Source organism: Rhopalosiphum padi, chromosome 1 (genome assembly GCF_020882245.1).
Source record: "Rhopalosiphum padi isolate XX-2018 chromosome 1, ASM2088224v1, whole genome shotgun sequence".
Classification (NCBI taxonomy): domain Eukaryota; kingdom Metazoa; phylum Arthropoda; class Insecta; order Hemiptera; family Aphididae; genus Rhopalosiphum; species Rhopalosiphum padi.
Genome location: NC_083597.1, coordinates 86,232,073 through 86,370,030, shown reverse-complemented (window position 1 = coordinate 86,370,030; position 137,958 = coordinate 86,232,073). Strand labels below are relative to the sequence as shown.

General features: G+C 26.7%; 7 protein-coding genes across 11 annotated transcripts in view; 5 read left to right on the top strand and 2 right to left on the bottom strand.

The window, feature by feature from the left end:
• The window catches only part of LOC132927086 (uncharacterized), a 2,432-nt gene extending 591 nt beyond the window's left edge, over positions 1–1,841 (top strand). The window contains exons 1-3 of the mRNA XM_060991544.1: positions 1–360; positions 1,549–1,614; positions 1,674–1,841. The exon at positions 1–360 is cut by the window's left edge and continues 591 nt beyond it. Coding sequence (XP_060847527.1) covers positions 1–360; positions 1,549–1,614; positions 1,674–1,841 — 594 coding nt within the window. The remainder of the gene's footprint in view (positions 361–1,548; positions 1,615–1,673) is intronic.
• A 958-nt stretch (positions 1,842–2,799) lies between these two features.
• On the top strand, positions 2,800–6,476 carry LOC132918554 (uncharacterized). Its single transcript, XM_060979822.1, has 8 exons — positions 2,800–2,940; positions 3,520–3,687; positions 3,966–4,168; positions 4,865–5,009; positions 5,498–5,631; positions 5,706–5,828; positions 6,152–6,217; positions 6,277–6,476. Exons 1-8 carry the CDS (start codon positions 2,859–2,861, stop codon positions 6,442–6,444), a joined length of 1,089 nt encoding a protein of 362 aa, XP_060835805.1. The 5' UTR covers positions 2,800–2,858; the 3' UTR covers positions 6,445–6,476.
• Positions 6,477–20,840: 14,364 nt separating this feature from the next.
• LOC132932284 (RNA polymerase I-specific transcription initiation factor RRN3-like) lies at positions 20,841–27,010 on the top strand. Of its 3 annotated transcripts, none has more exons than XM_060998583.1 (11): positions 20,841–21,178; positions 21,824–22,074; positions 23,989–24,078; positions 24,137–24,266; positions 24,331–24,439; positions 24,506–24,658; positions 24,741–24,968; positions 25,073–25,324; positions 25,388–25,572; positions 25,687–25,915; positions 26,755–27,010. In XM_060998583.1, exons 2-11 carry the CDS (start codon positions 21,832–21,834, stop codon positions 26,945–26,947), a joined length of 1,812 nt encoding a protein of 603 aa, XP_060854566.1. In that variant the 5' UTR covers positions 20,841–21,178; positions 21,824–21,831; the 3' UTR covers positions 26,948–27,010. The 3 variants fall into 3 exon arrangements, with proteins under 3 accessions (XP_060854566.1, XP_060854567.1, XP_060854568.1); XM_060998584.1 differs by lacking the exon at positions 20,841–21,178 and adding an exon at positions 23,421–23,587 and having other exon boundaries at positions 21,936–22,074; XM_060998585.1 differs by lacking the exon at positions 20,841–21,178 and adding an exon at positions 23,436–23,587 and having other exon boundaries at positions 21,937–22,074.
• Positions 27,011–28,819: 1,809 nt separating this feature from the next.
• On the top strand, positions 28,820–35,046 carry LOC132931621 (RNA polymerase I-specific transcription initiation factor RRN3-like). The gene is made up of 11 exons (XM_060997505.1): positions 28,820–29,195; positions 30,039–30,287; positions 31,200–31,289; positions 31,349–31,478; positions 31,543–31,651; positions 31,716–31,868; positions 31,938–32,168; positions 32,261–32,512; positions 32,584–32,768; positions 33,412–33,640; positions 34,759–35,046. Exons 2-11 carry the CDS (start codon positions 30,045–30,047, stop codon positions 34,964–34,966), a joined length of 1,830 nt encoding a protein of 609 aa, XP_060853488.1. The 5' UTR covers positions 28,820–29,195; positions 30,039–30,044; the 3' UTR covers positions 34,967–35,046.
• A 1,383-nt stretch (positions 35,047–36,429) lies between these two features.
• Positions 36,430–41,447, top strand: LOC132931622 (B-cell CLL/lymphoma 7 protein family member A). The gene is made up of 4 exons (XM_060997506.1): positions 36,430–36,764; positions 38,660–38,735; positions 40,290–40,398; positions 40,507–41,447. The coding sequence occupies exons 1-4, from the start codon at positions 36,673–36,675 to the stop codon at positions 40,629–40,631; spliced, it is 402 nt and encodes a 133-aa protein (XP_060853489.1). The 5' UTR covers positions 36,430–36,672; the 3' UTR covers positions 40,632–41,447.
• Positions 41,448–74,327: 32,880 nt separating this feature from the next.
• Positions 74,328–116,367, bottom strand: LOC132921282 (uncharacterized). 3 transcript variants are annotated; one of them, XM_060984237.1, is made up of 7 exons: positions 90,218–90,476; positions 86,450–86,478; positions 80,310–80,429; positions 77,804–79,498; positions 76,302–76,752; positions 75,079–75,162; positions 74,328–74,987 (listed from the first exon to the last, which is right to left on the bottom strand). In XM_060984237.1, exons 3-7 carry the CDS (start codon positions 80,420–80,422, stop codon positions 74,916–74,918), a joined length of 2,415 nt encoding a protein of 804 aa, XP_060840220.1. In that variant the 5' UTR covers positions 80,423–80,429; positions 86,450–86,478; positions 90,218–90,476; the 3' UTR covers positions 74,328–74,915. The 3 variants fall into 3 exon arrangements, with proteins under 3 accessions (XP_060840220.1, XP_060840203.1, XP_060840212.1); XM_060984220.1 differs by lacking the exons at positions 86,450–86,478; positions 90,218–90,476 and adding an exon at positions 115,763–116,367; XM_060984229.1 differs by lacking the exon at positions 86,450–86,478 and having other exon boundaries at positions 90,218–90,475.
• A 5,389-nt stretch (positions 116,368–121,756) lies between these two features.
• On the bottom strand, positions 121,757–135,532 carry LOC132927078 (myb-like protein F). The gene is made up of 3 exons (XM_060991532.1): positions 135,436–135,532; positions 122,755–124,137; positions 121,757–122,436 (listed from the first exon to the last, which is right to left on the bottom strand). Exons 2-3 carry the CDS (start codon positions 124,067–124,069, stop codon positions 121,757–121,759), a joined length of 1,995 nt encoding a protein of 664 aa, XP_060847515.1. The 5' UTR covers positions 124,070–124,137; positions 135,436–135,532.
• Between the last annotated feature and the right edge of the window lie 2,426 nt (positions 135,533–137,958).

The following is a 137,958-nucleotide window of genomic DNA, read 5'->3' as shown; positions in this document are numbered from 1 at the left end:
TCATGTCTAAACTCACGACCACTTACCCCGTTATCTACTGATCCTTTCGATTTATCTGTCCTTACTCCTGGCCATTTTTTAATAGGAGACTCACTATCAGCGTTGCCGGAGCCAAAAATAACCAACTTAACCAACAATTTATTGTCACGGTGGCAAAAGGTACAACACATTACGCATCAAATTTGGAGACGTTGGAGCACGGAGTATTTAAGTCAACTCCAGGAACGTTCCAAATGGAATAAGTATGATAGTTCCGTTTTAAAAATTGAGTCTATGGTTTTAATAAAAGATCAAAATTTGCCTCCGTTACAATGGCACCTGGGCCGTGTGAGCGAAATATTTCCGGGTAATGACGGCGTGGTACGAGTCGCAACAGTCAATACACGGAGCGGGCCGAGGAAGAGAGCGGTGAGGTTATTATGTCTATTACCAATACAAGATAATGATGAATCAAACCCAAAATAAAAAAAAATAAAAAAAATTTTGTATATTATTTTCAGTGTATTATTCAACTAATTAGTGTAATTTTTGTATTTATGTTATGTTGAGTTAACGAAACTATTTATTATGTATTATTATTTATATTATTTCAATAACCCTTTTGATTGTGGGCTAAATTTACTATTTATTAATTTAATATGTTTTGTTTAATTTATTTGTTCTATTTGATGACCGTGACCTTAATTATTTTATTACATTATGTTGAAGACTATGCTTCAAGGTGGCCCCTATGTTCAATGTACATTTATCTATATCGTCTTGGGTCGGGTATAAAGCAGGCACGGGTCGTCAGTGGTTATCTAAACGTTGCGTCGGTGACAATACCGTAAAATTGCGACAGTCACCTCATTAGTGACAATAAGTGTACTCTTGTAATAAATTTATTATTAATTATTATTAAAATATTATTTTAAATTATTATTATCCAATAAATTACAATATCATACAGTCCACTGGGTCATGTGTTCAATTGCATCTAAGCCCAAAAATCACTTTTTCTAGAAAAAAAAGTTTAAAAAAAACATGATATTTTTAATTTAGGACGTATAGTATTGAATGACAAGGGATATAGGGACAAAGGGATATATATCCTATGTTATAGGATAAATTAAAAGATGTCTTACAGCAGGCATGTATACCAACAGAAAAAACATACTTTACATTTATACTTAACCCGAATACACCTGATGATACACTTACTATGTGTGATGTGAATAATGAAAAGGTATACGAATTAAATTTAAAAATAAATTAATACACAATTTATTATTTATTAGTTAAGCTTAAGTTATTAATATAATCAAACACTATATCCCATAAGAGAATAATAACACAATCTTATGAATATAAATAAAATAAAATAATATAACGTTATACTAATAAATTAAGAACAGGTATTATTTATATCATGGACTTTCCCAGTATGAAAAAATTAAATATTTACGGCTAACCAAAAAACTATTGAAAAAATGACAATCCTTTATCATTATATATGTAGATTTAAAAATTCTTAACATTTTTTTAATATATTAACAAAAAAATTTATAGGTGTGTACTCAGCCACAAGTAGCATGTGATTGGTGTGTAGGGACCTTATTATCATACAATGAAAAAGTAATTTTTTTTTTTTAGTAAATAAAATATGCGTAATTTTAATAATTTAATTATTTTAGGGTCAATTTGCGCATACAAACGGAGCAGGATTTATAGCTCGTTACATTGATTTTGATGACCCTAATAATTGCTGTAACTGTGAAAAACCATTTCCTACCTTTAACGCTATTCTAGATGGTTTTAATGATGTTTCAACAAAACCTTGTGATTTATTTGATTTACCTTAAAAAAAAAATCATCAAACTTTGAAAACAATCATAAACGCTACAATTTTTAAATTCAAATAATTCAAATAAAATTGATATATAAATCATTATATCACAATATTACGTGTTTTAACCTTTTATTCATTATTTATTAGAAATTTAATCGGAGTTAAAATCCCGGTGGCAGAATCCAAGGCCGTACCTTCGGGGTGGCACAACCCCCCCCCCCCACCGAATTTTTTTTGTGTTATATTATGTGGTAGTAAAATAACTATTTATTCAATCTCTGTTTTAATCAAACCACAATTTTTTTTTAGCTTAAACCCCCCCATTACCCCGAAATTAATTTTCAGTTACGGCCTTGGCAGGAACACACCACCGGTGGCTACCAACTAAACATAGTAGATAATTCGAACAGCTGCAAGACTCTGTTATCCATATCGGCTATTACAGATTTTATTATTAGTTATCACTTTTTCTAGAAAAAAAAGTTTAAAAAAAACATGATATTTTTAATTTAGGACGTATAGTATTGAATGACAAGTGAATAAAAATACGTAATATCGCCTAATTGGGCCATGTACAAATTACGTGATCCCAATATATTTATATGTGGTATTTGGAAATTTAAATTGTCCACTTGTGTAATATGATGTAAATTTTATTTTATTCGAAAGTTATTCATTGCTTTTCGACAACTTCAGCTGTCATTTAGTCATAAATATCCTATTTATAGTTATTAATTACCTACTCTATTTATACAGTTTGTTAACTGTCTGTTTTAAATTAAAAATTAAGAATTTATGTACTATGTCATTGTAAAACACATATTTTGTACTTATTGTAAAAAACCTTTTATATAAACATTATGGAGATATAATTTAGATTATTTAAATAAAAACACATTATTGACAGAGTAAGTAATATAAATAGTTAATTATAAAACGGTGTATATGGTTTACTGAAATAAAAAATAATATCTTCATCGACCCGTATGGATGAAATTTTAATTCTGCACATTACACAATACAAATAAAAATGTATTTTTGTCAACCTTTACTTTTAATTTGTACCATTCTTATCTTAGCAGTACATACGCAATGTAAGAAAGATTTAAAAGGTAAGATTTCTATTCAAAAGATTAACAAAAAAAAAAATACTGTCATTATTATGGGAGTCTTTATGATTCTGTGTGGAGACGGTCTGTCAGCACTCAGCCTATATTGATAAGTATATTTTATTAAATATTCTTTTGATATACTTATTAAATTAATTTATTTTAATTTAAATATTACAGAACTTACATTTTTTTCCAACAATATTACATTTAGGCACTGTATTTCAAGTATTTAATTATAATAATAATATATATTTATTATTTATAACAAATTATAGCACTTTATATAACTCAACATTTTTTCAACTTTCTGTAAATACATAAAGCAGTATGATAAAGTTAGTATTAAAATTGTACTATGCATATATAATGGTAATATAAATATTTCATAATAATTTCAATTAGCCAGTATTAGATTGGATTGAGAAAAAATCCGTTTTTATTTCATTTCTTTTTTTCTCCGATTTTGCATATAGGACAGAAGAAAAACATCTCCTTCGGGACAATCAACCTAATTGCATTTTACTATGCATTAGTTTGTTCAAGAAAAAAATGATATGAAATAAGTGTAATTTTTTTTAGGGCCTGGAAGATCGTCATGTTGTTTTAGTGATTTTCGCCAAGGTTATTGTAATTTCTCGGAAGTTCGAGTTATAGACATACCTCAAGAGTGCACGTCTTTAGTTTTCAATGGGGCTTTTGTGGGTTCAACCTTTCAAGTTGATAACGCCGATTTACAAATCAATTACAGTAATATTTCCATAATTATTTTATCCTATTATAAAAATTAATAAAGACATAATAAATTGTGAAAAGACTAAAATTTAAGACATTTAGCTAATATAACTAGTAATGGAAGAATTTACATTAGATTTTAAATCTTTTTTACACACTAAAATTTAAAGAAAACAAATCATTGTAAAATCAATTTATTCATAGCCCCGCCAAAAATCTAAAATGTTGCAAACTCATTATTTTAATTTTAATATTATTATATTAGGTATTTATGTGCTTTATAATTGATATAGCGGTTTTAGACGAATTATTGAAAAGTGAAATAGATGTATTTATATACTACGGCCCTAGCGTTGAATCGAATTGGACCTTAATGTTTCCTAATGAATGTTCTGATGGAGGAAAGAATTTATCAAAAGCAATGGAAGGATTAAACACTTTTTTGACCGATCATAAGGGGTTAGCTGGTGTTATACTTACTGCTATACAGTCTGAGGTAAGGACCGGTTTAATTTAATTTTTAAATTAACTAATTTGTAATGTGTTCAAATGTATTATGTACTCTTTCGTTTGTATTTATTATTTCCATAGAATTTCAGAAATATTTTTAAAATGTTAAAATATATGTTGGTGTTGGACATAATATATGTTTCAAAAATAATTTACCAATCATTTTATCATTCACAGATCTTTTAACCTCTATCTTATAATTAAAGAGGATTCCATGTCATCGTTCAGTGACATACAAACAGTAAAAACATAATTCATTAACATCCAGTTTCTGATTATTATCAATATTTTCCATTTAACTGCAATTTCCACAACTATAGGTTTATAACTAATAATCACTTTTCAACAATTCTTAACATTATGATTTTTTCATATTCTATATATATTATATAATTACATGTTTAGATATTTATTATTCTATTTTTAATATTGTTATGTTAGGAATAATTAATTCTAATATCTAATAGCTTTACTAAAAAATAGAAAAAGAGGACACACTTATAATACAATTTCTGACAGTACTATGCTGGTAATATATATTTTGGTAACAATATTTATAATAATACTACTCGTATTTATAAATGATAGTAATATATTTGTTGAAGTTATATTATTACAATGCTTCGAATAGTCAATAATATGATATAAAAATATCATTATACACTATATTTGATTTCTACAGCCTGAGGAATCAGCATTTCCGACATATTCTGAAAATTTTAAAAAATATGTTGATGTGTTGAGAAAAAAGTTTCCAGAATTGATCATTGGATTGGATATATTCGGAGGTGTTCTAATGAATCAGTATATGGATCCAAAATTCACTTGTGAGTATTTATATATGTTTATATTATTTATAATAAAAATATGTAATTTATGTGAAGACAATGGTACATGGTGTATCTTTTATCACATACATTCTTTAATTTTTCGTGGACTTTTTTTTTAAATTTTATATTTCTCATCACGCTCTAAAAATAGGTATAATTTACTTTATATGTTGAATGTTAACAGCTTTTTCAAGAACTTTTTAAAAACTTAAATCTGAAATCTAACGAATAACTTTAAAAAATCAATCATTTAAATACGGATAATTAATTTCTAAACAGGAATTAAAATAAAAACCATAAATAAATGGAAATCACTATACTTTCCACTGTATATTAAGTGTCGAGTGAGTCACTATTATGTGTGTTAAATTTTAATTTCATGATATGTCATTGATACAAAAAAAGATTCAGAGTAAAAATATATTTATTTAATTTTTCGTTTAGAAATTAAATTGAATAATTTGTATTAACAATATTTTTTAAAGGGTTGAATATCAGCGTTATAGACTACGCTATTGATTTTTACGCTGTTACTACAGAGTACTTTAATTTATGCACTGCTGACTTCAGAAATACTGGAGTTGCTCCACTGAATGGATCAAATACCAATCATACATTGGTATTAAAACTTAAATATTGATCAAGAGCAAATTTTAATCACATAATTTAATATATATTGTATTATTGTTATAGGATAAATTAAAAGATGTCTTACAGCAGGCATGTATACCAACAGAAAAAACATACTTTACATTTATACTTAACCCGGATACACCTGATGATACACTTACTATGTGTGATGTGAATAATGAAAAGGTATACGAATTAAATTTAAAAATAAATTAATACACAATTTATTATTTATTAGTTAAGCTTAAGTTATTAATATAATCAAACACTATATCCCATAAGAGAATAATAACACAATCTTATGAATATAAATAAAATAAAATAATATAACGTTATACTAATAAATTAAGAACAGGTATTATTTATATCATGGACTTTCCCAGTATGAAAAAATTAAATATTTACGGCTAACCAAAAAACTATTGAAAAAATGACAATCCTTTATCATTATATATGTAGATTTAAAGATTCTTAACATTTTTTTAATATATTAACAAAAAAATTTATAGGTGTGTACTCAGCCACAAGTAGCATGTGATTGGTGTGTAGAGACCTTATTATCATACAATGAAAAAGTAATTTTTTTTTTTTAGTAAATAAAATATGCGTAATTTTAATAATTTAATTATTTTAGGGTCAATTTGCGCATACAAACGGAGCAGGATTTATAGCTCGTTACATTGATTTTGATGACCCTAATAATTGCTGTAACTGTGAAAAACCATTTCCTACCTTTAACGCTATTCTAGATGGTTTTAATGGTGTTCCAACAAAACCTTGTGATTTATTTGATTTACCTTAAAAAAAAAATCATCAAACTTTGAAAACAATCATAAACGCTACAATTTTTAAATTCAAATAATTCAAATAAAATTGATATATAAATCATTATATCACAATATTACGTGTTTTAACTTTTTATTCATTATTTATTAGAGATTTAATCGGAGTTAAAATCCTGACGGTTGGGTTACGCCACCAGTATGGGTACCAATCTGTTAAATTTAGATATTAAGTTGGTCACTATTATGGGTGTCTTAGCGACTCTGAACAAAAACGATCTGTCAGACTATATCGATAAGTTTGCTTTATGTAACAATTTTTTATACAGCATAAATAAGAATATTTAATATAAATAATAAAATATATAATATTTATTATTACCACACATTCTTAATAATTCTCTCTTCTCCACGCTCGTTTAAAATGTAAATCAAATGTGCTATCATTGTTTCGATATCGAACAATCAGAGTTGTTGCTTATTAGAAACTATCACTTAATGGTGTGATTTCATCTAATGGGCAAAGTGTGTTTGTTGTATATAATAGTATAATACTACAACGCTTTATCATCGAAGTTTAAATTAAACATATTAATATCAATTTTAAAATGAATTATGAAAATTTTTAAGTTGTAATATTTCACATAGTTTTAACTCATATTAATATGATGATATCAATAAAAGCATATGGAATGCCCTAGATAATATTCTTACCATGAAGTTTGATAATAGGTAAATTTACTCCAATATTATAGCTAACAATATAAAATTGTTCGCAAATATGATATGATGTACCATGTACGTTAGTAAAATAGAGACAACACATCCATATATAACGTCCTCTTGAGTATAGAATAAATATTGAACAATTTAATGTATGTAGTATATTATACTGCTCATCAAACTAATAAAAATATTGATAAATCTTTTTCAATCACTTCATTTATTAATAAAAATGATATGAAATCAGTATTTTTTTTATAATAAATGAAAATGAACTCAGAGTTTTATAAAATAATAATAAGATAAAAGATACTGAGTTTAGATACATATTGGCAATATTTTAATATTTAATATTATAGTTTTGCATTAATATTTGTATATTCTTCATACTAAAAATATTATTTATACTTATATGGAATATGGGTTCATAAAATTGCATTGTTGATTGGTAATAATGATCTTAGCAATAGTGTTCGACACGTCATATTATGATGACAATTTTTAGTAAATATAGTAATCAATTCCTTGTCAATTTTTATATGAATTAAAAAAAATATCTTTCCTAATTTAATAATTTATCCTGCTATTATTTAATCATAGGTTAAGTACCTAAACATTTTTAATAAATATCAATTTACACTCCTTATTATAATAAAATGAATCCTAATGACTTATACACACCTTTTTAGTATGGAACAAAACATATTTCTTCTCAATGCGTACTAATTCTCTAAGAAATTATCGAATAGAATAAGTTAATATTTACTATGGTTATAGATAATATTTTATAGGCGCATATCAAAATGTATTGCTACTAAACGTTTGGAAAATCTGGGTAATGTATTTATCTATGATTATTAACAACAATATGATTTACTATTATTTATCCAGCGAGAAAACGCGTCGATTCTGCGTAACCCCCCGCTCCACCATGATATCAAAACTGGTTCACTTATGACTGGGTATCATTGGAATGCGCAGAAAAACTTATTTTGGTTATAATTGTAATTTTTTACTTAACTTTTTCAATTTTGATAATTTATTAAACAGAGAACTGGCATTTTAAATTTTGATGTTGTGTATACTAATAAGATAATAATAAATCTTCTAATTAAAAGTAAAAAGTGGTGATAATGGAAATAGTACATTTTTATTAATATTGTGGGATGTGTGATATGCAGATTTAATACATTATTTAAAAAATATGCCGAGCATTTTTACAGCTATATGATGAAATAAAACATAATACTCGTAAATTATTTATACTACCTATTCTAGTAATAATATGTTTTTAATTAAATAATTTAAATTGTATTCATAATAAAATATTTGTATAATTAAATCTACTTACACAACGAATACCAAAAACCTATACTACATATTATGTGTATACAATTACAATTAACAATTATTTACAATTATAATTATACAATTATTATTTTTTTTATTTATTTTAAATAGATATATTAGTATTTTACAAACTGTATAAATATTAAATAGTAATGAATAACTATAAAGGCGATATTTGTGACTAAAAAACAATCAAAATTGTCCTAAAAACAATGAATAATTATCGAATAAAACTAAAAATTAACATTATCTGGGTGACTGGGTCTATATAATTTGGTAAAACTGGCACTTAGTAGCCAGTAGGTACCTATTAATATGATTATATGAACAACGAACATCATAATACTTTGATTATTGATGACTAAGTAATTGTAGAAACAAATAGCATCGATGATACCATTGATTATAAATACTATTTATTTTGAAATTTTTTAAAATTAAAAATCATCAAAAATCGGTTAAGGAGCACTATGAAACAAGATCGTCTCGAGTCATTATTAATTATATCATTCGAGTCCGATGTGCACATAGATAATGATGAAGTGGTTGATGTTTTTGCAAAATCCAGTTCAGTATTACGCAAAAAACTTATTGGTTAATAATTTATTATATGTATAGAATTATTAAAAACGTGCTGAATAAAATTACTTACGTGGCTTCGCATGTGTATTATATTTGTTTTTTTCATATTAAATTTATTATTTTAGAATATTATGGGTGTATAATTATCAGTCATCTCCGGTAAAAATCGATTCCTATATACCATTTATTATAATATATAGATAGAATTTTTTGATATCCGATATTCTTTACACCAAGTGCATTATTATTTTATTATTACATTATTGTTTGAATGACAACGCAATCTGAATGTTTGAATCAGATAATTTTCTAAAATTTTCCAATTTTCTTCGTAATTTTCTTATATTTTCCCCGTTAGAACCTACTCCGAGATGTACTCTTTCATTTAAAAAAAAAATCAAAGTAATCAGTAATGGCATTTTCAAGTTATGTCGAGACCAAGAGAAATAGAGCTGCATTTTTATATGTATAGATGTTGAACTTGGACCTAATAAAAATAATATTCTTGAGGGTGTCTAGGTAGGGGTGGGTGGGTGGTTAAAATTTGTGTTTGCACCAACTATTAAAAAGTAGTTCGGCACCACTGCATAGATATAATAATAAAATATAAGCATAGATGTTATAATAATTATTATTGTCGTAGACATAAGCTTTAAGAACAATATATTAACGATATTGAAAATGGCCAACTAGTAACTGCTCTGTTGTGTACAATAGATATCGAGAATACCGAGTCATTATGTAAATTACTGTAATGAATGTGCTCAATGTTAAACCAATTCTAGGGTTTTATCGATGATCTTATATTATTTAGGAACGTCTCGGGCAGACCATCAGGACCAGCAGATTTTGTAGTTTTTAATATTAAAGACGCTAAGCCCTCCCCAAATTACGCTTATATTCCGACGGCCATCGATTCCACTGAATATTTATTTATGTTTATTCCACCGACAGCTTATAAAACAATAACCAATGTATCATATTATTATAGTATTATACAGTATTTTTTTTTAATTAACAATAGGTATCGGTACAAGGTACACCAAGCTTACCATAATGTTCTTTTATTTAAATAAAGATAATTCAAACAGTAAATTAAATACAATGTAAAATTTGTTAAAACAGTAAAATAATATAATTCAAATACCTAAAGTGATTGGTTTTTTTACAAAACATTTTTATAACTTGATGACAATGTCTATTATTTGAACACTGAACATATTATCATATTGAACAATATTTAATAAGATTACGATCGATAATACTTGTACTTACTTTTATTCCTAATCATACCAACTACTATTGTATCTACGTGTAATAAAATATGTCTCTTTTCGAAACAACATTTATAAATATTTGTCATATCGATTAAGATATACCTAGTTCAAAGTATTTTAGTAATTTAAAGTAATTTATGTTCATGTAAATATTCTACTTTAGCAATGTAATTGTGTTATGAATGAACTACAAATTCAGAATTCAAATCAGAAGTCAATTTTTCGATTGTACAAGAAAACGAATACAGGAACTTAGTTCAGTTAGCTTATGAATCAGCTCTTATTATTATTATATTAAAGTTGAATTATTCTGAAATAAAAATATCAATATCCAATAGACTATAATATATTATAATAGCCATGAATTCAAATATATATGCCTTAGAATATATAAACTAGCCATAGATATTTGTATTTAGCTTCTACATACATTTATTTTATATTTATAAGACTTTGTTTCTATTCTCTTGTGAGACAGTTTATTATTATATTAATAACTTCATTTTAGCTGATAAATAAAACAATGCACAAAAAATTAACACAATCTACATACTTATATATTGGTCCAACAATTTACAATATATTGCCGTTAGATATAAAATACAGCAACTCTTTCAGGATTCTTAAAAAAAAATTGGGCTACTACAAGAACAAAATATAGACAGATTCATAACAAATGTATACGATAATAAATGTATTATTTACTTAAATTAGTAGATTATTTTAAAAATTATTGATAAATTTAGTATTATAAAAATGTTATTGTTTAACTAGACGATTTTTTACACAATACTACACAATAATATTATATTATGTAAACAGAGAAAAAATATTTTCTTATTTATATTGGTATTTTAACTTTGAGAAAAACGTTTATTGCTAATTATAATCTTTTAAATTTTTATTAAGTAATTACCGAATTTATATTTCAAATTTTAAACTCATGGGCCCCGACACGAACATGTTCAGTGGGGCCCATTATCTTCTTGAAAAATAAATAAATGTAATAAATCGTTTATTAATTTGTGTTAGGTACACATAATTATGATGTAATGATGTAAATCTATATTATAATTATTTTACTTTAAAATTTGTAGGATCTATGGATGAGGTTTAAAGTTGATGATTTTTTTTCTATTAAGGCCTTTTTAATAAATCACAAGTTTTTGTTGAAATACCATTAAAACCATCAAGAATAGCATGGAATGCAGGGTATGGTTTTTCACAGTTACAAAAATTACCAGGATCATCATAATCAATAAAAATAACCATAAAACCTACTCCGTGTTTTTGCGCATATTGACCCTAAAATAATTAAATTATTAAAAATATGTACATTCAATTTACCAAAAAAATTACCTTTTCATTAAATGATAATTGAGTATCTGAACACCAATCAATTGCTACTTGTGGCTGTGTACACATCTATAAATAATTGTATCTTATTATAATTTATTGATTACAATATTTTAAGATTTTTTAAATCTATTTATATATTTAAAGAACTGGAAGCATTTCAATAGAAGTTATATCAATAGTTCGTTAGTTAATCATGGAGTGTCATATGGAATGGGACTTTTTATCCCGGATTTCATCTCTGAAATATGAATCACATTAGGAGTTGATTTAAAGGAACATGGTAAGCAGGACCCAACTCTCTTGGTTTGTGTACATGTGTAAATCCGTAAAAAATATAGAGTATATTGCACGTACATTTACTTAATATTAAGTTACAAACGAAAAAAGTGAAATGTAAATGTATAAGCAAAATATTTTCATGCGTAAGAATTTCAGCTTTTGATGTTATTTATTAACTAAATTAACCTATAAGAATATTCATAATTGCTTAAGAGTTGAGTAAAAATAATAAAATAACGTGATTTTCAAACTTAAATTGACAGGCCATTCCCTCAAAAATTAAAGTAATCATATGGTAATTAGTTTTTACTTTTTTCATACTGATATGCTCATGACAATATACTTATTGTATGCTAATAGTAATAACTTAAACATAACTAATAGATAATAAATCTATATTATTTCATGTTTATTGGTATACCTTTTCATAATTCAAATCACAAAGAGTAAGTGAATTATCAGGTGATGTTGGGGTAGTTCTGAATTTAAAATATGTTTTTTCTTTTGGAATACATGCCTTTTGTAATGCATCTATTAATTTTTCCTAGAACATAAAAATAAATTTCGAGATTAAAGTTTGCTCTTGATCAATATTAAAGTTTTAATACCAATGTATGTTTCATATTTCCATCCATTGGAGCAATTCCGGTATTTTTAAATTCATTACTGCATAAATTAAAACTCTCCGTAGTAACAGCGTAAAAATCAATAGCGTAGTCTATAACGCTGATATTCAACCCTTTAAAAAATATTGTTAATACAAATTATTCAATTTAATTTCTAAACGAAAAATAAAATAAATATATTTTTACTCTGAATCTTTTTTTGTATCAATGACATATCATGAAATTAAAATTTAACACACATAATAGTGACTCACTCGACACTTAATATACAGTGGAAAGTATAGTGATTTCCATTTATTTATGGTTTTTATTTTAATTCCTGTTTAGAAATTAATTATCCGTATTTAAATGATTGATTTTTTAAAGTTATTCGTTAGATTTCCGATTTAAGTTTTTAAAAAGTTGTATACAATTGCCATAGCAATTATTATAGTAATAATTATTATTGTACTTAGCTCTAATAAATTATTTAAATGTACCTATTCCAATTATTTAACATATAACTATTAAGAATTAATACATTTTAGAATATTGCATTTAATAATGTATAGTGAAAAAAGCTTAACTTTTCAAGAAGCTGTTAACATTCAACATATAAAGTAAATTATACCTATTGTTAGAGCGTGATAAGAAATATAACATTTTAAAAAAAAGTCCACGAAAAATTAAATAATGTATTTGATAAAAGATACACCATGTACCATTGTCTTCACATAGAATGTAACAGCGTAAAAATCAATATATTTATTTGATATCCAACCCTTCTGAAATTATTGAAGAAATGATTAAAAACATCGAAATATCAATAAATAATTATCTGAAGACTTGTCAATTTGCAATTAAATTGGATAAGTCCGTTTCACCAACAAACGAAACACTGTTGTTATCATATATGAGGTTTATAAAAAAAAATAAAAAACTAGAATCTATAAAGTCTTTACATACATCACATATTATTATTATAAATAAAATAAACATAAATAAATACTCACATTTGAATTTTGGATAGGTATACTGATCTATTAAAGAAAATCCAAAAATATCCAACCCAATTGACAAGTCAGGAAAAGTAGTTCTGAACACATCGAGATATTTTTTAAAATCGTCAGTATATGTTGGAAATTCTGCTGTGGCATCAACCTGTAGAGATCAAATAGTGTATAATAATATTTTTATGTCATATTATTGACTATTGGGAGCATTGTAATAACTAATAATACGAGTATAACCTCAATAAATATATTATTATTATTTATAAATTGGATTAATATTAATATGAAATTTATTTATTAATGAATAATATATTATCAGCGAAATAGAACTGACAATAAATACAACTAGTATCCTACTAAGTGAAGGTAAAGAGATTGGTCTGAAGATAAATGAGTCAAAAACAAAGTATATGATACTTTCGAGACGAAATCATAATAATAATAATTATTTAAAAGTTGATGAATACAAATTTGAAAGGGTACAGAGCTTCAAGTATCTAGGCCGAGGGGCAGACATCAACGAAAATGCCAATATAATAGTCACGAAGAAATTAAAAAACGACTTATGGCTGCAAGTAAATTCTGCTATAGTCTAATGCCACTATTTAAATCAAGATTATTATCAATTAAATCTAAAATAACGTTGTACTAAGTCATAGTTAAACTAATTGCTCTATATGCATGCGGAACATGGGCTATGACAAAATCAGACTAAGGAAAGTTAGAAGTGTTTGAAAGAAAAATATTAAGGAAAAATCTTTGGTCCAAAAAGGAATAACGACGGGGAGTATGAAATTAGAAACAACGAAGAATTGGATAACCTCTATAAGAAAACTAACATTATTGGGTTCCTGAAGAGCACAAGGATAAGTTGGGCGGGTCATGTATGGAGATCATAAGGAATGATTAGATTAATAACTAAATGGAGAACCGACACAAAAAGACCTAGAGGACGCCCTAGACAGAGATGGATAGACCGAGTACAAGAAGACTTGAAACTTTTGAACGTAAGGAACGCAGAAGAATGTACAAACGACAGAAAGAGATGGAGACAATATTTTGTTGCGGCGATGGGCCTTAAAGGCCTGTAAAAACCTAAAAGAAGAAGAAGAAGAATATATTATCAGCAAAGCACTTTTAGCAATTGTATTATTAATGTGTCTTCATTTTCTATTTGTCAGTAAAACTATTAGAATTCCTTACATAATATTATTAAAAATCGAATAAGTAATCTATATCTAATCATTTAATTACATAATATATAGAATATATGAAAAAAATTACAATGTTAAGAATTCTAGAAAAGTTATTATTAGTTATAAACCTATAAATGTGGAAGTTACTGTTAAATGGAAAATATTTATAATAATTGAAATTGAATCGGTCCTTACCGGATATTGTAAACCTATAAGTACAATAGCAGTGATCGCTGGACGTTCGGCCAAAAAAGTCTTTAAGGCTTCCATTTCTTTTAATGAATTTTTTCCTCCATTAGAAGCTTCATTAGCAAGCATTGTAGTCCATTCAACTCGGCCGTAGTATATAATTACATCCTTACCACTTTCCAACAATATGTTTAAAGTGTCTATATCAATTATAAAACACATTAATACATGATGATATATATTATTAAAATTAAAATTTTTAATAGGTTTTATCATTTTAGATTCTGAATGGAGCAATGAATATATTGACTTTACAGTAATGTTTTTTCTTTAAATTTTAGTGTGTCAAAAAAATTGAATATCAAATATAAGTTCTCTCATTAGTTATCATAATATAACTCTTTAAAAACAGTTATGCACATTATTTTTATTGTCATTTGAAGTTTAAATGTACACAACATTTTTCAAAATCACGAAAATTTGTACATTTTGTAAAGTAAAATTTTAAGTAGTTATCTAAAAATTAACTAGTTAAATGCTGCATTCATACCAGTAAGAGATACAAACAAGTTCTCGTGGATCAATCCAATGACTGGAATCAAATTGATTCTCATATATACTTAATACAACGTTGTACTATAATAATACATTTTATTACTTTTGATTTCATAACATACATAGTTTTTTAAAACTGTTTAGACAATGTCCTAATGTAGAATAATTTGATCAAGTGACAGAAAAGTATTGGTTGATTCATTTTAATTTATTTATCAGACAGCAAATATTATTTTTAATTTTAATTTTTTACATTATTTAGTATTCCTGAAAATATTTCATCAATCTATTTACATAATTATTACACCACTATTGAGGTTTAATATGTTCTATTCGATATTGCATTATATTACATCTGTATAGTATCTGCATATTATATTTACTATCTTAGTAGGTATTCTATAAATTCTTCAATACACAATGATTTAATAAATACCACCATTATCAAAATTCAAAAGCCAAAAGTAAAGTTAAAAAATGTATTGTACATTATGTATGTTATAAGTTTAAGTCTTTTTTATAATATGTCAATAATAATATAAATATACATGATGTATTATATCTATATTAATTTTAATAATAATATATAATTACCGTTTTCATCATCCGTACTGGTTTTAACAACTTCATTATTTGGATCTATTAAAACCGTATGGAAAACTAAAGAAGTGCAATCCTTTGGTATGTCTGTTAATAGGACTTCCGGGAGACCACAATCCTTTTTGCGAGTATGACTAACACTACATGACGATTTTCCAGGGCCTGAAAACCAAACAATCATACATATTTTATGAATTTTTTTCGGAAAAAAATTGAAGAATAGTGAAAATATAATTAAATTTATCGTACTGAAGCAGACTAAAAGTAATTACAATTAGGGACTGACAAATTATCTTATTTTATTTTCATCGATAATCTATTTTCGAATAATTAAGAATTCAAAAGTGCGTTTTTTGCGTCAGAATGAGTAAAAAGACCTATGTGCAATATTCATAAGACGAGAAAAGTTGGTTATTTTATCTCTTTTTGAACTATTAAATATAGAGAAATTTTCATAATTAGTGGTAACTTAACATTTTATACATCATATATACTGGTATCTTGTATATTATTATGAATTTTTCTATACGTAATAGAGATCTATTAATCTACTATGAACCTAATTTTATTGTTTTATGATATTTATAGAAAGATACATAACTAAATTATAAAAGTTTATATAATATGGTATAAATATTTATTATTATAATTAAGGGTTTTATCGATTTTACTGTTTTAGTATCGATTTCGCCGTATAGGCGCAATTTGAGTTTTTAACATGAAGGGGCTTTAAATAATTAAATGAAACAGACTCGCGGAGAGCTTTGCCAACTACACCACCATGTTCAAATACTAATATCCTGTTTTTCTCACCCACTTTCCTGCATTTAATACTGCATCTATTACTAAAATGAAAAATATTTTTATTAAAACAAATAGGTAACAACATTTAAGTACTTATATTTAATATATAAATATATTATATTATATTATTTAAGTTTCAGAAAATAATTTTTCCAAACAACGATTACTGTGTCATATAGATTAGATAACTAATGAAGTATTTAATGACTAAATTAAATTAAAAAATTTTGAGGTGCAAATTTTAATACTGGAGGCGCTAAGCCTTTCAAGACTCCCCAAATTACGCCTATTTTCCGACGGCTATCGATTCCGCTGGATATTTATTTATGTTGATTCCACTGCTTATGAAATAATAACCGATACATCATATTATACTATATTTTTTTTTTTTTAATTAACAGTAAGTATCAGTACAAGGTACACCAAGCTTACCATAATTTACTTTTATTTAAATAAAAATAAATCAAATTTTGTCGTACACAAAATATAACACAAATATACATAATCTATTAAGACAAAAAAGCAATTAAATACAATATAAAATTTGTTTTTTTATACAATCATTGCAAACCAATCTAATTTTTGACATAATCGATTTTGTTTTATTAGTGCTTATACTTGAAATTTAAACATTTTAAGCGAAATGTTTATATCACTAAGATACACATATAGTATCTATACTTGGTATAATTATTAATTTTTAAAAATATTTTGTCTTTCTTAGAATTATTAATAGAGAGCTTTTCAATATTTTTAGATTTCTTTTCTGTGAAAGTCTATGAACAATTATTTGCTAGATAGAAATACTTAAATACTTATACAAAGCTCCTCATAATAGTAATTCATGCTGAAACCGTAATGTTTATAACCTATAAAAAAACAAATATTTTTATAGACATTTTAAGTTCAAATTTGGAAGAAATAAATAATTTAAACGACTATTAAAGAAGTTGAATATATGTTAAAATTGAAAAATATTTTTAGTGGCAACTTATAACATTTTACATATACAGTAAATTCCCATTATAACGAATACCACTACAACGAAAAATCCCGTTATAACGAAAGTTATAGCAGTCCACTGCCGAAAAGCAGGGTTTATAAAGAGCTTATTCGAATTTTCGTTACAACGAAATTTCCGTTATAACGAAAAAAAAATCGGTCCCCTGAAGTTCGTAGTAACGGGATTTTACTGTATTATTTTATTATGAATGTTACTATACACAATGATATATTTAATTTATTTAAAGATATTATCTATTCATACTATATTAACCTAATTTTACAGGTTTATGGTATTTACTATTTACAGAAACTTTAAATTAAATTTTGAGTTGATTTACTATGATATAAATATATATTATTATTATAATTAAATACATACTAATAATATTATAAATGTAATATTCTTGGAAAAATTGTATCAACCTACCATAATATTAAAATTAAGATAAATGTATTTAATAGTTGTATCAAAAAATATTTAATAAAATATACTTATCAATATAGGCTTACAGACTTTCTCCGCTTTGAACCGTTAAAGCTCCCTATTTTTTATTGTTTGTTAATTTTTTTAACAAAGAGCTTACCTTTTACATCTTTTTGAGATTGTGTAATATGTACTGATAAGATAAAAATAATACCAATTAAAAGTAAAGATTGACAAAAATACATTTCTTTTGTATTATGTAATGTGTAATGTGCAGAATTAAAATTTCATTCATATAAGTTAATGACGATATTATTTATTATTTCTATATCCCAAATACACGTTTTTATAATTAACTATTTATATTACTTATTCTGACAATATTGTGTTTATAATTAAAAAATTAAATGTATCTCTATAATGTTTTATGAGTAACAAGTGTGTATTTTAAAATTTCGTTCGTAAATACATAAATTCTTCTTTTCACATTTAAATTAGACAGCTAACAAACTGTATAAATAGTAATTGATAACTATAAAAATAGGACATTCGTGTATTAAAAAAATAAAAATAAAATTTTCATAAAAACAGTAAAAATTTATCGAATAAAATCAAATTAACATTATATTATCACAAGTGAAATATGTCAACGATATTGAAAATAGGCAACTAGTAACTGCTCTATTGTATACAATTGATATCGAGTATAATAGCGTGTCATTTTGTAAATCACTGTTATGAATGCGTTCAATGTTAAACCAATTCTAGGGTTTTATTGATTTCACTGTTTTAATATTAATGTCCCATTCTATAGATTCCAACGTATAGGCGCAATTTCAGTTTTTAACTTGAAGATACTTTATATATATAATGAAACAGTCCTGCGGGGGTATTTGCTCCCCACACCACCTGTTAAAATAATATTATCATATTTTACTCACCCACTTTCCTACATTTAATAGTGCATATCTATATTACTAAAATGAAAATATATTTATTAAAACAAATAACAACATTTAAGTACTTATAAATGTAAAATCACATTTTCATTATATTATGACAATTAGAAAATTAAAATTTTCAAAAACCACATATTAATAGACACACATATTTGCTAGCTATTCGTCACAGTTAGATTTAATTTTCTAGCAGTATTATTCTGTCCAGACCGTTCGTTGAATGTATATCGAGGTAATCAGTGGCTATATAAATTGAGCTATATCTCTTCTATGCACTACACAATAATATGCTGTATTGCTGTAGATTTTTTTTGATCAAAACTATTATCACTGTGAAGAGATTGTAGCTTCACAAGAGTAATCTGTTAATATTGAAATTGTAAAAGTTAGAATTTTTTTTTTTTTGAAAATGTAGTGACAAGGAGTTAGTTAATTCAAAAACTATCTTTAACTTTAAACAAAATATAAACTTGATTTTATTTTATATTATATTTTTCAGTTTTCTTGAAAAAATAATTGTTACAAATCTAAAATGCCTTTTTGATAATATTTTTCAAATTAATTTTCAAAATACCAAGGGAGGTAAATTTCTAAATTAAAAATTGAAATTTATTTCAGATCTAATTAATTTAATAATAATCGATATATGTTATTGTTATTCATTAAAAATAATGCCTAGGTAATAGGTATTTAATGTAGAATGGACCATTCTGAATGGTACCTATATAAAGTGTAAACTGTTGTACTGTACCTACATTATTTAGTGAGCAAGTATTGGACACCTCAAAGGGGAGTTTGGGGGCATTCAACACCTCATTAATAATAATAAAAAAACGTTTTCCCCTCAAAACCCATCAAAGTAAATAAATAGGAGATTCTGTTACTGAAAGGTTTCTACACCTCAAATCATTCAAACATTTCAAGCCAACTTTCATAATAAATTATAGCATAAGAATACGTGCGGTGACTATTGACTAGACAAGAAGACGAGGAACGTGACACAAAACCTATAATTATCATTGCCCATTGGTAGAAACAATAATTTAGATTATCTATATAAGACTACCTAATTAGTAATAATATAATAGAAAGAAAAGAACGTATGAAAACAATAGTCAAATCCCTACAAAAAATATATGTTTGAATTACAACAAAATAACTAAAATTCCAATTCATTATATTATAAACATCTAATTTCTTTAAAATTTGAACTTAAAATGTCTAAGTGTAAAACTAAAACAAAATTGTGTATATATTTTTAAAATTTATATTAACAATATTTGATAATAATTTTGTATTCCTAAATACGTGATAAGAGTTAAATGCAGGTGAAACCAACCATACACGCGGCTACGAGAATTTCATTTACTGCTTGTGGCTAACCTGTGAGCGGCTGCTACATCTACGACGTATAGCGGTCGTGGGAACCGTAGGGGAACGCGATGGTAATTGGTTAATGGGTATGAGTGCATCGAAATGTATCAGTGATATCAGTAGCAGAATTGAGAATTATTGCACACGTTTGAACGTTTCACTTCGTTCTATGCTCTACGAACTGCGACGTTTGTACCAGTCGACAGTTCGACACGTCTCTCTCGTCACCACTCACCCCTTCTTTAAACTTCAGTGCACTCACTCGTCTCACTCTATTTTGTGGTTATTGCCAGCAACGAGCAACGCGACAATTTAGAAAAATAGTAAATCGCAATATCTATCAAATATCAATTGTTGATTTTTCCTGATCGCCAACGTCAATCTTTTACCGATCAACGAATGTTATCGTGGATGATAGTTTCCAACGGAAACGAGTTAACGTCTTGACGTGAATAAACTGGTATGATGAACACGTTAATATTATTTCGTATAATGATAATTTTAATTTACTAGCGCTTACCATGTGGTTTATCGACTACTATTACCCGGTGACCGGTGTACTTGTACATAGTATTGTAATAATATGGCCTTATGCCAACGACAGCTTGGAACAAATTTTACCGGAATCGTATTTACTTTTGTAACATTAGCAATCTGGTAAATAATGATTCATTTATGTTGTGTAGTTTTCTAAAAAAATCTATACGGATTTACTTTACTTGTTTTTAGAATATAGTATATTAAGTAGATACTTGCAACAAAAAAAAAGTTGAATAAATAACATTTTGGAAAATGACAATGCACTACTATTTGTCTAAAAATGATCAGTTAATTGTGCAACTTAACACAAGTATAAGAAATAGACATATTGCTGCGATCGTTTTGAATGATGAATTGTCATTATACCCTCTTCCGATTTTACCTTAGTTTTCTTATGTACAGTAATTGATGAGTGTGTTCAAAAACCTAGAATAAATATAATTTGCATTAAGGATGTTGTATAATGCTCAGTTTATTCACATTGGATGAATTGACGTCATATTTTATACATTTTATTCAAACATTATTTTTATATTTTAAGTTCTTCTACAACTTGGTTTTACAGGTATAACTATGTCATCATATCGTACTACTAAAAGTGGTACACACAATTTACGGCCACCGAGCACAAGTACACCTACAATATTGAAAAAACGTAACACACAGTTGAATAATGTACCAAAACAAAAAGTACAAATCAATCTTGTTGACAACCTGAAAGCATTGCTTATTAGTTTTGATCAAAATAATGATAAAGAAAAACTTAAATACAATAATCTTATATGTGATATCAGAGATGCTGGTATTGAAATAAAGGTTAGTATTTATTTTTCATTATTTAAAAGAAACTATGGTTTGGTAATTCTATTAATTCTAATAATTACAATAATTAATATACTATCAAACATTAAAATAATCATTAGACTTAAAGTTTCAACCAGAACCCTTTACGTTTGATTATATTAACAATATTTTTATCTAGTTAAGTATCAGTTCTTCTAAAGAGAACTTTGTGGTTTTAAAAATATTAAATATAAATAAATCTACATTAAGAACTGTTATTCATACAATCATTCATAATATCACAATTAGGTAATGTGGTAATATGTCAAACACATCCATTTACTAGTGACCTACTAAGCTTTTCATTTTGTGATTTAAATTATCCCTAGAAACTACTTGAATGAATTGATTTTAAAAGTTTAAATCTGTATTTTTTCATACTGATTTAAAGATTAAGTACCTCCATTAGGATTCTTCTTCATTCCGTTATTGTTATGTTATTTGTTATTATTATATCAATTAAACTTATTGTTCAGCTCTATAACAGAAAAAATAAATCAGCACTAAATTGATTTTAAACTTTCAATTCTGTTTAATATTTGTTTTGCGTAGTATCATACTATTCAATTTTTATTTTTTATAAACATTAAACTGCAAAAACTGCTATTGGTGGTCTACACTTTTGATTATAGCTTATAAAGTCAACTATAATTAAAATACTATATTTTTTTATTTTTTTTTATATAGTACTGCAATCTGTTATTGCTATTTTTACCTGTTATTTATTTTATCAATTGTATTGTTTGCTGTTTGGTCACTATTATTATTTTATATTGTTCTTATCATTACTATAAATTGCATTGTTAGTACTATTGGGCTCCTAGCCCGTTCATAAATAAATATAATAAAATAATAAATTTAATCTATTTATTTCATTATAATGTACCAATCATTTCTCTATATTTTTAACTATAACCAAGTTTTTAAAGGTTTTTGGTAATACTAGATACTTATAGTTTTGAATAACAGTAAAAATAATTTATAATTAATATCAATTAGGCGCCTAATAAACAATTGATATAATTATACTTCAAATTATTTAATAAACAATTAAAATAATCTGTCAAATTTTTAAAGTGTATATAAACTGGTTGAATTTCATTCAATATCAATTATATTGTTTTATTTTAATTAGTCTAATTCATATGTTATAACTTAAATATATGACTAAACAAACAAAATGTTAGAAAAATAAAACATGAATCAACACAATTCTTTTGAATAGATAACCACCTTATCCATAATCATATTCGGAAGTTTTTGTAATCAAAAACTGGTTTACAACCTAACTTGTAATATTTTTATCTGATTCATCCAAGATGAATCTATTACAGATTACACCCATGCCCAAGAATTTGTCCCAAATGAATAGTAGCTGCCTGATGCATATGAACTTGGTCAAGTATAATGGGGGTAAAGAAAACAACAGGTCAAGATTATACAACATTAACAATTACCTAAGAGTGGCTTTATGGTGCATAAACAGGTGAGAATTAAAAGGTAAAACTGGTATGCACAATCATTGAGAGAACATTTAAGCTCTACCAGAATTGAAGGAAAAAGATAAACATATTTGGGTTGTATAATCCAATCAAAAATAATGACTTTAATTAAAAGAGCTTAACCTCTCATAGTGCAAATGAAAAATAATTATTCTCAATTTGTATCTGTTCATAAATCAAAACTAAAGATAATTTCATATTACTCAAAACAGTTAAAACACTGTTAGTGATAGAAAGAAAGTAATAGTGGTAAAAAAAATATACAATAACAAATACTATGTAATAACCCAAATCTTTTTTAAACTAATCTATTGAATTATAAAAAAACCGTCTAGTTAGAAATGTAATTTTCATTCAATACAATGTACATTTAAATATTTTACAGGATGCTGAACTTGTTACGCTATTGAAAGATGCAAGAAATTGTGTGAATATTTTAAATGAAAATCTTACACTTTTTGTTAAAGTCATATTGGTAAGAACATTTATTTATTATATTTTAAATTAAACCATTAATATTGTGTTTTTATTAGATTTTAAAATGGATGAATAGAAGTGATGAAGTTGTAAATGAATACCGAGGATTTCTTCTTGATGTTTGTACTGCCCACAACTATCATACAAAATTTGCAATAGAACAACTTGTTACATGTTTTTCTCATGGTAAGTATAAAACGTTAAGATTAAAAAAATATAATATTATTATATTCTTCGACTATTTTTACAGTGGACAGTACTGTTTTTGATCGTGTCAATGGTATGCCTAGTGAAGAAGAAGAAAGAGGATTTAAAAATGTTCACATGACTCTTGAAGCACTTTTAAAAGTCATTCCATTGTAAGAAATATAATATTTAAATAATTTATGTATATATTAATTTTTAATATGATATATTTTCTTTAGAGCAAAAGATTTATTAATGACAGCTCTTAAAAAAAAGTTTCCTTACAAAAAAAGCAGTGTCGAATCTCATCTGCATTATATTCACAATTTATTATTTGTAACTGAGTATGAAAAATCTTTAAGAAAACAAATCCTTAGTCTTATTGTTAGCAAGTAAGTTATAGATTTAATTTAAAATTTATATGTATAAAAATGCACATAATATAATTCTATATAATCATATAATCTTGTTTAGGCTAGTAGAAATTGATGTTCACATACCCAGAGAAGAATTAGATAGACTTGGATCAAATGTAAATATTGAAATAGAAGACATTTTCCCTATGGATGTTGATGGAGAATATATGCAGGTAGATCCTGATAAATTAGAAGCAGAAAGTTTTTCACATATACTAGATGTTTGCCTTAGGAGGCTATTTATGTATATGAATACTGCATGTCATGATCCTAATGGTGATTTATTGTACGTATAATCTTAATAATTTATATTACTAAATTATTATGATATAATGTTTTGATATATTTTTCATACATTTATTAACAGTGTATCTTATATTATTTTTTCAGGTGGAATGATACTAAATCATTATACCATGACTTGTTGTCAGTATTTGAAAGTGAAATTCTTCCAACGTATAACAGTAGTCATATTCAATACGTAATTTACTATTTTATTAGTTTTAAAACAACACTAGCAGAAAATTTTAGCAATTGGCTGTGGAAAAAATGTTGTGATGTGTCATCACCATCAACTATACGACAAGCTGCAGCTGGTTATTTAGCTAGTTTTCTTTGCAGAGCACCATTCGTATTAAATAGGTAACATAATTTGATTACATTTTATAAAAAATAGTTATAACTAATATTATATAATTTTTGTAGTGTTTTAAAGAATATTCTTTTTGAAATGTCTACATGGTGTAATAATTATATCAATAGAGTAGATAAATCAGTTAAAGTAGTAAATGAAGATTTGTTAAGATGGCATGCAGTATTTTATTCAATGTGCCAATCATTATTCTACATTATTTCTTTCAGGCATCATGATCTGATGGATAGCAAACGAAGTAATTACTTACAATTATTTTTAGAAATTATTTTAATATTTATTTTTATTTTTAATATATGTATAATTTTGCTGTTTTATATACATTAATTATATTATATTTTTCTTATTGCAGATCTAAAATTTATGGAAAATTTAAATCTTTCTAAAATAGTCACATGTAGATTAAGCCCATTACGTTTATGTTGTTCAACAGTAGTCAATCGTTTTGCACATATTACTAAAACTTATCAGTTAACATATTGTTATGTGGTTATGGATGGTCACATAAGAATCACTGACCAATCTATCAAAGATGAATGGTTATATTCTTTCTTTCCATTCGATTTGTATGTTCTTCCCAGGTGAGTGAACTATTGGATAATAGCACTTAATTTATTGAGTCTAAACTGTACGACTAAATGACATGATAAGCTGATTAAATAGATTTTTACTAGGGTTGGGTGAGTATTGTATTTTGATGTCAAGTCGAGTATTCAACCCTGGTTAGTACTCGTTTTTACTAAGTATTTAAAAACTAAAAAGGTTACGAGCAGTCGGAGTTTCTAAATTATTTTATATTGTACTAGTACTTAAATATTTTCAGTGTACAGTGAAATTGCAGGGTTCTATTATTAATAAATATAAGTTAATAATAATAGAAAATATTCAAAATTCCCTGCATTCTTTATTAGATATCATTGAATTAAAAATATTTAATAATCTTTTTTTATAAATTAAACAATGAATGATGTGAAATGTTAAAGATATTATATATAAAGTACTTGAGTGCTTGATTCGTCGAATAAAGACGAATACTAGAATTCTACTCAAAAAAATGTTCAGTCGAATACTTGCCCAACTAATTTTTGCTGTCTATATCTTAATTATTATTTTATGTAATATAATTAATTTGCTCGATTTGTCAAGTTGATCAATAATATTTTGTTAAAAAAACAAAATATTTTCAAATATATATTTAAGTTATTAAAAACTAGTTGTTCTTAAACTGAATAGTATTACAGATATATTTTGAAATAAGTACTCTAATACTATTGTTAATATAATTTTAATAACCATTTTAATTTTGTCTATTTTTTTTTTTTTCAAAAATTACTAATAAATAAGTAATAATGTCATCATAATTTGAAATGTATTCATCTTTAATGCCTGTAAAATTTAATATAATTATTTTTATTTTTAGGTCAAAAGATGTTATAATGTCTGATTTATATAGACATTTTGATGATGATATAAATAAACATACTAATGATGATGAGGAAGACAAAGAATCATCATTGCTTATTGATACCATGGATATCAGTCCAAGTATGTTATCTACAAGCTCACCAGCAAAAACTGATTGGCTTGGACAACTAGTTAATCAACATCGATAAACTGCAATGATTAAATTGTGATTTTTGTTATTCTCATCTTTAAATAAATTATTTACACTTTAATAGCTTTTTAATTCCAATTCAATTTCCATTAACTATCTTTTAAAAATAATATTTTTTTAATAAACTTTGAAGACATAAAATACAATGAGTATCATCGATTGTTTAAGAATCAATTTACATTTTAAATGTATTCTAATAACATATATATATATATTGGTTATTAAAATAACTTATTCAAAACAATAATTGAATATATTGCACTAAATAAAAATATTGTTAATATAAGAGAAGTATTTAAAGCTACAGTTAAAAGTATTATTATTACCTGCTTATTAAGTTTAACATTTATGAAATGAAATTTATTAAAAGAAAATTAATACATCTCAATATTTTAAGGTATTTATCAAGTAAATAAATACAAAAACAATCTATATTAGATTAATTAATTTAAATTAAAAACAGTGTTGATATGTCACCAAGTAATAAGTTAGTAAGAATTATCTATTAGCTTATAGGATTTATCATTATAAATTTTAGCAAGTTTTAACTTGTAAGTATATTATTTGATTTAGAGAAAGGTTTAAACTGCTAAGGTGAAAGTGTGTTATACTACATTTGTATAAGAATTCCTAACTAGAAAGCACCTACCAAAGAGATCTAGTTGAGTCTAAAGGAAAGTGCCAAAGGCAATGATAACTTAACTCTTCACAACAGGAGTGGTTATTGGTCTGGGAAACATTATTAGTAATTACTATCACGACACTGTTAAGTTTTTGCGACATCTAATAATTGACTAGGGCATACAACTGTACACGAGATTTGTAAAGAGTTATATTTCTTATTAACGTAATATCTGTTGACTATTGGACTATTATAATAGGTATTTTCATGTTACAGGCCATTGATTACAATATTTAAAGAACTATGTTTCTCTGGTTATTACATTTCTTCTGACACTATATTTTTATTGGGATCAAACATACCTTCATTAATTTGTTAATCAGCCATCATGATAGTAATGTGTATCTTACCGACATCTGTTTTTGAGTTATTGTTTATTATGATTAACAAGGCAGCAGTTGAGCAGTAGAACTTTATCTTAAAACTAATAAAATTTTATTATTTTAGTTTATTGTTCGAATATCTTCAAATTTATTCTAACAAAATGTACATTATGATCTAATATAGTATAGGTATACACTAAACATCCTGATAATGATACTCAGACGGCAGCCACAGCTAGAGTCTCTAGCCTAGATACTGTCTTTAGAAATGAGAAAATTAAAATAAATTATTGTAATACAAAATCAGGTATTTACCATCGTTCACTGTTTAGGTATTTTATATTCATAGACCTCTTGAGTATAAGTTTTAAGATTATATTAAACAAATAGATGCCCAGTCACTCCACTGTTATCCTTATAAAATGCAGTTAATCAGTTCATATTTTTTAGAATTTTTAACAATATTTAAGTACTATAATACTATATAGTGCTTCATTTGTTTTTAAAATTTACCCGGAACCACGACAACCTTATGTTTGAAGTTAGCACCGGAATGTGTAACCATATAGCCTGTAGGCTGTAACCTCAAACGTTCGTCTAACATTTGAACGGCAAAAGTAAAGCGAGCACATGCTACACATGAGTTTTGCACACGGCTTGACCATTTTCGATTTGCCACATTAATAATACGTTATTCTGTGATATTACCTATAGATGTAATTCAAATAATTATTATCCATACGACTATACGATTTGAATATATTTTGATAGAACTTTATACCACAATAATTATTATAAAGACGCATAATATATTTATATTGTTCTTTGATAGTATTATCTATGGAATCTCGATTATTGATAACCGAAAAATGTAATTTGTAAATACGTAATAATTTTTTTTATTATAAAATTCGTTCTAATTTGTTTGTTAGACATAAAATATTAATTATAAATATTATACAACCAACTACTTATAAGTTGATACTTTTCCATATTCGGATCGCTAATCGTCATCAAGAAACTTAATATTGACGTTTCTGTTTACTAAATTGTGCGTTTCTTCCGTTTCTAGTTTCTTATTTTCTTTCGATTGAGCAGAACGTAGTGGCCGGAGATTCCTATTGGAATCCTGATGGGAATCATATTTTACACGAATAAATTTCGTTAGTAATTAATTTCCATTGAACTTAATATCTGTTTCAGAATAAATAAATTAAATTTATTATGTGCTAATTTGACCCGTAAGTATAAACATTCACCATACAATTTTCATCGTATTGTTAAGAACCTGTGCTATTAGAATATTGCTGGCTGAGATCAGCAGTTGTATATACAAATAAAAATATAATTTGAATTAATAAGCGACAGTTGTGAAAGAACCACATAATAAACAAGACTATAATGACTATAGTAATTATTACTATATTTTATAATAAAATAAACATAATAAACTAACTTCTAAACAAGTGTTCTGGTTCTGTTATCCACCTCACCAATCTTTCACTTACTAGACTCCAAAGAATGAATTAATAAACTTAACTTTAATCTACCAAACATTTACCACGAGTACGTCCATAACAGTTTGGGTATATTAAAATAATCACAATGATGACTGTTCAGTGTTCACTAAAATATCAAAGTATATTTTGAATATTAATTGTTATAATATTTTAAAGTTATGCACTTCATCTAACAAATGAATGAATTGAAGATGCCTATTTTAAAATATTAAAAACTGTTTAGTAGGTATTTGAAATTTTATTTTACAAAAATGCCAACCAATTTCAACTTGAATGACTTCACTCTATCTTACGCAAAGTGCGTGTCCCTTCCTAGATTAAAATGATTAAATCAATTTAGCTAATAATTATTTTACACATAATATGTAATGAATAATGATTATAGTGTTTTATAGTCTACATTAAATATTCATCAATAAAATTCATCAGTACAAAAATCATAGACAAAATATCTGTCATCAATTAGTTGGTGTTATGCTTTGATACCTTGACAAATTAACAGATTATCTATTTATACGCTCATAGTATATTATATTTCTAATTTTAATCTTTATTTGATTTTAGTTCCAGATGTCATCATTCCGGGCTCCAAAAAGTACTGATTACAACTTGAATAATTCTATAAGCTCACCATCTATTTTAAAAAAATGTGGAAAGCAAACAATAAATAATGTACCTGGTCGAAGAGTGTGTTTTGATTTATTCAAAAACTTGAAATTATTGCTCATCAACTATGACAGCAATAACAAAAATGATCTAATAGAGTATAACAATTTAATTTGTGACATTAGAGACTTGGCTACCGAAATTAATGTAAGTTGAATAATCAATTTAAAAAATATATATTATAATCTTTATAATCTTTATAAAAATATTGGTATTCGTTTAGTAAGTGATTTACCAAAACAATTATTTATACTATTATTATAGGTATGGACAATTGATGTCGGACAACCTATGCTTGCTTATCTGTATAATTTTATTATATAATATAACTACCGATCTAATAACAGGCAAGATACAATTTTTTTTTAATTTTTAAGTGATATACAAAAAGTATATTGCCAAAAATAATTTAATATTTATAATAAAATAATTTTATGACTGACGAATGAAAAATCACGTAACTATCACGATTATAATATTATTATGACTATGATTACTATCTGTTATCTTTATTTCGTAAAGTATTTGAATACAAGTATTTCTAATATTTTTTAAAAGTATTTTTCAAAAATATTAAAAAAAAATATGACATATCCTATTTTATAAGTGTCGGTATTGGTATTGATTTTAAGAAATATTTATAATAAAATAATTTTATGACATTTTTTTACACAGATATTTTGTTGACTGATATTGAATGTAATCCGTAATCTGTAATAATAAAATAACTTAATTTTATGATTTTTAATATGACTGTTTTTCAATTATTTATTATTTAATTATCGGTCCGGTAGGTCTTGTTATACTAAACGAATACCCTATACGGTAGGTCACATACTAAACAAATACCAAAATATTTTTATTTTTGAATTTATGGAAAAGTTATATTTTATAATATACTTTCTATCTATTATGTGGATTATTATTGTTTTAATTAAATACAACAATAAAAAAAACACTTCAAAGTGACCCTAATAAAAACCATTTTTAAAATGTAATAAAGTTAATGTGCATGTCTACAATTATCAAAAATAATATTTATAATGAAATAATTTATAGGATAATGAACTTATCAAGTTATTAAAAGATGCCAGGAATTGTGTGAATATTCTAAATGAAAATCTTACACTTTTTGTAAAAGTTATATTGGTAAGAATTTTAAATTATGGATATTAAAGAAAACTATCAATTATGTACATTTTTTTTAGATTTTAAAATGGATGAATAGAAGTGATGATGTAGTCAAGGAATATCGATTATTTTTACTTAATGTTTGTACTGCATACAGTTATCATACACAATTTGCAATAGAACAGCTCGTGGCATGTTTTTCTCATGGTAATACCAAAACTGAAATAAAATATGATAATATTATAATCTATAACGACCATTCTTATTACAGTGGACGGCACTACTTGTGATCGTGTAAATTGTATGCCATCTCAAGAAGAAGAAAGAGGATTTCTAAATGTCCATGTGACTCTTGAAGCTCTTTTGAAAGCCATTCCGTTGTAAGAAATAAACACATTTATATTACATAAGTACTCATTTTTAATTTTTTAATATTTTCTTTAGAGCAAAAGATTTATTAATATCAGCTCTTAAAAAAAAGTTTCCATACAAGACAAACAGTTCTTACTCCCACCTTCATTACATACACAATTTACTTTACATTGTTGAATATGAACCAAACTTAAGAAAAAATATTCTCAGCCTCATTATTAACAAGTAAGTTAAGAAAAAAAAATTGAACCTTGTAAATTGTTAAATTTTGTGTAATCTGTATTATTTTTGTAGATTAGTAGAAATTGATGTTCATATACCCAAAAACGAACTAGACAGATTAGAATCAAATATTAATATTGATATTGAAGACATATTCTCAATGGATGTGGATGATGGAGGGTGCATTAAAGTTGATCCTAATAAAGTCGAAGAGGAACATTTTTCAGATACATTGGATATTTGTCTTAAAAGAATATTTATTTATATGAAAACTGTTTGTCATAACTCTAATGGTAGTTTATTGTAAGTATATTAACTAAAAAATAATTTATTTCAACTAGGTATTAAAATTTTTAATATTGTTCAATTTAAAAATAATTATTATAATTTTTCAGATGGGATAGTACTAAATTGTTTTATCATGATTTGTTATCAATATTTGAAAGTGAAATTCTACCAACGTATAACAGTAGTCATATTCAATATGTAATTTACTATTTTCTTAGTTTTAAAATTACTCTAGCAGAAAATTTTAGTAATTGGTTATTAAAAAAATGTTGCGATGTATCATCTCCATCTACTTTACGACAGGCAGCAGCTGGTTATTTAGCTAGTTTTCTATGCAGAGCACCATTTATTACAAATAAGTAAAGAATTATAAACATAATAAATAATTTAGATAATATTTATAACTTAAATTTGTGTATATAATTTTTAGTGTGCTGAAGAATATGCTTTTTGAAATCTCCACATGGTGTAATAAATATATAAATAGTGTAGATAAATCTGTTAGAGTAGTAGATGAAGAATTATTAAGATGGCATGCAGTATTTTATTCAATGTGTCAAGCATTATTCTATATAATTTCTTTCAGACATCAAGATTTAATGGATAATAAACGAAGTAAGTTTTGATTTTATGCCAAACATAGCATGCATGATTTTACAATTCTAAAGTATCTCCAAAAAGTTTATTTCTAGGAGAAGTTCATGGGTCTAGTCCCTTAGTTTTTTTTCCCGAGCGATATTGCAAACTAAATGAGGAATTGCATTGGTGTCCTTTTTCCCACTGCTCCATTGCTTATTTTAAATCAAACATAACAATAATATTCAATACGGTATTAGACTAATATAAACAAGTTATTTACAATTTAATAAAATAATATATATATATGATTAACCCAACATACTGCCCATGCATCAGCTACTATATTTTATGTGAATTCATCATAGTCCACGTGCTAGATCTGCCATGATTCTTGATCCTCCCGTATTGCTAAATGGAGAAGTTCATGACCTCTGTTCTAAATAGTTCCATGTCACCTTCTTTCTTATCTCAGACTACAAATAAGTTAGAGAAATCCACAATCACTGAGGAATTGCCAAACAAAAATTTCTAATTACAAGTTCTAAATTTTATATTTTACATCCTTCAGGATTAATATTAAATTATTTATTATTGATACTAAAAGTAAAACAAACATGAATGCTTTTATACTAATGTTGTGATAAAATTTAATTAATAAAAATTATATTATTCTTTTCAGATCTTAGGTTTATGGAAAATTTAAATTTGTCTAATATAGTGACATGCAGATTAAGCCCATTGCGTCTATGTTGTTCAAAAGTAGTTGATCGTTTTGCATATATTACCAAAATGTATCAATTAACTTATTGCTATGTGGTAATGGATGGTCATATTAGAGTCACTGATCAGTCAATCAAGGATGAATGGTTATACTCTTACTTTCCATTTGATCCATATGTTCTTCCTCGGTGAGTATTATCATTGGTATAAATACTAGTAATACTACTATTTATAATCAATGGTATTATCCTTTGTTTATTAAAAAGAAAAAAGTAACTAATGCTATTTTATCTATTAATTAAATTTATTTTATTTTTATTAAAAATTGCTTAATTCATCAAATTTTGAATAAAATTATACACAAATTTATGTCATATTAACATAGTATGTATTAATGCTCCTTCTTATCAGTGGCGTAATTTCAGTTTTTGTTTGACTAGGGCAACTACTAACTGATTTGCCGACTCAAAATCAAATATTTATTAGAATTAGAAAGTCAAATATAGAATAATTGAGTAATGTGTAAATAAATAATAAATAGGTAATAGGTACCTTTTAATACTGCAGATTTACAAGTAGTTGGTAGTATTTATAGTCACATAATGTAAATACTAAACATTTTGATTAATAATATAATATACTTCTTTAAAAAATACAACAAAAAAATTAACAATAAATCTTTACTTATAAAATATCAATATTCAATATTATGATTTATAACAATGGCCTTTAGTAATTAAAAATAAGACTTCTTATAATTTTAAAATATGCCGACTTAAGGTTGATGTTAATGTCGGACTAGGGCAAATGCTTTAGTTGCCCTTCCCCCCTTCTTATCTGTTATTTAAATGATTTTTGAAACCTAATTATAAAACTTTCAAACATTATGTAGTTGTTTTCAAGGGCGGATTCAGGGGAGCACTGGGATCAAGTGCCACCCCCATTAAAAAAAAATAATAATAAAAATCATACATTTTTATCATATTGTTTTTTTTTTTTGGTGGGGGGGCTATATCTATATTATATAATTTTTCCTATAAAGTGCCCCGAACGTTAATACATGCTGGATCCGCCTTTGGTTTTTTTCAATTCTTTTCACAAGCAAGACTATTATTACTTTTGAAGTAAATCATAAGCACTAAATTTAAATCTTTATTCATTGTATAAAGTATTATGCAGTTAATATTTTAATAAATATATAAATTAATTATTTTAATTAGATATTTTGCTAAAAATTGTCACATAGTTATATTAAATGATCTCTCATTAATAACCATTATTTAGTTATTGTTCATATTATTTTTAGATCAAAGAATATGATTATACCAGATTTATACAGAGATATCGATAGTATAAAAAGTTGCCAAAAAGAAGAAAGATATGTCGACAAAATTCCTTCATCACTTCCAGAAAACATGGACATAAGTCCTAGTATGGTATTATCTCCTTCACCTGCAAGAACGGATTGGTTAGGACAGTTTGCATATGGAAATAACACACAAATATTGTTTTGATGATATTATATTATATTGTACAAAAGAATAATTTATTTTGTTATTATCTTATTAACAAAATATAATGTATATTTATATAATTTTTTTATTTATTTATATGCCAATAAATGGCATAGTAAAACGAGTGAAATATTAAAAAATTGATTTTGTAACTAATGAAACTTATTAGTTATTACAAATCAAAAGGTGTCTTTGTAATATATATTTTCTATATTTATTATTATATACTTGTAGCGAAAATGCTTTGATTCAAACTATTCAAATTAGGTAAACAAACCTATGACATAGAATATAGGTATCTGTTTCATTGTTTCAAAATACTACATTACATAAAGTTCTGTTATGCATATTTTTCTAGGTAGCTTAATTTACATACACTTTAGATGTATAATTTAAGGCAAAATATTTAAGCTTAAAAATTTAGAAAAATAATTTTTACGCTTTTAATTTCAATAATTTTTATATATTTATGATAATAATACAGAACAGAATTTTTTTTTTATACATCATTATTGTTTTTAGATTACAATTTTTTAATAAATTACTGGCAATAGTAACATACTAACATTTAATAAATTGGGATTATTCCTACTAATACCATTATATTCCACGCAGAGATACTTTAATTATTTAATTTGTCATTTACTATTAGTGGTAGACAATGATGTAATAATACATACTTCACATTGTGTTTTTTTTGTCTCTTCAATAGCGTTTTCAAAATTAATATCCAAATTATTAGATATTTGTAATTAGGTAACCTAAATCTCTATTTTATCTGCTCTGTGACAAAATAAATTGTATTAAATTATTGAATTTTTTAATAATTATAAATAATTTTACTATGCATAAAATTGATTGTAAATAAAACCCGCATATATTATCATAAAAACACATTTGTATCAAATTATAATTTGGTATAAGGATATAACACCATAACAGTATAACATTATAATACATTTAGTCATATAGGTACACTACAAACAGTACAAACTGAACTTGGTGATCTAAGATCTTTGATTATATTATATCATATATCAATATCTTATTATTATTTTTATAATTCAAAATCTATAGAAGAAAATTATTTTGGTTTGAACACTTTTACCAAATAACTGATTCAAGTACTTATTACTTAGATGTGGTTGAAGTGGCTAAGCCGCTATTCTCTACGCTTAAAAAAATGGAAATATAAAGAAAAACTTATTATTAATTAATTTAGTAAGTTGACTTATCCCAAATCCCCCGAGGCCAGATTATTTTTACTATTTGTATTAAATTATATTCTTTACTCTAAAATTTGTACGATTAACAATGAATTGATTCTTAAAAAAAATTATGGGTCTAAGTCAACGACGCATCATTGCACTAAACGTTCGTTTATGCGACTAGATGGCGCCCAACTCGCGCCGACTGACTGATACATGATAACAGTTTAGCATTTTTTAATTTTTTTATCGATTATTCTGTGGTTGTTTACAGAAACACAGACTACCGAGTCCGCGTTATCCGGCACCGGGACACCGTATCTGGCGCCGCAACGAGTCGTTTCCGTTTATCGGAGGCCATCTTCTCGTCCGACCGTCCCGTCACCCGTTTCGGGAAGTGTCGCCGCCGCCACCAATCGAACGCTGTAAGCCGTCCCGTCCGGCGTTTTGGGTCGGACGCCTCCCTTACCCGCACCAACACCGCTGGTCGTTTGTATTATGATGTCTCGGTCAGTGCGTGCGGAGACCAGAAGCAGAGCCAAAGATGACATTAAAAGAGTCATGCAAGTCGTGGACAAGGTCCGCCGGTGGTAAGTGACGACGTGTTGTTCATTAAGCGTATAAACGAGTGCTTTATTATTTTTTAAATACCATCTGCCAAACGACGGGCTGTGCAGTGTTTGACTTTTCCCCTCATGTGTTTCAAAGTTATTCGACCGTCGTCCGCTGACAGTGTTTACTGAGTGTTGGACGGTTTATAGGTACAATGGGTTCATCCATAGGCGAATTTGGTCAAACGTGCTTCAGTTGTCGTACACAGTACTCGTTCTCTCTAAAATCCATTCTCTTGATGTTTGACCACTCTGGTTCTAACGAGCTGTGCACACTTCAATGCTAGAGAGTCATAATTTTATTACTTTAATAGATTGTCGACAAAAAATATTTAATATTTATTGAATATTTTTACTACCCATTAATTATATTAACGATTAACTACTTGTATTATAACTACCCATTATTAAACGTTTGTGTTTTATAAGTATACACTTAAATCATAAGCGTGCGCAGAGGTATTTGGTAGGTAGTTCAAAATCATCAAATTGGCACCAGTTCACTCTTTAAGGATATTTTTTTTATTATTATCAGGACCGTCCTGAGAGACACAGCACTAATATTTTAGTCTGCAGGTCGTGCATACCTAAGCACAACCTGCATGACTTGTGCATACGCTTATGACTTAAATACTGTACTAATAATGTACTTTATATTATAATATAATTAAACTGTCAGATTGTATTCATCATTAATTAAATACCTGTTTAAAATTTTCTTTTTGTTGTAAAAATTATTTCACTTAAATTAAAAAATTGTTTTATCATTTAAAATTAGTTAAATTCAAATTGTTTTTACCATTGTACCATAATATTAAAAGGTTAATTAATTCATTTATGTGATTAGGTAGGTACCAAATTATATTTAGAGTAATGTTTAGTTACCTAAAAATGTAATTATTTCTCTAACTTACGATCAATAAATGTGTACTTAAAAAATTGTTAACCATTTACATATATGATTTAACTTCATTACCTTATATTTTTCTATTTATTTCTATTGTAAACCAAATATTGTTTTACGTATTGAACTTTTATTAAAACTTAAATTGTTTCAATAAATATGTATGTATTATTATTGATCTTAATATTGGCTATCATAGGCGTGGCACAGTGGAAGACAACTTCTCTTTCTTATTACTCAGTTATATTTCTAGAGCATTCAATTATTAATATAATTTTTGTATAAAATTACTGGGACTTGTTTGTTTTCAAGTTTAATATACAATTTATATTTTCTAATGTTTTAAATTTTTTAATATCCATAACAAATATTGTTCTTGCAAAAGAAGTTTTTTGAACCCTATAAATGTAAAGACAAAATTATGTCCGACAAATCGATGACGTATTGGGAGTAACGTCGAGTCAGAGTAAGATATGAAGTTGTCGCACCATTTTCGTTAGATTGGTAAAAGGTCTTAACCAACACGCATCTTGCAATTGACATTCAGACCATGGGATAAGGGAACACTTGGCAAACACTGATTACATTACAACATATCGAAATGATAGTAGATTAAAAAAATGATGAGAGCAATGTGAAAATAATAACAAAAAAAAAATGGTAACCGATTTAAAAAAAGTGTTCTTTTTGGGACACCCTCTATACTTCATTAAAGTAAAAAATGTATTCCATACAATGTTCGCCCTACTGTCGGCTGTTAAATGTTTGGCGTTATTAATTGTAGTATAATAAAATGTATGTTAGTAGATTACACTTTTGTTATCAAATTAAAATTAGGGTATATAGGAATAAAAATTTAAAAATTCCTGACTTCCTAGCTTAAATATAACTTCCAATTCTAACTTTTTTAATATTGAAATCTAGGTACAGTATAAAGACAGTATTTGTATATTTTAATTGACTGTTTCAGGGAAAAGAAATGGGTAACAATCGGAGAGACTACCATGAAAATATACAAATGGGTACCCATAATATCCAACGAACAGGTAAGTCTTAATTACTTTTTATACTTAAAATGTAACTGTGTCAAATACTGTATTATCTTATGTTGATATTTTATTATATAACAAGTCATTTAGTGTAAATTATTAAATTAATTAATTAAAGTAGGTATTATATATACTCAAAAAACTCAGATGAGTCATAAATTTTAATTATCAGATTTTTCAATTATTTTTAAATATCTTTAGATCAGTTTATAGTTTACTAAGGTGGAGATCTTGCTGAAAACTTTATAGCAAATTCATGAGTTAATCAAACAAACATACAATGTCCTACATTTAACATCAGGGCCGGATTTACTTAAAACGAATATAAAACGATAAAAAACAAACGCCCCTATTCCTTGGAACATAATTTACTCAATAAGAGTTGAGAGTCCCCCTCCTTATTAATTTACCAATTTTATGGTTATACAAAAATGTATAATGATTAAATTAAAAATTTTCATCAACAATACAAATGAACAATCATTGATATTTTCGACTAATCAGTCGAGTTTTTGTACTGTAAACGACAATATAGTTCCAAAGAAATAATTAGTTTAACCACCAATCTCTTTTTCACTGTATTTACTTTTCTCTCACATAATGACTCGCAAAAATTTAAATATGACATTATTATTTCTCTAGTTATATTTTTAAATTTTATATTTATTTCATATTCCATACAATTTCCACCACCATGCCCAATAGATAAATGTATTTCATGTAAAATTTTAAATAACTCTTCATTATAAGCATATAATTTTACACAATTACCTTCTGCAGTTACCTACTGGCATAATTAATTTTTCTTCTCCTAATACTGTCATTATGTCATATTTTTCATTAATTTTTAATTGGTTTTCTTATCTAGCTTCAGTTGTTTTAAATAATTAATTATTTCATAATATTTAGATTTACTAATACAAGTACTTAATATTTTTCGTTTCGATAACTTTGTTCAAATGTTCATAAAATTTGGATTCCATTTTTAAAACATGACAAAGTACAAAGTAATGAAGTATATAGTGTCGTTTATAAAAATAAAATGATGTACATACTTGTTAATTAGTTTTGTTATTCCGTCAAAATATTTGTAATATTATGATACAATAAAATTAATAATCATTGTTTTAAAAAAAAATCAATACTATAAATAGGTAATAATTATAGTTTATAATAATAATAAAAAATAATATTAGTTGGTTAAAAAAAAATTTGTGATTTACATTAACCGGGCAGGACCACATTGACAGTGTATACATTGCCCGGTATTCCACATTGCTCGTAACATAATATATATTTACAACAGCGAATTAATTTATAATAATTAACATTATTCATTACTAATATTTAAGTTCAACTATATAAATTCTCGTAAATTAAATTTGCAGATAGTATTTATATTATAGTATCTACAAAAAAAAAAATTTCACCATCTACGGCTTAGCGCCCTCCCCCCAAGTCGTGGCGCCCCTAGGCTATAGCCTAGGTAGCCTAGTCCTAAATCCGGCCCTGTTTAACATGGTTTTTAATTTAGTTTATTTTATTTTTCAGAAGAAAAAGTCTAAAGAACATTCTCACTCGAACAAAGAGAACATATTGGGCAAAAGACCAATTGAGGCTACACACTCAAACTTCTCTATTGCTGACGACTCAAATACCTGTAAGAACATATAAAATGCTCAATAGTCAATAATATAATCATTAGTCATTAAAATTTTATTGTTATAGAATTTAAACTATCTAATTTCTTTTTACATTATTATTATAGCATTTTCTGTCAGTGATTCCCATTCTCAAGAACCAACCGAATTTGCCACCCAGTTGGGTTTTTCGGAAGATTCCAACTCACAGAACAGTGAACCACCACCAGCTAAACAAATGAAAACTGAATAAGTTTTCCTCCCCAATGCTTTATCCTTTAAAAAAAAAATTGAATTTTTATTTGTGTCTTGTAACATTTTTTTTGTGTAAAAACACATTAACTACCTCTATATGTTTTTTTTAAATTGTTCTGAAACTTTGTACTGTAACTACTATTGATTGTGCTGTAAATGTATGTTGCCCCGTCTTTCTCCCTTACCTTCCTTCCTTTCCAATGACAAACATTCATTCCTCAGTGTTAACATTTTTTTTGTATTAGAATCATAAAATGTGCATTTGTGTATATATTACCTTTAAGTCGCCATTTTTTATTTTATTTTTTTTTAAACTTAATTTATTCATATTTTGACTATCAAAATTCAAATCAATGGTATAAACAAATATAATTGACTTTGCATATTTATGCCATTGACTAAATGAAATTTGTTTTTTTATTTTATTTTAGCTTATAATTCTTTTGGATTCGAAAGCAAACTTTTAAATATTATCGTTGTTATACATTAAACATGCATAATAATTTTTAATTAAAGATTTCAAACATGATGTTTTGTTTTGAAAATGTGAATTGTGAAATGTTAAACAGTAAAGTCTGATGTTACTTCATGATCTAGATTTAGGAAGTATATAATATATAGCCACAGCTCTCTAGATTTTTATGTAGCTTCAAAATGTTAAATTTGTATTATTACCATGGCTTGGAACTTTAATCCTCCCAAAACATTGTTAATATGATTTGTATAAAATCTTGAATTTAAATTTGATACAATATGCATTATACATTTTTGGACTAGAATTTTATACATAATAAAACTTAATAATAATTTGTAACTTGTATCAGCCATTTGATATTAGAAATATAATTAGCATTAGTATAAATAAAATACAAATTACATTACAATGTTGGATAAATATTAATTTTAATAATAATACATTTTTACTAAATAGTTTAAAAAAAAAATATATATATATATATATATATATTGTGTATAAAGTTAATGACAAAAATAACCACCACTTGAATTTAATCTAACTAAATTGTCCATTTTTTAGTTAATTTACTTCGATCTTCACTATTTGACAAAAAAAAATTTAATAATATATTAATTTGAAAATCGCTGAAAAGAAAATTTTATCCCGCTTTTGTTTTAGGCTTTATCCAAAGTATTGCAAAAGTTATTTTGACAAGATTCATTGAAAAAATGAATATTTTCAAATAATTTTACAGTTAAAAATTTATAAAACATTCAAATTTTATATTTTGACTTGAAGATTTAATAAAAAAATTTTCATGGGTAACTCATATTGCAATCAACAAATCTAAAAAAAATAGTGTAGACATTATTAGTTAAGATTTGGATGATATTATATATTTAAACAAAGAATGTTAGTTATTTTGTTGTAATTTAAAACATTTCGATTCATTTTAAATGGTATTGCCTATTTGTATCACAGATCCATTCACACCATTCTATGGTAAGTCGGTATTAACTCGAAAGTTAACATGATTACATGTTATTAATACATACCTATAATAGCAATATAAATACATCATGAAATATAATTAGTAACACATAGAATAAACTAACAATTATTTTTCATAATACATATTATGCAATGATTTATCATTGAATTTAAATTTAATACATTACAGTGACTTATATTCAATGACAAGGTACACTTAACACCTGCTGGTTACTATACAGCAGCCAACTGAGCCAACAGATATACTTCATACCTACTTTACAACAGAGCATTCAGCTACTTTCCTCTTTTTGAATTTTATTTTGTAATTTAGAATATTTAGGATTTTAAAATAAACATAATATTGAATTCAAAAAAAGTAATTATAAAATAATATAAGGAAATCGTTTTTAAGTACTATTCACGACGAATTAAAATTTGTTTTCAGAAATATTATCAATATTAATCAAGTTGGTTGAGTCATAGAACTGGCAAAAAATTGAATCTTGGAAAAAAAGACCAAGATAAAATACAAAGGAAAAAAGAACAATTTTTAAAAATATTAAATATATTAGAACTATTAGGTAATTGAATATGAAAATTAAAAAATGATCATTTAGGTACTACGCACACATTTACATGACCTGTATGCACACGCAACGAATTTGTCTACATTAGACTCCTTAAAAACGGTCGGTATCTATCTCAAGAAAAATGTATAATATTTAAAAATATTGAAATATAAAAATACATTTCTTTTTGAAAAATGTTTTCTTATTGCATAAAATTATGTGAAGATATAAAAAAACGTATCTTTCATTCTTCATCTTTATATTATAGATAGTAAGTGTACGAGTGTACCTACCTAGTATAAAATGTTAGGAAAATTGTTTTTAAAAAGTAATACAATTACGTTACTCGTTAAATTAAATTATATTCGCGTTACAAGTAACGCTATATTTTTCTTATTTATTAATAAAATTATCAATTTTTTTTTTACCATTCACTATAAATTATTACAAATTAGTAATTACAATTCACAGATGTACCACAGAATACTCGCGAGTAGATTAAATTAGATTTAATCTATTCTGTGGATGTACCATATGGCCATATCGTCCATATCTATATTTACTATTATATTATTGTATACTAGCGAACTAGCAACTATAGAGGCTGGTGAAACTCGATTCCGGTGTGTAGAAGCCGCCTTCGATGCGGTTGAGTGAAAATCGTTTCACACGAAAATCGGTAGTGTAGAAGTTCCCAACCTTTTTTGACTTACGGCACCCTTAGTCATTTTCTAAAAATCCGGAGGCACACTATACTCTATAGCCTAGACTAAAAATATATTTCAAATAATTTTGCGGCACCCTGGTTGGGAATCTCTGCTGTATGGTCATAGACTTATAGAATATAAGTCTATGTGTATGGTGATCGGGTGTCTAGAAATTGGTCACTAAAAATGTGATAAAGCCGATTACCGTAATTGTGAGTCTTAGATAATAATATGATCTAAGTTGTGAGAACAGTTTTTCTATAACTTATCAGTTGTCATTCGGTGTAAAAGTTTGTCCCATTGTATGCCTCAATGCCTGGTTCTTTTTTGAATTCAAAAATAATAAATCATGCCGAAAATTGTAATTGAGTAAATATTACATAATACATATTATTTAATGTATTTGTCTATGTTATATACTATGAGTGATTGAGTCTTGAGTGAAGTATACAAATCGTATAGTATAATTGTATAATACAATACTTGAAATTACCAAATTTATCTCCTTCCGGGCCGTGATGGTAAATGTTGCAAAAAGAAAAATATTATTGTCATACGTCATATAACATACCTACGTACAGCCATATTATAGTAGTGGAATCACATTTTTTTAAATATTTATTTTATCATTAATTAAGTAGGTACCTACCTACCTACTGGTCATTCCTTTATTTAATATAAATGATATAAAATACACAATGTGCGTTTCTCAAATATTCCTATGAATGTCGGTAATATATTATATTAATTATTAAATGTTATATTGACTCGCTAGTTCACCTACAAAAAAACCTACCTATCACCTAAAATATACACTCAAGTTCGTGCGACACAAACGTCGTGGAGAAACACTATTTTATGATATACATCACAACCCGTTAAATTTACCGAGAATAACAAAATAATATAAATACGATAAAGTACAATTTATTGAATCAAAAAAACAGTATTGTATAGGTAGTAGGTACATCGACAAATGCGCTTCGAATCAAACATCAGTGCTCTGCGTAATATAGTATACGTGTACATTTAAGAAGAAAAAAGTAGAATACATATTATTATCTCGTATATCGATCGGCGTCCGCGATGTGATGTGAGAAAATAAAAAGAACAGAGAAAAACGTCCGGAGGGGACCGTCGTCGGCGGCCGTACTCGTTACCGCGATCGCGACCGCTACGAACGCAAATGTCGCAAATGGCGAAACAACAACAACCGTACGGCTTTCAAAAGACGCACATTACTGCGACGCGAAAACGAAAAGAACGGATTGGAAAAACTATGGAAAAGTCTTAAAATCACGTGAAAAGTGGAAAATATTCGAAAAATCACGTCAGTAATAATAATAATAATAACAACAATCAATATAATGGACGTGGACCACAAATAGACACACATATATTATATACGAAAAACAAAACACATCATTATAGATAGGAATTGGTAATTGTTAGGACTATATTAGAATATTCTATAGAAGTAAATTAAAGCGTTTTTTCTTTGTGTATAACGCGTATTAACGTAATAAAAACGCGTTACTCTGCGCAGAAATTACTTTTAGAAAGTTATATTATTGCATTAAAGTTAATTTGAATTAATTATTTTACTTCCACGTTCCTGAAAAAGTAATTTCGTTACAGTAATTTGTAATTTGCGTTACGTATTACCTACTACTCAACACTGTTAGTATATTTTTACATATTAAATACAATATATTAACTTAGCATAATATAGATTATAGACTATAGAGTAAAATACATTTTTATTTCAACAATAATGCACATTATAGGTAATATAATTATTTTAGTTTTTTTATGACCAATTGAACAAATGTTACTAGCAACATGCTAAATGTTTTTATATTATATATTTATTACGCTAGTAAAATTATAATATGATATTAATGATATTATCATAAATAGATAAATAATTAATAATAATAATTTGATATTTACACATTTTTTAGGGGGATAATTGTTTTTATACAATTTCTATGCGTATACATGCGGGTCGTATAAGTGTATGTAAATAATCATTTTTTAATTTTCATAATCAATTAATATATTTAAAATTGATAGGTTCCTTGAAAATGAATAATAGATAATGTTCGTGTTTCGTGTAGCAAATAGCAATCCAAATCAAAATAAGTAATGACTAATATAACTACGGCTGTGGATTTAATGCACCTTAAAAAATGCGTTTAAAATTTTAAAAAATTTGCAATATAAAATACACTTAAAATGCAAAAAATGCATTTAAAATTTCAAAAATTAAAAAGAACAAAATGCACTCAAAATAATTTTTAATTTAATTTTTATAATGATATTAGTATATTATATGCATAAAAATGTATTAATTTAATAAAAAGTTGATTTAATTTGAATTTTGATTTTTATATTGAAATTTATTGATTCTTTAATAATGCGGCTATTTGCTTGAAACATTTTTTAAAAATTTTTAAAAAGTTTTCAATGTTGTTAATTAATGGAATTTAATTAAAAATACCAAAAAATGAACTAAAAAAGGCAAAGAAATGACTGAACTTGTCCAGGTGAAACCTATAGAGTCTAGACGGTTGGCAACCCTGGTTTTAGTATCAACTAAAAATTGGTTCACTTTCCAACTGATAATAAATTGTCTACCTATACGGTTTGTTCAGAACAAGAAACGTAGATTGGAATGCGGTTTCGATGGCGTATTTTCTTTGTCAAGCAACACCTGCCGGCATTCTATTCTACGTTACTTATTTCCAACAGACTATAGAAAAGATGTTCATGGTTAAAACCGAACCAATTTTACTGCTCCAAAATGTGATGAAGACACACACACAAAACACTCATTCTTGTACAAATGTAAAAATCAATACTTTCGTTGTTTCGCTCAAAATCTAAAATATAGATTATAAAATCAGTACCTATATTCATCGTTCAGCTAAGAATCTTATCGTATTTTATATGAACATTGAATATTTTGAATAAGAATTTTAATGATTATTTATATGCAGTAGGTAGCAATCATTCCCACGAAACATATATAATTGCCTATATTGAATTCCTTAATAAATTGGTCAGTAGTATTCCCTTCGATTTATATTACTACTGTATAACCGCAGTAAAAGTAACACTTAAAATAATAAATTCACACTTTGAGTACTTTGACAGTGTCAAATCTGTCGGCTTATTATGTTTATTTACCAGTTGTTGGACGTACTGGTATAATGGTACCTCGGGTACGACATTTTTTTTTGATCTTGCATTATATATTTGTGTAATTATTTAATATCGTAACATAATAGTATAGGGCAGTGGTCCTCAATCTTTTTAGTACTGAGACCCAAATTTCCCCCGAAAAATCTTTCGCGATCCACATGGTTTCACTTTTCATAAAGTAGGTAGTTATATTGCTATAACTTTATCGTATCTTATCGCAGAATTTTTCCTATAACTACGTATTAATACCTGTCGTAATAAATAAATATACGACGAATTATTATTAATTAATAATTACCCACGTCATTTTTGGTACTATATTACTATAATAATATAAGTATATTATTTAATAATAAAATAATATATTTAATATTAATTTAACATAAATTTCTTGGACACTATATAATTCAAAAAATTGTTCGCGATCTGCCAAAAATTGAGTGACGGCCCACACTTAGAGAAACGCTGGTTTAATAGTATATTATTAATATAGCCAATATATAGGATATACGATTATAGTTCTTATAGTTTATACTAAGGATCTCCTAATTAATGTTTGAAAATAATATATTAGTGTTCGTTATTTTTATTTATTTCTTATTAAACATTTTGGTTTTGGCCCAAGATACCAAGCGTATCTCATATTTGACCTGTCATAAAAAAGGCCAGAGATTCCTGGTCTATATATTTGTAACCACTCGAAATTCGACTAAATGATATCTGAGTTTAAATTATATGTTCGACATTATGAGCCCATCAACGTGACACATAGATACAGGTTACTATATGACTGCTGTATGATTAGCTATTGCTATTAAAATTATCGAAGCCAAGGGTGCTCATCTGTTAAAACCTAGGGAAATGATAATCATAATCATAAGTACATTTTTGTAACATTATCATTAGAAAAATTAATTAATTATTCATAACTAAAAAAATAGTAATAATTTTTCTATTCTAGGGCGGTTAAATGTCACCCCCTTGCACCCCCTAATGGGTGCCCTTGATTGATCAGGCTTGATCGAAACCAACATTTGCCACCATCTTTGTTAATTATAGTCATATCAATTACAAATGTTTATGCTATCTTCTAATAAAAAATATTTAATTTAACATAATCTTGTTGGCTTAGAGTAATAAAACTACATGTCTAAATCGTACAATTTACGATTTATTGATTTTATCATTCCATGTTAAAAGCTAGGTTATTTGGTGTTTTTCCCTCATGTTTTATTTATAATTTGTATTTTAGTTAAATTATAAAATACATGCCGATCACTTGTTAGTTGTTTCGCAGTAAACTGTAAAAATCTCAAAATAGCTGGTTTTGATAGCTCCTGTAACAAAGCTAAAAAAAAAATAAGAGCTGATAAATGATTATTCAGCTACTAAAATTGTTAGATGTTTTCCAATCAAAGTATTTGATGTTGCCGCCAGGATATATCAAATACTACTTACTAGTAATACTATAGAGTAGTCTATGACTAAAATAAGTACGAGGAAGCAACAAAGTGTTCTCACATTAGTACATTATTTTATAATTTATATTTTTGGTAAATTATTGTAGTCTAAAACCTATTTTAATTCTTAAATATGCATTTTCATGTGAAAATTATATCACTTGTTTTAGTAATTACATAAATCATATATTATTACAAATTGTTTTAAATGCGTTTCGGTGTACAAACTACAGGTATACTTTGTGGAATGGTCAGTCAAAATTGAAAAAGCCAAGCAGAGTCAAAAATATCAGATGAAGCAATTACGTTTAAAGCTAAATCCTAACATTTGGAGCCATTCAAATTACAAACTATGTAAGAACTTTATTATATGAAAAACGGTAATTATTGGTAAATAACGACGACGGTAATAAACGACAAGATGAAAAACATTAATAATTTTGGTTAAAAGTTACTAAAAATTTCCGTCAAAAATAAAATTATTTTTAAATACCTATTTAGTATTTATAGAAATTCGAAAGCCACGCTTGTTGAAATAAACTTTAATTTATATGTATCTATGATTTATTATTATTATTATTATTATTATTATTTACTTATTCTGTGACTAGACTCAATTAATTTTTCTGTGACTTTCACTATATCGTCTTTCGTGTCTCTTAATATTACAATGTCATCCGACATCCGCGTACGCAAGCATTATATTTTTGCTATTCAGCTCCATTTCATGATTCATTGGTACATATATCGCTGATTAATTTTTCAAGCGCCAGATTAAACAGTATAGGATATATTATTGCATCTACCTGTTTTAATCCAGATTGAACCTCAAATTGTACGGATAACTCACCTTGGTACTGAACTTCACAATATGTGTTTGAATTACATATTTCTATCATTTTAACTAGCTTTTCTGGGATTCCAAAATTCCTCAACGCTATCCATAATTGTTGTCTATTGACACTATCGTAGGTTTACTTAAAGTCTACGAAAATCATACACAAGTCTTTATCATATTCGTAGTACTTTTCCAGTCTAGTCACAGAATGAACCTCGTTATCAATGAGAATAGAACTAAATACCTAGTAATGTCTAGACATATGGTAAATAGGTAAATACAGCAGCTCTAAAAGTAGGTTCCAACGCCTTTGAGCAAGTAGATGAGAGATTAATTTTTTTATAATTTATATTTTTAATAAAAAACAATACTTTTATTTTTGGTAGGTTTGGGCCTTTAGGAGTGTATTTCAATTTGGTAATTGTTTAAGAGGATGTTATACGCGTAAAGCGAAACATAAAATATAACAACCTAGAAAAGTAAAATTAAAGCCAGTAATAAATTATGATGTTTGTTGATGAATATCTCATTGTTAATTTTGTAAACTATATATTCTTATTGATGATAGAATATTCTGTGATAAAACCTACACTTACATCTTAGATCATATTCATATACTATATACCTGCAGGGGTGGGCAACTGGTGGCCCGCGAAATACTTTTATCTGGCGCACGCTACATTTTCAAATTACATCATACAATTTCAAATTCAATCGTTTATCTATACTCCATGCTAAGTTAAAATGCATATTTTGAATGACTTTTTTTTCTCTCTATACTCTGGCCCGCTTAATTTTAATTTTCTAAAAATTGGCCCTTTAATAACTTTCAGTTGCCCATCCCTGCTATAAACTATAGATTTATATATATACCTATATTCTGTATAGTCTTTATATTGGTAAGTATTAGTAGTATTACAATAATAATAATTCATAAGCCTTTTAAAGTAGCATAAGGTATTAAGGTCTATGATTATTGATTACAATTCTCAACTGTGAACACGTTTATGTACTTAAATGTAATCTTAATCTGAACTTAATTTTTAATTCTTTAAACTACGATCACGTCAGACAACAAAAACTTTTTAAATTGTCAGAACCTCAGCAATAAATTGAAACGTAAAGCTCTCCATAACCCATGTAAGTAGTAAATTAATTAGTGATTACCATAGATATAAGTCGTATCATGAAATAACAATTAATTCAAATAGAAACAATGCTCCAGTATCCGTTTACGACTTTATGCCTAAAAGAGACCAAGTCATTGTCTTCAATTATATTAATAGTGTCCCGCAAAAAAAAATACATCCTATAGGTCAAATTTGTTTTACCTATAAATATACTATTTATCTCCAGAAGATTATAATTAATTATTATATTAATAATCGGTTTTGTATCTTTTTATCTAACAAAAATATACAAAAATATACTAGATGCTTTAATGACAAAAACACCTTTCATTAAAATAAATGATTAAGAAATACAACTTAGAAGGCTAATTTTATTAAACCATCAAAATTAATTAGTTTCTTAAATATATGCCTCTTTATTACCAATCCGGATATACTTAACTCACTTACAAATATTGATATACATACCTCCCAAATTAATCATGTAAAAGCTATTTCATGTATTTTGATAGATATTTCATGTAATGGTTATTTCATTTTCGCTATTTTTATATTAAATCGCGTAATCAAGTAAAATTAGTACTTGTAATACAAATACTTGTATTTTGAAGAAATAATAAAAACGATTTATCAAGTGTCCCCAATTAAAGCAAGGTAAATAAATACAATTATATGAATAACTATTATAAAAATTTTTTAAAGTAATAAAACAATTATGTAAGCTTTTAGGAAGCTAAAATTAAAAAATGTATAACTGGTAAGTGCTACTTTTTGAATAATAATTGGACTCCACATCCTTGTGCTATGTCTAAATTATTCAGGCCTCCAGTATGTTCCAAGGATGAACTTGTAAGAATCTTAATTGAATTAGAATTATTTGATTTGACAAACATGCACCTTACATGGTTCACAGCTGTCTATGGATGCGGTCTATGACGTTTTGGCGCCCGACTAATATTTCTAATTTTTATACATTTATAATTAAAATTTTGTTAACTATAACAATTAATTTGAAATGAAATCATAGTTAATAGTTGGTTATAAAAATGTACTTAAATAATAATTTCTAAATATAGTAAAAACACAAATATACCTAAATATATAGTAAAAATAAAAAAAATATTACATTAAAAATAGTTACTCTAGTGAAACATTGTTTGCAATCCCCCTTAAAAATAATATTTGAAAAGCTATACATCTCGCTAAAACATTAAGGAAAAATAATTATTTGAACGTTAAAATGCATAAAAAAAATCATACATTTTATAACTGCATTTTTTCATAAAAAGAGAAAAGAGCATGTTTATAGTGAATGATTTCTTGTATGTAGCCTCATTATAAAATTTATTAAAACTATTATTTATCAGATTTTTTTTCATATTCATAAAAAGTAATTGTTTATATAAAAAAAAATCATAACGCATACGAGTCCGCGTTAAGTGAGACATTTTATGTCTTTACTTTTCTACCTATACGTCATATAACATATAGATAGGAACGTATGACGTATAACTTATATTCTATAATGTAAAGTGAAATAAAGACACGAATATTGCTGTTATAAAATTATTTTAATTTATATGTTAACAAATTACGGAGACGTAACGCTAAGTAGTGGTCGGTGGTGTATAAAGTAGGTAGAATACATAAGCAAGCGTTTGTACATTGGATACGTGAAGACACTGTCAACACACGTCATATTTCGTGTTGTGGAAACGTCTACGGAATTATTCAGCGTACAGCCGAATGTTTCAATCATGAATTGACGGAAGAGTACACCATCATTTGATCGAAAGTCGATGTTGAAATCTCCACACATAACGATGGGTAGGTCGTACAATTTCAGGCGCTTCATGAAAAGAAACATGCCTTTCAGTTTTATCGAGCATGGTAGTAGATATCGTTCGAAGAATTCTATCTTGTCTCTCAAAGTTGTGCCATTCGACAGGTATATGGATACTAGTAACACTCGCTGGCCATCAACGGTAGTTTCCACTTTATAGATGTGTGCGACGAGAAAGGAATATCGAAAACAAACTTACGAAACTCTTCCGAATCTATATCAACAACATGTGTTCACGCTGATGGCTAAATCAAGACTAACAAAACAACGAATATATTATATATATATATATATACACCTAACCTGAGGTCTGTATGACAACCGTGGTATCCATAGCAACCGTGGTATCCATGGCAATTACGTAACGCTTTTCGTGATGGTTTTTTATTTTAATGTGCCAAAGCAAAGACATAAAATGTCAAAAAAATAACCTTTTTAATTAGTAAGTACATTTTATATAAATTATATTAAATAAAAGGTTGAAAAAAATAAAATTATCATACAGTTTGAGAAAAGCATGAAACAAAATATTTTGGTTATATAGAATATTTATAAATTTTTTTTAGTACCTTTGTTGCTTGTGTTAGGCTTGATGTACATTCATTGATAACTCATGATGTTTGTTCCATTGTGGACAATTTTTTAATGTTGGTAGCAATTTATGTTTCAACTTTAGCAGCATCAGAACTATGGCCCATGGGTAGGTTGATTATCAGATATTTTTAAAATCGTTAAATTGTCAATACTCGTGTAAATTATTGCCAAACAATAATTTTTTTTGGCGACATCTCCAAAACTTTTTTTGTTTGTTGACCCTAAATTTGTCGAAAATATATACAAAACCATCATTCACAAACATTTCTCGATCACATTTTGATTGAATTTGCTCCATTTTTTTTCTTCTTTATTTGTATTTAACACTTGTGTAAGACTTTCTGAGCACTTCACTAACGTGTTTGTAAACTGTATTAGACAATAATGACACCGAACTATCAGGTGAACAGTAAATTTTACTTTTACTTTTATTGTTATATTATTGTTATCGGTACGATATAGATAACGCGCGACCTTCCTTTTCTATCGACGTTTTCGATGTTCGATCCTATGCATTAATGATCTGGAGGTTTTGCGTGTAACTGTGTAAGTCAATAACGAAACCGAAGTATCGGGTAAACAACATGATTTGCTTTTATCGTTATACTTCATTGCAGTCACAATAGATAACGTGCGATCTTTATTGTCGATTGACATTTATATTTTGACTTTTACTATATCTTTTAATAATTTTCCAAGTACATTTTTATAACCAACTATTGACTATAATATTTTTAATTGCAAGTTTAACAAAATTAATTTTTTACTTTATAGGTATATATGTTTTTACTATATTTCATGGTTAACAAAATTGTAATTATAAATGTATAGAAATATTAGTCGGTGCCAAAACAGCTAGCGCCAAAACGTCCGTGTCCGTTATGGATGTTGCTATAATAGTATAATAGGATAAGAAGACATATATAAAGACTAGAGTAAGATCATTATAGAAGAATTAAAAACTACAATTTGGAATTCACTGTCACATCTCAATTTTCGAACTCATATTTATTGGGAAATATAACCTGGGGCGGTGCCCCCAAAAAATATTAAATATAAGTTTCATCTGAAAAATTATAATATCTTATAAATAAAATGTTCTTTTTATGTATAATAATATAGTTTAGTTTTTAATAGTTTCTGAGCATCTGAGCTTCTCATATATCTCAATATTCAATACTCTACTAACGTGTACTATCTAAATAATAATTGATTTATATTTTATTGGTGCAAATTATAAATAGTGTTGTTTACATATAGGGTTAATTTTTGTTCAAATTCACTACAGCTATGTAAATAGCACCGATCACAACCGGGTTTGATTTTTACATAAAAAAATGTAAGCTCCACCAATTTAACTTTCAATTTTCTTTCAGTAGAACCGATTTTATGTTGATAAAAGCACAGAATAGATTAAATCAGAATGGAAACTCTAGCCGCCCAAATTTTAGTCCACCATATTAAGAGGGCTCGACAGTTTTTCCAGATACCAAGAAAAATGTTATATTATTATTTATTTATATATTATTTGGTAGAAATGATCAATGAAAGAAGGAAATATAAGAATGCGACCGACCACCTAGGCAGGGAAAAATACATAAGTCTAAGAAATGCGATTAACAGAGAATGTAGGAAAAGCTGCGAGGAGGCATTTTTGGATGGTATTTGTACAGAAGTTGGTGTACAGCTGAAATCAGGGCAAATGGACAAAGCATATATATAGGATAGTAAAAACTTTTTTCGGAGATAGGAAAATAAAATTGAAATGTATATAAGTATTTGGGAAGTATGATAACAAATGACGGAGGATGCGCTCAAAAAATAAGATGAAGATTACACAGGCACGATGTGCATTCTAAAGAAAGAAGAGCCTATTACATCTAGAAATATAGACTTGAAAATAAGGATAAACCTACTAAGGATCTACGTCTGGAGCGTGGCACTTTATGGTAGTGAGACGTGGATAATAAAGAAGGCTGAAGAAAAGAAAATACTTGCATTCGAAGTGTGATGCTATAGGAGAACTCTTAAAATAAGTTGGATGGATTGTATAACAAATTAAGAAGTTTTTCGTAGAGTGAGAGAGGAAAGAAGTTAAAAGCTTTGAAAATAAGAAGAGCTAAGCTAATTGGACATACACTACTACATAACAATTTACTAGGTAGGATAATAGAAGAATCTTCAAAAGGGAAGAATAGCCGTGGAAGGCCACTACTCGAGTACATAAGCCAAGTAGTTAAGAATATAGGGTGTGAAACATACTATGAACTAAACCGAAAAGCGGAGAAGCGTGAAGAATGAAGGAATGTTGCCAAACAGCCCTTGAGCTGTTAAAAAAAAAATTTTTTCACACAGTTTATCAAGATTTTTACTTTTAACCTGCCAAATTTTGTAAACAATCTAAAAAAATAAACAGTTCCAATCTGTAATGAGTTAAATCAAATATTATATAGTCTTAAAAAGCATATTATCTAGCTTGATAATAATTTTGTTTTATAATTTAATTATTATTGTTTTACAACTTTAAAGTTAAATTAATTTAGTTATTTAAACTGTTAGTTGTTTACATTTGTATTACCTATGTTTTTATTATATTTAACATTTGCTTATTAATTAATAGACGTAAAATGTGCGGCGTATACCTCATTATCACAGAATATTTTTTTTATTTTTTTTATTATTGACAAACCTATGGTTTGTCTTGCAAGATTTTTTTGTGAGGCCTCTATCTCCTGAGATAATACTAAATATTGTAAAAATGCCTTCATTGTATTATAAGAGTAAATACCAGCTGTCATTAGATGTTCCGGGATTTCATAGGTCGAAGTCCATTCTGTTGACAGTTTTAGGATTTAGGGGTTTTTGATTTCATTTATTTTTAACGCTATTTATTTATGTATTTTACATATCATATTAACAATATTAACACTAATCGACTTTTACAAGATAGAACATAATGAAGGTACATAATAGCATCACACAACATAATATATACATAATGTATATACTAGATAAGTATAAAGTAATATACAACAGTGATATGTAATAAAAAATATATTAGAATAGATAGTCTAGGTATGAATTTGTCATAAAGCTTTTTAATTGTATATGCGCGTATCATTTTAAGGAGCGGTGTATTATTAGCGGAAAAGTTATACCTATTTTTTGGTATGTAAAAAGTCCCCTGGGATCAAATGTTGCTGGAATCCTGGATTCTGAGTCTTTCAAACGAGGCGCGTATATTTGTTAATTTAATAATCCCATTATAAAGCGATAACTAAGAGTCTGATATCTAGATAAAAGTGAATCAAGACAGAGAACATCGTTTATAACCAACATAATCAGGAACCTGTTCTGCACTTTATCAACTCTTAGTGAATCACCTATGGTAGTATGGTGTATGGAGCCCAGACAATAGCGAACGTTCTAATGCACAATAGAGCACGGAGAGACACTTAGGAGAATTTAAACTCGTGGAATGTCGTCTAATAAAACCAAGAACACTTACGGATTGACTTACAATATAATCAATATAGGTACGGAAATCAAAAAATGGGACAAAGAGAAACACTAAATCAATAATTTGTTCAACACAATCAAGATGCAAACCATTGAGAGAATAGTCAAACTTTATAAAATTTCGAGTCCGGTAGAATGACATAGTTTTACATTTGTCAATATTCAGAGAAACCTCAACAATCTGAAATCTCATACGATGATGAAAACTTGTTCAAAATACATTGAAGTATTTTACAGTTTTTATATGGATGACACTGCATGAAATACCTTAGTATCATCGGCAAATAGCAGAACCCGCGCTGAAGAAATGAATAAACTGAATTAATAAATACATTAAATAGTAGGAGACCAAGGTGATTACCTTGAGGAACGCCAGAGGCATTGGCCCAACTAGGTCTAAAATATTAGGGACCTGCATGCCCATAAATAAATACATAATTTAATTTACTTACTTTCATGCTTCCAAAAAACTAGAAGGATCATCTGGATTATTTTCATTTCAATAGTAATAACTGTACAAATACGGATACTTGTTTTGGTATATTAAAAATAATAAATAAGTTTTTTTGTGCATTTTTAATCGCCAAAATAAAACTAAAATACTTGACGGTGACCGTCGCAATGCCACTGGTCGCTGCCGCATGCCCGCATAATATTTAATAGATAAAAATATTTTTATTAAATTATATGTAAATTGCAAAATAAACTATACTGTTTTATATTTATACTATAATTTGCTTTTGAATAATTACTTTAAAATATTCTCAACGTCATATTGCATTGGACGTATCTCACATTCTCACTCATAGCCGTCCCAAGGGGGGGGGGATGGAGCAAGTGCCCTAGGGCGTCAAAAGTATTATGAATTTAGGGGGCGTCATAAAATTAATTATAAAAAGAGAAAAATTCGATGTTTTTATTTTAGATATGAATTTTTTATACTGTAATATCGAAGATAAGTACCTCTATTAAATTGTGTATTATATTATATGCCTTCAATAATATATATATATATCAATATCAATATTATTATCTGTGATTGACCGTAAATCATGATGACTATTATTAGTTTACTACCCAAAGATCTATGTATAGCCTGTATAGGTATCATTGACTAGTATTGCTAGTATTCAATAATCAACTCATTATCAATTTTCCCCAGTTCTAAAAATAAATCGAGTTAGAATAGTTCGATTGAATTCTGTAAATAAACATCACTTATACAAATGTCAAATGTACAATTTACAATCTTGACTGTAGTAGTGATGTTGTCTGTTGTACACGCCACACACAGCAGCGCAGAACGTACATATGATTTATTTCTACTTTCTAGGCTTAGCTATTAACATTATACATCCGTGCTGTAATAATTATAATATTAGTTACGTCTTACGTTTTAGCAATTAATATTTACGTTATTAGTTTTGATGTTTTATTTTACTTAAATGGCCAAAAAAAGAACGAGTGGGGCTCAAAATAGAAAAATATCAAGAAACAAAATTGCGAAAGAAGAAGAACTAAAGAAAAAAATACCAACATTACATACTTATTTTACCTCTCTAACTGACACTGCACTACTGCAGTAAGTACATAATGCATAATTTAATGTAAACTCTTATTTTAATAAACTACCTCCATATTATTTATCTAAACTTGAACTGTGACAGAACTGATATGCTTATTAAAGCCTAATACAGTAAATTAATATATTAAATATTAATATTACTGTCTGTAATATCTATTGACAATTTTCGAAATTTACAATAGTTTTTCCAAAATTGGTGAAAAATAACTTTAAAATTATAACATTAAAATTAAAATATGAAAGTATAGAATATTTTACCTACTATAGATAATAATATTAAATATAAGTGTATTTGGACTGGACAATAGTAGAATAATATTTCATATTACCTAAGTACCCTCTTAAAATTTAGATACCTGTTATTTATTTATTTGTTAACGGGCTGGGCCCTATACAACAGTTTAACATAGTACAATAATATATAATTTAAATAATTAATACAATGACACAATTAATTTTGTATAAGATAATAATTCCAGAATAATAAGTATAATAATGATAATACAAACAAATATAAAAATATATAATTATAAATTATCAGTTTTGATGAACGGTGCTCTCATTGGCCAGCCGCATCATTCGGTCTAACGCATTATTTCTGCCATAATTGGTAGTGTGCGCAGGAACAACGAAAGGAGCATGGTATCTAGTAGTACGGGAAGGACCTTTGAAATTGACTAACGAGAGAAGTGAGGGAGCATCAATACGACCATCAACCAGTTTATTCAAAAACTCTATGTTAGCGTTAACTCGCCTGTCTGCCAGTGAAATGAGGCTGAGTTCCTGCATAACTTGGAAGTAGTCGTGGGAAGGATGATTTATTTTTAAGACAAAAGCTGCGCAAGATAAGAACCGTCTCTGAACACGTTCTAATTGACGGGAGTCAGATACCGTATAAGGGTCCCATAGAACCGATGAATACTCTAATAGTGAACGGACCAATGAGCAGTATATAGTTTTTTATGAAGAAGATAGATTGAACTCCTTTGATATGCGCATTACGAACCCAAGCGTTTTTAAGACTTTGCAGCATATCATTTCAGTGTGGGAGTGAAAATTGAGATCAAGTTAAGTTAATATTAATAGTAATTTTTTTTGTGTATAGGCTGAAAAAGATAGTGTAAATTTAAATGAAAAGTCTGCAGAAGTAATTGATAACACTATTCAGGAAATTAAATTGAAAACTGATGAAAATGTAAGTATTACATACTAAATATATAATTGTTTAGTATGAAATCTTAAAATAATATTAAATGAAATAAAAAATAATAATAAACAACTTAACAAATCACAATACTGCACAATCGGTACATTGTTAAAAATTAAAATATAATACAATTAGTTCGTAAGTGTAAAAAAAAAATCTTAAAACTAAACTCACATGGTTACAGGTTACGCATAATATATCACAATTAAGCATAATCAGTAATTCACATAAAATTAAAAAATAATAATGATAAATTAATAATTAAGTATTACACATTTCGAAGCTTATGCAGAAACAAATACAACATAATATTATACATCTTGAAGATTACATACGACAACAATTACAATAAGTTTTAAGACAACACAATAATGTTAATATTATTTTTGTCGTCCGAAATCGTTTTTTTATCTTATCTACATGTTTGTTTTTAATAATAATAAGGAAAAATTAACACATAAATAACTCTCACACGCACACAAAAATGTTACAAAGTATAAATTTTGGCACTGAAGAATATATTTAGCAAAGTTTAGAAAAAAATAGCGTGGTCATTGTAGGAATAATAAAATCTTATGTATATCAATGTTAAGTTTTATTTTCAAATTATTACTAATAAAAAGGTGTTAGCGTACTTTTTTTTCAAAGGTAGTAAATAAAAAATAGTGAAATGATTTTCTTAACACGTGTTAATTAGCTATTCAAAAATTATACGACTACACTAAAATACATTTTTTTTAAATCCAAGAATTATAATTTATTTTATTATGTACAGTTTTACAATAGTTGTCAATTGAATACGAATGACAGACATTTAAATTATTAATAGGTACGCCATATAATTTATAATTTGTATTTTTTATGTACAAATATTATTTTTAAATAAAACAAAATTTATAATTAATGTACAAACGACATTGCAGTAGGAATAAGTATGTATAACATTGAGCTATTTATTGAAATGCAAGAAACTAATACATGATTATCATTCTGATTGATATACATACATTATTTTCTATAATAGTACAGTAAAATTATCAGTACAACACAGCCATTGTTTTGTAAATTTAACGTTTTGCTGAACAAATTGAATAAAAAATACTTTTAGGTGTCGGTTAGTCAAAAAATATAAACAAAATATGTAAAAAATATCTTAGGAAAGTTCGGAATCATATCGATGAAAGAGTAAAATTTGTTTATCCACAATATTCATTAAAATGTAATATTATTCTTCAACTAAGAATATCATGGTAACGTTTATATAAATTAATTAGTTTAACAAATTAAAAAAAAAAACATTAAAAAATGAATTTGGCAAATATTTTAATTGATTAAAATAACATTATTACTTTATCAAATAATAGATATTCGGCACAGCGAATTTAATTTTAAATCAACAAATAAAATCTAATTTTGTTCAATACAATAATTTATTAATACTGTTTGTAATTTATTTTATCTTATTAGCTTAATATATATGAGTGTAGTTTTTTTTTATTTATTTAGTTAAATATTTATTAAATGGAAAACATACAATCAAGTAAGTAGCAGCAAACAATAAACAAAGTAAAGATTTGTTTATGTTAACCATATCATATCAAATATGCATGTAATATGTAATGTGAGGAAAACGATTGAAATGGAAGACTCCTTATTATGTCATAACAGAATCAGAACGAATAATCTAACTGACAGCATACAAGTTGAAAGATATTCATATTAGTAGTTCATTGTTTTTTTCCTTATAATATTGCAAAGATTTTCATTGAATACTATAAAATAAAATTAAAAAAAAGGCAAGGTTTGTTCCTATTACATGAGGCAATAATTTTGTATTAAAACATGCATTGTTGCCATCATATAGTTAAAAATTAAAATATTTATTAACAATTATAAATAATTTATAATTACCTATTGAATCTATTATTATTATTATAATTTGACTTTTCAATCATTCAAAATATTTGTATTTTGTACATGTTAAATATTAATTTTTAGAATATGACGTATTGTAACATTGTATTTATAAATGATATATTTTGTTTTATTAAAACATATATGTTTTTAATTAACTATAAATCATTTTGTAATTAGCATGGATTTTTATCCAGTTATTTATAGTATGAATAGTACTGATTGATGGCAAACTTGATTCTACGATTATTTTTAATTTTGACGATGGCTTATGTTATACGAGTGATTTAAATAATTGGTGTTATGGATATTTTTTTATAATCCATCAGATTGTTTACAATTACATAGTAAATATTATGTTACAATAATATACCAATATTGAAATATGAAACTGTGAATTTATTGTTAATTTATATTATACTATTATACGTTATACTATTATACTATTATACTTTATAGTTTATAGTTTATACTATTATACCACTATACTATAAAGGAAGGAAACGCGCCATCGTCAGAGTAGTGCGTATGTATTTAACCAATGTAACGAAAACGCGCGCGAACGATACGTCGCGTATGATACGCGCCATGTGAAACGTCTTCTTAAGATAAAGGTGATGACAGACAGAAAAAACCATTCATCATTGCAAAATCAATACTTAGCCCCAAAATTAATAAATAGTTATTAAAATATGTTTTTTTACATTTATTTTTCGATTAATTTCTTCGTATTGAGATTTGAACATTTTGAACATTTATACGTTTTAAAGCCGAATCGATTTTTGGTTTTAATAAAAATGCAATTCTCTCCGTAATAATACACATGTGGGAAGAATTTCGGTTTTTGTAAACTGGACATTTTCCCTTATACCTCCTGTTCGGTTGGGTTTCTCAAACTGCTTTTACATTAGTACTCCACTATCAGTATTCCACAAAATAATTCCAAATGAAAAAAATAAAATAAATAAATGTTAGTTTTTGTATAATATAATATACTTCACCCCTGTTGGCTGTTAGGTCTCATGACAATAATATTACTTTTCGGTATAGGCGGTGCAGCCGTAACTGGGCACGATACGATTGCGCGCGGTCCTTATCGGTGGTATCTTTTTAGGCGCACGATCGCGCGCACTATATTATTTTTACTTTTAAGCAATGTAGCCAAATATATAGGTTCGTGGTAAATCCGTTTACCCAAACATAATAATAAAACACCAGAAAAGTACATATTCGACTATAGTTGGACATAGGTATCGGGGCTTTAAAATTGAATTTAAATATGTAATTTGTCCACTTTTTGAATTATTAAATTTTTTTTTGTTGTGTTATTTAGATAAATTCAACGAAATATTTTTAACGATACTTTTTTTTAAATAATAATTTTTTTCTTTTATGACGGTATGATAACATTTTTTTAATATTATATCTTTCTTAGTTTCTGAATGAATGTATTTTATCTGTATTTAAGTATTAAAAATAATTATGATGTACCTAACTTAAGTTTTGTTTAATAAAAATTTGGCAACGTTGCACCTAATTTCATGCACAATCGTACGCCTTTGAATATTTAAAATCATATTCTTTGTTATTCTGGCACTGCGCGGAATCGTATACCTAAAAAGGTAAAACGCGCGCAATCGTACTCCGCCGCCGTAACTATACACAAAAAGGAATATCCTGTTTAGTAATCAACAATAGAAGTGAACAACGAAAACGGTCTTTCGTCCATTCGTTTCATGTACTATACGGGTTGTAGGTATATACCATATAATCCACCCAAATCGAATGTCGCCTTGTTCGTATTGTTGGGTTCAAATATTTTTACTGTATAATAGCTTTTAGAGTGCGAGTCGTCGCCACTCGCCACAATACTGTCTGCTGTATAATCGATTATCGGCTATCGCATTCCAACATAACCATTATTCATTTATGTACATACAAAATACAAAACACGAAATATATACGACCGATCTTCTTACATTGTATGTGTTTGATCGGCAGAGCATAATAATTATTATAACTATTCAGATTATTAGACTAATGCAAATTATTCCTAAGTCCAAGAGTAACTTAATTAATTATAATCTATTTTTTTTGTTGACAAAATGACCAATGTTTGTACAGCTATGCAAACAATATTCTATTTATTTTTTTAAATCTAAGATTAACTTAATTCGTAATGATATATTATTTGTTAGTTTTATTAAATCTAAAGTTTTAATGAATAAAGATGTATTATTGTTTATGCAGCTGTGTAAATATTTTATTATAAATCTAAATAATGATATATAATAATGTATGTATCATTAAAATACCATAATAAAAGGCATACAAACGGGTATTGAGATAGGTACTGAGTATACTAGTTTTGTTTTTATATTTTCTCAATAATAGTTACCCCTATAACTGTTTTGGTAAATTGTTTTTATATTATATTATACATTTATGAGTATATTATATTTTAATATTCTACGAATTTGTAATTTTACTATTTAATTTGTCGTATACTGTATAATATAGTTATTGTAAATATAATATTATTATTTAATTTAGATGCAAAATAGGTAGGAAAATATTAATGTTAAGATAGGCCAGACCAGTGAAACGAAATGTGCTGATGCAACAACAACAAATCAGCAAAAAAATTGGATTTATCAAAATATATAATGTATATTTAATGTTATATTTATTTCTAATAATTTTTCTTCACTTTTTTATTTACTATAATCTAATCAAGATATCAGATTAAAATATTGTTATATTGTTTTATAAAATAGAAAAAGTAATACAACATTTAATTAAATATTTTCAATTTTCAATGTCAGTAAGCAGTAACCAAAATAAATGTATTATTAATTATTATATAGATACTTTTTACCTTTTATTATTTATTATTATAATAAAACCATATAAAATAATTATTTTTATCACTAGAAATTTATTTGTTTTTCTATTAAAATATAATTATAAATCAAAACCTTAAAAGCCACTTTGAGAATTAATTCTTAAATATTTATTGCGTAAAACTTAAAAGGTACTTTGTTAATATTTCTTTTTTTATTTAAAACAAAAAAATCAATATTGAATATAATTAAATATTTTTATTTTTCTTAGTCATAATATTTAAAATATTTTATTTTATCATAGATTAAAATTAAATTTATAAATTTAGCGATTAGTAAATCGCTATACTTACTAATTATATTTTCAAGCAAACCATTCCTTTAATTTTAACTGAGTACAATTCTCAATTTCAATAAATTTCAATGAGTAGAAAGTATTCTTTAGCCCTTTAGGTATGTATTATGTACAATTTAATTTAATATTTTTAAAATATTAAACAATGTATGTATTTACATTAAAAAAAAACTTTAAATGTTGACACTTAGTTGTTAAAATGATCGAATTTTAAAACACTCGTTTTTAGGCTATTATTCTATCATTAGATTAGATATAAATCACTATAAAAAGTATATAATAATAACTAAAGAAGTATAGATACCTATAAATCGCAAACGTCGAATCGTTGAAAGATCAGATGTTAAACGATTAGAGGAGTATACAATGATAATATTGTAGTTATTTGACAATTGTTACTTAAGTCTAAAACCAATATAATTATCAACTAAGTACAAAGAAAAAAGTGCGAATAAACCAAAAAAAAAAAAAAAAATGACAATAAAAAATAACTATACTAAATTATAAAAGTTAAGTATATCGCAAAAAAGTAAAATCCTCAAAATTTATCTCACTTAAGTATTTTTTTACTAATTGCAGGACTTAGTTTAAAAATTAACGCTTTATTATATAGCTTATGTAGTTTGAGTTAAAAAAAAATTCATTTTTGTTACAGCTATTTACTGTCTTCTCGAACGCAAAATACAATATACATATGAGCATTTATTTCGTATTGTAATAAACGAATGTGTAAAACGAGGGAAATTTCCAGATCCTATTTTTTTAAACATGGAATTTGAAATACCCATTATGAATGCAGCGAAATTAATTATAGGCAGTAATATTACGATTCGAGTATGTTTTTATCACCTCTGTCAGTCAGTGTTTCGCAAATTATAACAATTAGGATTATCATGATAATGTCTGTCAAGCTTGTACCGGGACATTATGCTAGGGCTATGAAAAAAGTATCAACAATTTGCAAAGAATTTGCTAAATTTTGCTAGGATATTTATGGAATTTGCTAGGGTCCCTAAACTTTACAAATCTACAAACAAACATGCCGGTGCTATCTTTGTGGGCGCACCGGCACATTGTTCGATTTTGAAAAACATTACGTACAATTATTCAGCTGAATTTGCTAGATTTTGCTAGGGAATTTTTGGATTTTTGCTAGGACACCTGTCGCCCACGGGGGAGGTTCAAAATTTGGCGTCAGCACCAATGTGCCACATTGTCTGATTTCAAAAAAAAGTATGTAAAATTATTCAACTGAATTTGTTAGATTTTGCTATGACATTTTTGAAAATTTATATGACTGTATTGGATTTTTCTATGACCTTTATCATTTCCGGGGGAGGTTCTAAAAAATTAGCACTAGAACTGGACCACTTTAACTCCTTAAAAACAATTATGCCAACTGATTTTATCATAGTGGTTTGATATTGATGGTGCCTCTGTCGCTTCGTTAGATCTATAGTACTAATAATTTCTTCTCGTTCCATTCAGAAATCCATTCTCATCCATTTAGAGTTTGTGGTCCGTAAAAAAGAGATCTTTTCTAATTGTTATCCCATTTTTATTGATTTATTCTTTAAATAGCACTCAATTTTTTTACAGAGAAGTTTTTTTGTATATTAAGATGAATCTATCAACTATTCTAGCTATATCAGATTTTCTGTGTAACTAAGTACAAATAATAAGCAATAGTTTATCCATGCTACGGTTTTACTTATATCCTTTTATTATTCTTAACAAATTTCATTTGAATACCTAAAATTACATCAAATAATATAAACACTGAACAGATACCTACATTAATTGTGTTCTATGCACAATTATTTATTTACATGTTGGCAACATGCTAAAACAACAGCTAAAAGAACATAATAACAATTTTCAAAGACTTATAAATTCTGCTCACAGATGGTGATTCAACAGATATCAATGGAATTGAAATGGCCCATGAATTAAAGTCAGTATCAGCTGTGGTCGATGATAACCTAACACGTTATTAACTCCCTTATGAACTCTTAACATTTGTAGTAAATGCAGGTGACTTTGTACCAAACTATCCATTGCCTTACAAATTTTGCTAACATTACCAGTATCAGTGGCAATTGGTGAATGAAGTTTTCGAAAATAATACTTACCAAAACATAATTATGCTCAACAATATGGAAAACGAACCACTTTGTCGTCTAGCCATGATCTTAATTGAACACGAAGTTGATCAAGAATTAACAGAAAAAAAGCTAGTCGATTATTTTACAAAGTTAAAAACAAGAAAACATTTATGAATTATGATTCATTGTTGTATGAATTATATATTAATTGTAATTATAGACAGATAATCACGGATAACTTTTATAAAATTCTAAGTCAAAGTAATAAACCAAACAAACTTTTTATTGTAAGTTGCAAAACTATTCACTCTTTGTGTTATTTTTTTTAGTAATAGTTTTAAAATAATAATAATAATAATAATACACACTGTAACTATTATAAAAAAAATGGTAGTTCATATTTACAATTAATATATAATTCATACAACAATGAATCATAAATACGCCAAATTTTGAATCTCCTCTGTAGACCACATGGGTCCGAGCAAAATCCAAAATTGCCCTAACAAAATCTAGCAAATTCTTAGCAAACTTTTGATACATTTTTCATAGCCCTAGCATAATGTACCGGTGCCAACTTGATGGACATGTCTGATTGTCTGAACGTTATAAAAACAGCGAAGTATTTCTGTATTTATTTTCGCTTTTAGTTGGTATTAAACACCCTACAATTTGGCATTTAATTAGAAAAATGAGGTATATATTAGGGGGCTGCAGGCCCATAAATAAATACATAATTTAATTTACTTACTTTCATGCTTCCAAAAAACTAGAAGGATCATCTGGATTATTTTCATTTCAATAGTAACAACTGTACAAATACGGATACTTGTTTTGGTATATTAAAAATAATAAATAAGTTTTTTTGTGCATTTTTAATCGCCAAAATAAAACTAAAATACTTGACGGTGACCGTCGCAATGCCACTGGTCGCTGCCGCATGCCCGCATAATATTTAATAGATAAAATATTTTTATTAAATTATATGTAAATTGCAAAATAAACTATACTATTTTATATTTATACTATAATTTGCTTTTGAATAATTCCGTTAAAATATTCTCAACGTCAAACGTGCATTGGACGTATTTCACATTCTCACATTATTATGTTTAAATTATTATTAAATCTTAAATAATCAAAAAAATGTGGAGGGCTAAAATATATTTTGATTTGGCTAAACCTCCTCTAAGACCTCCCCTAGTGGCGCCAATGTGGTAAGGTTGCTGTAGATTACGCAAAATTGCCAAAATTAGCATTAGACGAGGTTGAAGACAGCAACAAAACAACTACTAAACTCGGACAAATAATAAAGAAAGAAAAAGTTTGAAAGAACTGTACTAGATTTGTAAATAATAAAATAAATATTTCCTATTTTTTAAATTCAGTAAGCCAAGATATTAGGAAACATAATGTAATAATAAAAAAATAACACATGTAAATATATTTATTAACAATTATAATTAGTAATTACCTATTGAATTTATTATTATTATTACTATTATAATTTGACTTTTCAATCATTCAAAATATCTGTATTTTGTATATGTTAAATATTAATTTTTAGAATATGGCGTATTGTGACATTGTATTTATAAATGATATATTTTGTTTTATTAAAACATATATGTTTTTAATTAACTATAAATCATTTTGTAATTAGCGTGGATTTTTATCCAGTTATTTATAGTATGATAGTACTGATTGATGGCAAACTTGATTCTTTTGAATTTTTGTAATAAGATTTCCCCATCATATGTCCATTCCAAGGCGGTAATTTCTCTTGATATTTTATTCAACGAAAACCAGTTATCCAACCACGTTTTGTCTTATTTTTCCTTCCCCTTTAATCGCCAAAAATTGTCACTCACTATATACTCGCGCAAATTAAACATCTTCCGATCAATGCGTTCGATATACTGCTAAAAAAGTACTTAATGACCTTGTCCCTGAGTCATGGAGACAATTTAGGTTGATCCCCATACCTAAACCTGCTGCTAAACATCCAGCATATCGCCCAATCGCATTATTGTCGGCTTGTTGCAAACTGAATATATGCTACAAAATCGATTAGATTGGTAGATTGGAGGCTCATCGTCTAATTCCAGATAACCTGTTTGGATTTCGACAAGGTCTCGGCACCATGGAATGTCTTATTTTAACTTGTTGGTCCTATCTATAATACTTTTTGCAATCGTGAGTTTCTCGCGGCTGCATTTGTTGATGTGAAAGGTGCAAATGTAGGAAAAAAAGCCACGGAAAAATATCCAGGGAAAAAAACCACAAGAAAAATAATCCACAGAAAAAAAAACCCATGGGAAATTGCTATTCCATAGTAATAAATATATTTTAGATTCTAAACAGCAATGAATGTATTGATTTTATTTATTTTACAACCTTTATTTTTATTTTTTTTTAGTTTGTCATCACATTTAGGGAAAATATAAGTGTTTCAATTTCCTTAATTAAATATATTAAGGAAATTATTAAGTTCATACAATCATACTGCAATGTACATTTAAAAAAGAATCACCCTGTACAAAGTACATACATTATACTTATACATATTTATGGTGAAAGACATAAATCAATTGATTTCAAGATAAAAAATATGTTATTTTTATTCAATGTATAGCATTTTCTTTCATCTTGTTCTGAAGGAAATTCCATTTCTTTTGTTAAGATATAACTGTTTTATAAACTATACTTTCAGTCTCACACATCTATACTCTCAGTCTCACCTATCTATACTCTCAGTCTTTTTTCTCTAGTTTCTCTACTTTTGATTTTACATTTTTAAATACGATGGAAATCATTAACTCTAATAAAAATAAGCCCAAATTATGTTTCGAGGGCATGTACATTCTCAAACATACCGGGAAAAGTAGTATTACATGGCGTTGTAGTAAAGCAACCATGCTCAAATGTCCAGGGACCATTTATACAGATCTTGAAATGTCAAAAATTGTCAAAAGTGGAACAACTTATATCATAACACATAGGCCAAACAAGAAAGAGGTTGAGGTAAGTAAGTGTTATAATGAGATAGTTGATTTTTTTGACAAAACTTATGTAAATGGGACTTATAGACAGATAGATATTCCAGGAAAGACTAATATACGTTTTAGAAATTGTCCACCACTATTTCCACTTGAACAATGGAATACTCATGATTTGACTTTGGCAGATAGCGATCGTACAAATAACCAAACTGAAGGTTGGAATAACCGTTTTTCTAGACTGGTCGGCCACAAGCATCCAAGTATTTGGGTTTTAATAACCAAAATGAGGTTAGAAGTTGCTACAGATGAAACGAAGTTGGCACAGCAAAGTCTAGGTTTATTAAGCAACAAAAGAAAATTACCATATTATGAAAAAAATCAAAACTTATTAAAAAATCTCTGCTTGGAAATCAAAGAAGGAAACAAAAGCTTACCAGAATTTTTAACTGCAGTCTGCAATAGCACACACAATACGTTTTTATTGATCTATAATCTATATATTATACTTTTATACTTGTATACTTTTATTACCTACTCGAAAATACAGTATGACCAACTGTGTTAAAATTTTTAAATAAATTAACATATAACCTGTGTATTAATAATTTTATATATATGTGTATACAATATGACAAATAATGTGTAAAAAAATTGAAATAATACCTAATTTAATACTTTAATTTTAATTGTTGTATATTTAATTATTTTAATTTCACTTTTTTTTCCGTGGATTTTTTTCTGTGGCTTTTTTTTTCTGACTACCGAAAGGTGCATACGACTCCATCCATATTCCAACTCTTATACCTCGTCTTCGGGATCTTAATGTTCTCGATGTCTTCTGTAATTACATATATAACTTATTTCATGTTCGTTTTTTACATTTCACATCCCCATCTGGTGTAGAATGCATTCGCTCAACGTTTATATGACCCCTATAAGTAAAAGCTTATCTTCCCACTATTACTCATGCCTATTCTATGCTGATGACATTGTCGTTTTCTCATTTAACAAATCTCTCAATTATGTTATTCTCCACTTAAATTCTGCATTGAATTCGCTAAACAACAAACTTTCATCTGCATTTTTTTGAAGTCGCTCCTGACAAAAGCCAATTAATGATTTTTATTAGAAACGTTACGTAGAATTCCCCGCTGTTTACATCAACAACAAGACCATAGTCCCATCCAATATAATCACATACCTTGGTCTCATTCTTGACTCAAACTTAGATGGGTTCCTCATTTCAACTATCTTAAATGTACAATTTCTAAATGGTCCAACCGGCTCAGAGCATTAGCAGGCAATTGTTGGGGTGCTCACCCATCATCACTTTTATTAGTGTACAAATCTATAATCCGTTCTAAAGTTGATTACGGTTCTTTTTTGTTTTCATCCGCGTCCCGATCACACTGCAACAAGCTGAATGCTATGTTAACCTCGTGCCTCCGTCCAATCATCGGAGCTGCACGATCTGCATCGAATATTTATCTGGAAGTAGAATGTGTTTGTCCACCCATAGAAATTCGGCCACGCTGACTTGTAGGAGAGTTTTTGTTAAAACACATTTCAAACTCTACTAATTTTATCTTTAATAAATTTTCATCTCTGGCTACTCGTTGGCGATACGTCCCAAAAACTCTCAATTTTAGCTTCCATTGCCTTTTCTATTAATCACTTCACCTCTGTCATCTTACCCCAAAAGCGTCTTCATTGTTTTGATATCCCGTTTGAAGCTCTCATATATCTTCCTCGAGCACACATATTACTACTTTTTAAGGATTGCAAATACAATAGTGATAAAGTTAATATGCCTACTTTCTCTGTTAATCACATTGTCAATGAATTTATAGAATCAAATTTTCATAATTACTATTTGGTTTATACTGATAGCAAAGTGTCAACCAGCTCAGCAGGTTTTCATTCTTTAACCCTGAAAGGATGATCAAATATTCCGATACATTACCTCATGTCACATGTGCTTTTACGGCAGTATTCTATGGAATTACGACAACTCTTGAGTATATCAAATCTTTAAACATTACAAAATGCTTGATTATCTCGGACTCCCAAGCAACTTTTAGCGCTATTAATTCTATCTCGATCTCTGCAACCACGTCTCCCCTTATTCTTAATATTAAAGCTTCGCTTTTTGAATTATATTCACATGATATAATATAATCGAATTTCTGTGGGTCCCAGGCCATTCTGGAATCTCAGGTAACGAAGTTGCTGATCTCCTCACTGTTTCCACCAAATATAGTTTAAACCCTCCTGTTCGTAAAATCCCGTCCTCAGATCTTTTAAATATTTTACAAGCTAATTACAAACAGGTTTGGCACGATAGATGTTCATCAGTAGCACCTGACTACGCTAAGTGGTATAGATCAATAACCCCTACAATTCCACGGCACCCATGGTTCATTAAGCAGCCTCTAAACAGATCCTACATCGTCCGATTTGCCAGGCTCAGACTTGGGCACAATTTACTTTGCCATTCGCTTCGACTTAAACGACTCCCCATTGTGCACTCGTCATGCAGAAGAAACAATTTGCGACTTCTCTCACATTCTCGCCAATTGCCCATCACTCTCTAGTTCCCGATCAAAATTACTTCGATTTTTACATGGTATTAACAATATTATGTCATTAGAACCAACAATTATTCTTAATTTCTTTTCAAGAGCTATTATTATTATTATATTGAAATTTTTCGAAAATGCTGGATTCTTAATTTAATTGTATTGCTTTAAATTTATTTAACTGTTTGTTTTCAGCAGCTTTACTAGTTATAATTTCTTTTTTTCTTTTTTTTTTCATTATGTATTTCTATTGTTTCTTTTATCTTTTATCACATCCATTAGATTGTTATTAGTTAATCTATCTTTATTTGTAATCTGTTAAGCTGTAATAATTTTATATTGGTAGCTTTAATAAAAAAAAAAAATTATTATTATATACATAATACATGGTACAATTTTTAAATAATATATTAAATACATGATATTGTACTCTTTTATTTTTTCATTATTATGGGCTAATACGTGTTTATATGTTTTTACTATTTTTTATAATTTTATTATTAATTTATATTTTATACTTCGACCTAAAGCATTCTTATTGGTTGGTAGCAAGATTTAAGATATACTAAATCGTATATATTTAAGTTTTACTCTTGGTATTTTTACTTTTAAAAAATAATCTATACTTTAGTTTAAGTTTACTTTAAATTCTTCAATATCTAAGTATTTTCATCATAAAGAAGGCAAATAAATGCCAGCTAGTAATGTAAAAGCACCTTCAAGAAGGGTAATGCGTACAAATACTTATACAACTATACTTATACTTATACTTATACGTACAATACCTATAATTAGTGACAAAACTATAACAGGTCTGAACCAATCCCCATCAAGATAAAATGCAGAGGGTAATTATAGATGGTTGCAATTTATTTCTGTACCATATTTCTCCAGAGTCCTCGTTTTTGGTACCATAAAATATGATTGGTTGTTATATGTTACAGTTAGTTCAATAATCATTATAACAAACGTCTTCGTATAGAATTTCCACCTCGACCGCTTTAAATTTTATTAAATACATATTACATGTATATTTTCACCAGCTTTAATCGCTATGAAACCAGGACCCTATTCAATTGTGTTGGGCTTTTAAAAAAATGTTTTATTTAAATTATTTTCCATTTAAATTTAAATCATTAATATATCGTTACAGTTCATTGTAGGAATTTAGATTTACCTTAGAAAAACACATTTATATATGTGTTTGGTTACCTCGTTACCTAATGAAGAAGTGTTTAGAAAAGCATATATGTGAGGCTTGTATTAATTATGCTCGTCATTAAAAACAATATACCAGTCCTCCTCTTATCCTTCCTTAAAGTGATTTTTATAATTTTATTTATAAGCTGGAAAATATTTTTATAAATTTATTTCCATTCATTACTGTGAAAAATTCTGTAATTTCAAAGTTAAGACTTCACTTTACTAATGTTCCTTCTAGTCATCCGACTATCCGAGTGAACTTTTCGAAAAATCATTTTTAACAAATTTATATACAAGGTTCAGAATTTTTACAACAATTACATTTTTAAACAGATCTTTAGTTTCTGGGAAAATATTAAAAAATTTAAAATTAACTGTCCTATCCCATTTATAAATTTGTCATTATAACTATTTATTTTCATTTTTGGTATTTTCAAGTGTTTAAATATTAAAACCAATTACACAAAAATGTTGTTCTTATTGTTAATATTAATATTTGTATATATGCAATAATAACTACTATTTATTTTATTTTGTATTGATTACTTGTTTTAGTTATTTTTATAATTAATTAATACTTACCTATATGTTAAACTAAAATAAAAAAGTGTAGTTTAACTATATTTTATTAATGTGATTATATTGTTGTTGATCACTAATCACTGACAAAGCCTGGTTATTGCACCGGTGCTATTATTATTATATAATTAAATATGTGTATTTATTTACATTGTATAAGTAAAACCTAAGTTTAAACCTTAAGTCTGCTGAACTTCTAAAATAATATTGTATACGGTTTTATTTATTATAATTATTGTATTGAAAATATTTCAAATTTGATTTTAGGTCAACACTGCTGAGCCCTTTCAAAATGGCTGACCACATTTATAACGAGCGTCTCACGCCAGCATGTCATTTTCATAGATAATATAAGAATGGATAGGACACGCCTTTACTGGCTTCGTAAGAGGTTGCGGTCTTTTTTGGGGAAGAGAGATAGTTCAATATCTACGAGAGAGATGACTATAAGAGGTCTTTTTTGAGGTTAGGTACAAAAATTGAAATAATAATACTTACATTTTACATTTACACTATATAATTTATATTACTTTAAAATTGTATAGTAATTGGTAAGTATTAACTAATAACTTCTTCTCCTCTTCCGATTGCTAATTATTTAGCTTTGTACAATTTGAGGTTATCATATATTTTTTTAAATGGTTCGTCGCTGTGTTATTTGTTATAGTAACTCAACCAAAAATACAGAATTAAGTTTTCTCTTGTTAGTATTGGGAAACTAATTTTCTTATTTATAAATTAATTGTATAAAAACCATGTAAAATGTATTTAGGTTTCCTAAAGAATATTATAGCATTGAGGACTGAGGTAGTCTAAGATTTAATATGAGGTTAAAATTCTATCTATATTAGCCACGGAGGCGAAACATTTAACGTATTACATTTTCATTGATCTGGAAAGAACTTATATTTTATATTTTAAAGTCAATAATCAATGATCAATTCAATCATAAATTATAAATAAGTTGTAAAAATAGGATTATTTTTAATAAAATTAATAAACAAGTACAATAAAACTTAATATTTATTAAAATCACAAAGTTAAGAAATATTATATATTATTAACATATATAAATTATTTATTTATTACTAAATACAGAAAAACTGATGTGTCGAACGTTTACATCGATAAACTTTAGATATTTATTTCTCGTACATTTTCTTTTGATTCCATAGGTATATTGAACCTGCATACGTTGAATCAGAGCCTAAGCCACATTCTACTCTCTCTCCCCAGAATGAGTTTTATAAATTTTATTTACAAATAGTGTATCAAGGAACAAATATAATTTATAATCACCAAAAATTAGTTATTTACTTTGTGCTCCCTCTCAGGAAAAAAAAATATAATGCGACTGAGGTAGATAAAAAAAAACAACATTTAAGCCCTAAAAAAATATGTAAGTAATAATAATAGTTTAAACATAATAGTGATCAATTATGATATTTATTTTACAAACTAAAGAAGTATCAAAATATGAAAAGGCTTTATTCATTTTTTTATTAAACAAAAATAAAAATAAAAATATTTTCTTAAAAAAACCTTTGATATAAATAAACCTCATTGAAATTATTTATATATATAATGGAAAGTTTAGGTTCGAGTCTTCCTGATGTTTACTAATCGTTCACATTCATTTATATGCTTATCATACCAATCACGTCGCTAAATGAAAAAAAAAACATTATTAATATACCTACATATATAAAAATAATACTCATATAATAATTTTACAAATAAAATCTAATATTCTTACTTGGCAATTATGGGAACAGTACTTCACTGTTGTACAGCTACTGCACATTATTGTTGCAGAATTGTTACAGTTCCTTGAATAACACTAAAAACATTAATAAAAAAAATGTTTTTAGACAAGTAATAAAATTGCTATTAATTAATTTATGCTTTGATATTTCTAAATCAAAATTGAATAATAGTTTATGAGTTATTAAAATGTATATTATACTAAGAACAATAGCCCTTAAATATGTTTTAATAAAAATATAAAGTATATAATACTTAATTATTTATTTTTACGAGAGATGGATTTAAAACCTAAGTTTATAATGTGACCAATGAGCAAAATAATCGATATAGTAACATCAACTAATGGCAAACAAATTATTATCTGACTAAAATGAATAACAGCCAGAATAAGAGCAGTACTGAGTGGCGACGATTCTTCGTCGGTGGCAGTCAGATACTTCTCCCGCCAATTCAAACATATTCCGGTCTTTGGAACAAAGCCACACCCATGCACACAAGTCGACTTCCCAGTACCGCTCTTATTTTGAATATACTATAATCAATAGTATTCGATTATCTTATAGAAATTTCGCGAATGATTAATTAATTTTTAAACAAGAATTATTAATAAATACATTATTACTTAATATACAAAAATAGTTGGCTATTAATAAAATATTCATTTTAATTTACATTCACCAAAATCTAAGCGAGCCGAATTTATTGTCTAAAAATAAGTGCCTAGAAGCCCACAAAAGAGCAAGTACAGAAAAATGTATCATTTATTAATTTACTTTTAATAGATAATAATGATTAATATAGTTGCTTATTTTTAGAAAATGGTTAACCTATTCATTCGATAGCTAGTATTTGATTAACTCATTCGTTAATTGTCTATTTAACTAATTTCGATAGTAGATTAGTTATATAACATTTAGTCATAATTTATTAGGTTTTTAGTTGGTTATGATCATCACCAGTTGCTATTACTCATTTTGAAAAAAATTGTTAAAAATAAATTATGTTGAAACATAATGGATTTTACAAAACCAATGTGCAAACATTTATTAAAACAATAAATTAGTGTAGCACTGTAACAGTTCATATGGATCGTTTTTATATTTTAAACAAGAGCTATAACACAGATTTTTGAAAATCAATCTAATATTTTATTATAAAATTTAGTATTTGTCAAACAATTGTTAATATTATATATTGATGAATTTTACATACTTTAATAATAACGTTCGGCGGTGATTTAAATAATATATTAGTACCATTCATGAATGCTCTCATTTGACCTGATGGCCCCTTAACCAATTGATACTGTTTGTTACCAAGTAAAATAGTACCGCCTTCAGCTCTTTGAAGAGGACTGTTGGTCAAGGATTTATTATTCTGAATTGCTGGCTTGAACGTCACAAATGTTGGTGTTCCTGTTGTAGTTTCTGACGATGATGCTGTTACTTGAATCAAATTATTTTTGGAAATAGCTGGCTTAACAACAACGCATTTTTTTGTTTGTATCACTTTAGGAATAGAAGATTCAGAAGAAACTTTCGTTGGTAATGAAGAAGAGAATGATTCATAGAAAGTATGTAATGGCGGTTTCGGCATAGTCGATGGTCCTACTGCAGTATTACCATTTGTTTGTGTCTTTTTAGTTTTAATTACCGAGATATGTCTAAAAATATAACATAACTAATTAATATTGGAATTCTAATTTCGATTATAATCAATATGTAAAATTGTTAAGAAATTTAACTAATATGGATTTTGAGTTTTAAGATATTAAAAGTTGTTAATTTTGAAAATCAGATATTTAATCATAATACGTATGTAAACCAATAAATCTATGCAACTTAAATAAAATTAATTAGGTTATTAAAGATGTAATTTAAGTTACAAAAAGTTTATACACATAAGACAGCTTAATAACTTTGATATTTTGCCTACAACTATGAAGTTATGAAGATGGTATTTCTACAATATTATTTAATAAATATTTATTAAATAATAATTCTAATGTATTAATATTAAAACATCGGGGATGTCACTAAGCTGTATAGTAGTTGTTGAATGTACCTCGGAAATAAGTAAATCACTATAATGTATGAGTTAAAAATTGTTATTCAATCTTAAATCATTGCATACGAAAAATGGTTTTGAGCAATGACAGTGTCTACGGCCCGACGAAAACGGGGTTTTTGGTGTATGCTGCTGTCATTGAGACCGTTTCGATTAAATGGCGGAATGTCACGTGAAGGCATAGAATTGGCGCGTTCGCTCCAAATTTATTAATGTCATGTAATAATTATTTCAAATAATATAACTAGATATTATTAAATTGACTACTGGGGTACCATAAAACGATGAAAATAGGTTAACATAAATCAAAATATTTTGAAAAAATAATTATATTTGTAGTAAATACCGATATATGTTATTGCAGAAAAGTTTTATGATTAATATTTTTTTAATAACGACATCGATTTTATCAAAAATTAATAATCTCAACTCCAAATAAGCTTGGGAAAAAATAAGGAAGAAACGCGTCATAGTTCGCATACATGTAATCATTCGGCTCAAAGCAACAACGAGTAACGAGTAACGATATTTGCTGACCAATTACAGTGCTCTAACTGGGCAGCAACTATTTCAAACTTATTTGGAATAGAGTATAGCAATTGAATAGTTCATAACTATTAAAATATTTTTAAAAAAGGAATACTTACTGGTAGGTTCCATCTGGATTTTTGGCAAGCACCCAACGATGAGTTGTTTCATTCGAGGTATTAGGATTTTTACTGGTTTCTGTCACAGGTGATTTTTTTGAGTTGTCCACGGATCGTACAGTTGGTAAATCTAAAGGAGGATCTTTAAGCTTTGAATTTAAGCAACATTGGAGGGTAGCATTATCGATTAATACTTCTAGATCTTCATTAGTTTCGTTGCTGGTAACGACATCAATAACTCTTTGAAAATAATCCCGGCTATTTACTGTTGATACAAAAAACAATGCCATGCGATCAGTGATTCCGGGGTCATTATCTCGACTATCTTCAATTAGACTTATTAATTCGATACAGTCAGGTCTAAATGTCTTTGACCGGAACATCGTAAAAATTTTGGGATGATAATATTCGCCGCTTTTTAAGCTATTCCATAATAAAAGAACCAGATTTTTGAAGATGCTGCCTTTTTTGAATTTTGGCTGATCCAAAACTCTAAGTACAGTTAATATACTCAAAAAGAACAATCGAAATGCCGATTCAAAATCATGTTCATCAAAAGATGTTACGACTTGTAAAAAATTGGTCTTCAATTTTAATTCTAGAATATTTTTATGTCTGCTGTGTAATCGGTTGGCATCACATCTTTCTTTAAGTTTTTCAGCTTCAGATTTTTTCTTAAAAGATTCATCCATTCGTGCTTTGTGATGTTTATTAGACATTGAAATAATGTTAAGTATATTAGCAATAATCACAATGTTGTCTTGTATGGGTTTGCTAAAGTATTTCCTATATATCTTTTCAACTCCTGTTAAATCCCCTCTTGACTGAACTTTATTTACAAGTTGTTTAACTACCACTTGTTTGTTATTCTGTGTGGATTTAGATCCACTTGGAGATGGTTTAACAGGAAGTACTGACTTTTTGGCGCTGTTTGCTATACTTTCGGGCTTTATATCCAAAAAATCGTTTATGTACCATGTATGCTTATCCTCATCTATCATTTTCCTAAAATCAACGACCTGAAGCCATTTTATAGAATTAGCTGAAGAATTTGCGGATGTTGTAAATTCTTCGCCATCAATTTCCATAGGTACTTCATTATTACTGGTAGAAGCGATTTTCTTATTGGGTTTTAATGAAGACTTGAATTGTGATTTAAATTTATCAGTTTCACCCTCTCTAGATAATACTAACTTCAAAACATCTATTCCGCTTGTATCCACCTTCGGTTTTTTTTTAGCCGGTTCATCGCATTTAGATGTACTGCTTTCTTTAGATATATTATTGTCTTTAGATAGATTAATGTCTTTAGATAGATTTTTGTCTTTCGATAGATTTTTGTCTTTAGATAGATTTTTGTCTTTCGATAGATTTTTGTCTTTAGATAGATTTTTGTCTTTCGATAGATTTTTGTTTTTAGATAGATTTTTGTCTTTCGATAGATTTTTGTCTTTAGATAGATTTTTGTCTTTAGTTAGATTTTTGTCTTTCGATAGAGTTTTGTCTTTTGATAGATTATTGTCTTTAGATAGATCATTGTCTTTAGATACACTATTGTCTTTAGATACATTATTATCTTCAGATACATTATTGTCTTCAGATACATTTTCTTTGGATACATTATTGTCTTCAGATACATTTTCTTTGGATACATTATTGTCTTTGAGTATAACATCCTTACTTTTAAGTAAATTCCTAAAATTAATAAAAATTATTAACTTTAATAAGTATTTAGATATAAATGATTTTATGCAAAATATCACAATACTCGTGTATTTAAATTGTTTTTACTTATATTTAATCATAGGTTCTGATAGTAAGGTTTCTATATAATTGTTTATTTAAATATAAATAAGATATAGATGTAACCCATCAATGATATTACGAATCGTTTTTCGAAAATTAAATGAAAATAAGTGCCCAATAAATTAATTTGAAAAGCTATAATGTAATAAGCGATTTACTTGTTCAAAATTTAAGATACGATATTATCAAAATGCTTATCATTTGTCTTTGACGATAAGTAATATGATAATACTATTTCTTAAATTACTTTCTAAATTATAGAAGAAAACTTTTGGAACCACAGATATGGGACTAAGTAAAGGATGATGATTAAGGTCAAATTAAACAGCTTTTTCTTAATGGACTAAAGTGACGGACATGACGACTTAACATAGAATAATATTGAAAAAGAAATCTGAATTATCCATTATTCATTTATATTCTGATGAATAAGCCAAATGGGATCTCTAAAATAAGAAGTATGAATATGAAAATCACAATGAGAATATGTTAAAACTTAGACAAATTAAAATACTAAAACAATTAAAAATTGTACTGAATTCCATTATTTATAATATTAAAACATAAAACAGAATTATTATTCACCATAATTTTATTAACAATTTATAGTATTTTAAAAGTTTGATTTGGGTTCGATATAGGAATAAAAAATAATAGTGAAAAATCACCTACTTATACACAAATATACAATAAAACTTACAATTTAAGATTTTTTATGTCTTCATCGGTTAGTTTTTTACATTGAACTACATTTCTGCATACAATGGCCTTGAATACCACATGATCGACATATTGTTTGGTATACGTATGCATCCTCGTTCTGTAAAAAAAAATTAATTTTCAATGAGATTAAAAATACAATGTACACATTCGAAGTATATTTAAAATAATAATTGTTAATAAATATCAGTTTCCAACTATTTAACAATACATAGTACATAGTACTATTTCAAAATAAATTAAATAAATATATTTCAATATTGAAATTGAATTATCATTGATTAAAGTTTTTAATTAAAAAAATTAATTTTGAACACTCTTTGGTACTCAATAAATTAAAAATACTAAGTATATTTATGATTAGAGGCAGGATTTATATTTTTTTAATATTCTTTTAAAATATCCGATATCATTGTGATTTTTTTATGTCCTCAAAAATGCAAAATATTCTGTAGAAAAAAAAAATTATTAAAATTATTCAGTTTAAATTTATTTTATTTTATTACAATAAAATTAATTGGTGAATAAATGATACATAAAAATAATATGTAATATAAGCCACAATTACATTATGGTTATGGATATCAGTTTTTATAATAATCATAACAATAGTATTATTTTAAGTATTAGGTCTCAATGTCCTAATCACAAAAATACATAACTATTCGGTCAACAATTATAATTCCTATTTTGTTTATTAATTATTTAACCGTGATCACTGTAATAACATTTAATATAACATAGCTATTTTCATTAGCGTCGACTAACTAAAATGGTATAGCAAGATGAAAGTAGTGAAAATTAAATAAAATTGATCCAAAATGTTTATGTTCTTAACAATTATTTAGGTACATTTAAAAATTTAAAATAAAATGCCTTAGTGGACTTGATATTATTCTTAATAACTCACTAGATTATTGACGGTTAGGTTCTAGAATCATCAATAAACCTAATCTAACCTAAAGAACGAGAAAAAACACCTGTTTATCGACCAGAATTGAAGATAGTATAGTAATTGGTTAACCATCATCAATGGTAAAATGGCTTATTCGACGACCATCAATATGAAATTAGCAATTAACTATTTTTAATAAGATCATAACACGTTTGATGGAGAAAACAGAAACTAAACAGACTAGTTTTTACATATTTACCCGACTACAGTTTAAACAAATTATAGAACCAATTTATTTATAATCGATTATAATCATTATATTGATATACCTTTTAGTAAATATATCTATTAACCAAATTTTAATTAAACCTATAACTGACATCTGTGTGTATTTGTTTTGCCAATCTGTCATTTTAAAGTTAATTTTTTTTTTGTGTGAAATGAAACAAATTTGTAAAAACCTCACCTCATTATAATTAACTGTTTTTTAATTTATAAGTAGTGATGGTTAAATTATACTAATATCATGGTTTCTCTACAGTTACTACTTACTATGATCTGATGTAAAATTACTACATTAGGCATGTCATAATATTTGTAATGGTTTAAATTTTTAAAATATTATTTTTATATACGGTATTAGCTATTATACAAATATCTTCTAGTAGAAATAAAGCAAACTGTTATAAATTTCTAGTAAATAATAAAAAGAATTCTGAATTCTAAATTAAGGAACTAGGAAAAATCATTTTTTCATAAAAATTGTATACCTACTTATATTAAATTGTTACATGAGTTAACATGGACTATTTTGTCCACATGGAGCGTTGCTGAGATAAAATAGTTTCACTTTATGGTCCTTATTTTTATAGTTCTTTAGGCATACAATCATAAATCGTGTTGGACCGAACAAACGTAACGTACTAACGTGCTAAATTTAGAAACGACCGTTCAGAATGTGATAATAGTGATATAATATTAAGAATTTAAAAATAAAATATCACGGATTGGCGGTCGTTTAGTCATATTTAACAATTTCCACGAATGCGTTTAAACGGCTTTTAACTTAAAACTTGAAAGTGAAATAAAAATGAAAAACTGACCATACGAAACAAGATTATAAGTTAATAAGCATTATAGGTTCTTAGGTGACATTTTTTTTTTAAATACAGTATCGTTGAAAAACCCTACTTTGTGACCTAAAGCACATTGGTAATTATTATTTATTAGTCACGACATAATGACAATTTCATTATTAGTGAGTGTTAACCAGTTATGAGTGTTAACAAGTCACCAAAAAAAATTAATTCGCGTTACGATAAAAATGTAAGACGCAGTCAAACAAATTAGATCAATTGTTTATTTAAGTATAGACATGGTTTCGACGAGTTCTGATTGTTTCATCAATTTGTCGTTTCAACATGTCATAATAATATATTAATATTAACCGAAGACGTTATGATAATATTATACTATGGCCTATGGGGCCGAGTAAAGAAACGGTCGGGCGATTAAGTAAACGCAACGCAAGAGAAATGTTTATTCAATCGCGGTGTATACATCGGCGGCCTTCAGCGTCATTCGAATGCGCGGTGTGTGCTGCGCGCTCGTCGACGACCGCGATGATACATTAAGGAAATCCGACAACGTCGCGCGGGCTCGATGTAACAACGAGGGTCGGCCGGACGTGAACGGCAGTCAGCAGCTGCGTCGCTGTGAAACGAAAGAATGCGATAACTCGCACATGCACGTACGTACGCCACGAACGCGACCGAATCGACGTCGTTTGCCCGCCGCCCGTGAACGAACAAAGTGCGCGAACACGGTTAGTGATCGCCGATCGGTATAGGTGGGAGCGGCGGCGGCGGCAGCGACTACGTCGTTACAAAATACAATATTACAATAATTACAATGTATAACATTATACTATAACGCTATATAATAATAATAGAAATATAATATTATTTTTACTAAATAATATCGTACATTGTATTATACCGACTAACGAGTAGATACGAGACACACAACTTGTTGCCGTGTTATCTTGTTATCATAAAAAGGTCAAACCGTCGAAAACATCAACGTTCTTAATATTATTACACGCCTAATAATATTAAATAGGTATATTGTAGGCACAACGTAACGAGTATTAATCGCTTTTATACATCGCCGACGAAAAGCGAAACTGAAACTAACCGACATTGAGTTTACGTTACCGATATTGTTGTCGATAGCGTACTAATAATAATTATTATTGTCGACGTAGGTAATACGAAAAGCCGGCGTTTCTTCGATTGGTCGTTTCTATTTAATTATTTTTAGTAGAGTACGATACGAAATTGTCGTAGTACATTACATTATTGTAAAAACAATTTCAAAAATGAAACCTACTACCTAGTCTCTGACCAGTACTGACCTTACTATTACAATAACGCACGAAACGTCGAAACGTTAAATTTATCAGTCGTCTTTAAAAAAGAAATATAAATTAATATCGAAATAATTTTAATTCATCAAAAAGTATAAGTCTAATTAACAACAAGCCATAGTTAGTTAATAGTATAGTTATAGTTAATAAAAAAAATAATACAGAGTAAATTATCATGTATTAATTCAATAGCCAATGAATAATATGATATAATGATAAATACATTTTCTTCAGAAATAATCGATATTTAGTTCTAAAGCAAATATTAATTGTTTTAACAGATATTTAAATCTGTGTATTACATTGAAAAATTATAATCCAATTCTCAGCAGTTTATTTAATTAGGTACTAGGCAGTACAAATTATAGTTTTACCATTTCAGAATTATTTAATTTAAATAGCGCGTACGAGATTAAAAACTTGTCTAACTACAATCCAACTTTAAAGTAGTAAATATTTGTAACTTAAATATCAAAAATCATATAAGATGATCAATGAAGGTGTCGTCAATTATTGTATGTTATATTAATTTTGAATAATAAAGTAGACAATTATATGGAAAATAATATAAGACAAATTAGGCAGTAATTTTAATATAAATCATAATTTTTTTAAATGGCATACCTACCATGAATACTTAATAGGTTTTATAATGTTTTTAAAACATTGTTTATAAAAAAGTTATTATTCATAAAATTAAAATTTATGTCAAAAATTTAAAGTCTACATACAATTATTTACAAGTGTCCTTAGTTGTAAATACCTAATAATTATGTCATTGTGGTACAATTTATTAATTTATTATTTACATAATTATAATTTGTAAGTTCATATATTTTTACTTCAATTGGATAAAAGATCTTATCAGTCATCAATCATATGTTTTTTTATAATAGTAAAACTTTTATGATTATATTTGACTGGATAATTTGGTTATTTGCAGAATATAATCAAAGAATTAATAATTAATATTTTTTATTAAATATTACAAATTAAATTTTTTATCCTCATTGTATTCATTTTAAACAAACATTTCTGTACAAAATTCAAAAAAACATTTTTTGTAAATAATTTACTACTTGTTCAATATAAAGTATTTAATGGCATATAATAGTATCTAAAATAAATTTAATTAAAAATACGGATAGCTAAACAAAAAAAAAGTCAATCAGCCTATATCGATAGTATAATTTTATAATAAATTTATATTATTAGGCATTAGTAATACAATAGGTTGAATTCATTTTTACCAAAAACACATTGCATTTATAATATTATTAATATTTATTTAGGTATATTAAAAATTAATCTAAATATTTTGAAATTGTTATACATTTTGCATATTATATATGTACATATTTCACATCTTGATGTATAGAAAAATATAATAATATATGCAAAAGTCCTCACAAATACTATTTTTAAATTATAACAAATAACTAGAATTGTTATCCTTTTTATTAAATATCCAATTTCATCAATATTTAAACTTTCTATTAAAAAAATTGAGATTATACATTTTTGGGTTTAAGTTAGAACTACTAGTGCAACTTTGAATTAAATTATCAATCTTAGTATTGCATAAATATTTTCTGTAGCTTTTTTTATTTTTCACTGTTAATTTGAAAAGTATTGGGAATGACCTGACCATAAAACTTTCGTATAATATATTGAAAATTACACTTGTTTTATTTTCTCATTGTTATGCATTATTATGATTAGAGTTTGGATTTTTATGCAAAAATATATTTTTAATAAGTGTATGCTGTTTGCTGGGAGTAAGAAATGTTTGCATTTCATAAACTGTAGAATCTGTCAAAAAAAGTTTTTTTTGCATATTAGTACATATTTTGACTTCAGAGAATATTTCAGAATATTTTAGCATATTTCTGTAATATTAGATTATATTAAAGGATATTCAGCATATATAAGACAATAATCACGGACCGCTGTACTAACTTTACTCTGAAAAATTTGGAAAAATATATTATTGTACATTCCTTTAAAAACAATGTATATATATTTTTTTTTATGTTAATGTATTGCATAATGTAACATAAAATGTATAATAATTATATAAATAATGATAAATTATAAATTCATAATCACAATCAATAATTATATTGCATTTTTTTTTTTTTACTTATTAGGTATATTTTGAGAATATTAAGAATATTTTTGGGAATATTTCATCAATTTTAGCTGCATATAAACATCATATTTCAAACATTTTAACAGAATATAAATCTGGACTCTAATTATGATAAATAAATACTATGTATATGAATATATTATATTACTGTAGTATGAGTATATTGTATGGCCTTCCATTTTATATAGCATATTCAATACAAATTTCAAATAAAAACTGTAATAGATGTAACATTTAACTTGACAAGAAAAAATGTATACCTACAGGTCATATTTTTGAAAACTAAGTTTTTAACTAAAAATATTTCATTAAAACAACAACTTAAGTATTTCTTATAATATATTAAAATGTTTATATTAGTTGGATATATTTTACTGTTAAAAGTATTAAATTCATACTATATGAAGAAATAGTAAGTATAGAATAACTGCGTAATATGTTAAATTAAAATAATTAGTTATTGGTCAAGTTAACTAAACACAAAAATAAGTTAAAATACATTTGACTTCAAAAACAGAATGAAACTGTTTATAAAAATAAAGTATATTTGATACACTTTAATATATTATTTTTATACCAGACGCATGACATATCATTGACTATGTAGCTTATTTTATAACTAAAATAGAATAAACATTAAATTACCTGCTGGTAATGTTGTGCCAGTGTGAAAGCTTGTTATAAAAGATCAAAAAAGTTAAAAATTATATACAATTCACAAATGAGAATAGTTAAATTATAAACACCATTAACTAATTGAAGATTAGATTAAAATAATTATTTTGATATCAAAAAATATTGATTGCATTCAGGAATAATAATATATTTTACAAGAAATAGAAATTTGGATAAAAAAGATACATACAAAATATCTTCAACAATTTCTATATAATATAATTTGTTTAAATACTTTAAAAATAAAATAAATTCATTAATTGTCTCAATTCGAAACATAGAAAAGTGGAATACCCACTGTTTACTTTTACAAGATTGACTTTGGTGTTATTTTAAATTTCAACATTCTTAAATATAATTGTATTGCAAACACAAATAGATTTGAGATATCTCTTAGTTAGTTCTAATTAGAGACTAGCTTTTTATGTTTTTACTGAGACTATGTATAATTGGATTAGATTAAATTTTACAATAAAAATGTATAATTATATACGTATCAGCTCTTATCACTATTATTGTAATAATTTAACTATTGTAACTTGATTATTGTATTGAAATAATGATATTGATTTTGCTGAAATAAATAAATATATTAGAGAATATTTTATTATTAATGAAATATGTTTTTTATTTAAACAATTAAACTTGTTATAACAAGGAAATAAAAAATATGAATATATATGATAATTGATCAAACATTAAGTTGAATGTTGATGTTGTAGTTTTGTACTAGAGAAGTATATAATTGTCATAAACTAATACTTTAATGCTTGGTGCTTTTAAAACACAGGATCAAGTGTTAATTTATTATAGTTATTTTATCTATTAATATATATTACTAGCTGAATAACTTGCTCGTGTGTTAAATAATCGATTCGTATATAAATTATAATATATAATATTTTTTTATAATTTAACTTAATTTATGATATTTATAAATAAAATTGAATTAAAAATAATAAGTGATTTACTCGTAGATTCATTTGGTACTCCTTTGTGAAAAAAAAATTTATTTAATTATTTAAATAACACACTAAAAACCCGTAACCTTTAAATAGAAATCACCCTCCATCTCCTCAGACAAAAAAAAATGAAAAATCAGGCGACTTGATAATACCCATAAGAGTATTTGGAACAACTCTGTAAAAAAAAAATTGGAAATACGTAAAATAGTATCGTCACAAAATTGGAACATAAAAAACGCCTGTTCTTTTTTAGGATTACATTTATAGATATTACTAAGAATTTATTTTTAAATTCAGAAGACTGAACATAGAACTTTTAGCTTCCAGAATACATTGAAAAGTATTTTGTAAATTATAATTATCAAAATTTAGTTTTGATTTGTCCCATTTGATTTATTTTCTAATAAATACATCATTAATATTTTGAAATTCAGAAGATTCGATAGAGAACTGCAAGATTCTAGAATATATTAAAAATGTATTTAAATTTATATTGTTGTCGTGTCATTTATGGACCATATTATATAACCTAACCTAACCTAACCTAACCTAACCTAACCTAAACTAACCTAACCATAAATTATGGTATATTTATAGAATTATCAAATATACAATTTTATTAACTTATTCTCAATATAAAAAACATTTATTAAAAAAAATAATACCAAAAAAATTTAGCATGATATAAATTTCACTTTATAAATAATAGAAGATAAAATCAGTTTTACTACTAATTAGTTTATCTTGGATCACATTATCAGCGTTTAAATTAATAAAATACATAAAATATTTATGAGTATAAAGTAGTGTTCACCGATCAGATCTTGTTTTTAATTCTTTACTATAGTAGAGCCAACAAAAAGTAAGTCACGAACGTCAAGCGCTAATTAACTGTTTTTCGGCAAGAGTCCTCGGAATGTTTTCCCGCATAAAATCATTTAAAACAGTGTAATGTATGCCCAGCTGTCGGCTGTTGTCAATACTCTAAAACGTATAATCACGGAATTTATGAAAAACGGCCGATAGGCGCGTGACGATCGCAACCTACTTTTCATTGGCCATAAGATAACTATTTTAGACATTAATCAAATAAATATTTTAAAAACAACACATTTATACTGCATTAAATTTATAAAAAATAAGTAGAGTATTTGTGACACAATAGTATAGAACATATGATTTTATATATCCATAGTAATAAGCTATAATTAATATAGACAACAAAATTAAGGGACAGCATTAAAAATATTATTTATTAACAATAATTGATTAATTAATATGAATTCATGAATTATTAGATTCTGAACGAAATGCGTCAAGAAAAATCCTATAAAAGTAACGGAAAAACGGGAATCGCATAATCAGTTATTGACAAAATCGATTTTTTTATTTTGCTGTAACTCAATAACAAATCATTGTAAATACATGAAATTTTCACTAAATGTTAATATTAGCGTTATCTATTTACAATTAAATTTTCAAAACATTTTGACTTTTTTTAAATGTCGATAAAAAAAATTGGCATTTCAAAAATCTTTAAAATTGATTAGAAGGTTTATTATAAGTTGTACTTATCGTAGTAAAAAAATTAAAAATCGTTAGCCACATTTTCTGTTTATAAGCATTTGAAGTTCAAATGTCAAATTGGATACAAAGAATACAAAGTATTTTGTCTAGTATTTCAGATTGTCTTAGTTCTAGAGTTAAGGTTCCCAAAGTGATCTATATCGACCCCTTGGTGTCAATTTTGAACTGCAAGGGGTCTATGTCAAGGAAAATTTGTCACGTTGAAATTAATGAATAAATAAAATCATATAGAATGCTACGTGGTAATAAACAAAATGGCCGCCAACAATGTCACGTGGTTCGCGTATGTGGAATAATAACACACGCTAGGACGAGATAAAATGTATATTTTTTTAGTGGTCTACGAAAATTGAAAAAATTAGCACGTGGTTTACAGAGAAAAAAAGTTTGGAAACCACTGCTCTAGAGTCTATGTACAGATCCACCATCACTTGGCATTCAGAAGTAACCACTATTAAAAAAGCATACAAACACGTGGTTAAAGAAAACTTAATTTTTTAATTTTTGTTAATCGAGGAAAACAAGTTTTAAATTATTTTCAATAAAAATCCGATGTGATGTGTTATTATTACCTATGGAGAAATATTAAACCAACAAAATACAACGATTATACTAAAACATCGTGTCAAATAAGATAAATTCTGCTCATATTATATAAAAATTGATTAAATCCAGTTTATTATTAAGAATATACGCATATTGTAGTATCTAAGGCGGCGCCTACGCGCAATGGTAATGTGTCTAAAAAATATTACAAAACATTTCGGGAATAGAAATAAAACAGAGAACAAAAACGGAAAAAAATCAATCGATGGACGTTGAAATTATTGAATCAAATCATATAGAATGCTACGTGGTAATAAACAAAATGGCCGCCAACAATGTCACGTGTTCGCGTATGTGGAATAATAACACACGCTAGGACGAGATAAAATATATATTTTTTTAGGGGTCTACGAAAATTGAGAAAATTAGCACGTGGTTAACAGAGAACAAAAACGAAAAAAAACCAATCGATGGACGTTGAAATTATTGAATAAAATCATATAGAATGCTACGTGGTAATAAACAAAATGGCCGCCAACAATGTCACGTGTTCGCGTACGTGGAATAATAACACACGTTAGGACGAGATAAAATATATATTTTTTTGCATTTGGTAATCATCAGTTTTACAAATACGTACCTTTAAATCTACGAGGACGATAAATGATGAAAAGCAGCGTTGACAAATTGGATTATTCGGCGACGCAGATTAATGCACGAAGCGAGTTACTGGCATGAACATGTCAGGCAGACGTGTGAACTCGAAATGGCAACGATCGTCGCGACCGTTAGCCTATAAATTTTCACAGTAGAGGGGAGCGTCATCGTCGGCGGCAACGTCAGAGAGCGCTACTGCTCGTGCCACGGAGATACGTTTCGGTTTACCATCGCCCGTCAGCTGTTTCGCCGTACGCGAAGAAACGTCAATACTCTCTCCGTGCCATGACTGGGCGCGGCTTGGGTGGCGGCGGCGGCGACCTCGATAATCGTTACGCTACGCGACTGTTGCCTGCGCCGCCTAGTTACGGCGGCTATCGGGCGGCACGTAAATAGAATATTATTACTGTGACGCATTAGACCATTTAGTCGGCGGCGCGCACAACACGATTTATTATTACTAAATTTTATCGTTAGATGATATAACGGCCACGGTGACTACGATGGAACCGGTCCCATACATTTTCTCTACTGACCAAAATAAATTAATTTAACGCGTACGTGATACGACAACGATTTATAATATAGAATAAGTTATGAACCAATGACAAACATGGCGGGTTATTCAGCTAAATGACGATACTGCTGATACTATTCGCTTACGAATACGTTTTATATTATGCGGTCAACAGAAACCAAGTAGTGTGAAAGCGAACAACCCGTTATACGGTTAAATTATCAGTTGATATTTGATGCCTTTTAATCAACCAAATGGTTGAATATAAATACAATTTCATGTAATATAAAACTTAAAAACCTAATTGTAGCCGTCACTCCCAGTAGAACCTCCAATATAGTTTATCCTCTGATTATATACTGTGACCATATATATTCTTGTGGTACACTACAAATTCTGTAGAAAAAGATACCAGTGGGCAGGTTTTTGTTTAATTGTATAAGAGAATTTGACGCCGTTTTTCTAAACAAGATACTATGAACCCTAACGTGACCATTGTGCTAATAAGTAAATACATTTATCACATGTCATGAAGCTCATGGAAGAATAAATCTATACTCTATTCATCGAAAAAATAAATAAGACGATTCTGCGCATCACCTTGTGACACTCAACGCCATCGAGACCAGTGTCAGTATGGCGAAGTGCGTGTGGGGATGCGCAGAACCGATTTTCGTAGGACAGCGAGTTCTCTGGCTGGATATAGTATAGCATTGATCATGGAAAAATATAAAAGATTGTGTTTTAATTATAAAATAATTTATTACGGCACTAATGTCAACTAATGTTATAGAATTAATTAGTGATGATTTTAATATTTTACCTTAAATTAAAGGTAGTTTAATTAGATTTTAGGTTACAACACAAAAGTTTAGAATACCTTATACACACATGTTTTTGATACCATACTTAAGTTGATTATTATTTTTTTTTTTTTAATTGCATAATATGGTATTATATAGTTAATTGCGTTAGTTTAAAATACATTTAGAAATCTGGTATTTAACAAGTAAGCTTTCCTAACTGTTATTCTTGTAAATGTTTATAAAATTCAGAAATCATAATATCATAAAATATAATAACTAGTCGTTATTTTTTAAAGTACCTATCTGACAATTTTCAATAAATGCTTTTAACCAGAACGTTTGGTACATGGTGTGTGTGACTGTCTAGTCACGACTAGTCACGATAAAAAATAAAGTGACAATACTGCAATCCGTTTTAGATAAGATTAATATGCAAATATGCAGTATTTACATTGAGAAATTATTTTACTAGTAAAATAAGCAGTATCTCCAATGGATTGCTTTATTTTCTAGGACATGCTACATGCATTTATATGTTACGGGTAATGTTAACATTTGGATAATGTCGACATTATCCGGCTAATGTCAACATTAGCCATCTGTTATGGCTAATGTATAATTTTTCGTTTATAAGCAGGAATTATTAACATTATCCGGATAGTGTTAACCTTAACCAGTTAATATTGGATAATGTTAAAAGTTGTATATTAAATAGACTATAGAGTTTTCATTAGCATTCTGTACAATAATAAAGCATCGGACTTCCTGAGTATAATATCTTATCTTGACTTGTAACCGAGTTAGTCAGTTATCTTGCCGATTAAGTGAACAATATATCGATTTTTGGGTTTAATATTTGTACCACCAGGCTCCTACGTAAGGCGGTTGGCCTAAGATGGCAAGCTAAGAAAACCCAGAGTATAATATATTAAATTATCGTACAAGGAGCGGGTGTCCAATATTATAATGAACAAAACCTTCTTTTATATGCACCGTTGTGCTACAAGTATATAGCGTTTGCAATAAAACAATAAACATACGTCAACACAAAGATTAAAACAGCATTTTAATTCTATAGGTACATAAAATAATATTTTAAGAAATAATTTATAATATAAAATGAAATTCAATATTGTATCATTAGTAGGTTAGATTATTAAAAATAGAAAATAAACTCATATTAATAATATTATGTATTTTATGATAATTACTAATTTATTGTATATTAAATATATTTAATATTTTTAATAATTTACAATGATTTTATCTCATGCATGTTATATTTTTATGGTTGTTAAGACATTATCCAAAAGTTCTTGGCTAATATCATATTATCCGGTTAATGTTAACATTAGCCAACATTTAATAATATTCATGGCGGGTTGATAAAAGTTGGCTAATGTCGACTTTAGCCAGATAATGTCGACATTATCCAAATGTTAACATTACCCGTAACATATATACTGCGTTTTCCATAGTATTTGACAATAATTTGGTCGATATGACATTTAAAAGGCCTTTTTAGTGGTTACGGTGTTTTTAACAAGGAAAAAAACCCGCAATTATGCAATTATGCCGAATATGAAATAACCTCAAATTTTGAAATTTGGCATTTACTGCTTGTTCCACTAGGGGGGCGGATAATTGTTTTTTGTAAATAAAAAACATGATGATTGTATTCACGGTTCCTCATACTCGTAAGTTGTATTTATAATAAAAATTGAAAAATATCTTACATATATAGTCACGATATAATTATTAATTAATCATTTTATAAGCGTTTAAAGTTCAAATGTTAAGGAAATTTATCAGTTATTAATTTATTTTTATATCTAATGCTTGAAATTCATCGTATATTTCTACCATAAATTATCATATAATTTAAAAACATTAAGCTATTAATTAAAATATAATTTTCTATACATAATGATATTTTCAAAATGACTAGTTTTATGCTTTTTATAGGTATTTATTATATTAAGTTACTAATAATTATTATTTTTATTTGTATTTTTCCCTGAGTGTAATATTAAATTAGCCAATATATATTATAATGCATTTATTTAACTTTATTAAACAATTTATAACATGTTAAGAAAACATTAAAACGATAAATTGAAAAATACGTATATTAATATATACAAAGATAAATATAAAATGTCTAATTTATAATAGTAAGAATACCATCCTATTCATGAATATATATTTAATTCATATACAGAAAGAAATGCCACATTTAAATTAATATAAATTTAGGTATAAATATTTTATTTTTATTTAATTACTTATTAAATACCTAAATATACAAAATAATTTATCGCTGTTATATCTGCATCTTAGTCCTGTTATCATGTATGGCCAATGACCGTAATTTATTTTGAAATCGACTGTCTGAGTTTAAGTAAGCTCTTCTAACAGGAGATAAGGCTAACCGTTCTGAATCAGTTGTACAGTATTAATGTTTGTACTTATAGATTATTCCGTATTCGTGTCAATTTGTTGTCGTATTAATTTATATTTATACTGTACTTAGAGCTTTATTTGTTGTGTTTAATAAACAATAATCTCATCTCATAACTATATCTAAAGTAAATTAATTAATGAATATATGTATTATACTATTTATACTTAAAAAAATGTCAGTGCACTATTCGCTTTCTTTCTCTGGCCCAATTGCAACATAGAAAATTTGTGTTTAACAAACCAACCTTAATAAGGTACAATATAATATATTGAAAGCTTCAGAATTTCAGAATTATAGTGAATTAATCTATAATCAAACTTAGAGTTAAGAAAATTATATATATATTGGTTTCTTATAGTATTTAAATTGTAAAACAAGATATACACATTTTTAAATTGTAATATATGTTACATACTCGTAAATTGCAAATAAATGTATATTGTATACATCGTATAACATCAAACGTAAGAACAGATAATTTTCTTGACTTTAGGTTTGATAATAGGTCAATTTATTCTAACACTAAAACTAACAACACAAGATTGGTTCTACTGAAAGCAAATGTTCTATTATGTAGCCCGTGAATCAGAGAGAGAGATATAATACTAATTGTTTTCTATTTAAATAGTGCGATAACTCCTCTAAATTTTTCTGTGCAATGTAATTGGATTTATAATATTTAACAGCTCTAAATACTAAGCATATGTAATTGGTTGAAGTTAGACTATATTAATAAAAATAACATTCAGCTCTATTGTAAACTACATAATCATAATATGATCTAAATAAACTAATTAAAAAAATAGGTTTTTAATCTGTAATAACACCACACATTGTTATCAATAGGGCTGACTACTTAAAAACTATAGTAATTCATAACATATTTATGCACTTATGCACTAAAAATATGCTTAAAATAAATTATTTGAATTATTTATTTCATAATTTAAAATAAAAATATTCAAAACAAATAATAAATGATAATATGGATGTGAAATAAAAATTAAAAAACTATTGTAAAAGAAATAATTTAATAAAACTCGACAAATCTAACTTTCTTCGTGATTTACGTTGCGTTTTATGTAATAAAATTACTTGACGAATGCTCCTGATTATTTCTTAATAAATTATGTCTGAAAATGTATGTTAATTTCCTAACGGCGAATTATATAGTATATAATATATATAATTGTATTAACGACACTATTGTTATATTGCCACTGTGCCAGGTACGATCACAATATCATTATTAAAAAATAAAATAAAATAAAATCTTAAAATCATTATTTTTGTATCGAAAATTTTGCAAATGTGTTTTTATTTACCCAAACTCATTCAACACTAATTTTGCTGAATTTTAAAAATGTAAAATATGATTTTAATTTTTCAATATATATAATATACAATCATATACAGTACCCTATGGCACAATAAACCTATTACAAATTTAAATATATAGCTAGTATTATGAAACCTATTTATAGATCACTCACATTATCTTGCGACCTTTCTAGAAAAATATAAAAAAAACAAAGGTTTAAAATATCAGTATAGGTTTTAAAAAAATTTAAACTCAACTTATATTTTAAAATTGGTTCATTCTCAGTAAATTTTTTTATCGTATTTACACATACACAGACCAAACTGTGGGTATACAAAAAATGATCTACCTATTAAAATTAAATCATTATTACATTTTTAATACCAGCATAAACATGTAATCGAATAACCTTCAATTCTAAATCCAAATTGCATTATAATATGGTCATTTAGATGTAACAAATTATCATTATTGATAAAATGTCGAATGGTAATAAACAAAAATTAACAATATTAAACATTTTCTTTTCAACAATAAATATTGCTTAGTGCTTACTATATATACCTTACAATAACATAATTTCATCATACAATGCCTTTTTTAATTTATAGGTATATATACGAATAAATTACAAACCAAGTAATTAGACTTCATATACCTAAACGTATTTTTCTTCACAATATTCCGTTTGTTTGTTTTATTTATCATTCATATGTATCACGCATAACTTAAATTTTACAATTCAAATAATATGTTATTTAAATAAGCAAATATTTGTATATTCTATCGATCGTAGAGAAAAATAAAAATAAATTTAAAAAATATGATATATTTTACATTTGTTTATTTCAAATGTTACACATATGAGTAAATTCGTTTAAAATTGTGTACATAATGTTTATTCAGAACTGAAGTAGCGTGGTTTGTAATAAATTTATATTTCAACTTATATATATTAGAATTGATTGGATTTAATGTAAGTGATCACAGCGCGATGGAAAGCATATAAAAACATGTGTGTTATATATTTAATTATTACATTTAATGTGAATTGTGCACGGTGATGTGACAAATTTAAAAATTTAACTAAACAATTATTTTATTACCCCGGTTTCGCCGAACTTACGACACGCTTTTGTGTGATCTTTCGATTTCAGCTTTCAAGAAACATGGTATCCTACTTTACTAGATAAGGCGTATTGTGAAAATCCGACTTAATGATTAATATATAGGTACGAGGTACCTACTGAGTAGTATTGTAGTGTTCCGTGTATTTAAATACTTAAATAAGAAAATATCGGTAACACGTTACTAAGAAGTTGAATATATATATATATTCAACAACTCTATACGATACGGTGTATTGAGAATTCGGCCTTAGATGAAAATATTGCAATAAACCAAACACTCAAACACTGACGATTACCTCATATTATATTTATATAATTATATACAATTAAATAAAAAACAATTTTAAAAACATTATAAATAATAATATATATATATATATATTATTTTATTTTATTAAATAAATATAAAAAGACAGCGGTTGCCTCAGCTGAGTTTATATCGCGATCCAGCCTGGCGAGTAGACGACAGCACTCAAAAAACAATAATAAAAAAACAGTTGAAGTTAAAATAGCTATAATAATATAGTGGTGCAGTACAACAAAATTCCATTGGAACAAGTTTAGTAAATACGTCTCTACGTGCATAAAGATGATAATGAAATCTATGCAATGTCTGTTTTTGTTCTCAAAAGTGACATCACATGTAATATAATATAAGTGAACCTCATCATATCCAGCCCAACGAAATAGTTTTCTATGATAACACACCGGATGAATATATTAAAGTTAATAGATAATTTACAGATTAGTAAGAAATAGTTCAGTCACCTCAATGACTTTTATTTATAGAATTTATTATATTCATAAAAAATATGTACACTGTTTATCAGATTTGTAAAAGCACAGTAAAATCTTCGTATGTAAAAAAGACATTAGGCTAATCAAAGTCAGAATTTATTTCAATATATCAACACACACACACGTCCTAAAAAAATTTAAATTTAAATAAATAGATAGATTCTATAATAAAATAAATATATTTTTTAGATGATTCCGTTTTATGTTATAAAATAATAATTTTGGTTGATAATTATGAACAATCGAATAAATTGACAACTAAATAAAATTATACAATTTTCAAGAAATATTCATATAGATATAGGTATATTGTATAGAATTGTATAAGAAAAAATAGTTATATAAATATCAGTAGTAATACATAAACTTGTTTTTACATAAAGTAGAAAGGAATTTTTTTTAATGTATGATGTACAATTATACTTTTTTGAAAACAATAAAAAAACGAGTAATATGTAAAAACAAAGAATATTATAAAATCTGTTAAGTTATAAAGTATATAAAAGTTATGGTAAAAAACAAAATATATCCTTTATTACTCAAATGTTGGTACTTAATCAATTGATAATTTATGATTGTAAAAATGTATATTGTTATTTATTGGTAATGTTTGACAATATAACCAGATATTGGTAACGAAATAATAAGGAATTATTTAACTGTTAACTACACATTAAGGAATAAACACATATGACGTTTCCAATAGAAAAAAAATATTACAATCCTATTCATTTGATAAAACGGTCGTATTGGATATAAATGAACAATAATCTACGCATTTCTTGTACTAGAATATGTTAATAGTGAATTACAGCGGACGTTGACGTATCACGTGTATAATAAATAATAATGAACAAATAGCTATCGAGTCAAGCTACTCTAATCTTAAATTCTAATACCTAAGTCTATCACAAAATATAAACAAATTTTAAAATATTGATAATGTTTTACTAAATTAAACATATGTTTAATATGGTATATGATATATTCTTCTGTATAGTGTAAACCGTATATAATAATGTATATGTATTGTTTTAAATCAAAAACTCCAAATAATGGATGTAACAGTAAGATTGTATCGATGACAGTCTTTTAAAAATTAGTGTAAACAACTTAAAACAACGAAACGTGGATAAAATTATCATAAATAGTTTTCAAGAGGATGCAACGCCCACATGTATTGTCTTCGTCTTAAAAAAGTAAAGCAAATCAAATTTGAAATCAGTGGAATCAATTTTTTTATTATAAACTTATATTACATAATATATTATATTAGGCGGAATTAACTTTTTACTTATACTTTATGAAAATTAGATAATATTTTAAAGAAATAGACGAAAGATAAAACATTGAATTAACTAATTTGGAAAACTGGGCTAAAAAAACTGGGTTTCAATTCTCTCTAGAAAAATCTATTTGTACCATATTCACAGAAAAAGGAATATTGATACTTTAAAAATAATAATTGACAAAACCAAAGTTACACACAGAAACTCTGAAAAAATGCTTGGCGTCATCTTTGATAGACGTTTATCGTGGTCCCCTTACATAAAGGTCTTAAAAACCTCCTCCGGTAACTCAATTAAAATTTTAAAATTTCTCTACCAAAAAATAAATGGTAAAGAATTTGGAACATATAATATACTAAATTAAACGAGATCAAAAGAGACATCTTCCGCTGGACAAGCACAAAGCTCAACCAGTTAGATGAGACTGTTCTTAACAGACTTGTCATTGGACACACCAGAATCACTCACGGTTTCCTGATGGCCAGAGAGGAACCCCCATTTGTAGAACCTGTGGAACTACATTAACCGTCAAACATTTAATAGCCAACTGTTTAATGTACAACCAAGAACGTGTCATGCATAGGATATCAACACAACCTAGACACCACACTCGGATCCAACTATGGAAAAAATCTATATATAATTAATTTTGCAAAACAAACTAAATTGTTCAACCTTATACATAAAAAAAAAATATGTAACCTAATTAATTATATATCTTATTTTTGTATCCAATCATATCAAATCATAACCTGTTTACAACTAATGGCCTTTGTTGTCAATATTTTTGGATCAATAAAAAAAAAAAAAACATTGAATTATTCCTAACACTAGATAGGTTTATTTTAAAATTTAAACGCTCAAGAATCTCAGAACAATTAATTATATTATGTAATAATTTATACAAAGATATACAGTTAAGGATATAAGTAGAGCTCGGAAGTTGAAGAATCTAAAAACATTAAAAAATAACCTAAAAAATGCAAATATGACATAAAAATGACAAAAAATGTCCTTAAAAAATGATCTAAAAAAATTACAAATATTTGTTTTAAATTAATAAAAATAAATGTACTCGTATTTAAAAATTGTACTCTATTTTACTATAAAATTCTATTAACATTTATCAGCTTAAAATGTACTCAAAATATGACATAAAAATGACAAAAAATGACAAAAAATGTCCTTAATAAAAAAATTACAAATATAATAGACTTAGCCGAGCATTAACCGACGTTTTAATTTTCGACATTTCAAAAATAATAAAATTTAGGTATAATAATTTTCACTACAACACAACAACGACAACTGTAATCGGTGAGATAAAATCGGATTAGTCCATGGTAATTTAAAAGTTTTAAGTAAGTTATCGGCATAATGGCAATTGACAAGAAACAATAAGAAGTAAACTAATGTGAAATCAGTAAAAATGACTAAAAGTTTGGGAAAATGACCTAAAAATGTCAAAAAATGACTTAAAAAGTCATAAACACCAAAAAAATGCAAATTAAAATTAATTGTTCAGATTCACATTTGTGGCCAGGAGAACATCGTCTAAAAAGTAAAAAAAAAAAACAATACAAATGCATCAACTTCCGAGCCCTAAGTATAAGTCTTCTATTTAGAGGCATTTTAAAGAGATTACAAGAAATATCGTATTGCTATTTACAATGTGGAAGCGTCTTAGTAGAAAGTTTTATATAGTGAGATTTATATGATAAGTATCTTAGATAACTGTTGTGCAGAATAAATAACCTATATAATTTTTTATGATATTATTCGTGCGCAATGTTAATGGGACATAGTAAAAGCGAGACTGAATTAAAACGAAATACAACATTTTAAGAGCTAACTTGTAAAAAATTAAGTCATCGTGAAGTTTTATTGCGTCATCCAGCCATTCAATAATGTTGTGAATTAAGGTGTGGAGTATCGCTACAAGTAAGAGACAAATTTAATACAATTTTAAAATGGTATTAATATCGTTAAAAAAACAGAGAAAATGATAATGATGATAAATGATCCTCCTGAGGAACACCAGAAGAAACGTGATTTTGATTAGAAGCATAATATTCGTATTTTACAATTTGGATCATATTTGTTAAGAAAAACCAATCCCTGAAAGCAATGAATCATTCATAAGCCTTAAGTTTAGTTATTAAAAGAGAATGATTAACTCTACCAAAGACTTTGTCAAAACCTAAATGGATTACATTAATTTTAACTTTGTTATTGAAAGAATCCAGGATTAGTCGCTTAAATAAACTTAAGTAAAATATTGTTGAACGCCCCGGACGAAAACCATGATAATCTTTGAAATGATACGTTTACACTGTTTACACTTTTTTATTGAAACTATTTTTGGGGCGATTGAGATTTTATTTGTAATCTTAAAATTTCCTACAGACTTGACTAGAAAACACTTGTGGATTCATACACTTAATCTTAATGTACCTATTTCTAAATTGCACAGAGTATGTAATAAAAATTTTGCAAAAAATAGGTACATCTTTAGCAATAGTCGAAAATTTTGCATCCTAAAGCTATTTCATTAAGGTAATGTTTGTATTTATTATCCTTTAATAGTTTATGTTGGACATTGGTTTAAAGTAATTTTTTTATAGCCATTCAGAAATTGTTGAAGATGTATGTAATTCTATGAAGTTGAATTACCAGAAGTAAATATTATATATTTTAATTATAAACAACTTAAATAATCATGTATACCTATATATTTTTAGTTCGGATGACAATGTAATATTCGGTTTTTCGCCTTCTAGCACAGTATCAACTAAGGTTGCCAAAATTCTGTTTCCAGAGAGGTAAATATTTTGATTTTAGTACATGAGATATAATTTCTTTATCAATTTGAATTTTTTTTAGTCCTTCAACATCTGTAAATATGTTTCCATCCCATAAAAAAGAAAGAAGTTCTGGAATTCTAGTAGAATGGGGGACCTAGAAGAAGATGATTTATCTACACCAAAAAGAAGAAAAAAATTTTTATGATGGTTCAAAGAACAGTATCCAATCTTCGATATAAAAATAAATTGTTGCATCAAAAAAATTGTAGACTGTAAAAGAAAGTTGAAAGTTTAAATGAAATAATTAGCATTCTTAAAACAAAATCTACGATTTCTGATAATGCAGCAATAAACCTTAGGGTATTTTTACACTTTGTCATCCAGATAGTACCTACAACAGTAAACAATATTTTGTGTTGTTAGTTATTAGTTATTATTATTCATTGTAACTTGTAAGTGAGAGTAGCTATTTTATAACACTGCTATATCTGCTAATATTATTATTGTAACTAAATATTAATTTACTAATCAGACACAATACATATAAAACATTAAAGTAATTGATTGTACATTTATATTATTAATTGATAGTTGATACCATGTATTTTTTTTTTTAGTAACCAACTAGTTCTAATAAAATTATTGCTGAAAATTTAGTTATAAATGTTGTACTATTAATTTTAGTAAATCAATATATAAATTAAATAATAATTATTTAATTTATATTATGTGTTATTGGTCGAAGAAGTATAATTGGTGTTAGTTTTTAGAGCATTGATTTTTTATTTAGGTTTGACCGATTTGGAACTATGTGTATAGTACGGAAATATTCCTATACCTATTTATTTCTAAACTATGTATTTGTTCATATTTAAATTAAGTATAAAAAATATTCAATATTTTTGACATAATTAATTTTAATTACATTTAGGCTATGGGTTCAGATATGTTGGAAAGAATAGTAAAAGAAACATTAATAGGAGAAAAAAACATGTTTTTGGTAAAGAGATTAAAGAATTTGCAGTTACCCTATAATATTATTCTCCACGCGCACACTCATATGTAAGAAAAACATTTGATACTACTCTAAGACGATGGTACATAGTTGTAGACGATAAGCCAAGTTTCACAAAAGCATTTGAAATAATTAAGAACAGTCTCAGATAGTAAAGTACATTGCAATTTGACGGTTGATGAAATACATATGTGTGAAAAGACATGTTGTGATTGATACACAACAAAATATGTATGGACATATAAACCTAGAAACCGACTGTAATCAGGACAATGACGAGATTCCAGTTGCTAAAAATGCATTGGTATTCATGGTAGTATGTATGAATAGATACTGAAAGTTACCTATTGGTTATTTTTTAATAGATGGCCTAACTGGGCAAGAAAGAAGTAATCTTTTACAAACAGCAATAGAGCTTATAACCAATACTGGTGCTTATATAAACTCCATTACTTTTGATGGAGCATCAGTAAATACAAGCATGTGTACTCATCTTAACGCAAATTTCAATAATAATACACCTTATATTGAAAATCCTGTGAACAAAGAAAAAATATTTATCTTTTATGATGCAGGGTACATGATTAAATTAATCAGGAATGCTTTTGATGACAAAAAATGTTTAATCAACTCAGAGGGTAAACTTATTAAATGAGATTACATTGTCAAACTCTATAAAAAAAGAAAAAGCAGAAGATCTACGAGTTGTAACAAAATTAGCTCATAGACATATATTTTATTATAATAAAAAGATGAATGTTAGCTTAGCATCTCAAGTATTAAGTGATAGTGTTGGAGATGCACTTCTATATTTAAAAGATGAAGACCCATTGTTTAAAGGATGTGAAACAACAGCTGAATTTTGCAAAAACGTCAATAACATATTTGATATATTGAACAGCAGAAAATTAAATTCAAAAAATCCATATATCAATGCTATTTCTAAGAAAACATTTTCAAAATATGAAGAGTTCACATATAGATTTATATCTTATATAAATGGACTAAAATTTCATGATGGTACACATGTCACTAAATCACAAAGAAAAACAGGCTTCAGAGGGCTAGTTGTGGACTTGCATAATGCTTTGGAATTATTTAAATTGTTGAAAACAAATGGTCATATACATCTTATAATTACTTATAAGCTAAGCCAAGACCACCAAGAAACATTTTTTAGTGCTATTCGAGGTAAAGGTGGTTACAACAACAACCCAACTTGTCGTCAGTTTCAAACAGCATATAAACGACTTCTCGTACACAATGCAATAGAAGGTTCGGTAAATTAAAATTGTCAAATTCTTGATAGCACTAACACTTTATCTGTTATTAAAAAGAAACACTATAGAGAAGATATTTTTCAAAATATTGAAAGTCTTCCAGAAAATAAAATATTAGATCATGATTATTTTGGAAACATAAATAATATCAATGGCTATGTAGAGGATGTTATATTGCTGGATTTATTGCAATGAAAATTTATAACAACCAAACATGACAGTAAATTAGCACACATCAAAGACCGTGGTAGGCTAATGAAACCAAGCACTGATGTACAAACAGTATGTATAGAAACAGAAAAGGTATTCAGACAATATACACATGATATAATGTTAAAAAGAAAGACTAAACAGTACATAATCTTAAAAGTTAAATCCAATTTACTCAACTGTTATAATAGTTTCTTCAATAATATGCCTTGTGTAAATGAAAACATTGTTTCACTTTTTGATTTCACACATCAGTTTAATACTCACAGAGATGATCTCATTGAACAAGTTTGTGAAACATATTTTAATATAAGATTTTTTCATGAAGTGAAGAAAACCAATGATAAACTAACATTGAGAGCAATATATACAAAATTGATTAATTTTAGACACGAATAAATGAGGCAAATAACTTTGTATTATATTATATAAAATATATAAAATCTTTATAAGTTATTTTTACTTTTTATTTGTAGTGTAATTCAAATGCTGTAGGTTTGCACTCAAAATATATTCATATGTTCAAACATAGGTATTCAAACATTATATTTTATTTAATAATATGCCTTGTATAAATAAAACAGTTTCACTTTTTGATTACTCTTACACACATCAGTTTAACACCCACAAAGATGATCTCATTAAACAAGTTTATGAAACATATTTTAACATAAGACTTTTTCATGAAGTAATGATACACCAACGAGATCAAAACAAACAAAATAAATTAATTTTAGACATGAATAAATGAGACAAATAAAAATGGATCAATTAATTATCAAATTAGTAAATGGTAAGTATTGTTTTTTGAAATGTATTGAATAAATAATAAAATAGATACTATAATATTTTGGTTTGATCATAGACAATAGACTAATATATAGTTATAATTTATAAATTATATATAGATATAGTTTTAAATATTAGACCATTGGTTTTTTTAATAGTGCAATTTAAAATTCCAAATGCTATACTTACGTTTGCGCGCAAAAAATATTTACCATTTTACCCCATAAAACCTCAATAAAAAAAAAAATAAATAGAGATAAAAAAAAAATAAATAAATAAATAAATAAATAGATAGTAATATATGAATGCGTGATAAGCTCCCATAGCCTATCCATCTCTTTATTATTTATGCTTGATACAACGTTAGCGTCGTTCAGGTGATTATCGTAGTAGCAATAGATTATTATATAGGTATATTGTAACAACCAATAGGAACTTAGAAGTGGGACATTCCATAAAATATAGAAAAATGTAAATCATTAAACATATAGAATAAACTGTGAAATAAAATAAAAACTAACATATTATTATAAAATAAATTGTAATTTATATGTAATAAACCTTTTTAGAATCACACACTAGTTAATCAAATTTAATTAAAAACACAAAATCATAAGCAATAAAATTAATTCAATAGAATATTTGACAACACTAAGATGTAAAATGTATTACAATCTAAATTAATTTAGTTTCGATAAGTGGTCACATAGTGTAATACCTATTGATTTTATTTGGGCGAGTAATCATAACACCTTTTTCTTCAACTCTATGATCTTTTATGGTGTTAATATAAATACAATTTTTGTTTCTTACAGTTTATTATACTATGACTTTAAATTATTTGTTGTTTTATAACCATGATTAATATAACAAAGGAATATATTAAATAGTAACTAGCAACTTACTAGTAATTATTCCTTGGGGCTTAGACCTTAGTCTAAAAGACATATATAAATAGTAAATTATGTATATTACACATTAAATAATAGATAAAAAAAAAAAAACTTTATGAAGACTGGAGAATAGGATGTGTGATGAGATGGTCTTGATGGCCGACAAACCCAAGAAGAACAACAAAAAACAAATAAATAAACCTACTTATTAGTTTATAATGTATAGGCATCGTGCAAGTTGTAATGCAGCGCGCCCTGTGGACTATTCTTCAAGTTTTGGAGGGTAATATTATTATCACTATTGACTATTCAGTATTCACAAATACAAAATGCAAAGTTTTATGTATTATGTTTAATGTTTATTGCTTACCCATAGTTTAAAATATAATTTATTCTATACATTTAGTCATGTCTCCTTTTATGCACAATGGTACTTTAACTCAAGATGAAATTATAAATACCTACCAAATTGCAAGTGTTAGGATTCATGTTGAAAGGTCAATTCAAAGAGTAAAAATTTATAATATATTACAAGAAATATCCACAGAGTTATTAGAGTGTATTGATAACATTATATTTTTATGTTGTGTTGACAAATCTACAACCACCTACAATTAAAGCACCACTTTAATCCTTTATATTATATAAATACTATTTTTTCTTCAGTGGTATTTTTTTGTAATAATAAATGTTTTTTTTATATAATATATAAGATATTATGTTTAAATAATTATTAGTCTGTGTAAATGCATTGTTATATTATATTTGACAGCTCATAATAATCTAAGAATGATTAATTAACATACTTAATAAAATGTAATAATATAAATAGAACAATAAAACCTATACCTTTTATTGAATGACATTTTGAAAAACAATAACAACTTTCTCACGATATTATAGGTAAATATTACAAGTAAAAACAATATTATTTTAAACTATTTATAAGAAATAATAATCATAAAGTAGGTAGGTAATATTATATTAAGAAATAGAATATGCATATAAAGTAAAATTACATTAAAAAATATGTGTATAAGTAAAATAAAATAATAATAACTTTTTACCAATGTATAGAATACAGATAAAAACCAAAATTCAAAATACATTTTTTTAAATAGAATTTAAAATAAAAATCTCCTAATTTCTATTTATTTTTTTAATATATCATCCCTGACCCCTGTAAACTATCAACAATGAATTAAAATTTTCAGAATAAATAAATAAATCACAATAGTCAAGACCACAGCAATAAGTTTGAATAACCAACCCACAGTCAATTACTTCTTGTTTGTATAAATGAATATACTTTTGTAATGCTATTTTTTCATTTTGACTTCCATACTTAACATTTGTAAGACCTTTTCCATACATAAGTTTTTGTATTATTAAATCATTTACCAGTTTTTCAAAATTTCTTAATCTTATTTTCACCATGTGTGCTTTACTAGCTGTTAATCTTAATGACCTTTCACTAAACCATATCGTAGAATTTGATTGTTGAATTGTAGATTGAAAAATATAAGAAAATTGAATGTTATAAATGTTAATATTATTTTAATTAAAAATTATATGTACTTGGTTTTCGAAATTAAAATTGAAAGTTCATTTTTCTTTTTTCTGATTAAATAAAATATTATTGACTAGGAAAGCACATTTTTCAAATTCTAATGATTTAATACATTTTCTAAAAGTTCATTAACAACAGTTACAACTATTCTTTCACATTCAGTTTTTTTTCTTCATGATACATAACATTAAATAAAGAAGGTACTTGAAAGTCAGGAATATTATTTGTCATGATAAAACTAGCAGGTGGATTTTTTGGAGGAAATAATTCTTCAATTCTTTTTCCTTTGCAATACAAATCTTTTCCAGCTATTTATATTTTGGGTGCACTCCACTCACAATGATGACTAGTTTTTGAATGACCATCTTCAATAATAACATAGTGTGTCAATGCAAAAATATGTTTACATTTCTCTCCTAGACCAGCGGGGCATTGGCAAGATGCACTCACAACATTTCTATTAGTAACATTTACCTATTATAAGTATAAAATTTTAAAATATAATATGTTGTCATTGTATTGCTAAAATATTATATAGTAGGTGCAAATAAATGTACAAAATATTTTTTTTATAACATTATAAATGCATATTTTTTGTTTTTTTTTTTATAAATTATTATGTGTTTTGAGGTTTTTAAGTATACTACAAGTCCTCAGCCCTATTTACAAGTATTAATAGTTAACTTACTTCTAATTTTACTAGATGTGGTTCTAGTGTAACAGATGTTTGTCTTATGACATTACAACTAATTAGACAAATGTTTTCTGAACCAATTTCTTTAACATTGAAGATGTGATTACTTACGACCAATTTTTTCCCTTTAAATTTAACGTTTTTCGAAAATTCGCCAACATTAATATTTTTAAATCCTGAATAAATTATTATAGGATTGTTCATAGTCAGTGGCGTTATTGTGGGGGGGAAAGAGGGGGCACTTGCCTCCCCCCTGACAATTTTTTGAAAGCTTAAGGTATATATTTTAACCGTGGGGGAGGGGTGGAGGGGTTTTGATAATAATAAATATATTACATTCATTATACATTGGGCCCCCCCTAGATTTTTTCCCAGTTACGCCACTGTTCATAGTTAAAAGTTATTGTGTTGTTTAATTATATTAAAAATAATTGCTAGTTAATTATATTCAAATACAAATAATAGGCAATAGCAATAAAAATAGCACAATAACAATAGCATCAACAAATAATAGCCCTCCAAAACTTATATTTTTGTCTACTATGCGCGCTAGTGTCAATTGACTATTAGCTGCACGACGCCTATACACATTCTATTTTACTAAATTTCTATATACCTGTCTTAATGACAACTCTAATTTCTGAAATTTCAATTTAATTATATGTAAATTATTAATAACTTTAAGAATTAGATAAAATATAAACAACATCGAACAATTAAAAAAACTAAAAAAAAGATGTAACCTTAAGTAACAATAAGGTATAAGGTTAATTATTAATAAGAATCAAATTAAAGGAACATAATATTATGTATGTATATAAATAGCTTCAAAAGTTTTTAATATAAGCTTAAAATAGTTAAATTTCTTAGAAATCTATAAATATACAATCATTTAATTAAAATTAAAATTATTAGTTTGCATAAAAAAGTATAAAATTTAAAAATTGATAAAAATAAATATTCCTCATAAAAATAGCTGGTTTTTAAAAATGTTGTATTAGGTAGAACTAGATTAGAAAAAATATAAACATGTGTTATTAAAGATTTAATATTATTACATTGAAAACATTGTACATATAAGCGCAGAGACCATAAAAAGGTTGCGCCCCTGATTATTTGATAAATGTTTTTAAAAAATGTGTTTTTTTATCTAATCATAAGTTATAATTTACATAAAGTAAATGATTTTATTCTTCCCAATACTCCCATACAAAACTCTAGTTATGCCATTGCTTCGTATTACATTAAATAATTTTTACAAATCATTAAAAATAAAAAGACAGATGACTACATTAAAATAAAATATAGAAAAAATAGGTCTAACTAGAAATTAAAGTAGTTACATCATTAGTTTTAATTATAAATTGTCAATAATAATACAACTAATAATTATTTTATAAAATTATTGTTGCCTTGTTATTTTATTATATTTTAGGATTACCAGACTTTAGATTTTTGAAACTAGTATATTATATCATTATATTGAGTATTGATAATTACCTGTTGTTAATATACATAGTAATAGACAGTCAATTTTAGTTTTCTGACATAATTTGTAATAAGTAAAAATAAAATAGTTTGTACTATATAATAACAGTTATATATGTAATCAGGCTGATATAAATCATTTATTGTTTCCCTTTTAGTGTATATTTAAAAAATAATATTTTTCTTAATGACCCAGTTTTCTTAAATTCATAAAAACTAATAAAACATATCTACAAAATTTAAAAACCTATTATAAAACATATAGTTATATTTATTTAAAACCTATAAAAATTAATTAAAATATAACTTATAAGTAAAATAACAAAAAGGTAGTAACTATTTTTAATTTTTTAGAATCATAATTAATCAACATTTAAAAAACATTTGAGTTTAAAATAACTATAATTTAATGTTTTTTAATTTGATTTCATAAAGAGTCATAATTAATCCTTAAATATAAGGTTTAAAAAATTTTAATTTAATATATATTTGATATTCATACATTAAGACTTTTAGAAAAAGATTTCGGATCAGTTTTACTGAGTTAAATACTTGTTTAGTAAAATTTTAAAGTTTATTATTATCTTATACATTTTAGTTTAAAAATATTAAAATCTATTATTTTGTTTTGTGTATAGTGAATCTTAAACTTTTAAATAATAGTACAAAACCTACTTTTAGAATTGATTGAACATTATATTTATTTTTGTTTGTACACGTGTGCTCGAGCCAGTTGACCCTGAACCTTGAAATATGCAAATAATGAAAGCATTCTGTATTCTGTATTATGATCATGAATTAATAGTAAATAATAAACGATTTATGATAAGCCTATAAATAAAAAACTTCTATAATTTATTGCTACTTAATTTTAAATTATTTTATTTTGTAAGTCTTGTTGAATTACTAATTGTAGTAAGTGACACGCGTTAAACCTGCTATTGCATTTCTTCATACACTAAGATAACGACTTCAGATTTTAATTTGATCGGCACCACGGACTAAGATATATATCTTAGTCTGTGGTCGGCACTGTTAACTTTGACAAGGTACGACAGCATACGTTATCCACATTTACGCTCATTCCTTCTAAACTTCATCGACTCTATTTCGTATACGATAGATATGTGCAATTAAAAGGGTAAGAACGCCAAACTATAACAAGAAAACCTGACAAAATTTTTTTCAGAAACATTTTAATTATCAATTTAAAACAAATATAAAATAAATAATCAACTAGTATTATAATTGGCGCTTATCTGCATACAAGTGTACGACCATCGTGATAAACGTGTTTATTAAAGTGGTCAAATTGTAATTATATGCGATCTCAGCATATTTGCTTCATTGTCCAAGATTACATTAATAACTTACTTTGCTATAATATTAAATATTATAATCCTTACTATACCACCCACGCTTAATACAATATTTGAAGATTACTGTCTGTAGTATAATTACGATAAAAGGGTTACACTGGTAATCCAACGTCTACATATTTTAATTTTTTTTATTAATTTTAATATAATTTATACCAATTTGTACCACCAAGTTCAGAATTTATACCTAAACATTTCACGGAGAAAAAAATAATTTTTAGATTAGGATAATGATAACATGCTTTAGCACCACCATTAATAAAAAATAAATTCTTTTTTCATTACTTGTGCTATAATTTGTACTAATTTGTACTTAAATATTTCCTAGAGAAAAATAAATTTTCCATTAGAATGACAGGGTAAAATAAATCAAAAACAAAATGAATTACTTAAAATGTTAAACATCAATTTACGTAAAAATCAATTAAAAAAATTAAAACGTTTAAAATGTATCTATTTTATTAAATGTTTGGAGATTTTTACTTTTACTTTGTGTATAATACGAGGTATAATAGTAGTTCAAAATAAGATTTATCAACATGTTTTTTAAATTTGGACGGTGGGATGCCAGTATAACCAAAATATCTATATTATCTATATTCTATAAATACATAAGAAATATAAAATATAAAAAATAATAATAATAAATAATACAACAGTAAAATTACTAAATAAAACTAATTATTCTCTCTGTAAATATTTCAAATTTTAGTATTTAAGATTCCGGCGTTACGCATATAATGAATAATGATATGTCTTATTCTTATTTATATTATACTTATTATATAAGTTTTATGAGTACATCTACGAACATTACAAATATAGACATTATTTTTGCTGTTGTAATAATTTATAAATAAATTGCTATAGATATTTGCAATTTATACCTATAGGTATTATAATACCTAATACCATTAGCATATTTTAAATATAAAATCATTTTTAACATATTTTGATTATTTATAGACATTAAAAATTTTCAATTGTTTCTAGTTTCATATATATAAATGCCAACAATCATTTTTTGCTAAATTAAAAAATTTGAAAATAAAATACATGTTTCCATAAGTTGTTCTTAATGATTTATAGAAATATTTAAAATATAAAAAACATAGGCACAATTTATTTTATAAGCAATTTAAGTTAAAATGTTAACAACATTCGTCAAAATCACAAAAATGTATAAATTGTTTTTTTATTTAAAATTTTTTAAATGCGAAATTCATGTATTTAAGGCTTAAAAATGCAATTCAAACATTCTCAAAGTAATTCATACTAATACCAAAAAATCTAAAAAAGTGTATAAGGATAATTTTTTTTACAGACATTTTGGCCGGAGCTATACACGGCGTATTCCGCGTCGTTTTCCAACGGACTAGCTATACAAGACGTATCAGTCGAGAGTATTCCGCCGAGTATAGTATACAATATAACTATAAAATTATGATATAAACGAGAGGTTTTCCGTCACTAGTATAGCACATCCTAATTTAAAACAATGTAAATTTAGGAGTTTGCGTTTTTATTATTCCGGCGTTCGTCGCCAAAACGCAAGCCGACCAGGCGTATTACGCCTGTCGTGTATAACTACTCCGATATAAGACAATGAATCTTGAATTCGACGGAAAACGCGGCTGAATCGCCGTGTATGGCCCTGCCCTGTCCTAAGTTTAGTTGAAATTGCATAATTAAAATATGAATGAGAATATTTATTTTTGTTATTATTCAAAAACATTATTCATGGAAAATAGAACTTTAACGTATATTATTATATTTTATATGCATAATGTCATTTTCAAAAGATATTTTTTTGATAAAAATGTATTTAATCTACGTTGTTATAAACAGTAAAATTAATAAATTTAATAACAATATCATGAATAAAACATGAAATATTATGATATACATATACTGATATAGGTTAATAGACTGTCACTGCTGAATTGTTTTTCGTTTACAATATAAAATACGAAGTACATAGTTAAATTCCAATTTACACACTCATCGCAAGTAACTCTCTAAACAGGCGATACCTACTATATATATTAAAGCGGTACCCATTTTATAGATAGTTAATGTTTTTTTGAAGTCAAAAAACTTGAAATTGAATATTAGGCTTTTTATATGTTGTATTTACAGCAATTAAAAAATATCGAAAATACAGACAAAAATTGTTTATAAGCTTTGAATTTCTAATTTTAACAACATTTGAGATTCAAACAATTTTTGTGATTTTATACAATTTAAAAAAAGGTTAACTGTAGAAACTTGACATATATTTATTAAGAATAACTTCCATGTATTATTTATAAATATATAGGTACAATGAAATCAAAATAAAATATTTATAAGCGTTTAACAATTTTTGAAAAATAACTTAAATCACAGGGTTCATCCTACACCCTTTTCTTAGTATTTTTAAAATATTAAAAATGTATATGTTCAACTTTGTTTTTTTGATACTTGAAATTCAAATTTTGATGATATTTAAATAAAAGTAAATAACAACTTCACATCTACGCACAATAGAATTATTTGCATAGATTTTTTAAAAATAATTCTAAGCTTATATGCATTCAATTTCAACCAAGTTAAATGTCACAAAAATAGTTTGATTTATTATTTTCAATCTAAAATTTTTCAGGAATAAGGAATAATAACCATCTATATTGTAATATGAAATATTTAATAGAATTTATTTTACATTGTTCTCGTTCTAAGACTATGTAGTAGGCATGCGGTATAATAGGTGTAAGTACTACAATAAGACGTAAATATTAAAAATTAAAATGGATTCAGTGTTCGTCACAATATCGATATTATTTTATTATCACTTAATAATATTTATCTGTCTTCATCCATCAGAAAAGTGTTTTTGTTTTAGTAAAAAACATAAATTGAAATAGGTACACTAAATGAATAATATATATATATATTATGTATAAAAGAAGTTTTTACTGACTAATTAATAATTAACGTACAGTCGAAACAACAAAAACAATTTCTTTGAGATTTTGAGAAATGTTATTATTACTATGCGTCGAAGCATAGATACGTACATTAAGAAAGGATCTTATCATTCATTCATTTACCGGTGAATGACAACATTTACCAAAGTTCTTATTCTCTTAATGAATGTTTTGAATATTATCTTTATGTGCTCGTACACTGGTGTTTTTTGACATTTAAAAATTACATTCGATGAATTTTGACTTCATTTTAAGCACGATGTATACGGACATTACGAACTATTATATTAATATTATTACAATATACTACGACTGATGATTTTAATGACGACGATGTTGTGTAATAATTATATAGACTGGAAACATTCTATATTTGGGATTTTGTGGTCAAGTTAAATAATAATCTATAAATTTGTAATAATAATAAGTTATCGCATACGACATTTAATATTTACGCTTGACACATGAACATCATTACAACCCATTAGTACGTTCCATACAATAAAATGACCGTGGATACTTGAATCCTCAAAATATCTTTGCAGTAGTTATTGAAGTAGATAACAGTTTTTACAAATTAGGAATGAAACGAAACATGGCATTATAAATCGATTGTATATTCGTCATCAATTTACAGTGTGAAAAGAAACATTTTTATCATTTAATAAAGTGCAAATTTAATAGATAATTCGTTTAAGACAGATATCTTTTACCAGATATTATAAAAATAAAAACCTTGGCTTATTTTAAATCGTAAAAAAAATTAGTAATAACAAATGTCATTAATTTACATTTTTACTTTTATAAGAATATCCAATATTTACCAAATACTTGGTGGCACGTTCATAATTATACGAACATACAATTTAAGATAATATATATTTTTAGGTAATTATTTGTCTTGATTAAATTAATTTAAGAAAATGCAATAGGTTCTTATATTGGACGTACTTATTTGTAATTTTAACCTGTAGTTCAAAATTATTTTTAAAATTGTAATATTTTATTTATGTAAGTATTTTAGTATTATAGTATTCAAACCAAAAGATATAAATGTATTTTTATGTTTTACAATAGATCAATTCGCTAGAATATTAATAGTTAAAAATAATAAATCTAGCAGATTATGTCGAACGTATATAATATATCTATGTTTATGGTATACATAAACGAGAAATTAACAAATTGATTACGATTACCTCACTAATGACATCCTTATGCGCTGTTGTTAACATGTTTTTTATAATTATTTTCTATAAAAATAAATCGGTATTTTTAATTGACTAAATGCTTAAACACAGCAAATCAAGTCTACAGTAAAATTAACCGAACGAGTGATATATTTGACATAGACGTACGAAACGCATTCATTATATTATCAGTATGTTCATCAAATACACCGGAAATGTAAATAGTTTACGTATTATTTATAAATTATATTATAATTTAATGTTTTAACGACGTATCGATGAACAAATGGTGTGCGTAGAAAAATTGATTCAACAATAATATTATATGATGATAAAAGGTATAATAATTAATAAATATAAAAGTGTAGACTATCTATTGAACAACGTATTTATTCCAAACACCGATATTATTTCTGTAGGCGCCAAAAAGTATATTGTAACAATAACATTCATTAATCACATACAGGAGGAAATGTAATCAGATAAAATCTAAACAGAATAACCAATATATATTGGTATAGTATAATCACAAATATATTGTTTTATATATCTGTGAGTATAATAAGCCCGCCAAATATTCTCGACTCGCGCGTCATATGTTGTAAGATACTGATAAGGAATAAAGAGTCGGCGATATCGACTATAATATTGCCGACAGCTGTAGATAAAATTTTAATAATATGTAAAATGTAATTATTGTAATACAAATAATAACAAAGAAGCCGTCCGTAACGGACGTGTCTATATTAGATAATGTTCACGTTTATCGTTTATACGTTTTTATTATCATTACGGACTACGGTACAACCATTTCGAGCGCGGCGGCGGCGGCAGCGAGATCGCCGTTGTCGGTGTTTACAATCGATAAACAAACATTTAAATACAATACTCTAAAATGATCGTCAAACACATTGTACGTTACCTGAGCATCACCCGTCGATTGTACGTGCGGAGCGAGTTGTCTAAATTCTTCATCTTCGTTAGGTGTGGCATTAGAAATCGAAACAAAAAAAAACCGTTTAAAATAAAAAATTCAAAAAAAAAAATTACATATATACATATATAATTAGAATTGTAACGATATTGTCTTGGCAGCGGTGCAAACGTTAAGTGATCGAGTTGTCATATAGATCCAAACAAGATATATAATTTTTTTTTAAAGTTAACGTCAATTCGGTGAGCCGTCGATCGAAAAAAAAAACACAAACGAAAACGACACCGCAGCGTATCGGGTCGCCAACGACGAGAAGACGTTCCGTGATCACTGCGATCAGACAACAGTCGGCTGGAGCTCTAGCATAACAGTCTGACCGGGGTGGCGATCTGAAGGGATGTCGTCAAGACGCGGCAACTGCCGTTCGTCGTCGCCGCTATCGAATCCCCACCCAAACACACACACGCTGGCGGCTCACACGGGCGCTCTCTTTCGCTTCACAACAATGAACAAACTACGTACGACGCGTCGACGCACGCCGCACACACACAGGTCGCCGCCGCTCACAGCTGATACGGCATTACGGCTGCGTTCGGTACAGTGAAGTGAATGATAAACGACTATTGTGTTGTTGTTGTCGCTTCGTGTTTTTTCGGTCTCGATCGCTTTGTCCGGCCGACGCTGCGTACAATCGAACTCGATAGTTTGCCTCCCATACGGTAACCACGCCGGCCGTGTACGAGTACAGTACAACGTTTAATATTGATGTACGTTTAGCGGTTTAGCCGCCGCCATTTAATAGTAAAATGTAGTAGGTACTCGTACAGTCATATTATATTATTATTATTATTATTAACGTTGTCTTATCAAATTTTAATACACATACACACGCGGACCTATAATAATAATAATACTTTTACAACGCATCACGTTATATTATAAGTATAATACGAGCGATATAGATTTAACATTCTCGTTTAAACTCAAATCGAACGTTAAACACAAGATTCGTTATCATAAACTGTGTTGCCGTGTTGGTATACAGAGTGTCACAGAGACATGAGTACATGACCAAAATAAAAATAAAAATATATATGCTACTTAAACGTATGACAAAAATTATTAATATTATACGAGTAAATAATTTGAGAAATATACTCATGTCAGAAAATTCTCAAAAATAATATTTTTATAAATAATTACCTTCCAAATTAATTTAATCGAAAAAATATTGATATTTAAAAAAAATATAAACCACTTGACTTAGATAAATCTTTTTACCATCAAAATTGTTCTTATAACCAGATTCACAAATTGGCTATTTTGAATTTATCCAAAAAAATTTTAATCAAATTTTAAATTTTTTATTTTTAATACTAAAAAATATACATATAGCGCTAGCTCTTAATGATAAAAAAAAATTGAAAATATTAATTTGAATAAAAGTTATTCCAAAAGTCAGTTCTATCTATTACACCTTATATAATATTAATATATTTTTAATATTATATATTTAGCATATACTTTTTATGTTTGATAAAATTATTACTATTTACATTTCGTTAATATGTATCAAATTTCCATCTTTTTAACCTTCGAAAGTTCAAACCTCTCATGAAGGCACTTTTATGTTTATTCACTTTGCTCGCGACATACCTTTTAAAATACCAACTCAAGTATCCAGGTCTCAGAATCAGAAACCATAATACATTTAGTTACAATCCGCTATTCATCTTTGGAAATGTGAATGGATATTAATCTAAAGTCTATACTAAAAATACTCTTTAGAACGTTTTTTTTCTATTTGAGTCAATTGTTCAAAAAAATTTAAAACACAAAATTGTATTTACTTACAAAATTGATAAACAGTTTTATTGAACAAACAGATATATTATAATATTAGTTATAACATAAAATTATATGTTTATTAACTTAAGAGCTAAGTGTCTAAGTTATAAGTTAATCAAGAAATTGAAGTTTATTTAGTTATAACTTATAAATAATATAAATAGGCCACAGTCTCACAGATAGATAAGTGTGTTAGCACATAGTCACAACACTCACAACTGCCTAAAATACAATTAAGAATGGACTGATTGGACTGATTACAGAATATCACATAACCTTGATACCGCACTTTGACCCAATCACGAATAAAATATAGTCAATGCAAAAAAAAAATGTTTTAGTATTAGTTATGACAAATTTATAGATAGGTATGTCAGCAAAAATACAAGTTTTGAAACGGTTGCGCATCCCATCCTTCCCAGATATAATATATTATCTATTGTATTTATTTAAAGGTTTATACATAATTCATGTATGTTATTTTACATTTAAACATTATATATAATGTTATATAAGTTTAATATTTATATTTTTGTCCGTAAAATGCCAGTCTGTGAGTTTTTTGGATGTGATAGTGGTAGTAAGAAAAAAAGTTTAATGAAAAATCCACAAATCACAAATCAAAAGATCCAGTTTTAAGGAATTATTGGGAAAAACAAATACGATTTGGCCAAACAACTTTAAATAAGAAACCAATCAATTTGAATTCTGGTAAGAACAAGTAGTTCTTAATCAACATTATAATATAATTAATATATACTTCAATATCTTAAATGAATACCGTAAATATTCAAACATGAAATAATTATATTTAGTTGTTGTTTGTTCTTTGCACTTTACAAATGATAATTATTTGATGTCTCCTGGAAAAAATGGTAGAAAAGTATTAAAACCTAATGCTATTCCTCTAAAGTAAGTTTTAAAAAAAATTTAAATTTAAAACTGTTCTAAATGTTTTTTACATTTTGTATTATAAATTGTATTTTTTAAAGTTCATCTGACAAGACTAATGATTTGTTTCTTGAAAAATATAATACACCTCAAAAACGTCAGTGAAATTGTGATGAACCTTTAATAATAATCTCAGCTGGAAAAATCTCTGTATAACTATTAAATTTTAAAACAATTTATTAACCAATTATTCAACTAAACAAAATATGATTTATAATATAAATATTGTGTATTTTTAGAGAAAAATTGTATTGTCCTGTTGTTATATCTGAACATCAAAAGTAATTTTACACATTACAAAAATGAAGTAAAAACTAAAAATAATACTTACTTTATTTTTATTTTGTTAGATCAATAGATAAATACAGAATTAAGCTTTTCAATGATCTTGAAGTTCAACCTCTAGATCAATGTTTAGAGAGTAAAATAAAAAATAGTTTATTATTTCAAAAGTAATCTACATATTTCTTTTAACTGCCTAATTATTAAGTCTTCTAAAGCATTTTGTGATAAAGTAAGTCTATTGTTTAATTACCTTTAAATATTTAGATTACAAATTCTAATATTTTAAGGTAATTGAAAAATACATATTCGTATTTATTTTACGGTACATATGAAAAAATACTATAATAAAAATCAAATATATCAAAACTTTAAAAAAAATAATAAATAAAACTAATAAATGCCTTTTGTGTTTGCATGGTGTTTTGTAAATTGGTTTAAATTATTTAATTTCATCAGCTTATAAGGACATAATATGAAATATATTTATATAATAACTAGGGCCAACACTTGTATGCATTAGCATATTTTCATTGGTTGGTCAAAAAAATAGCTAGTTTATACTGAAATTTGTTTCATAACCTAAAGATGCAGTACACAAAATTTTATTTTGCATATTATGGCAATTTTGCAATTTTAGGTCATATTTTTGCAGCATATTTAGGATCTTAAAAACTCATTAAACTAATAGAAACTGCGCTAAGTAAAATATGTGAAGTTAGTGGTACAAATGGCACTGATATTAACAAAAAATGTGAAGATGTTTTTAAAAAAATAATGGTTTTCTTACGAAAATTTCTAAAGTATTATCCGCTGATGTATCCATGTTAGAAGATATTCCAGAAGAATATTTGACAAGCAACGATTTGTTGTATTATGAATACGCACCTATTACATCCGTTGATATAGAACGTTCTTTTTCACACTACAAAAATTTGTTAACAGGCAATCGACACCCAATGCTGTTTGAAAACTTCAAAATCATTAATTGTTCAATGCAATAAGATCAAGTAAAAATTTAAATGTTTATCATTTGATTAATGTTTTTGTTTAACTTATTATTTATTAATTATTATTATAATTTTAATTTTTTAATAACTGCATACATATTTTATAAATTTTTAGGACATATAATTGTTGGCCTTAATAATAACATAACATGACATATATTTATAAAATTAACAAAATAATTAATATAATAACATAATAATCTGATAAATCAAGTATAAGAATTATAAAAAATTGAAATGAAATTTGGTACATAGATAGTTTAGACACTAAGAAAGGACATAGGCTACTTTTTAATACTAAAAAGAGTTGTAAAGGGTTGAAAAAAAAGTAATTAGACATATTTTTAGTATCCTAGCAAATATCAAACATTATTAAACAATTAAAAAATACATACCTATATATGTTTGCCGGGTCAGCTATTATTAATTTAATGTAAAAATTAATCTCGGTTTTCACCTGAGGTGACTTTTGCCCGGGCAACGCCTGGTAGGACAGCTAGTATTTTATAAGAATGTATATTATTAATAAAGTAAACATAATAAAAAAAAAATTAGGTTCCTTAAAGAATGACTAAAATATTATAATTTATAGAAAAATAAAAACTACAATTAATATAATCAATGAATTGGTGATTAAATCTTCCTTCTACATATATGCATATATACATAATTATACGAGAACATTTCATTCCAATTTGTAGCTTAATTTACTAAGCATACACTCGTAGGGGCTCAGGCACAGATATACACACGTGTATTGTGTATATATGTTAGCGGTAATGTATTTAATACGTAATTTGATTAAATAACTAGTTATTCTATAAAATTCCTAAATATACTCGTTAATATATAAATTACACTGTTTTACTAGTTAATATATAAAATACCGATTGGGTTTTCGCTAATGTATGAAATTTATATAATAAGGTAGATGACCGGGATTGGATTAAATAACATACAAGATTTGTTACCGTAGTCAAGCGTCAAGGGTTTTTTAAATGCACATGCCAACAAAAGTGCACCATAAAACAGTGCATATGTTTGAAAAATAATTTACTTTGTAATTCTAAATGCCATCCAAAAAGTTCCTGTACTAATAAATAAATTGTGAATTTTTAAAAATATAATAATTTAATAATTATAACTATACGTAATAATAGATTTGTTTTTGTAATTTGTTTAAGATTTTAATAATTATTCTAATAAATTGACGTGAAATAAATTAATATTAATATTTTATATAATAATGTAAGGCATTTGATTTTTTTGTAATTTGTAATTTGATTAAAATGTTTATTCAATAATAGTTTACATTAACTAAAATATCTAGTTAGTATGTAGAATAACTAGTTGAAGTATTTATTTATGGATTCATTCAATACATTAACTGAAAGTAGGTATCCGTAATTCTATAGAATAACTAGTAATTTTATAGAATTACGGAATTTCATACATCAGCGCTAATGTATATAATATATTATTACTATTATCGTTAATTTCCATAAATGACGTGTGAATAGTTATTATAGTTAATAGTTTTTAATGTATTTAACAGTTATTACTACCTATTATTTATTATAAAATTAAATATTAATTTTAAATTCGTTAACCATCAAATACTTTTTTTTTCAGTTTGAATCGACGAGTCGTAGGGATCACTTACGGCTTACGCATTACATCCACGACGCCGCCATCGTTTATTTGAACAAATAATATTGGACAGCAGAGGTTGATGGGACAGTCCCCCATCTAACCCCTTTAACCATCAAATACCTAGTTTAGATTACAATAATTTATCACTTTCACGTGTGTAGAAAAAATTATTAAAATCTGGACAATGTGGTGATTGATCATTTTCATTTTCAATTCTTACAAAATCAATATTATGTGGTTAATCTGAAACACTTTCATTTTCAACAGTAAGCTCTTGAACACTTGTAGCTAATTGTCGTGCGGCAAGTTTTTTCTTCCAATACTCTAAGATAGTGATTTTTTTTTTAGGTGGTTCTTCGCTTCTGTCATTTAAATCCGATACCATAGTATTTAATGAATGTTGTTTTCCTGAATTATTATTATATGCCTGATGTTCACTTTCGTTATTTGAATCCGATACCGTTTTATTTAATGAATGTTGGTCCGAGGAATTATTGCTATATTCCTGATGTTCTCTTTCGTTGTTTGAATCTGATTCCATTTTATTTAATGAATGTTGTTCCGAGGAATTATTGCTATATTCCTGATGTTCTCTTTCGTTGTTTGAATCTGATTCCATTTTATTTAATGAATGTTGTTCCGAGGAATTATTGCTATATTCCTGATGTTCTCTTTCGTTGTTTGAATCCGATTCCATTTTATTTAATGAATGTTGTTCCGAGGAATTATTGCTATGTTCCTGATGTTCACTTTCGTTGTTTAAATCCGATACCATTGTATTTAATGAATGTTGTTCCGAGAAATTATTGTTATACTCAGGATATTCTATGTACCTTAATCTCGGTTTAGGCATCAAACGTTTCTGGTTATATAATAATATTTTAATCAATTTCTTAATATTTGGCACTGTTGACCAATCTATAAGAGTATATGTTTTTCCATTATTATTAAATAAAATATTCTCAACTAAAATTAGGCTATGATAAAAACTATTATTCCACACTTTAGGGAGCCATTCCATTTTTACTTTATTTTTATAAAACAAACACATATTAATAATTTCTGAAAAATCCATTAAGTGATAATAAACCCTTATTATTGGTAAATTAACAGTACAAACAGTTCGACGAAATAAATTATTTAACAATACTAAAAAATGTATGATATTGTTTTTAGACTTATTTAATTTTTTTAAAAGTTTCTTGAATAAAAATTTAATATTATATATTTTATTACTATGCCACCGAAAAAGAGCTTTACGATTTACATTTGCCATGTGATCTAGCAATTCTCCTAATATTAAAACCAATTTCTCGTACGTTTTTGTATTGGAAACGTCACGATTTATATTTATTACAATGTTCTTAAATTTATCAAACTCTGTACATTCTATATAACATTTCCATTCATATTCATCGTTAGATAATACTAATTGATTATGATCTATTTCAAGTATGGAAGACGATTGTGATGAAATATAAACTTCTTCAGTATTTGCAAATAGAGCTGATGTAGTAGGATTATTTTCAGTTCTCAAATCATCGTCAGGTAATATTAATTCGTTATCATCAGTTTCAATGCTGGGTGATGTTTGTGGTGAAATATCATCTTCTTCAGTATTTGTAAATAGAGATGATGTAGTAGAATTATTTTCAGTTCTCCAATCATCGTCAGATAATATTAATTCGTTATCATCAGTTTCAATGCTGGGTGATGTTTGTGGTGAAATATCATCTTCTTCAGTATTTGTAAATAGAGATGATGTAGTAGAATTATTTTCAGTTCTCCAATCATCGTCAGATAATATTAATTCGTTATCATCAGTTTCAATGCTGGGTGATGTTTGTGGTGAAACATCCAATTGCTGATTATTTAATAATAGTAGAGTTGATAAATTAAGGTTATTTTCAGTTCTCACATCATCGTCAGGTAATATTAATTCGTTATCATCAGTTTCAAGTTCGGAGAATGATTCAAATAAAATATAAGACTTCCCCTCATAGTTTACAAATTTTAGAATCGATATAGCAGGATTATTTTCAGTTTTCAAATCATCGACAGGTAATATTAATCCGTTATCATTAATTACAAGTTCGGAGGATGGTATTAATAATAAATAAGATTTATCCTCATAGTTTTCAAATATTAAACTAGATGTAAAAAAATTATTTTCAGTTCTCAAATCATCGCCAGGTAAAATTAATTCGTTATCATAAAATACAAGTTTGAAAGGTGATTGTGATGAAACATCCAATTGTTGAGTATCAGCAGCTAATAGATTTGATGTAGTGGGACTTATTTCTGTTGAATCATCATCAGATAATGTTAAATCGATAACCTCATTTTCAAGTTCGGAGGATTGCGGTGATGAAATATTAAATCGTTCATTATTTGCCCCCAGTAGATTTGATTTGTTAGTGTTGGTTTCATTTCTTGAATCGCTATAATTGGGTAATTTTGTCAGTGAATTATTATTTTCAGCTAATATTGAATCAACATTTTTGTTATTTGGAACTGCTTTCACGTTTTGAGTTTTCTTTTGATGTTCCATCTTATGAGATGTAGTAGCCAAAGAAGCTTCAAATTTCTCCTGAACACGACAATTATCAACTTTATTACCTGAAACATATGAATATTTCATTATTTAAGCCATTTATTGATCTGTTGTTATTGTTTTAGAAGTATTTTAAAAATAAATAGGTAAGTATACTATAAAAGTAATTAAAAATGTAATCAATAGTTTTATAACCGTAACAGTATTAAGATAGTTACTTCTCCACCTTTTTCATCCTTCCACCAATGGTGCGGCGGAAAAGGCTGTTAAATCTTTCAAATCTTGTCTGCTTAAACTAATGAAGTATAATAAGGGTAGTAATAATTCAGTGAGTGCCATGATTATTCGATATTTGTTCACTCATAGAAATACAGCACATTGGATTACAGGAGAATGTCCCTCTAGTCTCTACTATTTTATTTAGCAGAAAAGTTAGAATCAGATTAGATTTGTTGACTGATTTTGAAGAAAGGAGTAAAGAATTAGAAAAGTATTATAAATGTAAAAGTGAAGTAGAGTTTGAAGTGGGAGAAATTTGTTATACCAGAAATTATAGAAATCCTAACAAAAGAGCATGTAAAAAAGTGTTATTGAAGAGGTGATGGGTAAAAGGATTTATCTAGTAAGAATCTTTGAGAAAATTATAATTTGTAAAAGATATTTGGATCAATTAATTAAGGCTGAAAAATTGTATAGGGACCCAGAACAGCAATTAGAGATAAGTGAGAGTGATAGAGTCATACCACAACAAGGTAAAGAAGATATACATGCATCTGAAAACAGTAAAATAAACAATGAAACTTATGAAGCTTTTGAAGATGAAGTTAATCTAACATTTGAGAATGATAAGATAGGGACTAAATTAGAGGAAAATCTTGAGGGCAGTGTCAGTAGGAAAAGACCAGTAGGACTTCAACAAGTAGTAAAAAAAACTTATCAGATTAGATTTATAAGATTGTTAAAATTTATTAATTAATTTTGGTTTATAATAAATTTGTAATTTGTAATAATAAATATTTAAAATGTGTAATTAGTAACTGAAGGGAAGTAATGTAACATTTGGTATAACTACTGTATTATTTAATAACTATATTACTGTTATTAAGGTTAATTGTATTTGTACTAAATCATGTTTTAAAATTTAATAAAGTCTTCACTATGTAATGTTAAACCATGTGTTTATATCTCGTATACACTTTATTACACTATGCATATTTTTTAATTATTTTGATTTATAGAAGTTTTCAAATTTAACTTAAAATAAAATAGGTTCAACACTATTTTTTTTCTCTAATTGAATAATTATTTAAAGTAAACAATTTAGACATCCTAGTTAATATGATTCAGACAAATCTGATAAAAAAAATATTACTCTAGTAATAATTGAGAAATTTAAAATAGCCATGTGACATCATTAGGGTGAATCCTGGATACGTTTATGCATTGTTCAACTTTACATATAACATTTGTGCGCTTAACACAATGATTTAGCTTTTTTAAAACATCATAATATGTTTTTTTTTATTTTGTTTGTATGTGTATTTTTTTTTTTTATTATTAATAATAAAGGCTTTGACATCTATGGTCATTAGCCTATACAGTGTTAAATTAACTTAGAATTATAGATATGGTAGATACGATTACAATATAAATGATACAATATACAATATTACAAGATCATAAAATAAATAATGTTTTACATTTTAAAAGTATATAAACATAAGTATTTACATTTGGGATATTATAATAGGTTTATAAGATTAATAGATCTGTAAAAATTAAAAATGGCGTCAACATTGGCTTCCTCTAATGCTTCCTCCATATTAGTGGGGTGACTTAAAATTTTTCGTTCTTCATTAAACATAGGGCAGTGAAGTGTGATGTGCTCGATTGACAAAATTTAATTGCATTGATGGCAGATTGGCTGTTCTTCTTGTGGGTTGAATAAAAAAGAATGGGTGAGCCGTGTGTGGCCGATTTGAGGTGAGGTGTCCACAAGAATTTGCTATCAAATATCATTCCAAGTATACAGATGTTGTCTGTATATATTGTTGGGATATTATTGATGTAGATGTGATGTAAAAGGTTATTTTTCTGTTTATTAAATATTATGCATTGGGTTTTAGATGGTGAGAATTTAAAGCCGGATTTCGAGGACCATCGTGTTAGTGAGTTTATGGAGTTTTGTAAATGAGCTACGGTGGTCCGGGAATCGGTTCCGCTACAGTAAATATTGCAATCATCTGCGAATAAAGTATACTTCACGGGTTTTTGTATGTCGCTAAAGATATCATTGATGGCAACTAGGAATAGTGTTACACTAATTACCGATCCTTGTGGAAGTCCATTTTCTATTGCTGTATGTTCGGAGAGGACGTTATTGACTTTGACTTGAATTGTTCGGTCAGCGAGGAAGTTATGTAAGAATTTTAACATGTTATTGTCTATGGACCAGCTGGACAGAATATCAATTACTCTATTTTTCCAGACCATATCATAAGCTTTTTCCAGGTCGAGGGCGACAAGGATGGTGTGTTGTTTTTTCTTAATTGATTCGCTTATATTGGTATGAAGGGTAGCGAGAACATCTTGTGTTGAGTGGTGACGACGAAAACCGTATTGTTGTTTGATGAATTTATGTGACGTTTCAAGATACCAGACAAGGCGCCTATTTACAATTTTTTCCAGTAGTTTACAAAGAGTGCAAGTGAGAGAAATTGGACGGTAGCTGTTGATTTCAAATTTGTTTTTATTTGCCTTTAGGATAGGTATAACTATTGCTTGGTGCCATTTAATAGGAAGTATTCCGTGAACCCAAATTAGGTTGTAGATTGTAAGTATTTTATTGAGTGCGAATTTTGAAAGGTTTTTAATAAAAATATATGGGATATCATCAGGCCCGGGGCTTTTGCTGGAACAGTTGCCTAATTCAGAGTGTAGCTCTTCAATTGTAAGCGGGAGATTGCACTCATTATTATTATTGCGTATGTATGAATTTATGTTGAAAGATTCGTCTTTGGCTCTTTTGTATATGGCGAAATCATTATCGAAATTTAAATTGCTACTATTGGCTTGGAAATAATTAGCAAAAGATTGAGAAAAATTGCATTAGGTATATGATAAAGTTTTATAGTTAAAAACTAATCAATGGGAAAATTGTTATAATAGGTAGATAATTTGTAATAATTATACCCAGATCATATTTAGTAAAAAAATATAAATAGTAAGATCTTTAGAATAACTACTATACAAGATACAACTAAACACTTAAATTAGATAATTCTAATCAAAATTCAAAATGTTTCACGAATAATGACAAAATAAAAATTGATGATAAAGTTATTAAAATTAAACAGGATCAAAAGAGAACAAGAAGTAGTAGAATTGTAAAAATACTAAATAAATTATTAAAGCACAAGTGTAATTTTTTTTTAGTTTTTATTATATTATAAAATAAAAAGTGATACTAATTATGTTATTATGTATGTAATCCTAAGAACTTTTTAATTTTTACAATTGTAATAAATTGTTAAGATTTTAAAAAAGGGATAATTTTATTCAATTCTAAATTTTTTATTATAACATATAAGTACCAGTAGTACCTATATTTATTTGACTTTTTAAAGGACCACCAACTCATTAAATATTCTTTGGCTTAAATTATAGTACATACTATGACGAAAAAAAATGATACCACTAAAATTTGTTTGTGATAATCCGTTGTCTAGTTACGATGATTTTTAATATTGTGCGTGGCGTCACAGATTCGTTTGCCGCGCTGGCGGCCAGGGCCATATTATTATTAACCATTAGGCTCTGTAGGCACTGTGCCTAGGGCCTACAATAAACGGAAGGCCTACGGAAATATGTCTAAATCTAAAAAAACATTGTAAAAACATAAGATCTTTCGCTTCATTCAAAATCTAAAATCAACCTATTAATGTAAAATGTATAATAAAATTGTTTACATGAGCGTTATATTTTTGGACGACGTGCTTGCATATTATCATGCGAATATGCGATAAAGAAATTATTATTATTGTAAATACTCTAATTTAATAATTTAAATAATTGTAATAAATTATAAATATATATATAATTAGTTATTACGTGTAAATAAAATTTAAACAAAGTTTAAAAAATATTCAAAAAATAGTACCTATTCCTAAGTGCCTATGTTATGATTTTATGAAATTCAATTTTCCACAGTCTAGACTCCGGGGCCTACGGATGGTTTAAGAAGATATCAGCGTAGTATTTTTTATCTCTCTCTAATCCACGCACAACATAGAACATTTTACGTTCACAATAATGACTATAACCATATAAATTTTTTTAAATTAGAATGAAATGATCTTTTATAAAATGTAAAGTTAAAAAGATTATCTAAGTCATATCATAAGCGTTTTATTATATTTTAATTTTAAAGGGAGTTATGAATATTTTAAAATTGTAAATTATTTATATATCTTAAAAAACTTATAACTCGCTTTAAAATTAAAATATAATAAAACGCTTATAAGATTCCCTAGATGACTTAACTTTAAATTTTATAAGAGGTAATTTCACTCTAATTTAAAAAATTAATACGGTTATTGGTTATACGTTATACTGGTTATAGTCATTATTGTGTACGTAAAATTTGCTATGTTGCGAGTGGGTCAGAGAGAAAAAACCAATAATGCGCTGACAATCTGACATCCTCTTAATCCGGCCCTGGTGACGGCTATATATAATACATAGTAATATTTATCCATTTTTGGTTTAACGTAAAACAATTGCTAATGAACTTATTTTTTTTCGAATGAACTAATCAAATGTATTTGTCATTTGAGTACCTCACAATTTTCTATTTGTATAATTATATCACATTTAGGTTTAATATTAATGAAATAATAACAATTATATACCTAATATAATATTATAAATTATACGCAGAACCGCGATTAGATTTTAAGTTAGAATAGTTAGGTAATAATATTATGCAAGCCCTCCCACACTTCTAATATTAGCTACGAGTTATAAGTTATAACTTAAATAGGCAATTTAGGCGTCAAAAATCTATAGGTACACGCAAGTCCTGATAAAGGGGGGGGGGGTATGACACCGGGCCCACAACGGATATCAAACAACAGCCAGCCCCTGGCGAATAGGAATCTAGGAAAAAACGACATTATAAATAAATATGCATTTAAATAAAGCTATAGGTATAATAAATATAACACGACAAAAAATGTTTAATGCAGTTAACTTTAAAATTTCAAATAAGTATTAATTAAGTATAAATATATTATAAAAAGTCAATTATTGTTAAATTAAATAAATAAATAATAATATATGACACGACAAAAAATAAAACAAATACAAATTATAGATATCGAATAGTATATGCTATTGCTATTAAAAAATTTGGTATATCTCTTTCCCCACTTAAATATTCTTCACACAATGTTTTAAAGTCTATTTTATAATTCGGCATATGTTTTTTTTTATTTTTGTTTCGTAATATAATATATACCCATTGGATTTTGCGCTAATTTTGTTTCGTCGTTTGCCACTTCCAATCGGATTTTTGTTATTAATACCCATATAGAGGGATGACAATGGCCCACTAAATTTTTAACGATAAAATTTGGTTTATCGCAACCCAATATGTATCATATATAATATATCATTGTGTAGGTATACAAATATAACTTTAGGCTAATGACCTGTGATGTTGAAGCCTTACTTCTAATATAAATATATATAACTTACATATTAAAAAAATTAATATAAATGTAAAGTTTATTTCAACAAGCGTGCTTTCGAATTTCTATGTATTTTAAAAATAATTTTATTTATGACAATTATTTTAATAACTTTTTACCAAAATTAACGTTTTGTCGTTTTTTACCGATTACCGGCGAATAGTAATGTTTTATTTTGGCCACACCTGGTATACAAGATAAAATACAAAGATTTGCAATAATATAAACTTATATAGTTATTATTATAATACGTTAACGTTCCTATAGGCTATACCATGGATAAATATAATACTATATCGGTAATGGATAATATGTTATTATTATTATTATTAGGCTATCGCAATATCGACAATATCGTCTATTTTTTGTCTGAAATATTTTTATTTGTGGGTCACCAATATTTTGATTATGGTTATGGCCTTATGGGCCCCTAAAATTGTTTGGCCTCCGGGTCCAAAATTATCTTAATCCTGGCTTGATGTTACGATCGTCAAAACAATATAACATTCGTTTACTGAAGTGAATGTATGGTAAATTAGTAATATAATTTATTTAAGTGTTATTTTTTTCTAAAAGATTAAACCAAAATGTGATATAATTATACGAATGGAAAGATTATGATTTACTCTTAAATAAATTTGATTAGTCCATTCGAAAAAATAAATTCGTTAGCAGTTATTAGTATTATTACTTATTTCAACCAAAAATGGATAAATATTGTCGTGTAGGTATTATATATTTATATAAGGTCGCCGGCGCAGCGAACGAATTCGTGACGTCACGCGCAATGTTAAAAATCACCGTAACTATAGTGAACGAACGAGTGCGTTTCACGAAATAAGAGACTCGATTCTAGCGCGACCGGTGGACAAAAATCCTTAGGGCTACTCAACATGTGTACTACAATGCAGGTATTCAATTTTCGCGCGCTTTGTAGTACACATGTTGAGTAGCCCTAAGGATTTTTGTCCACCAGTCGCGCTAGAATCGAGTCTCTTATTTTGTGAAACGCACTATAATCACCAACGAATTTTAGTTTTATCATTATCTTAGTTAGACTCTATTCTATTTATTATGGTAATAAAATAGTTATTGATTTTTTAAGTTGGACGAACCTTAATTTTTTTAATGGGAGGGGGGGGGGTGATGTGATAAAATGATAATACAATGTTTGTAAGAAAGTTTGTTTTAATTTCAAGATAATGATATACATATACTAAGTATTTTATTTTGCACTTAGAAACATACAGTAATCGTGAACACACGTAATTTTAATTTATTTCTGTTTTTAATAAAGTTTACTTAAAATATATGAAATCACTTATAGCTATTTCTTACATCTACTTTTAAATTCTGCAATGATTGAAAAGACTCGAAATTACCGGGGATGATTTATATGTCTCTAAATCAATTACTTAGTGTCTTATGAATTAGTAATATTACCTCTCCGATCCTTGTAAAGCGACTTCCCTATTGAAACCGTGGTTAGTGTTTGAGGTGTAAGATTAGGTGAAAATTATTATTGGAAACGTTTAAAACCAACTGCGTCTTTATAGTCTTTTACACTCGTCTTTGACCGTTTGTGCAAAAAGACAATAATAACGTGTCTGAGAGCATGACTAAAAATTGAACTCGTTATATCTAATGTTGTGTGTGTAAAATCTTATCGATATATTTTGTCCTATTCAATATTTGTAACTTATTCTTATCTTTAAATTGGCTAACAATTATTATAATTATTTTATTATACATTCAATTTAAAAAAGATATGATTGCTTAGGCACACATCATTACAATTCTAATACATTTACTTAACAACAAAGACACATTAACAAATAAAACAATTAATGAATAAATCGTTTAAAACGGTTGTTTTTATCAAAACGTTTTTTAAAATATGAAAGAGTTTTAGGATACGGTTATTTTAGTTTGAAATACAGGGTAGTTATTTATAAAAACAGAGGGAATTTGGAAAACATATCGTGGGAAATAGGCTAAACAAGACCGACACCTACCGTTGTGGATTGGAGGTTTGGAAATTATTTTTTAGTTGCCGCTAGATGTCTCTTGGTATACTATAATCCTGTGGTGAGTAGAAACCATGGTCCAGGCTAATTAATGGATTGATTAGTCATAGTGAGCAAGGTAATGAAAATGGTAAAATATGTTTCTTTTACTTCTATCAAATCGTTCGTATAGACTTTATAAAGGGAACTACATTGCTATTAGTGCGCATGATGGTTTAATTTCTAAATAAAAATGTTATACAATTTATTTTAAGAAAAAATCCTTAGAAAACATTAATATACGAATATTTCGCATCAAGAGTCTTTAAACTATAAAGTTTCTTACATATAATTTGTTTAAGTTACTTTTTAAATGTTTCTTCTGCGTTGGTTAGGTAGATAGAGATAATTATAATTTACAATAAAAAATAAAGTATTATAATATTTATGGAGTATCACATAAATATTAATTTTGGTAAGATAAATATTACGCGTTATCGTAAATATTTGTTCATGATTTTAGTGAAATTAAAAATATTAAAATACCACGTAATATACGATGAATGGCATACATATTCAGATTTTTCATAAAATAAAATTTATTCTAGTAAAACTTAAATGGAGAGAATTTTAAATTGTATAGTGTTATATTTAATAAGCCATTTTTAAATGTTTTATTCCCGAATGAACTTTACTTAAATAAGAGTACTATGACATAACTACACACCACATAAGCGTGAGTAAATGATGAAGATAAAAACAATTTAGTATTAAATATTAATAATTTATTTAGTTAGGTTAGGCTATTTTTATGAATATGCTTAATTATATTATTAATTTATTAGTTTAAATAATCATTTTATGTAAATAAGTACATCGAATAATCAAAAACTTGAAAACCAATTATATACGCAAAGTGTCCAATGATTCGTGAGGATTTATCCAGTGCGATATCTCCAGATTTCCTGATATCATAATTCTGGTTTTTTAATAAGATTTACAGGGACAAGAACGTCAAGAACTACAAATATTTCATGTTTTAATTTATTTTAATGTTTTGGTAAAAAGTTAAAAAAATATATGACCAGAATTATAATATCTCCAGTATTTCAGGAGCTATCGAAATGGGTAAATAGTAAATACTCACTGGACATCCTGTATCAACATTTATATATATTATATAGACAAATAATTATAATGGAATAATATTTCTAATGACTAATAATTGTTAATAGATCTATTACCACATTTGGGTTTATTCGAATTTTCTTCTTCTGACGAATTTGAACAATTGAGAGCTAATTTGCGAAAAATTAGACAGGAAACTGTAAGATCGTACTTAAGAATGTCCCACAAAAAAATAAATCTCTGTTCTTCCACCATAATAGACAAGATAAGCACGTAAGCCATATCTGCAGAATCGTGATTGATCAAATATACAAAGTATTACCTTTTATTTTTCTGATTATTTGTTCAATAAATTAAAAATATTATTATTATTCAAGTGAGTAATACTGGGATTTTGTATAGAAATTAAAAAGTGTAAAAAGTTTTTACAGTAAGCGTATTGATAGACTAAAATTAAAATTAAAAAAATATTTTCACAGAGTGCTAGTCAACTAAAGAAATCAACTTTTACATAGATCACGAGTAGTATTTTTATATGTCTTATACCAGATCAGTTCTAAATATTGAGTATAATATTTAATTTAATATGATTACCTAACGTTAAAATATAATATAGATATACGAACTGGAAAAGACTAATATTTTGTAATTTTTGTTAGCATCTTGATAGAGTAGAACAAAAATATATATTGTATCTACAATCATATATTTAATATTATATATATATATCAGGGGTCACCAACTATAACGGACCATGGTTCGGATGCGGACCGCGAACACTTTTTTATGGACCCTTATTCGCGGAGGAGATTTTAAAATTGTATAATATAAATAAATAAAAACTATAAGTTTATACCTATTATGTTACCAATTATAATTCCGTACATAAATAAATAAATATAAATACTAATTAAAAAAAAAAATCTACCAATTTATTAACGTGTTAAAAATCATTAAAACTGTTAGTGACCGCAATCGCCAGTTTGATTAGTTTTAATACGGACTTCCATAAAAGGATGACGGTTCTAAGTCACTTTGTACGGTCCAGCATCAAAAATGCGAAACGCGGACACTTTGTATTATTATATACATATGTATATATTATATATAATTTTATTAAAATTGTTATTAAGTTTAAATATTATTTGGTAAATCTAAGTATCTTATACATTCTCTGAGTTTTTGGACAGTTTTGCGGGAATACAATTGGACGAATATGTCAATAGGCTAAATAAGAAGCAAAAATCTAATTCTGGTGAAAATAATAAGCTATTAACTTTATGTAACCAGTACCAAAACAAAGAAATAATTTTGAATTTTTAAATTCCATATATTATATATGTTGGTTTTAACATTATTTCTCGTTTTTGACATATGTTTATTTGTTTATATTGTACACGTTTTTAATTGATTTAAACTGATTATTTTGACTAATAGTACTAATACTATATTTTATACCGTTTATAACGTTTTTAATAAATTTACTTTTTTTATTTAATTTTTACATTTTAATAATTTAAATTATATACACATAACACTTAAGTATATTACTATATACATTAATATGTACTTTATGCATATTATAATACAAAGTGTCCGCGTTATGAAATTTAAACAATGGACCGTACAAAGTGACCGCTTACCAAGGGCGACTTTAAATTATTTTCATATTATTATTCATGGTATAAAATTCGTTATACAAATATAAAATTTTGTAAAAATGTAGATAAAATGTTTCAATGTTGAATTTAATTTGAGTATTCAGTACAAAAAATATAAGTAAAATGTATTTATGTAAAATTTTAATTGTAAAAATATAAGTTAAATTGTAGTGTAATGATGTAAATATGTAATGATGTTATAATATAAATCTATTTTTTTAAGTCATATGTTTGACGTGTTCACCGATATTTCCTTGTAAGTTTCAAAATAATCGGGCCGAGTTTACAACCGACCTTTTTTTGTTATCCTAAATTTCCTGTCCGAGTTTACAACAAAAAAGGTCACCGCGGGTCCAGTTTACGTTTGCCTCCATAGAAATTAGTTGATGACCCTTGTTGTGTAAACTCAAAGGTGAAAAGAATAAAATTTACGTTAAATCAATAATATATTAACATTTAAATTTATTTTCAAAGGTATAGTCTGGTATATGTATGCGCTACTGGATACATATTTTTCTTAATTCTAACATTCTATAAAATATATATATATATGTATTAAGTTTATTATTATTTATTTATGAAATATTTAAAAAATAATTACTAAATCATGTTTAATTTATTGAGACCACAACAAATTACGTTAAAAGTATATCGAAAATTTAGTATTATAAATATTAATACTCAGATTATTCAGTTAAAATAATAAACACGTTAACAATTAAGTACCTACTGTGCAATTAAAAATGTGATTAAATTTTAAATCCTTAACATTTATATTAAAATAATATTTTTTAATAAATATGATATTATTTACTTACTTGCTGGTAGATGTAAACAAATTTGAATGTGTTCAAAATGGTACAGCAATAGAATATATATTCGCTGGTCGATTGTACGCAGCAACGCAACAACAAACTGAACACGTTCTGGCGCTGCTTGAATACTAAAGGTCTAGAGAGGAGTCGGGCGGAAGGTACCTGTTTTGAATCGTAACGGCGCGGCGGTCTAATGGTCTCGTAGCGCTGCCGCATAGTCACTTAAATAAAAATCTTTCCACCCCCCCCAAAACACCCGTCATTTAATTTACGAGGAATGTGTCAAATAAATACAACCCAATGGCCAATGCTACAATCATTGTAAAATGAAATAAAAAGAGCTCTATACCTGCTACAGACTTCCATAAGGCGAAACACACCATCATAATACATTTTAAATTTATTATATATATATATAAAAATGTGTTTAAATTAAATATGTACAATGTAAATATATTTATATTTTATTGTAAAAAAAGTGCTAATAGATTTTATTTCATCTGTATAATTTGTACGATTTATATTTTAAAAACATTATACTTATCAATGCGTTAAAAATGAAATTAAGATGGAGAATTACCTTATATGTAAGGTAAGTGCTCTTATTATTGTATTCTAAATGCATTTAAATATAATAAAATGCATTCTAATAAAATATTATGATTTTATCGCTTGTATAGTACGTATCCTCTTAAGTAAATTCGTTTCAAATGTATTATCGGTACATAGACATTTTATATCGTCATAAAAATAGTTAACAGAACTCTAAGTAAAACTATAAAATTTATAAATTACAAAATTTAACTAGATAAATAATATATAAGCGTTTCGATGTCTTAATTTTCATGATACAGCGATCAGGCTTTATTGTAAGGTGCATAGGACACTAATTGTGCAATAGAAAATAGAAAATGTGCTGTTGACTAAACGAAAATGTGCCTTCTAAGAAATATATAAAATATTAAGAAGTAACTGTTATATAAGACCTATTTGCTTATAATGATTGTAAAAAACAAATTAATCTTTAAAATGAAAATAAACTTTTGAGTATTAAAATTTGTATTCAATACTTTATCAAATGTAGACTATTATAGAAATAGTAAGTATAAGTATAACTCACCAGTCAGTTTATTTAAAATGCATGGGACAAGTCATAACTTGGAAATGAAAATATTCAATAGAGCGTAGGTATAGTTTACTTTTTATCATAGAGTACGCACTTTAATTACCTAATTCATTTAAAGATATATTTTCGTATTATAGGTACTTTTTGAGAGGAACGAGGTTGTGGTGAAAGCCCCCTAAAGTCACTAAAACATCAATTTATTATTTGTGCAGTTAAAAAAAATCTTGACAGTGTACAGTGTCGCACACTACATAATATTATGTCGTTACTGGATACTCAATAGTATAGTAAATATTAACTATACCTACTTAAGGATTTCAGAATACTAAAAACAAATTTGCTTAGATTTAAAATATGTCATTATCTAAGAAATATGGTGTGGGTCTCGCACTTAAACACTAATTATTCAACGAGCTACAGACATTTGAAAATATGCGTGTGATGTCATAGAGCCGAAGTCGGAACAGCAGCGTATGTTTTATGTGCAAAAGTGTCTAGATTAACACAACGATTTCAATCGTTAAATATAATATTTTTAATTTTTTATGTAACCTTTAGTATTTTTTTGTGTTTATGACACTAGTGTGAATATAATTTTGATATACTTTCTAGTTTCTAGTTTTTTTTTATAGTAGATAAAACTATAAGGTATAGTCAATTTCGTAAAATGTTGTTTGTGCAGCAATACAACGTGAGTCGCAAACTCAATAATTTTACTAAATTATAATTTATAATATGTATGCAACAACAAAATATATTACATTTTAAATCACGCCATCGTATTAAGCACATAAATATACTTAAGATTAAGGAAAAAAAATTCTGAAATACTATTTTAAATTATTAAAATCATTGTGTATAAATCAAACTACTTTTACGGCTGCTCGGTAATCGGCTCTATGACGTTACGCGCCTATTCGTCAACTCTCATTATCTTGTTGAATAATCATTTTTTTTTTAACTTCGAAGTTTTATCAAAACGTTTTTCATTGTGTTGACTATAATAAAACACCAATAAACATAAAATTAAAAAAAAAAATTAGTATTGTGATGTCCTATAATGTCCTATTATCATTTTACCAACACCAAGTACCACTGCCATAAAAACCGGGTGTGCAGAGTGTGCACCGCACACGGGCCACAGGATTCCTACTATATTGCAGGGCCTCAAAAAAATGTATAACTCTAGATTTTGGTTTGCACACAGGCCTCAAGTAGTCTAGTTACGGCACTGGTAGTTGGTACCTACTACTTACTAACTATTCATGAAAATATAATATTATAATATATTATACTTACTATGTTTAAATATTTTTTATAAACATACATATATTATATATTTATATAAACCGGTAAAATAGCCGGAGCATAATAATATAACGATTGAATGTGGGTTTACA

What these genes read in the sequence shown, in the direction of transcription:
- LOC132918554 (XM_060979822.1), top strand. Translation starts at nt 2,859, where the DNA reads ATGTATTTTTGTCAACCTTTACTTTTAATTTGTACCATTCTTATCTTA. An exon ending in ATGTAAGAAAGATTTAAAAG is followed by an intron (nt 2,941 to 3,519) that starts GTAAGATTTCTA and finishes AATTTTTTTTAG; the next exon opens with GGCCTGGAAGATCGTCATGT. An exon ending in TATGGATCCAAAATTCACTT is followed by an intron (nt 5,010 to 5,497) that starts GTGAGTATTTAT and finishes TATTTTTTAAAG; the next exon opens with GGTTGAATATCAGCGTTATA.
- LOC132932284 (XM_060998583.1), top strand. Translation starts at nt 21,832, where the DNA reads ATGTCATCATATCGTACTACTAAAAGTGGTACACACAATTTACGGCCA. An exon ending in ATGCTGGTATTGAAATAAAG is followed by an intron (nt 22,075 to 23,988) that starts GTTAGTATTTAT and finishes AATATTTTACAG; the next exon opens with GATGCTGAACTTGTTACGCT. An exon ending in GCACCATTCGTATTAAATAG is followed by an intron (nt 25,325 to 25,387) that starts GTAACATAATTT and finishes TAATTTTTGTAG; the next exon opens with TGTTTTAAAGAATATTCTTT.
- LOC132931621 (XM_060997505.1), top strand. Translation starts at nt 30,045, where the DNA reads ATGTCATCATTCCGGGCTCCAAAAAGTACTGATTACAACTTGAATAAT. An exon ending in CGTGGCATGTTTTTCTCATG is followed by an intron (nt 31,479 to 31,542) that starts GTAATACCAAAA and finishes TTCTTATTACAG; the next exon opens with TGGACGGCACTACTTGTGAT. An exon ending in CTTTTGAAAGCCATTCCGTT is followed by an intron (nt 31,652 to 31,715) that starts GTAAGAAATAAA and finishes TATTTTCTTTAG; the next exon opens with AGCAAAAGATTTATTAATAT.
- LOC132931622 (XM_060997506.1), top strand. Translation starts at nt 36,673, where the DNA reads ATGATGTCTCGGTCAGTGCGTGCGGAGACCAGAAGCAGAGCCAAAGAT. An exon ending in GTGGACAAGGTCCGCCGGTG is followed by an intron (nt 36,765 to 38,659) that starts GTAAGTGACGAC and finishes TGACTGTTTCAG; the next exon opens with GGAAAAGAAATGGGTAACAA. An exon ending in CCATAATATCCAACGAACAG is followed by an intron (nt 38,736 to 40,289) that starts GTAAGTCTTAAT and finishes TTTATTTTTCAG; the next exon opens with AAGAAAAAGTCTAAAGAACA.
- LOC132921282 (XM_060984220.1), bottom strand. Translation starts at nt 115,833, where the DNA reads ATGCCACACCTAACGAAGATGAAGAATTTAGACAACTCGCTCCGCACG. An exon ending in AATCGACGGGTGATGCTCAG is followed by an intron (nt 80,430 to 115,762) that starts GTAACGTACAAT and finishes TTTTTTTTACAG; the next exon opens with AACGAGGATGCATACGTATA. An exon ending in AATCCAGATGGAACCTACCA is followed by an intron (nt 76,753 to 77,803) that starts GTAAGTATTCCT and finishes TTATATTTTTAG; the next exon opens with ACATATCTCGGTAATTAAAA.
- LOC132927078 (XM_060991532.1), bottom strand. Translation starts at nt 124,069, where the DNA reads ATGGAACATCAAAAGAAAACTCAAAACGTGAAAGCAGTTCCAAATAAC. An exon ending in AGCTCTTTTTCGGTGGCATA is followed by an intron (nt 122,437 to 122,754) that starts GTAATAAAATAT and finishes ATACTCTTATAG; the next exon opens with ATTGGTCAACAGTGCCAAAT.